Source organism: Rattus norvegicus, chromosome 8 (assembly GCF_036323735.1).
Source record: "Rattus norvegicus strain BN/NHsdMcwi chromosome 8, GRCr8, whole genome shotgun sequence".
Taxonomy (NCBI): Eukaryota; Metazoa; Chordata; class Mammalia; order Rodentia; family Muridae; genus Rattus; species Rattus norvegicus.
This window is the reverse complement of record NC_086026.1, coordinates 101800138-101925981: the sequence shown is the minus strand read 5'-3', so window position 1 is coordinate 101925981 and position 125844 is coordinate 101800138. Positions and strand designations below refer to the sequence as shown.

General features: G+C 38.8%; 1 protein-coding gene and 1 long non-coding RNA gene across 5 annotated transcripts; one reads left to right on the top strand and one right to left on the bottom strand.

The window, feature by feature from the left end:
• Window positions 1-20154: 20154 nt before the first annotated feature.
• Plscr4 (phospholipid scramblase 4) lies at window positions 20155-58925 on the bottom strand. Of its 4 annotated transcripts, none has more exons than XM_039081169.1 (9): window positions 58599-58720; window positions 44210-44237; window positions 42997-43107; window positions 33399-33647; window positions 30453-30495; window positions 29215-29441; window positions 23863-24024; window positions 22498-22656; window positions 20155-21858 (listed from the first exon to the last, which is right to left on the bottom strand). In XM_039081169.1, exons 3-9 carry the CDS (start codon window positions 43030-43032, stop codon window positions 21811-21813), a joined length of 924 nt encoding a protein of 307 aa, XP_038937097.1. In that variant the 5' UTR covers window positions 43033-43107; window positions 44210-44237; window positions 58599-58720; the 3' UTR covers window positions 20155-21810.
• Window positions 58878-59961, top strand: LOC134480085 (uncharacterized). The gene is made up of 2 exons (XR_010054238.1): window positions 58878-59014; window positions 59416-59961. It is a non-coding gene; the product is annotated as an uncharacterized LOC134480085 (long non-coding RNA).
• The last annotated feature ends 65883 nt before the right edge of the window (window positions 59962-125844 follow it).

Genomic DNA, 125844 nt, shown 5'->3' with positions numbered 1-125844 from the left:
TTAGCCCTGTATCAGATGTGGGGCTAGTGAAGTTTTTTTCCTAACCTGTAAGATGCCGATTTGTCTTATTGACTATGTCCTTTGCCTTACAGAAGCTTTCCAGTTTCATGAGGTCCCATTTATCAATTCTTGATCTTAAATCATGAGCCACTGGAGTTCTGTTTAGGAAATTTCTGCCTGTGCCAATGAGTTCAAGGCTCTTTCCCACTTTCCCTTCTATCAGATTCAGTGTATCTGGTTTTATGTTGAGGTCCTTGATCCACTTGGACTTGAGCTTTGTGCATGGTGACAAAAATGGGTCTATTTTCATTTTTCTACATACAGATATCCAGTTAGACCAGCACCATTTATGGAAGATGCTTTCTTTTTTTTTCCATTGTATATTTTTGGCTTCTTTATCAAAGGTCAAGGGTACGTAAGTGTGTGGTTTTATTTCTGGGTCATCAATTCTATTCCATTGATCAACCTATCTGTCTCTGTAACAATACCATGCAGTTTTTTTTCTTTTTTCTTTTTTTCGGAGCTGGGGACCGAACCCAGGGCCTTGCGCTTGCTAGGCAAGCGCTCTACCACTGAGCTAAATCCCCAACCCCACCATGCAGTTCTTTAAATCACTGTTGCTCTGTAGTAGAGCTTGAGGTCAGGGATGATGATCTCCCAGCCATTCCTAGATTTTTAAGAATTTCTTTTTTTGCTATTCTGGGTTTTTTGCCTTTCCAGATGAATTTGAGTATTGCTCTTTCCATGTCTTTGAAGAATTGTAGATTGCCTTTGGTAGGATGGCCATTTTTGCTATGTTAATTCTGCCAATCCCTGAGCATGTGAGATCTCCCCATTTTCTGACATTTTCTATTTTTTTCTTGAGAGACTTGAAGTTCTTGTTATAAACATCTTTCACTTGTTTGGTTAGAGTTACCCCAATCCTGTAAATATATCTACTACTCTCAAAAAGTTTTGTGCCATAATTGTAAATTTAAGAATCTTTTTTTTTTTGTTCTGAATGGTTCATAATGGACACATCATTAAATTACGTTTTCTTTCTTTTAATTATTCAAATATATTGCTCACGTGTCATGTGTGGGTAATTTTTGTTATTCTTGCTGTATTTCCTTTCAGACCTTCACTTTTTAAATTTTCTAGTTCCTTTGTTCTAGATACTATATTTATATGAATACTTACTGCAAATTTCCCAAATATCCTTAGCAAACAATACTAAGATGCTCAAAAGATCAACGAGAGCTAAGTGAGTGCCAGTGCTGGATCCTGTGCAGATAGGAATTTTAATAGGATGAAAAGTCCAGACGTTTGTTAGAAACAGCTCCAACTATCAATGTCCTCATTTTCTGCTGATGATGTTATCCAGACAAAACCACCATTCAGAAAACAGGAGTGGCGTAGCTTTTAAGCCTAGTATTAGGCTTAGCTTTTAAGCTTGGCTGTTATATTGTAGTTCCTAACAAGGAGAAGAAGAGTGTTTTTAATCTGTATACTGTGGCTCATTGATATTTTCTCCTTTTGGGGGTTGATCTTACTGTTGTACTCCACAGTCTGTAGGAAGCATGTCCCCACTGTTTTGGGATAGATTCAAAGCTTGTCTACTGTCCTGGCCCACATATTCTGTATAGAGGAGAAAATAACTTTTCCACTGTGTCTCCATTGCATAACCTGGTACCTTAAATTCAGTAGCCAAAATTATGATCTTCTTTTTCTTGCATCAATTAATTTGTTCCACAGTGGAATTTTAATTCACATTTAACCACATTTTAGCTTTTGGAAACCTGTGAATTAACACCGAGGGACCAACGTATTAAGCATATATTCTTTTAAAACTTTATTGTTGATATTTTTAGCCGCCGAAGAATTAATTTGATATTATCAAAATTTCATGAGAAAAAAAGGAAAGCAGTAAGCAATTTTATCAATTAAAGCATTTCCCAGATCTCTAAGCAAGCTCCCATCTCTTCTCCCTGGTCTGGCATCTAATCCTTTTAAAATTCTTGTCTCTCTATAAGTGCAATTGCTTATATTGTCACATGTATGAGTATTGCCAGAGGCTCACAAGATCTAATTATCTGCATAGTGAGGAAATCAGCAAATGTTTAAATAATTTCCAAACTTTCTTTAGTTTTCTAATGTGAGGGAGGAATGGAAAGTTTCTGAGTGAATGTACTAAGGGCCTCATCAAGGCTTGCATTTTCCTCTGAAGCAGGGACATACCTGACTCATGTTTTCATTCCCCTAAAGCCCTGGCACAGTGCCTTGAATCTGCAGCCATGTAATAACCACCTGATGAATGAATGGGTACATTTACTTCTCTCTCTTTTGCCACAAACAGAGACCCAATTCATTGATTTCCTTTGCCCACCAGGCTTTCAATAATTAAGACATATTTGTTTTACTTCTTATGTGGTAGCTAATAAAACAAGATTCATCTCATACAACGGTGAACCCTAATCCATAATCTTGATGTGATTATCACAGTACTTCCCTATTTTCATATGTTATATTTCTATGTCTTATATGTGAGTCTTCATATCTCCCCATCTTTTTGCTTACAATGCTAGGAACCTAGAGTTAAGCAGATAATACAGTCTTTTTACAGAGAACTGCCTTCTATACATCGTGCATTTTTATATCATTGGAATTCAACTGGTCCCCACTTTTGTTTCCTGAAACATTGAAAGTCTTTAGTATAAGTAAAGGAATGATGTCGTTTTGCAGTTTTAGATCATGGTTGGTGATGTTTTTTATCCAAAATAGAAAATGAAACATAAAGTTTGAAATAAGAAGCTATAATTAGAACGAAAATGTTCTGGAATGAACATTTAAAAGGTATTGGAGCACCTTCAGAATCCAGTAACAGATCTAATAACAAAATCAGTGGGAAAGGAGAGGAATTGGTGCTCATAAAATTGCTCTCTAGCAACTATAAAATTATGGCATGTTTATAAAACTGTGTGCTTCTCTGCTTTATTAGAAGCCATAGCAGTATTGTGATAGGTGTGTTTATAAAACTGTGTGTTTCCTGGCTTTAGTAGAAGCCATAGCAGTGTTGTGGATGACAAGCAGTTCCGCCTAAGCACGATGAATGGCTGCATACCTTGAGAGTTTCCTCGTGTAACTGGCTTATTATACACTAGTGGGCATTTTCCCAGGCTGGTGAGTTATGAGAGTTTTTAAGGGACAAACTTGGGGGGTGGTTAGGGACTAATAAAATTGGATTTGGAGTATATGTAACACATTTAAATTCGGCTTGCTTCTGCCTCATACAGACAAGCAGACCTAATCACAAATGAAATTGTATTGGTAATTATTTTCATGAAACCAGAAACACATTAAGTGAATCTGGCATACTGAATGAAGTTCAGCAGAAAGGAATTTGAAGATCATTTTCTTGTATTTCTAACCCAGTGAGTGTAGTAAAAGGGCATGTCTGCAAGCCTGGAGAGCCAGATTTTCTGTGCTGCCAACAGTGGGGTGGACTAAGGTCAGCACCCGGCAGCTGAGATTCTACAGAAGAAAACATCTTAAAATGAGTCATAGACTAGAATCCTATTCATAGTTAAAATAATTTTCATTCATCATACCAGGGCATTTGCAGATAACAAGGCAAAACAGAACTTGGTTATGGAAAACCATCTTTGACTCAGAAGCAGAAGGTTCTGGGAGCACAGCAAAAATAAACTTCACACACACACACATACACACACACACATACACACACACATATGAAGGCAAAGTTTTTAGTTAAATAATAACCTTGTTAAGTGCTTTTAAATAAGATTTAAACGTGTGATTTATATAACAAAATTTAAATGCTTTTGTGTATTGGATTGTTTAAATCTTTGCAGAACTTCTCATTAAAAGGTAATGTGGAGCTTCTACATATTTAAAACATAATTTATTTATGTTTGTTTTTATGCGTATGAGGTTTGCTTTATGCATATATGTCTGCATCATGTGCATGCCTGGTGACAAGTAAGAAAGGACATTAAAATCTTTTGAACTGGAGTTAACAATGATTCTAAGCTACCATGGGCATGCTGGGAACTGAACCTAGGTTTCTCTGTGAGATCAGTTCGTGCTGTTGGCCACCAAGCCATGTCTCCAGCTCAGCCTCTAGGTTTTTAAAGTCCTCATAGTTTAATGGCTAAGGTTCTTCCAGTCTTTGTGACTACTATGAAAACATAAGATGGCACCACCAGTCTACAGCCTAAAGAACTCTGCGTAATGGCTGTACACGTGTTTATCCCGTGTAAACAGAGCAGCACCATTTGCTACGCGTATGAACTGCTATAATGACATCACCACGGCTCAAATCCAGTCATGTAAGAAAAGCACAGCTAATACATTTCCTAGACAGAGTATGATTTATCACTGTATCTATATGCTAGAAATCTTTGCACTTTGCATAACATGTTTTGTTACTTAATTTTTACTTAGGTGCTTAACAAGGTATTCCTACCTAAGTGACTCAAATTCAATCCTCCCCCCCCCCCACCAATTTTAACCAAACGCATTGCTATACTACATCATTCATTTTGATTATCCTCATATACAGAGGGGAAAAAATAAAGGGCTACAATGTACTTTAATTAAAACAACATTGCTACAGTCAACAAATTTCAGCGTTACTTCTGGGGTGATCTTAAGTGCTGAACCACTTACAGAAGAGTTTTCATCGAGAACCCCTGTTTAATCTGGCTCAGATTCGTTCTTTACAGTAGTGTGAGAAAAATACATCCTATGTATTATAAATTATAAATTTAACTAAAAAAAAATCAAGACATGAATTACAGTTGTAAAATAAACACGTGGGTAATTTGAATTGACGGAGCCACACAATAGAGGTGCAGGTACTGTCCTATTAAGGTCACCCAGAGAGGTCACCTGAGGCCCCATACTTCCTTCCAGGTCAGGTGATTGATGACACTTTCAAGGGTACAGCTTTATGAAACAAGTCTGAGAAGACTTCATTGTATCAGTTGAATAAAGTTGTATTTTGGTTTATGACAGTGCAAAGAATCTGCCATGAAAATTGAGGCCTGGTCCTCCTTGCCGGGCTCTGCCCACACCATGATTTGGCACCACTGATGCTTCCATTGATCGCTGAAAATTTTATTAACAACAGCATCTTGTTCAGTGATTTGGTGGACTGTGAAGGATGAGGTAGCTGTGAGGCCACATTTATGCTTCAAGATGTGCTGCCTCTGATATGAGACCTCATCACACTTCTGTTACCTCCTGTGCCCTGCACACATGACATGTCCAGAGCCACACCACTGCCTTTCTCTCTGCCTGACAAATATTGGACGTGGACCTGAGCCATGACTTTAGGTGATTTAAAACTATTCAGTATTTTCACAGAATAGCCTGAAAGGGACATGGTATTTTTGGAAGAGACAGAAGCAGAGTGGAACTCAGAGCATACCTTCCTGTTTCCATTAGTTGAGCCGTCATTGTCAGGGCTACTTTGAATGCTAGCTACAAGGGGAAATGTTACTTTATTTTTAACAGCTCCAGTTTATTCACATTTACAATTTTTTGCATATTTTCAGATTACATTTTAATAACAGCATTTCTCGTCTTTCCTCCCTCCAAACACTCTGATATGCCCTTTCACACTCTCCTTCAAACTCATGGCCTCTTAGTTCATCAATTGTAATAGTATGCAAATATGTATTTGTACATACATCCATTTCCCCAATTATAACCTGCCAAGTCCATGTAATGTTATTTGTATGCATGTTTTCAGAGCTGACTGTTTGGTACTGGACAAGCAATTGGTGTGCTCTTCCTTAGAGACAGCCACCTCCCTAACTCACAGCTTTTCTCAGTCACCTGTAGTTCTTTGAGGAAGGCTGAGGCTTCATGGATGTCTCCCCAAGGGGAGAATATTGATACAGTCTGAGATCCCAGCCTGTAAATGGTCTAATTCCTGCTCTATGCTTTTATATCACAGAGCAGTTAGAAATGGACAGACTGCTTCTCATGCTGCACTTATAAACAGTAAGGATGTGGACTCTTCAAGAATTTGAAAAAAAAAGTTCTCTAACTTAATTCATGTTTCAGGGTAAGATTTATTCATGACATCTAACTTCAAGATTTTTATTTGTTATTTATTGTTGCTTGGAATAAAAACGAGGGCACTGCTCATTATCTTTGATCCCTAATTTGTTACAATTTCTAAGACAAACTTTATTTTTCCCCTCACTACAAGAGGAAGATCGGAATGAATAAGTATTTACTAGCAACCACACAGAACAAGGATTCTGTCTATGAGACAGGTCAAAAATTCATTTATTCATATGACTATATACTTCCTAGGAATTCAACTGTTAGGAAGGAAAGAAGGAAGGAAGGGAGGAAGGAAGGAAGGAAGGAAAGAAGGAAGGAAGGGAGGAAGGAAGGAAGGAAAGAAGGAAGGAAGGGAGGAAGGAAGGAAGGAAGGAAGGGAAGAGAAAGCAAGCCTCTGTTCTCTGCATAATAAAAAGTTAGATGCTGTCTTTATGAAAGTTCTGAGCTGCTGTGCCTTTGTGTGCCACCCTTCCAGATGCAGTGGTTCCTGCATTTGTCTCAATGAACTTCCCTCGTTAGTCTCTGCCTGCAAATACAACCTCCTCCTCCAGCAGTGGCCTTTCTTCTGGTTTCTCAATGCACTCAGACTTGCTTGGACTTCTTGGAGACCCTGCCCGTGCTGCAGACACTGTAAGTTATTGCAGAAGTACATGTTCTCTTCCCTGATGCTACAGATCCATCTACCCAGGCCAGAGATTCTTCCAAGTTTCTGTTGTATAATACTTTATACATTTGAGAATTATTAAAAACTAAAAACAAACAAACAAACAAAAAACCCCAAACCGGATGCGTTTGTGTGAGCTATTTTCATCTATAGTTAGCATTTTAAAGTTAAAATAAGCATTATATGAGCCTAGGCCCGTACCTCAGAAATAGGACAGTTAATACAACCAGGCCTAAGACTCGAGTTTGCTTTTGTTGGCACCACAATAAAATACAATATATAATAAAATAAAATGCAGTACTTTAATAGTATGCACCAATTAAAACTAGCAATGTTAGCATTTTAGTACGAATAAAATTGTGTGATAAATAACTACGCCCTAAGAAGCATTAGTACAAAAATTAGCAGCCTTTAATATTTAGCTTAGACACTTAAAGTTTGCATTTATGCTGTTATGATGTTTTGAGTTCTGATTGAATTACAGAGAGAAAATCTTGCCTCATAAAAGTATGTAGCAGAGAAAAGAGCATGTCTAAAGCCCCGTGAGAAACTGTAGGTATTTTCCTATAGCCCCAGGGTGGAGTTTTTACCTAACAGTTTAGGGCTCTGACCATGTGTGCTCCAGAAAATAAACTACAGACAGCGGTGCTGTTCATGTCTCCAAGTCACAGGCCATATAGTGTTGCTCTTTTTTTCCTTAATTGACTGAAACAGACAAAGAAAGATTGCTCACATTCGAGGCAAGCAGACATAGAGCCTGCCTGTCCCTGAGGGAAGCAGAGCAGTATGGTTACGTCCCATGCACCAAACTGTTCCTTAGAAGTTGAAGGACAGACTAATCTTTTCAGCTGAGCTCCAGGGACAAAAAACAAACAAGAGAAGAAACCAAGGGCTTGAGAGCACAGAGTCAGAATTTTAAAGGAGCAGGGGTCTTCGGTGACAAAGATGGGCATGAAGACATTGAATGAGGAAGACTGACAAGGGAAATGAGGGAAAATAGTAGGAAAAAAGAGAGGAAAAGAGCACATAGAATCAAGTGTCACGTGTGATGTGTTTTTGTAATGTTGAATCCAGACGCAGGTGATTGATGTCTGTCAGAAATCTATACATGTGCTTAGGTCGACATACCACTTAACTAGCTTTCTGCTCCATCTACTGAGGACTTAATTTGTCATTGGCTTGCCACTCTGAAGAGATTTGGAGCCCAGCCATCTTCCTGTCTGCTAAGTCAACTAACTTATTCATGATACAGTTTCCTTGGGCCTCAGTTTTTGTTTTTGCTTTTGTTACTTTGTCCAGTGCGGGCAACCTGTCACTGGATTTTTGTTACTGATTTTCAGGTTATTTAACAATTTAAAAATGACTTCCCAGATCAGAAAGTTACAAAATAACTATTACATCTATCAATCAACCAAAAACTAAAGGCAATGCTTTCATCCTTTAAATCCCATCCATTATCTTCCAGTAACAACCCTTCCCAGTACAGCTGCAACAGTAAAGAAGGGAAAAAAGAAACAAAACCTTGCTTGATTAATGCCATTAATCCTTTCTAGAGACTACTATGACAGCTGCAGGTTGGCCTTCTAGCAACCTTAGATTTTTCCTTTGTTTTCTTCTGGAAAGAAATGTCTAAAGCACCATAACAGATTTCTACTTCCCCACCTAGCATGTTTCATCTTTCTCTACCAGCGACTGATTGTTGGGGAGAGTCGACCTGCATCTGACTCTGTTCCTGTGCCTACCTCAGAGACACTTATTGGATGCTTAACCACAGGCTCCCAAAGCAAGGCAGTTTGGGAGAAAAAAAAATAATACCAAAAAATTCCAGATTTGAGTTCTGGAACAAGCCAGGAACCATATCTAGATGAAGGGCTTTCAAAGGTTTAGAGCAGAGAATGAGAGTGGGGATAGAATGTTTTTCACATTCTATCCTCATATATACAGTATGAACTATGTTCAACATAGCCATTTTTCTTATGGTCAATGGATATTTCTGGGTAGTCAACTGTGATTTCAAGCATTGATCCTGTCTAGAAACACAATAACTCTAATGACATCATCACTGTTCGTGCTTTTAAGAAGTCTTTTAAAATTCTCTTCATAATGAACCCCATTCCGATTTGTCAATGTGGCCATTAATTCCACATAAATGACTTTTCTTTAAGTCTCTGATTATTACCAGTTACACCAGATGGTCAGTGAAGACACACTGTAAACATTGCAGGCAACCTTTTCAGACTTGGGCTGTTTCTTTAAAACAATAGATTTATTTACTTTATATATGTGTGTGTGTGCACTCATGTGTGTATGCCTGGTGTATCTACACGTACATACATGTTTGTGATGTGCCTGCAGAGGCCAGAAGAGGACATTTGAAACCCTGGAACAGGAATTAAAGGTAGTTATGATCTGCCTGATGTGGGTGCTCTTAACCACCAAGTCATATCTCTAGCCTCTTCAGAGCTTGTTACAAGCAAGTAAATAAATTATATTTCTGATGATTTTATGTTCTCAGAATAAGAAGATAATGGCTTTGGAGAACGAGAAGGTTTTTGATTAATTATTTTATTTTTGGAGTTATAAAGTGTTAAATTCATACTTGCATAGTGTACAAACCAGAGCTCCCAGGGACTAAACCACTACTGAAAGACCATACATGGACTGACCCAGGGCTCCAACTGCATGTGTAGCAGAGAATAGCCTTGTTTGGGCACCAGTGGAAGGGGAAGCCCTTGGTCCTGCCAAGGTTGGACCCCCAATGCAGGGGAATGTCGGAGGGGAGGCAGTAAGGTGGGTAGATGGGAAGGGGGAACACCTGTATGGGGGAGGGGGACAGGATGAGGGCTTATAGAAGGAAACCGGGAAAGGAAATAACATTTGAAATGTAAATAAAGAAATATATCTAATAAAAAATATTTCAAAAAAAATCTCAAAAAAAGAGTTTTGTGAAGATATACATATGAAAATTATATATTTTATGTTTTAAATGAAAAAAAAACAAAGGTCAGCTCAGGGTAGTGAGCATTTACACCTCCATAGACACTTTAAATTTTTGCTTAACAAATAATAATCATAATTATTTATGAAATATAACGACACACTGAAGCACACATATACAATGTGCATTGATGAAATCGGGGAAATAAGATTCTCTACCTTTTATCATTGCTCTGTGGTTGGAGACATTGAACTCCTCTTTCCTCCCTATTAAAAAGCCTAAGTTACTCTGGACAGGTCTGAGCTGTGCTGTCCAACGCTACAACTTCTCCTTGAGTTGTTTTCTGGTAGCGGTTAAGCAAACTCTCACTGCTTCTCCCTCTCCATCTGGGTCATCCCTTTTAGCATATCCTTCCTCTCATTTTCGCTCCGGGTGTTCACTGAAAGAAAATAGCACCCTCATTCAAAGAAACATTTGCACATCGGGGTTTACTGTTACATAATTCACCCGGAGTAAGATATGAAACTAGGTAACTGCATATCAACGGATGGACGGAGAAAGAAAATATGGTTTGTGTCACGTAGCAGAATATTACCTAGCCACAAACATGCTGACATTGTCAGCAAACTGATGTAACTGGGGACATTGTGTTTTGTGAAATTAGACTCAGAAAGACATACTTCAGTCCTTTATCTCATGGAGGGACTGAAGAAAAGAAGAAAGCTGCCTTGAGATGAGAAAAGCCAAGGGTAGGCTTGTTTTCTCTCACACACAAGTAAATGGGAAGCTAGAGGGACTTCAGAGGAATTAACTCAATTTGCTAAATCCCTGGAAGTGGGCATGTGATAAATGCCTGAATAGGGTAAAGCATTCGAGTCAGTCAGAGATTCTGGGCCAAGCTGAGTTTTGTAGTTTGGGAGTGGTGATTCACTTCTAAAAGACGGTTTCCCAAACAACACAGCCAAAGCAAAATATAGGCATTCCTCTAGTCAGTCTTGTTATAACTCCCTACCGGGAATAAATATTTAGTTTAAAATAAACACACACATTCCGATGGTCCCATTTGTAAGAACTCTAGGATTTAACAGCGGACAGTGTGTACACTGACACAGATGACATGGTGGCTATTCTTATTTGTTTTGCATCGCCGGGTGGGTTGTGGTTTCTTTAGTTTGTGAAGACTCCAAAAGGCAGTCTCGAGTTTGGAACCATCAGATTATCATTTAGAAGGACCCCGAAGTAACGCGATTTTCCTGAGCTCTGGAAACAGAAGTAGACTCTAACGCTGTATCAAAGCTGGCGGAGACGGAAGGGAACGCGGCTCCCAATGCAGTTTTTCTAATTCCCCTTGGCTCTCTGACTCGAAGGATGTTCCCGTAAGTTTTGTCTGTGACTCAGCAGCAGGTTCCGATGACTTCATGCTTCCACTTACCCAGGACGCGAACATGACTATTTACTCAGTCTGTGATCCCCAATTAGGATGGCAGCAGCCTCAGGGGAACTAAGCGTGTGGCTTGGCGTTCATCTTTTTCCCCCTCTCAGAAAATCAGCACTTACAGTGAGCCTGCTTAGCAGACATTTTTTTGTTTCTTAAATCTTTTCGGATATTTCTTGGTTACTGTAGCTAAAAGCCTAGCTACACAATCTTGCATACAGCAAAGCAAACCTGTTTCTACCCTTTTACATCACTGCTACACCAAGGTCTAAAAACCCAGTCTTGTCCGTCAAATTCTCACAATAATGATTTGTTATCAAAGCTGTTGTGGCATTATGGAATTAATTCTTTAGAAACAGCAAGGGAGTGTAAAGAACTTCTGCCTCAGAGGCACATGCATGACGATCACAACTGAGTATCATTCAGTTGTGGTGTAAGCATTTGTTGGTATTTTCAGTCGTGTGCGCGCGCGCGCGCGCGTGTGTGTGTGTGTATGTGTGTGTGTGTGTGTATTTGCTGTGTGTTAGAGTTTGTGCATTGACAGTGACAATAGTTTTTTTCTTCAAAAGGAGATTGTATAGTTTATATTGGAAAATGATCCTGAAATCAGCAGTCAGGAAATACATTTACATGAATTAACTGTACCCTGAAGTTCATTTCTATCTGAATAAGTAGCAAGAAGAAGGTACCTGAGTTCTACACACACACACACACACACACACACACACACACGATATCCTACCTGTACTGTCTTGGTTTAGAACCATTCATACAATTGAAAGAAAAAGATTAGCAAAAAGTCAAGCAAGTTCAGTTGGTTTAGAGGAGGAAGAACTGAAGTTGGAGTGGAAGGGATATGAATGGAGTTTGGGAGCCATTTTGCCTATTCATTGAATTGAATGAGGGACAGAGCAGAGGATCCAAGCTTGTTTTAATATCCAGGGCTTGTGGAAAAGTGTATACAGTGGACGTTTTCAGTGGACATTAGCTAAGAGACTGCTCTGATTTTGCCTCAAATCCTTCTTTGCAGACAGCATTGATCTTCAGTGATGTGTTTGTAGGGTTGCAAGAATTCACAGGTAAATTCCTAAGGAAATGTGACTGGATTCTCTCCCAATTAGCCTGGATTTTCACCAGGCTATTTTCACAAGATATTCAGAAAAGCAATGGCTATTTTATTGTGAGAGTAACTAAGTCGCACATATTTTCTGCAACATCTCTGCATGAAAAACTGGTACCTGGGTTCTGGAGAGATGGCTGAGTTAATAGCATTACCACTCTTTCAAACAACACGATTTTCTTTTCATCTCCCATGTGGGTGACTCTCACCTGTCTGTAAAGCCAGCTCTACGACCTGGTGCTTCCAAAGGACACCTATTTCCTGTGCAAAATCCGTCCCTTGCATATTTATAGTGGAAAATAATAAATACTTAAAAATATCGATGTCTAAAATCAGCATTTATGTATGTACTTGTTAAGAGACAGGGTCTCCTTATGTAGCTCAGGTTGGCTTTAAACTCTGGATTCCTCCTGCCTTGCCCACCACAGGACTGGGATTACAGGCATGGGAAACACACTGGGTTTGTAATTCATAATTAACTCTACATCGTGTAGTCCACATAGCAATTTCGCCCCAATTCACGAAAGCAAGAGAGTATACTCTATTGATTTATATGCAAATTGGGTATACCTTTCTTGGAGGCTTGACGACATGAGCAGATATTCTCACACTTCATGCGGAATAGATTCTGTGGGGGAGCTCTGCTGCCCTTGCTGCTGCTATGGGATTTGGTAGGATGTAGGATTTTCAACAACTTCCAGGTGACTTCTAGGTATAATTGCAAGGAACTGGACCCTGACACTCAATGGCTCTTAATCTGCTCAATATAAAACCCAGCATAAAATCATCCTCAGAGGACACTCATATTCTGAGGAAGCTTTTAGTGAACACTGAAGATACACCTGGGTTATGACTGTACTTCTGGCTCCAGGGAGTGGCACATGCTCTCCTGATATTTAGAGCAGAGTGGTTTTCAACCTACCTAATGCTGTGTCTCTTTAATACAGCTCCTCATGTTGTGGACACCCACAACCATAAAATAATCTTCATTGCTACTTTATAACTGCAACTTTGCTACTCTTATGAATCATATTCTACATACTTGACCTGCAGGATATCCCACATGTAACCCCTGTGAAAGGGTCTTTGAGACCATAGGTTGAGAACCACTGCTTTAGTGATAGCCCCATCCATGCACACAGCATACACATACATAAATTCCATTTTCAAAAGCATTTGTGTTGCTGGGTAAATCTTTTGTTGTGTGCATAAAGGGAGGAGTTCTCCAGTTCAAGCAACATTTCTGATAGCGACCAGGTAGCACTATTTCATCTAAGAAGCCTTGGGTACCCAGTCCATATTTCTGGTATCTTCTAGAATTCAGTTTCCTGAGATCTGCTCACTGGGTAAGAAACTGTGCCAACCATGACGTTGGCGATGGAATCCACGGGGAGAAGACAGAATAGATTATTGGCCAAAGACCTGATCGCATTTTTACTTGTCTGATACTCCCTTTTAAACAGCTAGAGAACACAGCTAGGGATGTAGAAATAATATTTATTTGCATGAAATAAAGTCATAGATTTCCCTGCTTTGAAATTGCCTTCACACACACACGCACGCACGCACGCACGCACGCACGCACGCACACACGCACATGAACACAAATGAACATAACCTTCTAAATTTTTTAAATAAATGTTATCATTTGTCCAATAGTTACCTAAAATGGATGCATCATCTTCATTGTTAAAGAGAGCTCAGCACCCACGTGGTACCGTACAGCCACTGTAATCCCAGTTCCAAGACATCTGGCGCCTCTTTTGACCTTTATACAGACATGCAGGCACTCATATAAACACAAAATAAGAAAAAAGAATCATTTTTTAAATCACCACAAGTTGGAAACATGTTCGCTTCCTTTTACAAAACCCTGTTTATTTTTCCTTCATACAGCTTGTCTGTCTGCATACCCTTGAATTGTCAGTGTTACCCCCAGAGTTCGCGGGGCTCGTTATAGCAGGGGTGGTATGAATCCAAAAGAAAGCCAAACCCAATGGCTTCTTTCTCAGAAGGAACGAGGTGTTCTTTCGAACTTCTTAGGATCCACAATGAAGGATCCATCGACTGAATCACTAGGGAAATTTCCTATGTGGTTTCCCACCATGTGACTGAGACAGATCACTCTGATGTCTGGCTTTTCTCACCACCCAGAAATAAACTGACCTCCAGAGCCACATGAAGGAAGAACACAGCTGTTGCTGAGGTCGGTGCTTTGTGCCCTGCCCAGGTTGGATCCCCACAGCAGTGAGTGTCTCTCTCCGGGTGCTAGAGTATTTATGCACACTGACCTCATGAATACCAAAAAACCAAGTTTGTAAACTAAGAATAAACTCAAAATACCAATGTTGTAAAAACACGTTGCATTAAATGTTTCAAAGCTCTGCGAAAGTCTTGATTTTATACTAAGGAAACAGGAAAAACAAAAACAAAAGCAACAAAACAAAACAGAGACTCGTAGTTTCTCTCCTGGTTTCTTCTGAGTTTCCAGGGTACTTTGGACATATGAGCGGTCTCTTTAAAACCCTTCATTGTAGATTAGAATGTAACGCAAGTGGTCCTAAATGCCCCTTCTAGGTTCAAATCTTTCTATCTCATAGATCAGAAGAGACGGAGTCTTGGCTGAGAAAATAATTGTGCTTCGCTAATGAAATCCACAGGCCTGTGCTGCCCCCTACCGCACCGTGTCATATTCCGTTCTTCTGACACCAGGGGTGGGAGGCTGAGAAAACAGGTAAGCTTTGCTCTTCCGTTGCTTCTCCCAAGTACCGTTCCTTTGTGTATTCCTACAAAAATCAACAGTATGAAAGACAGTACAATTCTAATTCTGTTGTGGCACGTTATGCAAGATTTGAAACTCTAGTCATCCTTCACTGTTAGTGAAGAGAATTTGAACAAACTTTTTAAGAAGTTGTTCACGGAAGATGTTCTATAATTTGACAAATGAACTTTACCTGAGCCTCAGTAATTGGGGAGCTGGAAAATTAAATGAATTTTAAATGAATGTGGGGGGGGGGAGACAAAAACCGTATCTTCAATTTGAATCTTCCACAAGGCCGATTAACTTACATCATCTTACAATGAGGTTGGAACAGTGCAGGTCTGGAGCTCAATTACAATTTTTCTTGGGCCAGCTCTGTCCACCTAAGCAACTATATCCCACCTCGGTGACCAATAAAAGCATTTGGACCATACTAACTTAGCAGAACACCAGCTTGCACCAACTCCAAAATCAAGAGTACATCAGAGCATCTGAAGGCATGCCTCTGGTCCTCTGCTTGGCTGTAGCCCGCCTCTCTGATGTCCCCTCAGTGTAGCTGGAAAGGGTTACGATTTATGATTTTCTTGCTGCCGTAAAGCCCCATGAAACTGTTTCAGCACTGAACACAGAGTTTGATGATTACTCAATCTGTGTTCATGGTCAGACATATTTAGCCCCAGAATCAACTCTTTCTTGTTCCCTTTGAGGTGAGAGCTGTGTTTCAGCATCAACAACCTTTTTCATAACAGCAGTAATAGAAATATTGAGCACTGAAAGACAATCTAGAATGTAGTAATGTGTTGGTTGCAAAGATGATGCTACCTCAAATGGAAACAGGACTCACATCCTGCAGTAATCCTCAGACCCAGTGACTGGATGGTTACATTAAAGAACTTTCTCTACCGATCTAGAACTTTACACTTTAAAAAAAAAAACCAGATCCCTTACATGTTGCTACAATTGCAAACTAACTAACCTTAAAATCCTCTTGCTGTAGGAAGCTAGAAAGTCTGATGCAGTACAAACCAAGCATACTGAGGGCAAAGTGCAGCTTGCTTCTGGAAGAGTAAGGGTTTAGTAGAGGCTAAAATGTAAGAAGCAGTCTCAGTGCCGGACTCTGATCCACAGTCCTCCTTAACAAATAGGATAAAATTAACACTATCTCTGATTCACTATCTGCCATGAGCCTGGTGGTCGGCTTTGAGCTTACCAAGGTGTGGTTTTAGAGCAGAGACTCTAACAAAACAAAAAGCCCTAGCGGTATTCACTGGTAAAAAGGGTGAAATTCGTCCACTGCTAAGCGGCCATGAAGACAATTATGTATGATGTATATATCGTATCATATCATATCATACTATATTATAAATATTATGTTTATATGCAATATTTAATATTATGCATAATTGATAACATAATTATTACTTGTACCTCAGGAAGGAAAAATTAAATTACTTTTGGAGGATTTAAAAACCACACATTGCCCTCGTTGTTTGGGATTTCGTATTTTAAAACATACACTATCACAGGAAGGGTGTTCATTTGGTACCCCTGGGGTACTAGCAGGGATGAAACTGAACTCTGAAGAAAGTACACCTCACACAAGGCCTCCTCTGTGTCCCCGGCCCTTCCCAGCTGAATTTCAGCATTTCAAAACACAGGACAACATGCTGTCACTCTGTTCTGTTTTTGTATATGCCATTAATGTGCCTTGACACAAGACAGAGTCATCTGGAAAGAAGGAGTTTTGGTTGAGAAATTGCCTGGGAGCAAGATTGTAGAACATTTTCTTAATTAATGATATGAGAAGGTTCATCTCACTGAGGGCAGTGCCATCCCGTGGATAGTGATCTTGGATCTTGGATAAGAAAGCAGGCTGAAGAAGCCATAAGAAGCAAGCCAGTAAGCAGCACTCCTCCATGGCCTCTGCTTCAGTCCATGACTCTAGGTTCCTGCCTTAGTTTACCTGGATTGTGAAGTGTAAGTCTAAAAGAAAGAAACCCTTTCCTCATCAAGTGGCTTTTGGTTGTGGTGCTTTGTCACAGAAATATAAACTCTAATTAAGGCATAGTTGGAATGTTTACAAACTGTAACAATGACCAGAATGTCAAAATAAACCCAAGGTTACCATAGTGACTCAAATCCCTAGAGTAACCAACAGCTGTCTAATTGGACTTAAGCCCTGCTTAAAAGGAAGAGATTTGTGCCCAGGAGTGTAAACCTTTCCAACCACCCATGGATGGCGATGTTGCAGACTCTAAAAGGGGACCTGTGGCTGCCATTTTCTTACATGAGTATAATTCCCACTTACAGCCTAAGGATTTATCTTAATATCATAGATAAGTGTAGCTCTCACCTCTCAAAGAAGACTCTCTAAAAATAACATTTTAATAACTTTCTTGAGAATTTTGATCATATGACTATTTTGATCATATTCACTTCCTTATCTTCCCCAAAGCCATCCCAGCCTTTGTCCCTAACACCTACATTTCATGCTTTCTTCTTAATCCTTTGTTCTTTCAGAAGAAAATACATCATTGCAAATGTCTTGTTTGTTTGGTTTGTGTGTGGGTAAAATGACAGGTTTATACCTGAGCTCTCAGAATGCTGTTTATCTGGTTTATATGCAAAGTACAAGATATCACACAGAAAATGTACATGTCTAGTTAAAATTAGAGGTGCATTTCAAAATATAAGGTAATTAGTTTTAGTCTAGAACTCATGGTTTTGTTTTTATAAAAAGTCACAGCAGCAAGTAAATAACTGAGAAGACAATCTTTCTCATAAAAATCTTTTTGCCTCCTTTTCTGTGACATTCCCTGAGTGTGTTGTAAATACAGAATGAGAGGGACAAGGAATTTAGAGAATGGAGAGAATATGGTAAAAATGATGTAAATATATTATTCACGTATGAAAATCTCAACAAAATAAATGTCGATTGTAATTGGGGCTGGACAAGAGACTCTCAGTTGTTCTCTGACTTTTGACCACTTGTGGATTTCTGTGACATTCTCTTGCAAACAAAGACGCTTCTTTGATGGGGGTGTGAAGGGACTTCTAAGCAAATAGAAACTAATATAAACACTTGCAAAAGAAACTTCTTTTTGTAACAAATAAAGTCTGTCCCTGAAGAAGACAACGATTCAGAGACCAGAGGACTGACCACGCGGAGTCCATCCGCAAGTGATACAAGCTACAACACAAGCCCTAACCAGAGGTTAGATAGGGGGAACATCTCTGAAGAGGGGCAGAAAGAATGTGCAAACCACAGGAGAGCAAGGTTTGAAGTGAGATGATAAATTCTATACATGACAGGCAGCGCTGCAGAGATCATAACATGGTCTTCTAAACAAACCCACACAATGGCAAATACTAATGGACGTTCCTGCATGGATGGGGGAAATCTCACAGGGCCTGTCCAATAGATGATGCGCACCTCAAAGAGGGATAAAGTGTCTTCCCAGAAGGAGCCCCTAACACACTGTCCAATTCTTAGTGGTCAATCCTAAAGTCATGCACATAAGAACAATACTAAATGGACTTAGCAAGCTGTGTGTGAATTTGTATGTTGACTAGAGAAGAGCTTATGTATTTGAGAGGGAGAGGGAGGAACAAGGAAATTGGACCGGGGAATGAGGTAGAAATGATAAAATATAGAATGCATACGAAATTCTCAACATGATAATACAAGTGTTAAAAACAGACAAGTACAAAATTAAAGAGGGTCTGAGGTAGGCGTGCCAGTGTGGAAGTGGGTCTGAGGTAGGGGTGTGGGGTATAGAAGTGGGTCTGAGGTAGGGGTGCAGGTGTGGAAGTGGGTCTGAGGTAGAGGTGCGGGGTGTGGAAGTGGGTCTGAGGTAGGAGTGCGGGGTGTGGAAGTGGGTCTGAGGTAGGAGTGCGGGGTGTGGAAGTGGGTCTGAGGTAGGGGTGCAGGGTGTGGAAGTGGGTCTGATGTAGGGGTGTGGGGTATAGAAGTGGGTCTGAGGTAGAGGTGGGGGGTGTGGAAGTGGGTCTGAGGTAGGGGTGCAGGGTGTAGAAGTGGGTCTGAGGTAGGGGTGTGGGGTATAGAAGTGGGTCTGAGGTAGGGGTGTGGGGTATAGAAGTGGGTCTGAGGTAGGGGTGCAGGTGTGGAAGTGGGTCTGAGGTAGGGGTGTGGGGTATAGAAGTGGGTCTGAGGTAGGGGTGTGGGGTATAGAAGTGGGTCTGAGGTAGGGGTGCAGGTGTGGAAGTGGGTCTGACATAGAGGTGCAGGGTGTAGAAGTAGGTCTGATGTAGGGGTGTGGGGTGTGGAAGTGGGTCTGATGTAGGGGTGTGGGGTGTGGAAGTGGGTCTGAGGTAGGGGTGCAGGGTGTAGAAGTGGGTCTGATGTAGGGGTGTGGGGTATAGAAGTGGGTCTGAGGTAGAGGTGGGGGGTGTGGAAGTAGGTCTGAGGTAGGGGTGCAGGGTGTAGAAGTGGGTCTGAGGTAGGGGTGTGGGGTATAGAAGTGGGTCTGAGGTAGGGGTGTGGGGTATAGAAGTGGGTCTGAGGTAGGGGTGCAGGTGTGGAAGTGGGTCTGAGGTAGGGGTGTGGGGTATAGAAGTGGGTCTGAGGTAGGGGTGTGGGGTATAGAAGTGGGTCTGAGGTAGGGGTGCAGGTGTGGAAGTGGGTCTGACATAGAGGTGCAGGGTGTAGAAGTAGGTCTGATGTAGGGGTGTGGGGTGTGGAAGTGGGTCTGATGTAGGGGTGCGGGGTGTGGAAGTGGGTCTGACGTAGGGGTGCAGGGTGTAGAAGTAGGTCTGATGTAGGGGTGTGGGGTGTGGAAGTGGGTCTGAGGTAGGGGTGCAGGTGTGGAAGTGGGTCTGAGATAGCGGTGTTGGACGTGGGAATAGACCTTGGAGCAGTTAGTGGGAAGGGTTAAGGTAGGTATGATAAAAATGCATTAATAAAACTATCAAATAATTGACAAAATGTTGAAAAGAAATGTTAGTTATTACTGTACAATATCTACAAAAAAAATGCAATGAGCTTACTTAGTAAATAAGAAATTCCCTAAAAAAATCTCTGTGGAAAGCATTCAGACTCAGTCACAACTCAGAAAATAAAACAAAATACCATCTTACTATTAGTTCTATTACATACTTAAAAGTCTAAGAGACCCAAAAGAACAAGAAAACACTCAACTTTAAAAAAAAACAATTTCTGTTTATTGTTTAGTTAAGGAGGTTGTCTTGATACAATGAAATTCTACTGAGATACAGAAACTGCATGAATCATGATAAAGAATTTTTGCTGTTAGAGACGGCTTAGCATCGTAAACATTAAAGTATGAAGCACAGAAATAGAAAGCATTCTGACCTTCTCTATCAACGTAGTACAAGTGTTAGAATGGGGTGCGCGTGGGTAAAATGACAGGTTTATACCTGAGCTCTCAGAATGCTGTTTATCTGGTTTTATGCAAAGTATGAGATATCACACAGAAAACGTACACGTCTAGTTAAAATTAGAGGTGCATTTTAAAATATAAGGTAATTAGTTTTAGTCTAGAACTCATGATTTTGTGTTTATAAAATGTCAACAGCAGCAAGTAAACACTGAGGAAGACAATCTTTCTCATAAAAAACATTAGTATAATTAAAGCTGAAGCACCTGTCTGTTATTTCAAAAAAGACATGTTGGCTCAATCTCTTCTCTCAGGATAACCCAACCCAAGAGCACTTAAACCTTTTTTATTTTTAATAAACTCTAAAAGGATATATCCAATTTAAAAAAATGCCACACACAATCTATGTGGAGGTCGAAAGCCAAGATGTGAGACTCATTAATCAAATCAGTGGATTCTTACATACACTGTCCTTGGTACAAATCTGCTGGTCTTCCATTGTTCTCACTGATAATCTGGAGAAAATATGGAAGCAATATATTTACTGTGTTTTCTTACTGTTTGTATATAATAGGTCTTTTAGCATGCAAAACAGTCAAGCAGTATTAGAACGATGACGGGATTTATACATTCAGTTTTTATAAACTGTTCGTCACAAGGACATCCTGATCTTTAGATGGATTTTGGAAAAAAAATCAAATGAGATAAAAAATACAATAGATAATTCCATACAGACATCAGGATAAACATCCAGATATAAGGCCTGTGTAAATAAGAGAATTCACACTAAATCTGCTGAGGAAGCAAACGCACAAGGTTTGTAAGATGCCAAGACCTTATCTGGCTGTGGCCCTGATCAACTTTCCCTGGTACCCTCATCCGATCTTCATACATAGGTAGTTCTGTGTTGCCCAGCTGGGGGGATGAAGAAATATGGATAGAAAATATTAACTGCCTATAAAGAGAATACGTTTTATTATGTAATAAAATAAAATTCCCCACTGAGAACTTTATGAACTTGTATGCACGTTGCAGAACGGTGTTCTGGTGCATGCACACAAGAAACATTTCCTTTGCACATTAAAGCACATTCTTTCTGTGCACCTCTTGTCTCCTAAAGATGACGGGTAAGAGTAGCAGTCCTCTCACCTAGAATAAAGTTTGTCCCAATGAAGAAGAGAGGGACAGATACAGAAGACGTGTTATGTCTGTATGTTAAGTTGGGAACTAAGGGCGTCGTTTTCCCATAGCTCACGTGCCTATTGCTTATCGCTCGTATCTGTATGCTGATTGGGCTAATGAAGCAGCCATTTCAGAATAACCTAGTGTCCCAAGCTGCTAAATACTCAACTGAGACACGTGTCAAGCCAGAGGAATACACTTGCTAATAAATGAAGGCTATAAGCTGGATGCAAATTTCTCTGATTCTGTTCTCAACTGACGATTCTTCTGATCTTCTATCTTGATGAACGTCGTGGAGGAGGGCGTTCAAAGTACATGAAATCCTGCAATTGGAGAAGGGATTATATTTAGGTTGAGAGATGGATGGCAAAGAGAAATAACTATATTAATGCGTGTCATAGCCTTCACAGTTTATCATGGGAACATGCTAGTCCAGTAAATAAGTCTACTGAAATATTTATGAGCACAGCTAACGTGCGAGCATGGAGACAGATAGTAAGCTTTTCCTATTCAGCACCAATTAAAATGTTATCGTTAACCAAAGGAAAACCTCAGGTAAGCCAAAGGGTGATGGAACGTTGGTGAGCATGACTGTAGTTGACACGAAAGAGAAAAGGGGGCAGCTGCTTCGCAGTTACTCTCTTATATGGATTTTCACAGGACAGCTGTTTCGAAGTAGCGAGAGTGATAACCAATAGGAAATGAAGCCGACTGCACCCACTGTCTATGGGACACCTTCCAGGTGTGCCCCAGCAGACTGTACTCAGCTGCTTCATTACCTTGGAAAGGTCAGCATTTTTGTGCCTGCTACAAATGAGTAAAGCCAGTCACCCAGTGCCAATCGCGGGCCTAGAAGTGGCCCAGACAGAAGCTGGCCAGGTTTCAGAAGGAATTTTCTGCTAGAGAATACTGCTTCCCGCCATAAGGAATAATTCTCTCAAACGCCCCAGTGAAAGGCTTACAATGAGGAAGCAACAGCCGAAGATCATTGCTTTCATTTTCACATCCAGGGCCAAAGGGAAGCGAATCTCAAAGTGGTCTGCATTTCCCATCGTTGATAAAAAGCCATTCCACTTCCTGATAATACTGCCAATGTTAGATGCTCCATCTAGAGAGTTGACCTGCAATGCCAAGAATAGGTCTTTATGAAAAGCACCAAGGGACGTGTCTCTGTCCTTTTCTTAGAAGCAGTTTGTGCTGTTGCAATTCATAATGTAGGAACAAACACTAATGACACGATTTCCAATGAGAATTTTTTTTTTTTGGCGTTGTCTCGAAACTGTTTAGTAACTGAGTTCAGTTATATCTTAAAATCCTCAACCTAGTGAATTTTCCTAATCCTTAAATACTCTCTTTGGGGTTTCTTTCAGAAGGTACAACTTGAATTGATAGTTCAGTTCTTTTCTGTAGCACAGGAAGAGAATTTGGGAATACAAAGTCACATCCAACCAAGGGAACCTATAAGCAAAGGTCCTGAATCATATACTATCCACCACTCACTCAAGCCTTTGTGGGACACACCCACCCTATCTTAGCAGACCATGGTTTAAGAATGGGCGGCAGCTTCTAAAAGACAGACACTGACACTGAACTCAGTAGAAATACCCCCTAACATAGCTGCTAATATCACTTATAACAGAATGCTCACACACAGCCCCACCAGGAATCTGGTTTGTTGTCATTTTCTACAATACTGTTAATTAGTAAGCAATGCTTTATTAAGTGGCAATATGAAATGAAAACTTTCTGTTATCATAGGAAGCAGGAGAAGGAATATATTTATTGTATGCCAAACCTCATCCTGTTAAAGGAATTTGAGAAAGCCCCCAAACGTCAGCCCTTCTTTTCTAATGAAATCTTTGGTAGTCCCTGGGATAAATGCAAAACAAAATGTCCTTTTTTATTGAGAAAATGTTATAATATAACCCTGTCACTCATTGTCATTCATCTATGTCCTTATGAATGTACTAAGGGCTATATTTCTTAGAATTTTGCATTTCAAAATACATACATGCATTCTAGAAATCATTAGAAAGAAAAGAGATGACACACACCAAGAATAAATTGATACAATTTACTCCCAAAAGTTTTCATCATTCTAAATGGGGAAAAGATGTTTATAAAAGATGTTTTTATTTTTATCATTTTGAAAAATGTCAAGTGACCATAAGGAACCATGTGGAAAGGGTTGATGTCAACTCCTAATTAATTCTTTCTTCATAATACCTGACTCATTCACAGGAAAATCTGCAGAAGAACATGGTGGGATCTGATACAGAAAGAAGGGAGTGAGGAGAGTAGAAGCACTATTTTTGACATATATTTACCTCAAAAACAGAATCAGAGCCACAGCCATAGGTCGCACATGGACCACGAACTCTCATCGCACTTTCTTTCTTCTCATTCTGGATGCTGTAAGAGGCTCTGCATAAGTTCCAGTGTTCTGCCACAAAGCCAATGGTGACTCCAGGAGGACACTGCACTTCTAACTGCATACGAAACAGTGACAGGGGTTAGGATGCTGTATGTACACAATGCACCCGGATGTTATTCATACACATGCACACACGTGTTTGTGTGCACACCCCCTACACACACATGCATACACACATACATGCATGTAGGCATGCACGCACACCTGGATTTGTTCTCAGTCATTCAAGGGCAAAGAGAATTGATGTTGGGAAGGAAAGACGCATTGTTTCCCTGGGGACAGTTTGCAGGGCTGTATTTCAGAAAGCACTCTAAAGAGGTGAGGTCATGTTTCATTGTGGGAAAAGAACAGGCTTAATTATGGCTTAATTGCTTGATATAAGATTCTAGTTATCTAAGCTCACTGTTACTAACAGGACATACAGCGCTGTCTGAACAGATACACCACCTCTCCCAGTCAACCCTGAAGGACTCGAAGCTAAGAAGACCCTCAATGAATGTACTGGTACTCATGTGACTGTGCCATAACTCTGGTTTTTGTTTCATCCAGGACTTTCATTTCTTCTAACTCCATAAAGTGTTACCAGTTAACTTAAAAAAATCTTAACCAGCAAACATAAGTCCCCTACAGACAACTAGAATAACAAAAGAAAATGAAGTGTTGTGAAACTGTAGGATACTCCCCATCTCCCGACTCAAGTACAGATTTCTGAACCCAATGTATACCATGCTTTATCATAAATACATGCTATAACAAAGTTCAATCTATCAATTAGTCACAGTATGCTACTAAGAAAAGAACAGTTCCAATACTCTGTCCTATAATAGAAATTGTGTGAATGTCCACTTTCAACTGCCATTGTGCACATGGTATGTCTATCTTCAATAGTCTGCACAAAAGAGTAATTCATATTCCAGAATTCACCATACTATTCAGCTGATGAATTGTTTGTTTCTGAAATGCGCCATTGACCTTTCAGACTACACTAATCTACAGAAGCTAAAAGCACAGAAAGTATGTGGATGGGGTGGGGTGCTGGGCTATCACAGTTAAAAACCTCCACGTAGAGGTGCATAGCTGCCTTTTATTAATGATTTTAAAATACTGTGCACTATCCTGTTCCATTTAATTGCCCATACATTAAAATTTTATAAAAGGTGAGACTTTCTCTTTTAATAATAGGAGTTATATAGATGAAATTCTTTCTTAGAAATCCAAAGTGAAAGTGTGATTGCTTTCTTGCTTTCTTCTGCACTTTCAGAAGGGTGTTGGGAGTAGATTTTATACAACAAGACGACAAAGCTTTGCATTGTCAAAGCCATTATTCATATATATATATATAATGTACATATATATGTGTGTGTATAATTGTGTACAATTCATATATATTATTCAAATATATATACAAATATATATATATATTTGTACCTATACAATACAATTGGATAGTTCCCTAGAACCAAATATTCATAAAAGTCTACCCCTATAAGATTTAAAAAAAAAACTCAAGGTTTGGGGATTTAGAGCGCTTGCCTAGCAAGCGCAAGGCCCTGGGTTCGGTCTCCAGCTCTGAAGAAAAAAAGAAAAAAGAAACAAAAAAACCTTAAAGTTGGCATGCTAGTGAAGTATTATGCTGTGAATAGGTGATTAATGCATGCTTCACTTTGCATGACCTCCTCAAGAAACAAACTGCAGAACTTCAGGATGAAATAGTGGTTGCCAAAAACTAGTGGTGAAAACAAGGGTGAGTGGGCAGTTTGTTAATGGAGACCATTTCTGTAGTTATGAAACTGTTGGGACTTCGCTCTGTAATGACAATAAAGGAGTCTCCACAGGTGAGAAGGCTGTGCAAGGAAAATAAAAAAAATGGATGAAAAAGAAAAATATCTTACTTATATTGTTGGACAAAAGTTTGATTAATTTGTAATTTTGCTGTACTGGTTGGCTTTAATCAATTTAATCGATTTCTGACCTCCTTTATAGAAATGCAAAGGGTGTGATCTGAAACCAAAATATATTTGACAATAAATGCCTGCTACATTGGAGAAAAACAAGGATTTGAGAGATTCACCTCAAATACAAAGCTCCTATTACAAATATAATAACTGCAAAAGAGTATTGAGAACAACAGAAAATACTGATGGGCAGGCCCAATGCTATCTATTGGGAATCGAGGTTAGAGACAGGTGTGTACTGGCAAATCTGAAATGCATTCTGTCAGGTAAGAACTCTTAATTATCATACCATTTACATATCATTATTAATAGACGATTTGCAAACCCTAGGTGTTCTAATTCAGGGTCCAGACAGGACAGTTAGCATAGTGAGGAAATGAGGGAGGGGAGGAAATCAACAAGGGATTAATACTACTAAAAACAATCAAAGAGAAATAATGGAAATGAGAAAGTAATCAATCAAGCAATAAAATGCACAATGAAGAGCATCGTGACTGACAAGACAAAGCAAGAATGTGAGATTGAAGGACTCAGAACAAGAAGAAGGCCACAGAACATTCATATATACATATACATATATATATGTATATATATGCACACACACATGCATATACACATATGTATATATATACACATATCATATGTATATATAAATTAATGCCTATGACCAAAACGTCCAAGATTTCTGGGATACATTCAAGAAACCAAGTCTAAGAATCCATGGAGTAGAAGAAAAGGAAGGGATAAAATCTAAATCCTAGAAATGATTTGGCATATCAAGAGAAAGTTATTCAAACCTAAGAGGCCTTTAGAACCACGAACAAAAATGAGCAGAAGAGAACCTCTCCATAACATATCACAGTGAAGATGTAAAAAACACGTAACAAAGGACAAAGGCTATGGTGGGAAAACACCAAGCTGGGAAAAGACACACAATAGTATCAGATTTCTTCTCATCGACTCCACGACCAATAAATTATGGAATGAAAATAAACAATGGCAAACAGGATTGCAGCACTGAGCCAGGCTACGTTTTAAAACTGATGGAGAAATAAGACATTTGAGACAAGCACTCACTAAGACCCTGCATGGCAACCAAGGCAGCCTGCCAAAAATACTTAGAAACCACTTAAAGGTTATGTGCTGCCCAACATGGGTGCTGGAAAACTGAACTTGGGTTCGCAGTAATAGTTTAAGTGTACTTTTCTCAACCGAGATTCCCTTTTCTGAAATGACTCTGGCTTGTGCGACATTCACACCAATCTAATCAGCACAAATATAATTGTAAACATTTTGGCATCAAGTACTGAATCTTCCAATTTCATAAAGCAAACATTTATAGGCAGAGGAAGATCCAATATGTCCTGATATGGTAATAGTGAGAGACCTCAACACCCCACCCCCTAACATCATCAAGATTTCTTTCAAACCATAAACTACAACTAAAAACTATGTAACTTTAGAGCTAAGCTATGTCATCTATTGTCTTGTAGTAATTTATGGAACCTTTTGTAAAAATTAGTGACATTGTAGGTCCCAAAGCCGACCTTAACAGCTAGAAGAGAATTGAAACACTTCCTTATATTCTGTCAGATCACAAGAGAATAAAACTAGAAACGGCATCAAGGAAAATTACTGAAATGACACAAACGCTTGCACACTTTATGAGTACTGGATCACTGAAGAAATCAAAGAGGAAACTGAAATAAAAATACATTCAAACTCAAGTAACAACCAAGTAACAAACTAAAATAACCAGGATGCAGGCAGGACATGGAAGGGAAATATTAGAGCTGGAAAGACTTCCACTAAAGGTCAGGTCTCAAATAATCTAATGAGTCACTTAAAAGTTCTAGAAAATTAACAGCAAGCCAAATCCAAATGAGGGAAATGCTAAGTAATTATAAAGATTAGGGCAGAAAAATTGATGACTTGAAAAGATACACAAAATCAACTAAAATGATTTATTTTTGAAAAGATAAACAAGATTGAAAAATTCCTAGCCACATGAGCCAAAATAAAAAGGGCAGAAATTCACAAAATTGCAGACAAGGGAAAACAAAGTCCAATGTAATCTAAAAGTACATTTCAGCAATGCTATGAAAACAGCTTAAGCATGTGATCTGACAAAATTAAATCAAGAAGATATAAATAACCTAATCAGACCAGTGATAACCAACAAGAGTAATTGAGCAAAAATAGTATTCCCTTGATATCAAAACCATATAATGACAGAACATAAAAGAAACCCGCAGAGCACCAGACAGAAACCTCTCAGGAAAATATTGGAAACTGAATTCAAGAACTAATTAAGAAGATCATACTTCATGACCAGTGATTATACTTAATGATCCATATCAGAAATACAAGTGGCCAAGAACCCAAGACCAGATAGGCCATGGGTATAGAAGAAAACTTACTATTATTGTGCTTTCAGAAAATAGCAACAAAATGACTCTTAATGATGTATTACCCATAGTTCAGAGAAAAGCTTATTTAAGCAGATGCAGACTCCCACAAGTGGCCAATGTGCAGAGATGAGAGGGTAGGAACACTCAGCCCTAACTGGAATGCTTCCAACCTCAAGCCTTAGGATCTATTCAGAAAAGGAGGTAGAAATATTCTAAGGACACAGCATCTTCCAGGCAGGACAGAATCAATGCATATGGCCTCACAGAGACAGCTACACATGCACAGGTATGTTACCGGGTTTTTGTTTTGTTTTGTTTTGGGTTTTTTTTGTTTTTTTTGTTTTTTGTTTTTGTTTTTTTCCTTTTTATTGTTTGCTTGTTTTCTGTAACTTTTTTTTTTCTGGACCTGCGTTATGGCACGGGAGAAGCACCAAAACACAACACAGAGAGAGCATGTACACTGTAGGTCTGACTCTATCATCTGCAGGGTACTTCTGTCTGGCATTTCATCTACTTTTAAGACTCATTTTTGCAGAAATGTGTAGGCTATGATTCATCTGAGGAATGTGATAATATCAGTATAAAGCATGTGATCACCGTCCATCCCTATCTAACTCATCAGAAAGTGGCTACTGTCAAAAGAGCCTCAAGTTGTACTTGACCTCTCCCACCCCCGCCACCTATCTAATCACAGAAAAAAGGAAAACCATTAAGGTCTGTCTTGTGATATAATTCAGCTTCCTCTTTCTCCACTACTGGGTTTCAGTTTCTTTCTGAGTGGTAGGCCTAGAATGCTTCCTCGCATGTTTAGAAAGAAGCCAAACACCCTGTAATATGCAGATCGGGAAGTGACTATGAATTCCACTCGTGTTCTCTGACCTCTTGCCTCGCACAGGGGCAGCAGAAGCAACAGCAGGTGCATCGGAAAGGCCTCTGCATGGTCATGATCTCTCGGCCCAGGCAGTCAGTGACCCGGAGCACAAAGGGTCTTAGGTTCCGATAGGCATTCCTGGTAAAGTCATCTGTGTCTTCTGTTACGATATAAACCATCTGGTCTACGTTGTTCTTGATATCATATCTATTATTAGTTTCAAAGCGTGTCATCACTAAACGTTAGGATGAGAAAAAGATTTTAAGTTAGAACGAGCTTGGGGGATGGGAGAGCTCAGACAGTCTTTGTTACTTAAGTGAAAGAAGAAGAAGGAAGGAGGAGAAGGAAGGAGAAAGAGGAGAAGAAGATTAGGAGAAGGAAGAGAACTAGCAGTTGTTACAATACTCATGGTAGTAATAATGATAGTAGTATGATTGGGGCTTAAGGCCAAATAGACTTTTTAAAAATTTCAGGTGAAAATGTGAAATGCAACCAGGTGACCCATTAAGCATTTTCAGAATGTTAAACGTTTACTAAGTTTAATATGAAATTATTTTTACAGTTTCCCCACATAAATGTAATAGTTGATACAACATTCCTAGAGTATCAGAACTCAGAAAAATGTTAATAATAAAACCAGTTTAACGGAATCACACACCAGACCATGATTTAGACAGCAGACATGGTACTTGCAAATAAGAAAATAAATCCAGAATGACCAAAGTCCCTGTGCTGTGCCCAGAGGGGCACAGCCAACTCCTACCCTGAACACGAGGGACCTGTAGGGAGCTGAGATCAGAGCTACCAGACAGCGATTGTCTTTCCAGACTTATAACAATAGCCAGGCCTTCTTAGATTCTGTTTTCTCTTTGCCATTGACTGTAGTGAATGGTGGGGCTCTGGCTAGCTCAGTCCACCTTTCCCCTCCTTCTTGCACCCATCTAAGTAAGGTGAATGCAGAAGAGGGAAAGGGGCAGTGCTACAAGGGAGCCAACCAGGTTAGATGTAAGTCCTTTTGGAGTCCAAGAGATCATCAGTGCATGGGGTATGGACGGATAAGACTATATATAATAATTCACTTTATTGCTTTTATGACTCTAATGTAACAGAGAACTGTCTTCTTTCCTTAAATAACTAAAAGCCCATCAGCATAAAATAAGGGAGTAGGTATGAAGTAATACAAATTTCTATCAGGTTAAAATACCTTAATCAAAACACAATGTGAAACAAAACGAATTATACATACATTCCAGAGGCTCCAAATGCTGAAGAACGTGTATATTGTCCAACTGTGGGGACAGAACAAAAGCATTTAGAAAACAGAAAGCCAGAGATAATATTTATCAGCAAGAGAAAAGAATGTGATGATGCAATATTAAAATGTATCAATCAGGATCTGGAGAGTTGGCTCAGCCTTAAGATCGCTGGCTGTCTTTCCAGAGGAAGTCACTTGGATCCCACAATGTACATGATTGCTCACAACCATCTGCATGTAATTCCAGCTCCGGTGGGATCCGACTCTCTTTTTCTTCTCTATGGGTATCAGGCATACAATTGGTGCACAGATACATATGCGGGCCAAATACCCATATGCATGAAATAAAATAAAAATAATTAAAATGTATCCATTGATGCCAAGAATCTCTTTGAAAACTGAATGGAATGGAATCTAAACATGGAATCAATTGAGATTATCTCATCTGCATCCAACTAGATAAATATTAGCAGAGGTATCTAAATAAGAAAAACAGTTTCACATTAAAGGACAGAGCTGACTGACATCAGGGAAACATCTGTGACAACATGTTGAAGAAGCCATATTCATGCACAGAGGAATAGGTTATTTTTCCATCAACTTCTCTGAGATGGTCATACAGTAGCAAGTCAGGACGACACAGTATAAGTTAGACACAGAACATGTGATTCTATTGTGGTTTGGGGATGGTAAACTAGCCAAGGTAAGCCTTGAATAGGAGTCTCCATTTCACATGGTTTCTTGAGTGCCTCTCCCGGTGGTTAAGCACCGTGGTCACTAACAACACCAGGTTCTCGCTGGAGTGCACATTTTAGTATTGAAGCCATGAGGGTAGCACCATGTGAGTAAGATTTGAAGGAGAGGAAGCATTCTAAGATAGCAGTCCATCAACAAAATGATTAGGAATGCCATTAAAGAAACTTCTACTTGAATGGGATTGGAATCACATTAAGGATGAACAGTTTGATGGTTCTAATATCAGTTACACTTCAAAACATCCCAGCAAAAGATAAAGAGTTCCCTCTAGGACAGAGGAATCATTATCAACATAATTCTAAGTCGTTTAGATCATTAGACCGTTCATAATCACTGAGCACGGATGCTGCCTAAAATGTTGCATTTGATCAAAATTCATCAAACAATGAAAGCTATATGAATGTAACAACAAGATTTAAAACAACATGGATGACACATGAGGCAATTAGTTCAAAGAGGATATAGGAGGACATGATTCATAAATATATATAAATCTGATATAAATTAATAAGGAGACATTGCAGGGTCATTTCATATAAGATATCAAAATGGCTGCTAAAGTTGTTTGTGGTTTCTTCTGTAAAATACTAAGAAATTAGAATATAGAAATATAAAAATATCTACTATGTGGTGAAAGTATCTACTGAAGGGCAAAATGTTCTTACCGTGGCTGTGCCAGCAAGGAATAGACAAACAGGCAGAGCCCCTGCAAAGACAAAGCTCTGGAAATATTCTAAAGCTGCGGTGGGTAAGGGCTCTTTGTAGTCTTAACAAAGTATCATGTGATCTGTGTGAGAGATCTCAAGACACCAAACAGGGGAATGACACAAGAGTAACTAGTAGTGCCCAGAGCCTACATTTGTAGAACATGCCTGCTGGCTAACCAAAGGACAGCCATTACCAGTTTATCCACTAAAACTTCTCACAGCAACATTACAGGCTGCCACTGACCAAACCATTTCATAGATAATAAGAGTTGAAGACTACAAGGTTAGAGTTAGTGAACGTAGAGAGGAATAAAAGCCAGGTTTGTCTACCTCCAAACCTCTTTCATTCTCATTTATTTTAAACTCAAATAATTGCTGAAAGGGAAAACAATTCATGAAATATGTTGATTTACTCTCAGAGAAAAAGCGGATAATGACACACCTTTTCCAAAAGGTTTTGGGTTTCAAAATCTTTGGATATCTCATTGGGTACAGAAATGGGGCTTTCTAAATGAGATTCATTGTAGTCACTTCTGAAAGCCTTTTGAACAACAAATGCATCTATTAAGTTTGTTTAAGCAACTTTAATAAGAAATATCATTCCCATAAGATTCAAATTCTTCTATTCTAACCACTGACCTTCAGATATCTGCAGTACAACAGTGTAACTGTGATTTTCAACACTTAACACAAACAGGTCCCTTCACAGGGAGAACTAGAAACTGATAGGTCAACTGCAAAAATGTTTAGTTAACTACACGGAACACATTAAATTGAGACGTTCTTCTAATTAATGTACTTAAAATACTCCCTTTTCCAAAATCAAAACGAGACTTATAAATTAAAAGGCACTTCCACAATTAGCTTTATCTTATTTTCACCAAGTTTTCTTTTGCAGGTTTTAAATATCATTTGTACAAAAACTGTATCTCACACCAGCTCTTATCCTATCATCATAATTCATATAGACACAGAAACTGGGGAGTCACGTGCCCTATAAAAGGGACACGGATTTTAGTTTGAAGCAACATTTTATACTTATTTAAATTGATGTGTTTGGAGGTCCAGGGGTGTTAAAGAGAGCCCGAGATGTTGAGAAGAAGCCAAGGCGTTGAACATTCTATGATTCCCCCTCCCTTTGTCTAGTGTTCTCTTCTTACTTTGGTTTTCTTAATGAGTATGTTTTGTTTTTAAGTAAATGGCATAGCATCAGGTTTTAGTGGCTCTCATTCCTAGTTTTCTAATTTCTTTCAGAAAGTCACACTGAACACTTTGAAAGTTATGTTTGTTGCATCAAGAACGAGTATGTCCTATGAACGCATCCTTGTATTCACTGGCTACCTGTAAAGCCACCACCGCCAGCCTCTACTGTCAGTGACTTATCTCCCTGTGTGCTCTAGCCAACATCTTGTTCCCTCTCCTTAAACCCTAGGGCCATACTTCATAGAAAAATGCTTTGGATTTAATAGAGTACCTGAGCCAAGTATTCCAAACCAGGAGGGCAGTTGGGCATTGGAGCTGGCCCCGGCATCCACATTATGGGAGCAGGCTGACTCGTCAAGGGATATTTGCCAGGCTGGTACTGGATTGGATGGGTACCACCGGTAGGATGGTACAAGGGGATGGCACCGGGCTGCTGGGGAACGTAGTATCCCATAGGCAAGCCTGCAGATGGAGGGGCAGCTGGTCCAGCAGGGCCTGTGTTCTCAAACAAATGAAAGTACTATGCATTATCAATGTGGTGTATTAGAAGTTATATATTTTTTACATGAGAAAATAACCACACAACATGTTCTTAAAGAAAGTAAGTCCTGCTGCTCTCTGAGTACCCAAATATCAACCATGCACTAAGGGGATTATTCACATATTAGTTCACCCGATCCTCTGAAAACTTGTGATGTCATAATGCCTATTTCACAGATATAGTAATGGAGTTCAACACACTGAGAAATAAGACAGCCTCTCACTGCATGAGGAGTCTCTTCTTTGGGGATCATACATGCATTTCATTGGTTTTAATGAAGTTAGCACGAGGTCTGACATGCAATTATCACTGTCATTTACAGCGTATTGCAAAGGGGTCCTTAACTATGTATCCTGGACTGTCTGTTCAATCGCTCCTTTTTGCCTTTCATCTGGTCCTCAGGCAGTTTCTCTCAGAGTCAACTTCTTAAGTTTTGTTTCTTACTCAGACCGCCACAAGTGGAGTGGTTTCAACAAGTGTTCCCTTCCCTGGCTCTAAGCTGCGGACTCCCAAGATCAACTGCAAATCTAGCCTTTGCTAATCTACTTCATGGCCGGGGGTGAATACCTTCAGGAAGACCCAGGCCATCAATCTCATGCCATCGTTCATAAGATCACTAACTCATAAGGGTTTCACTCTCATGACCTGAGCAAACCTCAAAACAGACACTCCCTCCCAGCCATTCTTATAGGTCCCAGCTGGTGAACTTGGTTAAGGTAGGGTTATGAGATGCTCAGTCCAAAGTACTTATCCATATTTATGGCCAATTCTTCACACCCAACCACTATCCAACATCTGATGAACACTGTCTCTGTCATTACAAATCGTTTAAAATCCCAGGAACAGCATTTTCCCATGTTTTTTTTTTTAGAAGGGCATGAAGATTATTAAAATGTTATAAAATAACTAACGCATCTGCTGGGGTCATGTTTGCTGGACAGGAGTACAGAAAAACAAAAACAAGGGATCTAAATTTCAAAACTTGGTTGTTTAAGTGCACTACTGTCAAATGTGTAAGAGGGTTATTTGGGGGTCGTTTCTTTAATTGTGCCACAATACAGTAAGTGCTTCAAAAATAGCCTGGAATTCTCAAAACAGAGATTCCTGGCTCAGTGTCCGGTTATCAAACACAATGTCCAAGTCAAAATAACGAAGAAAAACATCTTGACGATCCTTCTCTAAATATATAATTCAGCGGGCTTTGTTGCTGCTGTTGCTGCTGCTGCTGCTGCCGCTGCTGTTCTCCCTGCTAGAGAAGTTGAACAACCATCCCCACTGACTAAATTCAGATGCCTTCTCATCTGAACAGTCACTCTTATTTCTTCCTCTCTCATTTCTAGAAACCCTTCTCTGTGGTTTGCCCAGGGTGGGCATGCCGTGTAGATGGTAGTGGACAGTATGCAACCTGGGAGTCAGGTTTCTCTCCATCCGTATGTTTTCAAATTCTATTTACGTATAGCACACGCATTGCTCTTGCAATATTTCATTGGTTTTTATGGTTCATTAGCATTCTGCGATGTGGAATATATAACATTCTTTCAGTTCTTTAATTCAGGTTTACTGTGGTGATTATAACAACAGTGTTGTCGTCATCCATGTACACATTTCATGTACACATTTTGTATGAACATTATTTTTTTTAAGCAACTTAGGGAGGAAAGGGTTTATTTCATCATGGAGGGGCAGTCAGGGCAGAACTCAAGGCAGCGGCTGAAGCAGAGGCTACAGAGGAGGGCTGCTTACTGGCTTGATCCCCATTGCTTTATTTTATTTTATTTTATTTTATTTTATTTTATTTTATTTTATTTATGTCTGAGTATTCTGCTGCAATACATCTGCAGGCCAGAGGAGGGCATCAGATCCCCTTACAGATAATTATGAGCCGCCATGTGCTTGCTGGGACTTGAACTCAAGACCTCTGGAAAAAACAGCCAGTGCTCTTAACCACTGAGCCATTTCACCAGTCTGTGAACAAATATCCTGGCAGGACTGGAACTCTCTCCATAGACAAGGCTGGCTTCACACTTAGAAAGATCCACCTGTCTCTGCCTCCCAAGTGCTGTGATTAAAGACATCCATTAAAGGATTAAAGGCTAGGAGTTCTTCTTGGGCTGAGGATTGAGTAATTTGCGAAGGACACTACCAAGTATGTGACAAACGGAGAATTCAAACACTCTGACTACTAAGGTTTTCCTTTTAAAGCATTTTTTAGATTTTAAATTTTAAAGCATACAACTTGCTCTCAGTGAGACATTTTCACATAGGCATCATTGTCTCTTGTCCCCAGTCATCTGTCCTCCTCCTAAGCTCCCTCATCCTTATCATTCCCTTGATGGTCCTCCCCATCTCCAAAGCATCTGTCTCCGTGCCACATGTATTCTACTCCACTACACTGGTTCTCCTTCCCTCATATGCTGATGGTCATCCAGGCTGGATCTGTTGTTGATGGACATCTAGGAAAGTATCTTTATGGCATTCTGACTTGGCATACTTCGGGTCCATAACCGTGAACGATGTAGCCAAGTCACGTGGCGGCTCTGTTCACCTTTCTGAGCAAGATCCACAATGATTTCTACTGTGGCCGCATGAATCTACACATTCAGTCCACCCACCTTGAGTAAGGACCCTTCTTTTTCTGCACATTCTCTCCAGCATTTGCTAACTTCTTTTTTAAATAATGGCCATTCTGACTGGGATAAGACAACATATCAATAAAGTTTAATTTACACATTTCTGACCATAAAGATGTTGAACACCTTTTCAAATATTTTTTTTAGGGTCTAGCCAGATGCTTAAGTGGGTAAAACCATTTATAGTACAAGTCTAATACCCTGAGTTCCGTCCTCAGAACTCAGTAAGAAAAGAGAACCAACTTCCAGACTTGGCCTCTGACCTCCACACACTCACTGAGACCTTTGTGTTTGTGTACCTCCCGACCCTTGTAATGAAATCTTAAAAGTGTTTTTGGGAGTTTGTGTTTCCTCTTCCGAATTGCCCTCTCAGTTCATTTATAGATTAGGTTTTTGTTGATTTTTGCGGTTTATTATTCTGGATATTAATATTCTATCTGATGTGCAGTTGGCAATGTTTTCTCCGTTCTGTAGACTGGCTCATAATTCTCCTTTTGGCCTTGGCTGTACAGAAGCTTTTTCATTTCCTGCAACCCCATTTGTCCGTTCTTGGGAGTTTTTCTTGTAAAGTCCTTCTTTTAAATGTCTTAACCTGTGCCTTGATTGTGAAGTTTTTCTATAGCAGTTTCAGAATTTCAGGTCTTACATTGACCTATAATCCATTGTGTGTGTGTGTGTGTGTGTGTGTGTGTGTGTGTGTGTGTGTGTGTGTAGAATGAGAGATACAGATCTAATTTTATTCTTTTATGTATGAGTGTCCAGTTTCCCTAGCATCATTTTTTAAAAGAGGTTGTGCCCAGTTGCTCCCAGTGTATGACTGTGACAACTTTGTTGAAACTTTGGTGGCTATATCACTGTAGATTTATCTCTGAATCCTACATTCTAGTGGCTTATGTGATGGCCAGTCTTGGTTGTCAAATTGACACATTGGGGAACAGGAACTCTTCACTGAAGAATTGCCTCCATCAGATGGGCCCACGAGCATCTCTTTGGGCCATTTTCTTGGTTAGTAGATGATGTTGATGTTAGACGGCCCTGCCCACTGTGAGCAGTGACATCTTTGGGCCAGTGGACCTGGGACCTCACAGGCCCTGTACAAGGACAAAGCTTTGCAAGTCAGATGCAATATGCAGGGTTCCTCCAACGTCTCTGCTTCAGCTCCTGCCTTGAGCTCCTGCTCTGGCTTCCCTTGATGAGGGGATGGATTATGACCTAGAAACTGAAACAAACCCTTTCCATACCTAAGTTAGTTTTGTTCAGCATTTGATCAGTAATGGAGAACAATCTACATGTCTGCTTTTGTGCCAGTATCATAAAAATGACTATAGCTCTTTAATACAATTTGAGATTATGCATTTGGGCGTTTTCCTTGTTGTTGTTGCTTTTCCCTGCTTAGGATACATTAGGCTATACTGACTATTTTTTTTTTGGTTCTGTGTGCATTTTAGTATTATATGTTCTAGTTTTATGAAGAATGAAATTGAAATTTTGTTAGGGTTGTGTGCAATCTGAAGATCATTTTCAATAATTCAACCACCTTTACGACGACAGCTTCCATTTCATGGGCAGGAGAGGTCTCAGGTCTTCATTCATTTCTTTCCTAACTTTTTAAAACCTTTATGCTTAGGACATATGTTCTTGGGTGTTTTGTTAGGTTGACGCCTCTGTGAATGGAGTTTTTCTTGGCAAGCTGTAATCGGTCTATACTAAGGCAACTGGTTTTTTATGCTGTTTTTGCATCCTGACAATTTGCTGAAAGTGTTTATTAGGTCTAAGTGCTTCCTGATGGCGTTTTAAGGATCCTTTAAGTAGAGAATCATGTCATCTGCAAATAGGAGGACTTAGAGTTTTGTTCCTTTTTCTTTATAGTCTTCTTTCTCTTGTTTTACTGTTCTAGCTAAGAGTTCAAGCACTGAACTGAGTAAGGATGGAGAGAGTGGCGCCATTCCATGTTTCAAATGAGAAAACTCACTTTTTTTTCTTATTTGGTATAATATAAATTATAGATGGCACCTATACAGCCATTATTATATTGGGATATGTTTTTTCTGTTTTTAGTTTCTTTAAGGTTCTTATCATGAAAAGATGCCGAACTGACAGAAGCCTTTTCCGCATCTATATTTCTGCATTTTATAACATTTACTATATTATTAACTACATTACCTCAATATCCCAACTGCATTATAAGCAAGGATTAGGGACACTCATTAGGGGACTCTGTGGAGGGCTGTAGAGCTCGCAACTCAACTGCCAAAAACTACTTCAATCCTTAAATTTCTCTCTGCTCCCCTATCCTCCCTAGTCATAGAAGCAAAGTGGTCTTGTATTAACCAACACTGAGAAAAATAACCAGTTGTGCAGGGGACCAAAATTCCTGCAATTTAGGCATTAGTTTTTGAAGTTAAATGAATATGTGACATCCCAATCTATGATAAAAGCTTGTTAACAAAGTCTTGAACTATAAAATCAATTCTCTAATGCTATCTTAAAATGAAGCTATGAGGTAAACATTACTTTATCTAGGGAGCATTAATCAAATCAGCCTAGGAGCCAGTTACTTTGATTGAGGCCAGACAGAGACTTACACACTCATTACTGCCTTCTGTATTTTGGAGCATATTATTGTTTGTAAGAAAAGCAAATGGTTATTATAAAGCACTTAACTGCTGTAGTCATGGAGAAACACATAGTGTATTAAGGGATGACAGAAGTGGCTTCTAACCAATGAAGACAAGATGAACTACGACATAAATGCTGACTCATTCACCCTGGCTCTCTATGGCAAGGAAAGGACTTATGAGAACAAAGATCAGAACAAGAACTGAACAAAGCAGGCTCAACTCTGTAGAAGGAAGGGCTGTGTGGAGGTGTTCATAGACAAGGCTAGAGAGCAGGGCAGACCTTATGTTATGTATCTACATCTTGAACTCTATGCCATGAGGAAAAAGGATAGGTGTTTCACATTTGTAATCCTTAGTACACAACACTACATTAGCAAGAGGTGCTTGCTAGCATCCAGATGTAAGGCAATTGTGTTGAAGAAAAGATCAGTGAAACTGGCATTTTAAAAAATGTGTTGACTCATTAGTGGACTGGTTATTAAAGAACAATGATAATATTTCTGGTTTGTGTTCCTACCTGCTTCCAAAGTGTGGAAAACAAAGTACAAATATGGGAGTAATATGTCAAATTTGGTTCAGTGGTTGTGTTTGAGAACATGTATCTATGCAGAGAACGTGGTGGTATCCAGGCAGGTGCAACGGAAAATCTGAAGTGTAATGTGCTAAAATGGGTCAGAATGGGATTTATAAGTATCTTAAAGTACACAAAACTAGTTGGATTATCAAGTTCATTTCATAAGAGAGTAGAAAAAAGAAGAGGAAGAGTGGACAGAAGACAGGGGGAGCCATGCAGGACTCAAGAGAATGCCAAAGAACACTGAGAAAACCAGCTTGTAAGGATAGGGATAGAGTTCTTGATTGTAGAAGTTAGGTGCAGTTCTTCCTCCAAGCCCCATGCTCCCAGAAATAAGACTCAGATTAAAAAATATATTTACAAATACCTTGGTCCCATAGCTAGGCTCTACTCTGACTAGATCATGACTACAGATAACCCATATTTTTTAACCTACATTCTAGCACCTGGCTGGTTACCAGTGCTCAGGCACCCTGTGTCTCTCTCCTCACATCTTTCCAGGCAAAGCTCCCTCCTGGCTCTGTCCTAGAATTCTTTCTCCTCCCAGATGTCCCACCTCTCATTTCCTGCCTAAGCCATTGGCCAGAGGCTTTTTAATTGTCAGGTGATGCATCCCACAGAATACACAAGATATTCTCTCTACACTTGATAAAGACTGAAAGTACATATAATTAAATGATTGGTAATGGTAATTTAAAATGCTTTTAACTTAAAACTAAATGAGAACCAAGATGAGTATCTATAGAAGAAGAATGAGAGGCATTTTAAGTTTAAGCTTATCATGAAGAATGTACTGTAATTACTGAAAGAACTATTATGAGGGTGCTGAACTAGGAGTCAGGGATCCTTCCTCAGATTTTCAAAACCCTCATTTAAAGACTACTAATCATTATATTATGTAAATGAGTCAATTACCATATCTTGTACATTTCCTATAAAAGCACTTAAAGTAATAATAGTTGATGATCAGTAGCCAGACGAAAAGTAGAATTTATGTTAAGGACTTATTCAGTACAATGGTTAACTTCCTAAAATTATGTACAAATTTATATAAATGAGTGATTTTTATTATAAGTATGTACTAACCCCTGTTAAAAATGAAGAAGAAAAACTGTGGAAAAGTTGTGTATAAGAAAGTGGCACATTATGTTTCCTTCTGAATTGAAAATTGCCTGTAATGGTTTTGACTATTTCTGTAGGAGAACAAACTGAAAAAAAATACATGTTTAACTTTGTATAAACACCATACCTCACATTAATTTACAGAGAACTCTAGTATAAAGCTTTCTGCCAATGTCAGTGTGAGAAACTGCCTATGGGATTTTCATACCTAATAATCTTTGGTATTACCATTGATTTTTACTTCAAAAAGTCATACTATTTTGTCTTCTCTAATAGATTCCATGTAACCATGGTTTATTTATTAACTATGCTTTTAATAAACAATACAGGGCATTATTTCTGGTTGGAAAAATACATTTAGAACTAGATTGGAAAATAAATGCTATTTGAATTAAATAATTTCATTAAACCAAAATTTGCAAGTATACTATTTCTGGTTTCTGTGAATTAGAAGAACATGATTCATGCTGCTAGAATTGACACTTCCCTGAGTTGTTGGACTTGGAGGTGCCACAGGCTGCAAAAACAGGATAAGTTCTTGCCAATGCTCTTCATCCCCAAACTGAACTTGATGGCACAGTCTTATTGCTCAAAATACAAAGCATTCACTTTGAATATAGATATAGACCCATAAATGAGGCTGGAACTTAACTAGAAGCCTTTTCCTCAGTGGCTGGTTTTCATAGTACCAGAAGGTACTACATAGGCTGCTGAGATGGGGAAGCCATTAACCAATGTTCCCAGTGAGTTACGATATTGACTTTTTAGGCAAAATGTGCCCAGTAGTAAAGCAGAGGCATAGTTATGATGAACATGAAGAAGGCCTGGTGCAAAAAGACAATGCCTTGTAGACACAGCACAGCTGTTGGATTCCTGACCCACAAAAGCTGTGGCGATCTGCTCACGAGGCTTCGCAGCTGCTGGAGGACTGTTAGCAGTTAATGGTTGCGGGGAAAGAGGGTATCATTTTCCTGTAGCCTATGTTCCTGCAAGCAATGCTAATTAAACTCTATGACACACATACACACACACACATACACACACACACACACACACACACACACACACACACACACACACACACACAAACGGGGTGGAGGGTGCAGGGAGAACCAAGACACACAGAGACAGAGACACAGAGAGAATCGCAAAGGCAGACAGACACACAGGGAAAGACACAGATAGGGAATACACACACACACACACACACACACACACACACAGAGAGAGAGGGGGGAGGGAGACAGAAACAGAGAGAAAAAGAGACACAAAAGCAGAGGGACACACAGGACACACAGGGAGAGACAGGGAAGAGAGACAGAAACATACGAGAGAGAAAAGAGGGGGAAGGGAGAGAGAGAGAGAGAGAGAGAGAGAGAGAGAGAGACACGAAGGGCAGGAAGACTGAGACAGACACACAGAGAGAGCTAGAGAAAGACAGAGAAAGGAAGACAGAGAGAGGGACACAGAGAGATAGTGAGAGACAGAGATTGAAGTAGGAAGGGATTTCCTGGATGAAGGTTTCAGCAGAAGAGAGAGGAGTGACAGAGTAACCATAGGCATGTGTAAAACTGTCCTGTCAACTATTGTTAAAAGATGTGGTCTACCCACTAGGAGGCAAACACAATGACTTGTCACTGTTGGTGACAATTCATTAGCAGTACACTTGGCATTGAATCCATTTTTAACCGACCTGTTTAATGTGAAGAAAGTCTCCTGGGACTGAACCCATGGCCTTCATTTTCTAGACAAAGTCTCCTACGACTGAGGTAAATGCCTAACTCCACCTATTTTTGATATAGAGAAAACCCAAGAAATTCCCATACTGACCAGATCCTGATTTTAACAGTGGGTTTTCCTTGAACGTGGTGTGATTATTTCCTAAAATGACTATTTTCTCCCAAACTTACTCTAGAACTATGGGAGTCTCCACCAATAGTGTCAAGACATAACAATCCATCCCATAGTGTCAGAGTCACTACTTACAGCTATGCTCTGCCCCTTCGTCTCCCCTGACATTTACCCATAGTGCCTCATACCACATCTTCACAAACTCTATGTAAGACTCAGGTAATTTCCTTGTCTATCAAAGCCGGCTTTACCCAACACTGCTTTCTTCCAAAATCTGGTAGTGTCAGACAGCACCCTGTTCTGTATCCCCGTGGCGTTCTCTTTTACTGTCCACTAAGAACAGAGGGGATCATTCCTACTTTGACGACTCACAACCTCCGTGCCTTCCAATCCACAGCCTGGGCTCACAGGAATATGTTCAACTGGCCCGCTGTCAACTCTCCGTATTTATTGGTTAAATCAAATGTTTGTTTGAGAAATTGACCTTAACAACTGCTTATGGTATTCCAGAAGAGGTTGATTCACCTTACCTGGTACAAAATGAGAATTGTAGTCAGGAGGAGCATCGGGCACAGCAGTTGTTGCTTTTACCTGATTTTCCGCTTCTTCTGTAGGCTGCTCAGGGGCTGTGGGGACCACACCTTGAGGAAGAGAGGGACATGACCCACACAGTAAGCGATAACATGATTGCAAAATGCAGCCATTTTTGTCTCTTATAATAAGCACAGAAAAATACACTCATAATTCTTATGAAACGCGCCTGTTAATAAATTTCATGAATGTTGGGCTGAATGTAAGTTCTGAAAAGGAAACTAAACATCACACTGTGTTTGTGGCTGCAGCCTAAGCTTTCATTGCTCCTGCTGACCACCTGCTGACTCCCACCTACACAGTTAATCTCCTGCAGGCAAGAGAGGTTCTTTGTCTGAGGAACACTGGAAATATAAAGCTAATTTTTATAGCCTTTTGGAGACATGGTATCTAAATTGAAAACCTTAAATAAATTCTCAGTAGTTACAGCCATAAACACATCAGTCAGACTTGGTTCAGCCTATGTCTGCTGTGACTCAGACTCTTACTGAATTCTTCCTAAAAGCCACTTGGTCCCAGTGTCACAGAGGTGGCTGCAAGGATGGTACAGAAGCCATTGTATTATACTATCTCTTGTTCTCTCGCTGAGATTAAAGGAAATCCTTACTTGACTCACTGTAAGAAAGGGCCTCAGTTTCATAAATAAATGGCTGAATTTTATATCAGAGGAAACAAAAGACCCTAACTGTGAGGCAGAATCATCACCTCTTTTGCCTCTAGGCCAAAGATCACCACATCCTCTCACAGCGCTCCTCTCTGGATTTCTCTCCCAACTTTCTTTTGCTTCACCTGATTTCTGTTAAACACTCAGAAACCTTTCAGGCCTGCATGCAACCGTGAGCTGTTTTTACTCCTTTCCTTTCAGAGCATTAATATGTTCAAGTGAACGTGCATACCCATATATCTAAAGGGTCAAATGGTGTAAATGCTCAAACATGTCAGAATAAAATAGACCGTTTCAAAGAAAACAATCAGTTAAAATTGGGACTGGAGTGAGGGCCAAGCTCTTAGGAGTACTTATTGCTTTTGCAGAGGACCCAGCTGGAGATCTCAGCACCCACACTAGGCTGCTCACAACTGCCTGCAACTCCAGCTTCACACATGGACCTTAAAAATAACAAAATAAATTTTAGAAAATTGATAAAATCTTACCTGACATTTTTGTGGATTCTAATTATTCCTGTAAAAGAAAATATGTTAATATCTTTATGTATATATACAATGTATGTATACGACAACAGAAATAATAGAAAGTTTACGAACTCAAAGGAACTGAACATCTCACTACCAAATGAAAAATGGATCAAGACAAGAATCGAGTCTTGAAAATGAAAAACTCTTTAGAATTGAATGAAAGTGGAAGTGGAAACGCAACATCCCCAAACCTATGGAACAATGAAGGAAGGTCTAAGAAGCATGTTTATAGCACCTAAATTTAAAAAAACCTGGAGAGATTTCATATTAATAACAGTGATACATCTAAATGCTCCAGAAAAAAACCAAGAAGAAATAATACCCCAAAAGACACCTTTAACCCCAGTACTCAGGAGGCAGATACAGGCAGATCTTTGTGAATTTGAGGCCAGCCTGGTCTACACAGCTTGTTCTAGAAGGGCTAAGGCTACTGAGAGAAATCTTGTCTTGAAAAACAAAAAGCGTAGCAAGGAATAAACAATCAAATCCAGGGCTGAAATCAACGACACAGAAATAAAGAAAAATACAAAGAATCAATGAAATAAAGAATATTGGGGGAAATCAACAAGATTCACACATCCTAGACAAATTAAAAGATAGAGAGAGGAGAAACAAATTAACAAAATTAGAGATGAAAAGGGGATTACCACAAACACTGACAAAATTCATAGGATCGTAATAACACATTTTAAAACTCTGTATTCCATCACCAAAGTGGAAATGAAATTTCCTGATATACACGACCTACCAAAGCTAAGTCAAGATGAAACAAACAACTTAAACAGATCCACAACCCCTAGCGAAGTAGAAGAAATAAATAAAATTCTGACATCCAAGCCTCAAACCAACCAACCAACAAACCAACCAACCAACGAACCAACCAACGAACCAACAAACAAAAAACCCAAAGCCAGATTGATTCCATGCGGAATTCTACCAGACTCTAAACGAACACAGCGCTCCATAATACAGATACTGAAAGAACACTTCCTAATTGTTTTATGAAGCTTCTACTATCTTGATATTAAAACACAGAAAGTCCTGAAGTTCATATTCCTTATGAACACGGATGTAAAAGTTCTCAATAAGATACTTGCAAACAGAATCCAAGACATCAGAAAGATTATCCACCGAGACTAAGTTGGCTTCATCCCCAGATATGTAGTGTGGTTCAGCATAGGCAAATCAATAAATGCAATGCAACATATAAACAGACTAAAATATAAAAATACACATGATCATTAGATGCAAAAAAGACTGCTGACAAAATTCAATGTCCCTTCATGATAAAAGCTCTGAAGATACTATGGATACAGGGGACATTTTTCAGCATAATAAAAGTGATTTATAGCAACCCCATAGCAATATCATCCTAGACAGAGAAAAACAAAGGATTTGCACTAAAATCAGGACAAGACAATGATGCCCACTCTCTTCATACTTTCTCAGTATAGCACCTGACATCTTAGCTAGAGCAATAACAATATAATCCTTCACAAACATGAAAATGCTCTCTTCAACTTCATGTGGAAAACACAAAACAACCAGGATAGTTGAAAAAACAATCCTGGATATCAGAACTGTCAGAGTTCTCACTCTCCCATATTCCAGCTTCTGCTATAGAGTTAGAGTGACAGATCCAGCCTGGGGCTGGTGTGAAAACAGACATACTGATCAATGAATCTAATTCAAGACACAGACATAATTGCACACGCTGAGATTTGGCAGTCTTTTGTACATGCCTAATAGGTGTTGTGATGGCAGATGTAGTAAAATAATACATTCTTCAAGTACTTGAGGTTGGAACTAAATCCTATAACTATGACAGGAACACAGTAGGGCTTTTGATTTAGTATAACCCAAGCCTAGGTGCTACCTTCAGACTGAGCTTTTGCAGTTTTTTTGTTCCCTTCCTTCCCTTCCCTTCCCTTGCATTCCTTTCCCTTACCCTTCCTTTCTCTCTACTTTCTTTGTCTCTTTTTGTTTGTTTCTTTGTTTCATTCCTTTTTTCAGTCTTTGTCTCTTTGTTTCCTCTTTCTTCTTCCTTCCTTCCTTCCTTTCTTTCTTTCTTTCTTTCTTTCTTTCTTTCTTTCTTTCTTTCTTTCTTTCTTTCTTTCTTTCTTTCTGTGAGGAATAGAGAATGTTTCTCTATAGCCTTGGCTGGCCTATTGGCGATGTAGCCTAGCCATCCACCATGCAATATTACACCTTGACCTCACTTCCCTCACAGATCAGGGAATCTATATGTATGTGTTTCCAATTACTAAACATATCTATTCCTGCATTGTGAAAGTAGGGGAATTCCAGGGAGTATGTTTTCACACTCACAGATTGACTTGGAGAAGGGTTTCTGTTATAAACCATGATTGTTTACTTTCCATAAGCCCCTACTCTGATTGGTTGGTTTCTATATTAGACTCTACTCTGAATGGTTGGGTTCCTTAAGCCCATACTTTCTGATTGGTTGGTTTCTATATACTTCTACTGTGATTGGCTGGTCATAGTAATGTTGAGAGGTTTCTAGAATAGTAGCTATTTCAGAGCCAGTGTGTAGCAGTTTTTGAATAGTATGATTAATTTCTTTCCTTTACTTTATAGCTATCGTAAAATAAAACTCACTTTTAAAAGATCCTTTGAAGAAACGGGGAAGAAAAAGTCCAACTGTCAGTATTATTCTTATAGGGTCCTTTTTCAAGAAGAATTAATTGGGTTTCTCTTCTGTCAAGGAGTTCTGGGTCTATAAGCTGACTGTAAATGGCTGGTTTTAGATGAGACTGATACACCTTAGAGCCCTGAGGGAATACAGAACCTCAATTGGGAAAACAGCCTCCCCCAGATTGGTTTATGGTGAATCTAAATTGATGCAGGAAAATCCAGATCACTGTCAGTAGTGCTACCCCTCATCAAGAAGAGATGAAGCCAGTAAACAGCACTCCCTCATGGCCTCTACATGGACTGTGATAGGGAACTATGAGCTGAATCCCCTTTCCCTCACAGCAAAACCCATAAAAGCTCAGATATAAACAAATACTAATGAAATGAAGCAGAGCATGCATTCATATCGCCTCACAGGCTGTAAGTGACAACTCTCCCTACCTCCTTTCAGCCACTAGGGCCTTTTCTCATCAACTTAGATTCTCTTTCTTTTCCTTTAAAGTTTCACAATACAATTCTAGCCAAAATATCTTGGAAGCACAATAATTTCCAGTTGGTACAAGTAAGAATTCTGTCATCTTCATCCTTCCTTAATAGTTAGTACATTGTTTCAGATGTTCTGTCAATCAGCAATGGTGAGGCATCAACACTGGTTTCCGCCTTCATCATTTCTAGAAACTAGTTCTGGAAACTGAGGCACATCTCAGGTTAGTATGCCTGCTGAAGGCTTGGCATTTGGGGACAGATGATTCACATGGGGGTATGTACAGACGCCTGGACCGTAGGAGAGAGAGACACAGTCAGGACACAAAGCCAGGTGGGGCAAGGACCTGCTTCCTTGTAAGGCAGCTGCCGCTGCTACTTCGAATGACGTCTGGCAGCAACGGAAGCCATATTAAACATCGCACATTCTAACCTACCTATGTTGCTGTTCTTTTCTTATACATAATGCTTGCCAACATATTGTGTAAGAAGAATAATTTCCAGTTGGCAGAGACAAGAGTTCTTAGTCCTAGAATAGTCAGTGAACTGAGGGACATGTTCTTGTCACTCAGCGCAGCTAAGCAGGCTGAGACACGAATACAGAAGATTGCTGTTACGTTTCCCTTGTGCAAATCATGACATGATGTAGCATCCCATGAAACCAGAAGTTCTAACACACACACACACACACACACACACACACACACACACACACACACGGAGATTTGAAAGTTCAGTCACAAGACCCAAGCTGGTCAGAAATTCACGGTGAAGCACTGGACTTGTGCTGATCTCTGGGAGGGAGGGAGGGAGGGTCTTTTGTTTGGTTGGCTTTGGGTTTTTCTTTTGTTATTTTGTTTGTTTCTTTATTTATTTGATTGCCAGGTGAGAATCTCTTGGTAGACGCTTTGAAACTAGAATATGCATTCTAAAACCCTGGCATTTGCCTGTCTTTTAAGCCTATGTTTTTAAAAAGGACAAAAAAGATGGAGACTTCTTCCTGCTTCTCAGCTGAGGAAAGCCCTATACAAAGTACCCAAGTCTCCCGTCTGTTCAGTGAATCAAAAATGCAATTAATTTCTGGGCCACGATATCCTTTTTAAATCTTAATCCTCACTTAAAGACACCTGAGGCAAAAAAGAAGACCAGGCAGCCATCCAATAGTGCAAGCCAGCACTCGGCTGACAGCACACACCCAGCCAGGTCTATGGTGTGACTCTGAGGTGAGCATGAGAACCCGGCTCTTTTTCAGGTTGTCCTGTGTATCAGAGAAAGACTGACTGTGGGACCAACCTCCAAGGACTGCTGTATAAGGTTCTGTGGAGACAATGTGAAGCCCTCACACAATCCTCAGGTGATCGGCATTACTACGGATTCACCAGTAAATTGTGCATGCATAGCCATACTGTTTAATATGCTCTGGTACTTTGTCGGGTCAGCATGGACCAGCTAAACAACTGCCAGACCAACCAGGGCTCTGGGCAAGTACTTTCCTCTCCCTGAGGGAGGAGTTCTAACAGATAGAATTATAAGTATACAAAGGAGCGTGCTACTTAGTTGCAGCCAAAAAAATGTGACAAATGTTGGATTAACAGAATTTCTTTACCAAGCTGTATGTTTTTCAGAGAAAAAAAAGTTGGCTACATTAAAGATCTCTCTCTCTGTCTCTCTGTCTCTCTGTCTCTCTGTCTCTCTGTCTCTCTGTCTCTCTGTCTCTCTCTCTCTCTCTCTCTCTCTCTCTCTCTCCTTTTAAGAGCGACAAGATTACCCTACAGTATAGGACATTGTACATCATAATGACATTTGTGATAAGGGTCATGTATGATAAATCAAAGAATAGATTGCTGTTTTCATTCAGCTTTCTGCCTTATAAAAGTTAGTAAAAAATAAAATGACAAATAAGAAAATGAAAAGAAAAAAATAAATGACCATTTTTAAAAAGTATTAAGAAGTGGAAAAATATTATCTGGAGAATTTGAAAGTGGGAAAAATGTTAACATTAAAATCAAAATATATCTTGGTTTGGTTTTTGGTCATGAAGTTGAAATAACATGAGAAACATTCAGCATTCTCAGCCCATAAGCAGTCACTGTATTCATTTTTCACAGTGAAATTTGCAAAGAAATTACGAATGTATTTATGGCATGTCTATAATAAATTTAGAGGGAGAGGGAGAGAAAGGGAGAGGGTTAGGGAGAGGGAGAGGGAGAGGGAGAGGGAGAGGGAGAGGGAGAGGGAGAGGGAGAGGGAGAGGGAGAGGGAGAGGGAGAGGGAGAGGGAAAGATGGAAGATCTCACTCAGTAGCCTAGGCCAGCCTGGAACTCACAGTATAGCCTAGATTGTTCTTGAACTCACAGAGAATCTTCTGCTTAGGTTTTCCAAGTGCTGGGATTATAGTCCTAAGCCACCATATCAAGCTCATTGTATTTCAACATCAATGTTCTTGAATTAGAGACTCAACTAAGTGTCTTAGTATAGTCCTCGCAGTTGAAGACCTACTGTGGTCATATGAGCGATGCTGTACTTGTATGGGAGTCATATTACATTTGGTGAGCGTATAAAGGTTAAATAAAATGTTGTGATTCTTTTCAAATGTTCACATTTAGCCTCATATGTCACAAGACCCAGAAAAGGTGAGTGTGTTATTGTTTTAATAGTTCTAAGAAAATTTGTAGACCTTGTCTAATAAAGTAAATTCTTCCAGCCCTTAAAGAAAGGGTATCTACTAGGCCTTTAAAAAGAGATTCCTACTAGGTCTTAAAGCATTCATATCTGCTAGGTCTTGCTACTGTCTAAATCATTATTTTCTTTTACCTCCACTGAAAGTAATACTAATTAAACTTTCATTGTTATATGTGTAACTTAGTGCTAGATAACAACAAACCAGTGTGGCTGGTCTTGTCCTGGGCTCTAAACTCTTGGGATGTCTCAGTGACAGAGTTATTCTTGTTATATATGGTAGACCCTTAGGATGACACATGAGGTTACACAGAGGGGATGACTCAAGATGTGGATTGGTCATGTATAAAAGACACACCACATGTTCAGGGGGTTGAATGTTCTTATCTGCCTGACCTCTAGGGAGGTAGGGGACTAGAGACTTAATTCAACCACATAGTTCAGGGTTTGAGCAGTCAGGTCTATGTACAGAAACCCCAATACAAAGAGTTCTCAGTATCAAGTTAACTTCACAGCTTTCCTAGGTAAAGGGATGGATGCTTTGTGTTTAGGACAATAATCCAAGCTTTACACAAAAGCCACATGTGTAGGTGAGAGTCATGCAAGAGGCATGGTGATATGTGGAGGTCAAGACACAATGTTCAAATGTCAGTTTCTTCTTCTACAGTGTGTTTTCTGGGCATTGAACTCAACTCCATAGGTTCAGTAGAAAGCTGCCTAACTCACTAACCCCTCACACATGTGTTTTTATTTGGCTAATCTTGATTTGCATTTCTTATAATAAAGCTGTACTCACTTAGAGAGCCCTGAGTCCTGAGTCCTATGCGTTATTACAGAAAATAATCACACCCGAAGGGGTGGTTGGGCTCATTAGGTTGTCAGAGTGTTAGTCATCTGGAAACCTCACACCTGTGTCAAATGCCTGGCGTGAGGGAATTCTTGTTGCCAACTGTGAGACTGTGGAGTCTCTATTGACTTTGGATAGCTAATTTAATGTTGCGATGATGATTAAAATATGTACTCACATAACTGAAAAGGTTACTAACCACTTTGAGTATAGAAACAAGAACACAGGGCAAGAAGCTTTTAGTTTGTTTCTGGTACTCCTGGCCTCAGAATAGCCTGAAACATTCGGGGAGGCACTTGGTGGCTTCAGGACATGTATGCTTTTTTTAAATTCTGTAAGGAATTCCCAATAATGTTTCCCAGAACCTAACAAAGACCTGGAGATCCAAACAAGAGAGAACAGTGTCCAAGTGTGAGACTGAGTGCTAGGTTGTGTCCACTCAAGAGCTAGCTGAGTGGCAGAGAAAGGAAAGCTGCCACTGAAGTCACACACTCAGAAGCTGGCCAAGAACGGAGGCCTCAAACTAAGTACTGCACTGCCTGACCAAACAGTGAGACAGTCACTTTTCTCCATGGAGTTTACAAAGACTCAGGTTCTCCTAAATAATACTCAAAATGTGTAGGAAACAACACAAAATTATGGCACAAAAAAGACTAGAAAAAGGTCAACTCATAGGAAAAAATATCAGAAGATGTTAATGCTAGGAAGACTGTAATGTTGACTCACCTTACAAATAATTTAGGTATTGAAAAAAATGCTCCAGGGCCAAGGGAGAGCCATAGAGCAAAGCTCCTTCACTGGGCCAAGAACTTAGCACTCAAACATGACCTAAGTTTGATTTCCAGAACTCACACAACATGAAAGAAGGAACTAATTCCTCAAGGTTGTCCTCTGACCTCCACATGTATGCTCTGGACACAGGCACCCACATACATGTGTCATGTATACAAATACTATAAAAAATAAAAATTTAAAAATATCCTGAAGGTCCAAGCAAGGAAATGAAATATATAAAAAGTAGATGTGTTTTCTAACTGAGCAAATATAATAACAGATCTAAACATCACTGGATGATATCAATAGACAAATGGAGACTGTGAAAGAAACTACAAACTTAATAGCAAATCAATGAGAATTATCCAGTTATATATAGAAACTATAGAAAAATGAAAAGATGAATTATAGAAAAACAGAAGAACATAGTCAAGCATGCAACTCAATGATGAATGAATTCTCAACATGGGCGATGTCCTGGGTTTGAGCCCCACCAATATAATTAATTTTGCTTTTGTTCATTTTTAAAAGTCATATTATAATGTACTTACTATAGAAAACACACACACACACACACACACACACACACACACACACACACGTGCGCACACACACACAGAGAATTTAGATCAACTAAATAGCAGAGGGATTCCTAGAAGGATCTACCACTAAAGGTGACTTGGTAAGAAGCAGAAAACCTGAACAGAATTACAGTAAGACAATAACTCGGTACTGCATAATGTCCCACATGAAGAAACTAAGAACATAGGACTTCTCTGATAAACCACAAACTTTTTTTAAAGAAAAAAGAATGAATGCTCAGCTTTCATAAATGTCCCAGAAGTAAGTGATTGTATCCTAATTAACTTTGTTGGGTCAGAATGATCTTGATATAACCGGACTCAGACACTATGAAAACAGAGCTATAAACATTACTTAAGAACTTCACCCCATAAGCTAACAAAATACTACAGACCAAACTCAAGCCAAGTCACTGTACGCACACTGTGACCAATCAGGATTTATCTCAATAACAATATAGGATTTTACTTACTTGAATGTACTTCCTTTTCCCTTTATCTTAAAATTTTTACTAGCATATTTTTATAACCAATAATATAATTTCATATAGAAATCAACCAATATAGCAAAATTTCATTTAATCTCAATAGACCCCAGAAAAGCATCAAAGGGATCCAATTTCCTTTTTTTTTTTGTTCTTTTTTTTTTTTCTGGTTAAAAATATGAAGCCAAACACTCGATGACCTAGAAAGAGAGTGGGATTTCCTTAACCTGCCAACACTCCCATGAAGCATTCCATAGCTAGCAAAACAAGAAATAAGAAAGACTGCTTCCTCTAAGACCAAAGCACAAGGGTGTTCAGAGTGTCCTTCTGTTCAAAGTTATCCTGGAGTTTCCTGCTGGGAGAGTTTTGTTAGAAAAAGAAATGAGGCAAGCAGATTAAAAAAATAAAAATGTGGCATTTCTACCTTTCTAACCTGTATAACGGTTTCTCGGAAAGTCACTAAGAACTCTTGAAAACTGAAAAAGCTGTGCAACTTGATCATACAGAAGACCAATAAGCAAGACAAAAAGGGAGGGAGGGGAGGGGGCGGGGCAGGAGAGAACAAGAGGAGAGGGAAGAGAACAACTAAGGAGACCATCCTAATGTACCATTCTCTAAAGCCACTTTCTTGAACCTAAGTAAGTTTTCTCTGTTTTAAGTCCAGAGATTCAGTAATAGTTTTGCTTTAAGTGGCATTTTTATTTTCTGTAAATAAATGCAGACTAGAGGCAAGCAAGTAGCAACTGTAAATTACATGCTACAGTAGCATGCTGGCTGGGACAGCCCCTCACAGTGGAACGTCATAAACTACTAACCAGGGAAATATAGAAACCAATGGTCTTGGTGTTAACATATAATGTTTAGAGTACAATCAATACTATTACAATATAGCTTGTTAAAATATAAAAAGGAGAAAATTTGACAAAAACTACATTATTTCTTCCTTACATTTTCTATAATAGGCATATTATAATCTGAACATTAAAAAAATCAATTGGAAACAAAATGTTGGCAATGTATTTCATCCTAGAGAATCCATAAGGAAAGAGCCCTTGAGATCTGCCAGACATAAATGTTGAGTGCATGCATCTCTGTGCATAGATCTTAAGTCAGTTTCTTGGCATCTGTGATGTGAAGCACTGATTTGTTTTATGGGTTTCTTCTTGCCCAGGGAACTAGTAGTGGAGAGGTTGACTGTAAAGGGTCACTAAAGGACCCTGTTAGCCATATTCCACAGTTCTGCAACCGAAGAGGCGCTGGTGCACAGGCTGGCATTGAGAAAGTATCCAATGCAGACAGGGTAGATGGGGATTTTTTTCATTGTCAAGATAAAGGGGGCAGTAAAAAATGTCGTGCAGATAAGTCATCAGACCTATATGCAAAATGTATGCTTTTAAAACTTCTCTGCATAAACTCCACCCTCCAAGAAACCAGAGAAGCCTCTTTTCAGTGAATGAATGAACCCATTACAAAACCCAAATCAAAATTGGCTGTTGCATTTATAACCTAAAATATTCCTTATATTAGTCACGCCATGAATCCTTCCAAAGGAAGAAACTGTACAGCTATTTCCTTAAGATGGGTTGCATGTGGGACTACATTCCAAAATAAAGGATGGACTAAACCAGAAGCAGAGTGAACAGTAAACCCACAGACAATTAACATTATACCTGTCCAGACTGTTTAAAAAGATGATTTGCTCTTTTTATTTTAGCTATCAAACAGGAATGCTTTTATTACATAGTCTACAAAAATATTCTCGCAACATTCATACAGACCATCACCAAACCTAGTGCACTACCAGGAAAATTGCCAAGTCAGGACTGTGCCATCTTCTCACTAGATAAGCAAAAGGCCTCTGGCTTAAGTTAGATAAGCTTAAAAAGATACACTTACTAAAGAGAATTCCTAAAGAATCCATTGTCTGGAAGTGAATACTTACTCCGGCAGTTAAATAGCTACATAAAAAGAATTCTATCTCTCTCTTCTGTATATGGGACCATTGTATCACAGCTATATACACTTCTGTGTACTTTTTGTGTATGTAGTACTGTGTGTGTGTATGTGTGTGTGTGTGTGTGTGTGTGTATGTCTGTGTATGTTTTAGTACAGAGTGGTGCCTTCCATAGCTTAGTCTTATTAAAATGTCTATTACCATTTAGTAGAACTATTCTCATTTAGTAATTGACTATATTCAACGGACCGGCTTTGTTGTTTAACAGTGAAATTTTGAATTATTTCATAATTTACGATATTGCCAACAATTTGGAAACACTTATGTAGATAACTCTGCATATCAACATTTTAAATTCCAGCAGTGAAGCCAGGAGGTAAAATATTTGTGCATTTTAAACATTGTTAAGTAGCTATCTAAAGAATTTAAATCAGTTCACACACTGGACAAAAAGTGAACACTAAGTGGGTTCTCACAGTGTTGGTTATTGTCTTGCAGGAAAAGAAAATGTGGCTTGATTTCTCAAATGTCCTGTTATGAGAGGGTGAGTAGCTGTCATTTCATCTGGAAGTCATTTGCATCTCCACTGCTGGAAATGTCCCATTTGTCATCTGCTCATTTTCTGTTTATTAGGTTTCTTTTCTTTGTCATTTATGTGAAGGGCATTAAAATTTTATGTTAAGATTTTTTCCCAGTTTTTGCATTTCTTACTCAATGGTTTAATTTTTGCTTTTCTCAATATATGTTTTCCTTCTTGAAGAAGAACATATGTATGTATTTACTCGAGAAGAATATGTATTATTAAAGTGGACTTTAGCACAATAGTGGTGAAGTATAAGAATATGAACTCTATATTTTCTTCTTTTAGCAAAGTTAATGAATATGACAGTACAAACATTTTGTACTTTTGTTTCTATAATAAGCATCATAACCGTTGATATTCATGAAGGGCAAAATGGAGTTTTCCGGGAATATATCTCAAAATGATCTTTAAAAGGGGAAAATGAAAAGATGAAATTCTTCAGGAAAGATAATGTATTTTTTCCTATGGTAACTGATAGCTATTCTATCTGTAAAGGAACTATAGACATAAATACAAACCATGGATTCTCTGTATCTTTACTACACTTCTTACTGGAACATTTTCTGTAGAGAGCGGCGCGGCGAAACAAAGATGGCGCCGACATCCAGCCTTGTCTGGATATAAACGACTTACTGCGCATGTGCAGGCTTGTCCCCTTGCTAGGGCTCCCTCTCGTGGTGAACAGCGGTACTGCACATGTGCGGTTTATGCACCAGGTGTCAGTTGACCGTTAATATGCTAATGAGGTGATTCATTCTCCGCCAATCCCTGGAGGACAAGTAGTGGGGTGATCCAAGCCCCACCAATCCCTGAGAGATAATTAGCATACTGTTGTCTATATAAGCCGAGCGATTTTGCTGCTCGGGGTCCCTGTTCAAGAGAGCTGAAACACTAAGAGAGCTGTAACACTAAGAAGAGCTGTAACACAGTAAAGGCTTGCTCGCAGAAGAATCCTGTTGCCGCGCGTCGTTCTTGCTGGCGGGACATTAGGCGCGCGACAATTTTCTTCATAAACATGTACACAGAAATATGTAGGAATACATAAACACCAAACGTCACAATGATTCGCTCTGTATTCCAGCTGTCTCAAAGGCTGCAGCATACATGCATGCTGTGGTTGTGTGTAGATGCTGCTGTGTGCCTGTAGTTCTGGTGTGTATTTTAATTAGCACATTGCTATGCTTCCATGTTAGAACATTCAAGCCTTCCCAAAGCTTGGGAGAATGTACCTTCTATCTCCTGCTGCCTCCAATTAAACAACTAAATGCTAATACCATTTCCAAACAGTTTCAAAGCTCGCTTCATTACAGAGAACGCTGCCATGAACATCTTTAAGGCAGACTTTCGACGGAGGTTTTTTATTTCCTCCTGGATTGTTACAGGACAAATTACAAAAGACAAATAATGAATGCAACTATTCACAGCTATCTCTTGATGATACATTTTGCCAACTACATTTATACTGGACGCTTACACGCATACATTTCTCTCGCTGTGTCAGAACAGCAAAAATGATTGGATATTCAAAATCAGGTCTCGTAAAAGTTAGATTGTATTTTAATTGAATAACCTTTCTTTTTTGAGCATCCTTGTGTCCAGGAATCTTGCTTACCATTTTCTTGAGTGATACTGATAAACCACAGTACAAGCTGTGGTTAAATTACTTTTCTTTTTTCTAACAACAGTGTTCCTTGTTCATATCTGACTTTTATGCACTTATGCTCATGGACATGTTAATGGGCCCAAGTTTTGCATGATGCTTCCCATTTGTCATGTACACAATCCTTTGCATTTCATATAACTGGATTCAAATTAGCCATCCTGACTAGATTTTATATTAACTAGAATAACAATTTTATTATTAGTTTACCCAAATGAATGCCAAGTGGTCCAAGCATGATTAATTTAAATGTTATCCACCAGAGTCCTTCCACTGACTTAAAATGATTACTTACTAAATACCCACTTTTATTTTATCCTTAAACCTCTCTCTTCAGTTTTATTGTAATGTCTGGTAGCATTCTACTGTCTGTTCATTCTTTAGAATATCCCTTTTTATATAAAAAAACCTGCCATGTATTTTTTAAAATTGTAGTGTGGCTAGCCTTTCAAATAGCTAGCTAAACAGCCAGCTTAAAACTATGTATCAGTTAGGATTCTGTTTAATTATGTATTATTTTAGGGACATGATATTTTCATCTGAGAAAATATATTTTATTGGACTCTCCTGTGTAGCATAATTTTAATTCCTGGAGTTTCATATTCATATTTTTATTCACAATCCATAGTTTAAATGGATTTTCCATTTTTTGGTTATTTTATAATAAAGTTTTGTTATTTTATACTAAAGTGTGTTTTCACTGTACTTTCCAGTTTGCCTGTACTTGAGCTTCAAAAGACTTACAAAGTGTGATGGCACTGGAACACTTACTAACTTTGTTATTGTCCCTACAAGTGGATCAGCTGCTTCCTGTTGGCATTTACAGTATGTACTTAAATTATGCATAATGTGACATCTTTGTGTCCTCTGTTCTGGTGATGTCACTGGCACATGCAATGTGACAGTGTGGCTAATTTAATGGTAACATAATAATGCCTTGCTTCCTTATTTCCCATAACAAGGAGCTGGAAGGTGGAGGCTGTGTGTGTTTACTTCTGCAGTAGCATCTGTATCCAACACGTATCTTGGACATCAACCTTATTGCATAATGTCTTCATAATGTACTTCCACTACTCTTGCTGGCTCTACTTAAAATACTCTATGCAAAATAAAACCCCAAACATACTGCGGTTCCTAAGAGTATATACTTAAGACACAATAAGAGATATAAAATTCTAAGTCCTAAAAGGCTAATAGTGTACTTTGTAGAATAACGGAAAGAAAACTGGTTCTATCTTTTAGCCCCTGCTCACAAAAACTTGCAAATTTTTAAGACATCTAAACCTGCCCAAGGCCTGAGGAGAGACCCACAGAGCTATAAGGAGGGGACCAACTGCTACTGGTGCTAGAGGGAAACAAGTGGAGAGGATCGCCGGGAAGGGCCTGCACCCTCGAGAGTGGATGTTACCAGAGCCAAATGACTCCCTCATAGAACCTTCACCAGGCACCCCATTGCCCTATCAAGACCCGGGGGCAACCAAGCGGACCCCAACACACGAAATCCCGCCCCGCTCCACAAAGTGAAAGTTGTGCAGCAACCACCTGTGGCTGAGCCGCAGCCTGGGGTTCTGCCCCGCCTCTTCCGATGCCTCGGTTCCCGCGCCCTCCAGCCCACATCCCCCATATGTCCCGGGGTTCCCGCTCACCGCCGGCCCCGCTCTAAGCTCGCAGCTACAGGCGATTGCTGACTGCGCTCGGTTGTCCTGCCCAGGGGAAGGCGGGAGGCGCTGGGAAGCTGGGGCGATCCACTCCGGGCAGCGGGGCGAGCCTTCCCGGGAGGGCTTCCTGAAGGGTGGGGCGCTGGCGTCCTGAACCCCAGCCAAGCGCAGGGTAAACAAGTTGTGGGCGCCAGAGGAGCCCGCGGGGCTGAGCTCCGAACCGCTCCTCTGCTGGAGGCAGAAAGCAGCTACTCTCTGGGCTCCCAGCTTCACTACCCAGCTCTCATTCCCAGCCCTGGACAAGCCAGTTTGTTCTGGGGGGGAAGAGGGGACTGGTAATGGAGTGCGGATTGGGCCCACAGGAGGCCTGCTCACGATTGATTTTCTGACTCTAAAAAGAAGAGGTTGGTTACTTGGTTAATTGCTGCTCTTTGGAGCAAACTAAAGTGGTTCATTCCTGCACAGGAAGCTGAAGGAAGTGGACAAACCAAAATGTCCTTTGACCTCACTCAGAACCAGGACTGGACAGGGCCTGGCCTGATGAAGTTGATGAGAATTTGGCCTTGCAGGCTGCGCTCTGGGAGGAGTTTACATGGGGGCAGGCACTTGGGAGTGGAGTTCTGGAATTTTCCATTTTCCTTCTCACATGATTTTTCAGAATAGATTGAACAATTAATAATGTTCTGGTTGCTAATAACTGCCAAGAATTCTTCTTAAATGTAGCAATACAGTACTTTATTGAAAGCATGAAACAAAGAGGCTGACATCAAAGTCTTAACAAAATGTACTGTTTTGAATTTGTTAGAGGGACCAAGAAATTGAGCTTGTGAATATGAATATGAATATTGGCCACATCTGAGATACCCAAAACATTCAAGATCAAAACGTGTCTGTGAAGCATTACTTGGAAGACAAATCAAATATATGAGAGCAGCCACAGAGACTCCCAGAAGCTGTGAGCTACAGCAGAACCCAAGGACTTTTGCATTTCCACAGCAAATGACACTCCAGCCTGGACTCCCGGGGATTTGGGGGGGATGGGGTGATGCACTGCTTTCTCTGTGAATCTCTACTGCCTACTAGTCCATGCCTCTGTATCTCTGTCTCTTTGTAAGTAATTTTGGGGGGTGTGTGTGTGGGGGGGCTGTTTTGTGTTTACAACAGTCTTAATGTCTGTATTGGAACAGTTCAGTAAAAGTAAAGTTTCCTCAGGTTCCATTTCCTTAATCCTGTGTTTTTAACTGTAATGGTCACAAACTCACAAATGGTAAACTATACAAAATATGATGCTCGAGTCAGTAGTCACTTGTGTCTTGCCAAAACTTGGAGAAAAAAAAATAAGGTAGCATTTATAATGTCTCATGTGTATGATTTCTTGAACTTGACCGGTTTTATTTGTTTGGTTGGTTGGTTGCTTGCTTGCTTATATCTGTATTTTTCAGTTCTCTGAGTGTGTTTTTCTTTTCTGGCACAATCCTTAAGATGATTCCACAGCCTTTCTAAGATCTTAACACTTTATTCTGTATACTTTGTTGGCTTTTAAAATGTATACTTGCTCTACATAGTAATGGATTACGTTGTGACAACTTCTTACATATATGTCAATATACGTTGCTGCTCTTCATGCTACTTCCCACTCCCCTCTCCCATTCTTCTTCCCCATTCTCCATACCCTCTGCCTTCTCTCTTCTTGTGGTCCCCTTTCTCTTCAAGAGCCACCCCACTCTCACCCCTTTCTGGTTTCTGGTTATATTCCATTTATATTCTGTTAACCTCTCACCCCATTGGTTTCTTTTCCTGTTGCTATGATAGACTATTCTAGCAAATGTTACTTAAAAGAGAAAATATTTATTCTGGTTCATAGTTCAAGGCTATGGTCCACCCTGAATACAGTGAAGGCAGCAAGAGCTTGAAACTGTAGGTCAAACCACAGCCCCAATCAGAGAGCAGAGAATAAAGAGGGCATGGGGATGCTCAGATAGCTTTCCTGTTTTAATGCAACCCAACCTAGGGAATGGTTCCACCCACAGGGGAAGGCCTTTCCTTCAGTTAACCTGATTAAGATGATTTCCCACATGCTTGCCCAGAGGTTAACTTAAATCGCATGCACATAGGCACACATGCACACACAAACACATACATATACATACATGCACAAATAATTCACAGATATAACCAGAGCACTTTCTCCTATGTACCTCTAAATTCTAATAAAATAATGGCACTAACCGTCATATGGACCCCTTAAATCTCCCATGATCTACTCCTCCCGTGATCCACTGGAGTTGAGGGGGTTAAGAGGGAGGTAGAAAGGAGAGGGAAGGAGGGAAATATGGATGGAGGGAAGGATGCAGGGAGGGAGAGAGGGAGGGATATAGGGAGGAAGGGATGCAGCGAAGGAGGGTGGGAGAGAGAGAAGAGACAGAAGAGGAGGACAAGGAAGGAGGGAAGAGCTACACCGAAATCTAAGATTTCACACATGGTAGGACCTATACTTACTTATCTGTGAATAGAATAAATATTTAGATGTAAACAGGTATTCTTCTATTATAGTAAGATAGTAGCTATAGATTTACTGTCAAGATCCCTCACTTCACGAGCTATAAGTAGTTGGTACATTACCAGTACCAGGTGTGACTTCCCTGTTGTTGAGTAGACCTTACATCCAAGAGAGAGGTGATGGTTATCAGCCAAGTATGTGTACCACTGTTGTAACCTTAGTGTCGTCTCCCTATATCGGCCATTGTTGTGGTTCAGAGGAATCGTAGCTGGGTAGGACTATTGGTTGCCTCCCTTGGGAGAAAGTCCATGACACCTTCTGGTACTATGCAGTAGTCCTCAGGAAGGAGGCTTTTGGGTTAGAGTCAGCTCAGCTCCTCCTGGTTCCCAGTCCAACATATACAGTATCTTCAGCAATAGGGACTAGCTGTGATATTTGTCCTTTGTAATCTAGCTCACTTCATTAAAGGTAACGATATCCATTTTCATCCTTTTTCTTACAGATCTCCTAATTTAGTTTTCGTGGCTGAATAAAAGTTCATGATGCATGTGCATTACGTTTTCTTTATCCATTCATCTGTTGATGAACATCTAATCTCTAATTTTGCTATTTATTTCTATTTATTGTAGAAAGTGAATCAGTACCTCGGATGTGTTAACTACAGTTAACAGATATAATTCCATGGGTAGAATATAACTAGGAGTGTAGCTGGGTCATATAGTAGTTTAGCATTTTTAGGGAGCTACCATGATTTTCATAGTGGATACAAAACATTTACGAAATGACCAACCCTGCCGAGGGACCTCACTTCCTCACATCTTTACCACCATTGATTTACTGGTGTTAGGCATTCTGACTAAGACAAGTGGGGATTTTAAATCCACTTCAATTTGCATTTCCTTGATGGACAAAGATGAACATCTTCAAATATTTATTGGCCATTTACATTTCTTCCATTGGGTATCCCATTTTTTGATAAGATTGTTTTCAGTCATCAGTTATTTTATATATTCTAAATTCTAGCCCTCGGTCTGCTATATAGTTGGCAAGTACTTTTGGCAGCCTTAGGCTGGCTTACATCATTGTTTCCTTGGCTATTCCTGCATAAGAAGCCTCTAATATCACATAATCCTCTTTGTCACATCGGGGGCTTGTGTCCTGTGATGCTAACTTTCTCTTCGGAAAGTCTGTGCACGGACCTCATGTTAAGTCACAACTTACCTACAGTTATTCTATCCATTTGAAGGTAAAGCCTTATATTAAGGCCTTTCATTCATTTTAAATCAATTTTTTTTGTACAGGTGAAATGTATGGCTCTATCTATCCAAGCAACATTTACTAAGGATTCTCTCCCTCAATCTAAGTTTTTGGCAATTATTTTTAAAAACGTAGCAATAACTCTTTGGATTGCAGGTTCTTCCATCTACCCTGCATCTGTTTAGCAGCTGTGCGATGCTATTTTTATTACTGTGATTCTTACAGATTTTGAGATCAGATCCTGTGGTACTCCAGCCTAGATATTTCTGCTCAGGATTGCTCTGGTCATTGGAGTCTTTTGTGTTTCCAATATGAACTTGGAATTTTTGTTGGTTTTTGTTCCATGAAAAACCTCATTGAAATTTTGGTGGGGATTATGTTGTATCAGTAGTTTTATTTCTGTAACCCAGACGTTTTCACAGTATTAATTTTGCCAGTGGCATATTACTCTATTTTCTGGTGTTTTCTTCAACTTCTTTCTCTTATGCTCTAAAGTTTTATTAGCAAGGGTTTTTGGCTCCTTGTTTCTTGTATTTAAAAAATATTTTTAAACTAATGTGAGTGAGATTTTCCCCATTGTTTTTACATAGAGATCTAACTTACAGATATTGACTTTATCTACTACTCTGCTGAAGCAGTTTAATCAAGTTTAAAACTGTTCTCCTTTAATTTCTATAGCTTTGATGAAATCACCTGTGAAAAGCAACTTAAGGGAGAGTTTATTTGACTTACAATTCCAGTTATATTGACGTAGGGAGCATCACATCACAGTCAAGAGCAAGAAGAGATTAAAGGCATAGATGCTTGTGGTTTTCTCTGTTCGTCTTCTCCTTTCTTATTCAGGATTCTTGCCTAGGGACAGGTACTGCCCAAAATGAGCTAAGTCTTCTTGGTCAACTAAGAATCAACAGATGTAGGTATGCCCAAGACCTACTTATTCTGGAAAATTTCTAGAGGCTTTCTTTCCAAGTAATTCTAGGTGGCCTTGAATGTTAAATCTGCTCATCCGAAAGCATTTTCTAAAATGTTTGTGTCTTTTAAGCACAAGGACATTTCATCCACAAAAAGAATGCTTTGACTCCTTCCTTTTCTACTTTATCCCATTTACTTCTTCATCTTGTCCTTTGCTGAATAAGAGTTAGAGCACTATACTGACTAAGAGTAATGAGAGAGAATTTTTTTTAGCTTTATCCTATTTAGTATAATGTTGGCCCTTGATTTTTCTTATGCAGCTTTTTATTACATTGAGCCACACTCCTCCAACTTTTCCAAGGCTTTTTATCATGAAATGTTTTTGAAGTTTGTCAAAGAGCTTTTCTGCATCTATTGAGATGATCTTCATTTCTGTCCTTAGTTATTTTTATATGTAGAATACAGGAATTGATTTGGGATGCTGCACAATCCTACCATGAGAAGAAAACATCTTAGTCATGGCTCCTGGGGTTTTTAATATGTGCCTGAATTTGGTTTCCATGTATATGTTTGAAAATACTTGTCTCCATGTTCATAATGGCAGTTGATCATTTTTTGTTTGTTTTTTTTCCTTTCCTATATTCTATTTTGTTGCCAGGGTAATGGTGGCTTCTTAAAATAAATTCGGTGTGAACATATTTTTCTTTAATTCTTCAACATTTTTTTTACTTCTCTTTATATGTTGGGACTCATAGCCATGGTTCTAAGATTAACATTTCAATATTTACCTTTGTGCATCTAGTTATACTAAAGATGAGATTTCTTTGTATTCATACTGTTTGTGGTTTTTTGAGCTTCATAAATGTCTTGGTGTCATTCATCTAATTCTGAAAGCTATTGCTATTTTTCCTTTAACCCCCTTCGAACATTTTCTTTCTTTTCCTGCTGGCAATTCAATTAAATGTGTGTTAGACTCACTGACTGCCTAACAAGTCTTTGTTTACATTTTTCTCTGTCAAATTATATAAACTTTAATATACTGGGAAGCCTATGGCAAATATTTGATTCATATAGTATTAAGATCCCTTCTTGAAACTTTCATGTCTCTTGATGAAATTTCATAACCACTAATTAACTAGAACCATCATTTTTTTGAATTCTTGAACACCATTTTACCATTTTTTTCTACTATATTCCAATACTGTTTTCTCTGTTTCTGTGAACTGACACAGATCTTTGGCAATGAGTCATAAGTTCCTCTTTTTTTAGGATGCACTGCAAATTTTATTGTGTACAAGATATTGTGGACAATAAAGATTTTGACTTCTGTCTTATGCCTCTGAAGAGAGTTAGTCATTCAGGCGATCATAAGCACTAACTTCTGAAGCCCTTTGCATATACTTTGATAAGGCAGGTCTATTAATGTGCCTGAAGGTGAGACCAAACTTCTCTGTCTTTATAATTTCTCAAATCCCAAATTCTGTCTCCCTTGCAAAAGACATACGTGACTTCAAGTCTCAGTCTAGTCCTTTCACCTGCTGCTCTCTGTTTCCCGCATGTGTCATAGCAGTCTCTCTAAAATGTGCTGCTAATCTTTCTTTGTCCCTCCAAACCTCACCATGCAAAAGCCTGGGAATAAATGCTTGTTCCCTAGTCCTGGCACTATTGGGAGGTGGTGGAACTTGTGACAAGTGAGGCCTAGTGGAAAAAGAGTGGTTGCAGTTATGCCCTTGAGATATTAGAATGTGGCTCTTCCTCTTTTCTCTTTTGTCCATGGACCATTTCAGAAGAGCAGGCGAAGGAAGGTAAGAGCTGGTGGATGAAGATGAGACCTGTGAGATGTTGACTTCTAAAGAGGGCGTGGTTTCTGATATAACTCACAGCAGCTGTGGTTACCTGCACCAGACCTGAACAGTCGATCACAAGACAGTCTAACTCCAACATGAGTTATAAAAGGTCTCCAGAGTACCACCCTTGGCAGACTAACTTACAGTGGGTAATTGTTAAGGGAATAGGAGTCACTCTCTTTTGGGATATGACTGGTGGAAGGCTGTGCATTTCTTTGTGAATGGTCGCACACCTACAAACATATGAGAGCATTAATTGGACTTGGGGGATTAGTAACATATAGGGGACATGAAGTTGGGAGGATGATAGGGTAGGGTTTGCCAAGCTGAGTTTGGAGGGAGGTAACGTGGATGGATATGTTATGGCACCAAGGTCTTGGAATTTTTTGCCTCCAAATCTGGGAGTCATAAATTGTTGCTGTTAATAGTATATTCAGTCTAAGATTCCCTTTTAAAGTAGCAGTTGTGAGCAGTGTTTATGCAAAGCTGGTGAAATGTGTCAGTGGTTAAAAAATATTTCTGGTGCAAGTCTGATGATGAGTTTAATCTCCACAAACATTAAGTTTTGGTGGAAGAAGAGAATTGACGCTGGAGAGTTGTTTTTGACCTTCATATGTGTGTTGTGGTACATGCCACACATGCGTCTGTGCTTATTATACACGCACATGCTAATAAATAAAATATTAGAAAATGTGTGCAATGGCTTTATTTGTATGAACATAAAAAAATCAAGCATAAACCACTGCTATCAATACAGGGTATGTTGTAGAACACATTTCTCTGAGCAGAACAGCCACCATCTACAGTGGATCAGCTGTGCCTGGCTATGGAAGATCATAATTATGAGACTGTTTATTGCTGACACCCTCTCACTAGAAGGAGGAGTTGGAGAGGATCACTGGACTCTCCTGAGATTCCAATTACTCCCCAGACATTTGTATGTAACCCAGTTTTGTAAGCTGTTCACTGCTCTCAGGAGATATTAGAGAAAATACCTGAGGGAGGTTCACTTAAATGGGTTCCATCTATATTGTTATGAGGAGACCAGAGTGAGACTTTGCAGTGTGATCTCCCTCACCCATGCTCTCTAAATAAGTCTGATAAAGTCATTTATTCCCTAGGGTGGAATCATACTCTGATTGGTTCCTGGGATCTTATGAAAAGAGAATAGAAAAGAAGTTTTACAATAGACTATTTGGGGTGTGGCAGTGGTGAAACAGGGCAAAGAATAAGGACAGCGTAGCTTGAGAGAGTAAAGTAATGTGGCTAAATTGGCAATGGGACCAAGATCTGAAGCAGAATAACTCTTTAAATCTATGCTATTGCTGTAAGCTTTCCTTGAGTCATAACTATGATACACTAATTTAATGAGACTGACTTCTTGAGTTCATATACTATAGCATCATTTACATAAACACAAACCCATATACATAGTAACCACACACTCTTACTCCTATTCATTCTTCAAGACGCCCCTCTCCTCTTTTCCTCTCATTTCTCTCTTCCCTTGTCTTTGCTTTTCTTCTGTACTTCTCTACGCCTAAATATGGGAGGATTGGTGATGAAAGGCAGAGTTTATGTGTAATTTAATTCCTTACTAAGTGCTTATGCTTTTTTGGTTATTATAAAGGAGACTTTGAGCTCCTGACAATCAGTTTAGAGAGGGTGGACCGTATGTATTGGAGACACCAAAAGCTCTAGTGGGAAGACTATCCGCACTGCTTCCTCCACTAACCTCGAAGGTGTTTGTGGGAAGCCACACAGAGAGCTGCCATATAATGGCCCTGAGTGGTTAACAAAATGAAGGAATGAGGGAAAGTAAGGATGCGTACTTGAAATAGGGCATCTTACTTAGAAAAGAGGGTGCTAGCACATATGCCACCAAGACATCAAATTATGTATTGTTCAAGCTAAAAAAAATAGTAAAAGAATTTGTTCTTTTTCTATTTGTTCTATTTTTTCATTGTTCTTTGTAGTTAAAATTTGATTCACTGTCTTGATAATAAATAGGGTTTAAATTACAGTGAAATAATAGTCTTAGAGTTCAGAGAAAACAAAAATATGGGGATTTAAAAACCATTTTTGATCTTAAAAGAGTTTCTGAACAATTATGTGTTATTGGCCTAATAATGTCAGTCCTTCTAGTTCAAAGAAACTCCTCATCTAATAAAGGGGAAACGACTACAAAGGACAGCTTCTTCACTGCTGATCCACAAAGGATGAAGACAGTCCCGGAGCACTTGGCTGTTAGGAAGAAGTGGTGACCATGCCGAGGAAGGGCAATGAGCGTGCGGTATCTGCAGGGGATGCTGTTTAAGGGCTTCCACTGCTGGGACTCTGAAAGGCAAGGCCCATGGAAGCTTCTTCCCACTTGGTGTGGTTCTGTGTTGGTGGCCTCCGTGCCTATTACCTAGATCACATGTGCTATAAGCTCCTTTTGCTTTCCCTATGTTTTTAAAGAGAGCTTTAGTTTCATTTTGCCTGTCACCGGCAACACCAAGACCACTGCACGCTGAAAGTCCCGTGGATGGTTAAATGATTTTCTCCAAACTCTTCCATACGTAAAACCCTCCTCTCCTGAGTATTTTGGGACATGTGGTCATGTCCCTAGAGAATCAGCTCTAGTCACACACAGTAAAGCTGTAACAGTTATGGAGAGTAATGACCCCTGCTAACTGCTAACTGTTCTGAGGAAGCTGTGTCTGATCAACAGACTTAAAAATCGTTCTTGGGAAGATGCTATCAGGAATCGAAGGTCCATATTGAGGAAAGGTCGCTTGGTACAGTGAGTGCATCTCTGCCTGCAATTAAAAGAAATATTATGACAAAGAGGTGCTATTTGATGGCTGGGGGAAATACTGCCTTAAAATTGTAGTTTCAAAGAGAGAAAAGGGTGGACTTATACCCACTAGTGGTTACTCTGTCTCTCATCTTGCACAAGTGCATCACTGCATTTGCTGCCAGCTAGGTTTATGCTCATGTCCACAGGACATGCCTGGCTAGACATTTATTTTTAATTTGCTGAGATCATTCTTTGTAGTGAAAAATCAGATTGGGGGGTGATGATTGACACAGTGGGAGGGGGAAGGAGAATTGGAAACTATTGGAAAACATATTGGGCTTTTCTAATATATATATATATATATATATATATATATATAATTATATATATATAGGTGGGCAGACTTGTGATTGTATAAGTATAAACAGCTTGAGTTATTCAGGGCCACTTGCTTGGACTGCATGATTGAAGGGAGGTGGATTCGGAGAGGGATGCAAAGTCATGATCTAGACATATTGTAAGGAAAAAAACTATTTTTCAATTAAAAAAGATAAATAGAAATCTTAATTAAAAAATTCTTTCTTGGTCTGGAGAGATGGCTCAGTGGTTAAGAGCACTGTCTGCTCTTCCAGAGGTCCTGAGTTCAAATCCCAGCGACCACATGGTGGCTCACAACCATCTGTGACAAGATCAGATGCCCTCTTCTGGTGTGTCTGAAGACAGCTACAGTGTACTTATATATAATAAATAAATAAATGTTTTTAAAAAGGCTTGTGAATATATACAGTCATTCATTCCCTCTGCTAGCTTCTCTCAATCATACAATAGGAAAACAATTTACCCAGCATTATATTATACTCAGTATTATATGTAATGTAGAAATTACATGAGTGTGTATAGTCAGTTATATGAAAACATTTTTGCTCCTGTGTGTAACTCTCTTGAGTATTCCCAGACTTTTGTGATTAAACTTTACATTTAATATACAGTCATATTGTGATAAACAGATGTATTCTGTATTTTAGCAATTTGTACCCAAAAAGGTCTTTAGTCTTCTCTTTTGCTATTATTGTTTCTTTCCTTCCTCCATCTCCTTAAGAAGAAGAATACTTTGAGTTTGTTGTTCACTTTTCTTTTTGACCTTTTCCATTAAAATGTAGCATGGGATGGCTTGGAATGGTGTATGGTGCCAGGCTTTTCTAACTTGATTGCCATTGCTGCGGTTTGACTCTCTAGTTCTCAGGATGGGATCCTCTATATCAACCCAGATGGTGAGCTTGCCTGGCTTTAGCCCACCTGCACCACATCCAACGCCCCGACCTTTTTTCAGATCCTCATTCTTTGCCAAGGTACAGTCTGGTGAACTTTGACCTCTGTTTTGCCTGCACTCGCCCCTATTTCCAGACCTACCCTGGTACTATACCCTGTGTACTGGCTCAGCCTGATTCATCCCTCCTGCTCATTTTCTAACATCCAGGAATGGATGTTCAACCTATACCCAGGCCCAGTGTGATCTGCTTCACCTGTATGGTTCCTAAACTCCATGCTTGGCCCCTGTTGCTTCTCTGAGTGCTGAATCACATCGGTGAGTAGGCTAAGCATTAACCGGCCTGTGTCATATTGAATCTGCAAGTTTAGCTTGGGACTCAGAAATGAAAATGGATCCAGCATGATGAGTTCCTGGACCCTTGCCTGCCTATACAATCTTCAACCCCTGCTGCATATCCTGTTCAGTATCCTAGGGCTCTGACATAGCCATACCATGACAGATAGCACAACCTGCACACTAGCTCAAAAGCATCCACCCATTTGTCTCATTTGTATATTCTCTGGCTTATTACTAAGTGACACCTGGGTCCTCCAATCCCAAATCTGCATTGAGCATCTGAATGTTTGACCAACCAACTCCTCTTATCTGATCTGAAATCAGCCAAGCTCAGAAAACAACAAAAACAAAAAAAAATTCCCACAGGACAGAGTCATCTGAGAATCAGACACACAACCATGAAATAAGTCCACATGGATAAGGTCCATCCAAGAACTACCAACAACATGAAAAACAAAGATAGTAGGTCTCCTCCCACACATACCAACTCTATAGAAATGTTCTCCAATGTCTAATTACATTGACAGAATTCAAGAGCAGTCATTAACTTCATCTAAGAATTCACGGTACTAAAGAAACTAACAAAACTGCTCCATTTATGTTTTTAATCAGTAAGAGTTACTGATTTAACAGATATAAGCTTATATTGACATATTAACAGTTTATTAAGTCAAATGGAGGTAAACTTAAGTTTTATCAAAGAAAAAATAATAAACTTAATTGTGACAACTGTCATAAAGTTGAGTTTGGTAACTTTTGTAACAGTGAGCTCAAAACCTGATTTACAGTGAGCTATTTTTTCTACTGCATCATGTAATGTCTACTGAAACATAAAAAAACATAATTTAAAGATGAAAAGTTAGCACTGATGAGAATAAACAATATATAATAAAAGAAAGTCATGGGTATCTCCTACTATTCTCAACATGGTACAGTCATTGAATGTAGCTGCTGAAGATGTTGGCCCAAAGTTAATCTACATTAGTTGAGATTCACTGTCTCTGCACAGAATGCCCCTTTGGTTATATACTGTACAATGATGAGAGTAGTTTTGGAATATCATTTAGTTCTGGGCCCTCGCTGCAGACAGAACTGTGGAATACAAAACTGCTGTAAAGAAGGAAACTAAGAAAAGAAGCTGTGTACAAACGTTTTGATTCAAACAAGGATGCACCGAAAGTAATTATCCCAGAAAAATAACAATTTAGGAAGGAGGGAGACAAGTCACTTGCATGAGATATAGAAGAATTATTTAGAAAACTCTGCATCTCAACATGTTATAGCTAGAAATAAGTAATAGAATTTCCAGAGAGAAAGCCAACCATTTCCTCTCAGTATATAACTTTCTAATATTCTGAAGCTTCAATGGGCTTCCACACAGCTCCATGGACTTGCTACAAAGGGGACAGTACATATGCATTGCTCCTATTCACCTTACAACAGTTTAATGTGATCATGGAAGCCAAGACATTCAGTAAATGATATCTGATTCTTTCATCATGAGAAAAGCTTGTCTACAAATGAAAATGACAATTAAGCTAGGACAAAACTATAATAGTAAAATAGAACAACAATGTTTTCCCACAGTTGAGAAATTACAGAGTACCCTTGCTTTCCTGCCTTTTCTCTCATTTTTAATGAGTAATGCAAATTAATATAATACTTCTCTTTGTTTCAAAGTACCCTTTGGTGATCAGAAGATGAAATGAAAGTCAAAGACTCTGTTAATACCCTCAATATAAAAGCATTAACAGGTATTTTCACATACTTGACTTCAACATGCTTAGAATGAAATGGAACAGGCAACTAAGTGGGGACTAAAAATGTTGGTCTTTGTCATAAATCTTCACAATAAAGAATAAATCGATGTTTTTTTAAAGCTGCCTCTTTAAGGGAAAGAGAGCCCTCAAGCTAATGCTTACAATTCCTGTCTTGTGTCATCCTGTCAAGATGAGAGTAGAAAGCTGTTTCTGTCTAACTCTATTGCAAGCTGAATGGTGATCACTAGAGCAAGTCTTGAATTGCCCAATAGGACAGCCAGAAGGATTTTGTAACACAGATTTACATTTTTAAAAATGCTTCATATTCTTCAGTTTTTGATGTTTTTAGCATCTGGAGACATGGTGCAGATGCTGTGGTGTTCAGTTGGACAAGATCAGATGTTACTAATGTGCACATGAACCTATGTATATGGCCCTGTGATAGCAGATTGTCATCAGTAGTGTTCATTGATGGTTTTGACTGTTAAGAATACTGGATGTGTAAAGAACTTAATATAGTTCAAAATACCAAAAATAGTTTGCTATTGTACCAGTGATTCTTGTTCCAAGCAATAGTAATTCTAGTTAAGGATAGATTTATGAAGAGCTCAGGTATAGGCTTATTATATCATCAGGACTTAGGCTTTTTTGTTAGACAATTATCTAAATAAAACTGTGGTTTGTTAAACAACATCATGATTTTTAAAAATCTTTGTTAAAAATCGAAGTAAGATTCCTCTGTCTCATCTCCTGCTCTGTAGGAGAAAACCTACTGAACTTTTCCTTTCCTCTATGACTCTGTTCTCAACAGATCAAAAACATCTTTTTCCTCCAACTTTTCTTTCCCAAACTCATCCCATTACCCTAGCCACCAACACCAGCAGGTACTCACAGGGAACACACCAGTTAAGCAGGCCAGGGAAACATGTAAACTAACTGAAGATCGGAAACATCCCCTCTTCTCCTCAACATCCAATCCCCTAGTCTTACTCCTAGCACTGTAACAGCACACAAGTAGTGGCCTTCCTCCACCTCCCCCCAGTTACCTATCCCCCTATATCTCCTATGGATCCCACAGGCTATCCCCTCCAAACCTTCCTCTATACACTAGACACTTTATCCCAGTCCCTAACTCTAGCAAATACCCCCTATTAACCCACTGGCTATACCTGACAAATAGGCTGCCCGCAGATCTTCTGTTCTTTCTCACTCTGTCTCCCAAATTCCAATATCCCAGAGTCATCCCCAGCTCTGCAGCAGAATACCTGTGACAGGCTACCCTGGGCTCCCTTTCCCCATCTTCTGCAGATCTCATAGATCTTCCCCTTCTAGTCTTCATCTCCCGACTTGTTGCTTTTTTCCCAGCTCCCAACTACTGAGGAATTTTAATCCAGCAACATGGCTGCTCTGGCAAGGAATCTCATCCAAAGACCTCGTAGGTCTGTGTGATCCAGCTGGAATGATACATCTTTAATCCCTCTGGCTAGAATGTAGACATACCCTTAGTACATACCTTTAATCACAAAATAGATTATAGAAGGAAGCGGCCATGTTTAAAAGTGATATCCAATTGAGGAACAGGCAAGTGCTGATTCAGAGTTGACAGAATAAATCACACATAGGATACGCCCAACTATCATGAGAACAGACAGGAAAGAGAGGCTACTTAAGAGCAGTACAGAGTGAGTTGGGAGGGCAAGGCAGTTCAGTAATTTCAGTTCAGTTGAGTACAGTTGGGAGAAATGAATAAATCCCTTAAAGAAATCCAGGAAAATACAAACAGTGGAAGAAAACAAATAAAACTGTTTAAGACATAAAAATGGAAATAGAATCAGTAAAGAAAATCCAAATTGATGGAGTTCTGGGGATGAAAAATTTAGGAATTCAAACAGGATCTAAAGAGGCATTCTTCACTAACAGAATACAGTAGATGAATCTCAGGTTTTGAGTAGAAGAAATGGACACAGCTTTCAAAGAAAATGTTAAATCTAAAAGACACCTGAAGCAAACATCCAGAAAACCAGGGACACACTGAAAAGACCAAACCTAAAAATAATAAGAATAGATAAATGAGAATAAATGAAACTCAACAGACCAGGAAGTATTTTCAAAAAAAGTTACAAGAAAAATTATCTAATCTAAAGAAGAAGATGCCTATAAAGATACAAAAAGCATACAGAACACCAGATAGATTTGGCCAAAAAGAAAAAAAAATCAAAACCTTAAACGTAGAGAAAAAGAAAGAACATTAAAAGCTGCAAGGGCAAAAGGCCAACTAACATATAAAGGTAGAACTATAAGGCCTTAAAGGAGATGCTAAAAAACAAGAAGGGCCTAGACAGATATATTACAGACTCTAAGAGATCACAGATGTTAACCCAGTCTACTATACCCAGTAAAACTTTCAATCACCATAGAGAAAATCATATATTCCATGATAAATAAAAATTTAAACAATACCTATCTATAAACTCAGCCTTACAGAAGGTGATAGAAGGAAAACTCTAGACTAAAGAGGTTAACTGCACCCATGAAAACTCAGTAAACAAATTCTCTTAGACCAGCAAAATCAAAGGAAGGGAATCATACACATGCGCACCACCACCACCACTATCACCAGCACCATGACAGTACCACCATTACCATTACCATTGCCACCACGAACACTAACAACAACAACAACAACAACAACAACAACAACAACAAAATAATAGGAATCAATAATCATTGGTTATTGATATCTCTCAATATCAATGAACTTAACTCCCCCAATAAAAAGCCACAAATTAGCAGAATGGATGCAAAACTAGAATTCAACCTTCTTCTGCATGCATGAAACACAGCTCACCATTAGGGATAGACATTTGGACAGACATTCATCAGGGTAAAGGTTTGGAAAAAGATATCCAAAGCAAATGAAGAAGAAAGCTGGTGGAGCCATTTTAATATCTAGTGACATAGACTTCAAACTGAAACTAATCAAAGGAGATGGGAAAGGACACTACATATCCATCAAAAAAATCCACAAGATTATATTTCAGTTCTTAATATCAAGCCCCAAACACAAGAGCACCCAAGTTTGTAAAAGAAACACTTCCACAGTATAAATTACCTTTTGACCATCGCACACTAATATAGGGAGACACTTACTAATGGTCAGGTCATCCATACAAATCTAAACAGAGAAATACTGGAGCTAACAGACATTAAAAGCCAAATGAGCCTAACATATTTATGGAATATTTCACCCAAACCTAAAATTTGATGTTGATACTGGCTTGCTGTGTCTTTATTGTGTTTAGGTATGCCCATTGTATGTATATATATATATATATATATATATATATATATATATATATATATATTCTCTCCAGGACTTTTATCAAGAAATGTTAGATTTTGCCAAGGACATTTTCTGCATCTAAGGAGATGATCATGTCAGTTTTTGCATTCAGTTGGTTTAATAGTGGATTACTGTCTTAGTTAGAGTTTACTACTTTTAACAGACACAATGACCAAGGCAACTCTTATAAAGACAACATTTAATTGGGGCTGGTTTACAGGTTCAGAGGTTTAGTCCATTGTCATTAAGGCAGAAGCATGGCAGCATTTAGGCAATCATGGTGCAGGAGGATGTCAGAGTTCTACTTTTTGTTCCTAAAACAGCTAGAAGACTGTCTTCCAGTTAGCTAGGGCAAGGGTCTTAAATTCCACTCCCATGGTGACACACTTTCTCCAACGAGGCCACACCTACCCCAAAAGGCCACACCTACTCCAACAAGGCCATACCAAATAGTGTCACTCCCTGAGCTAAGCATATTGAAACCACCACATTTACATGGACTGATTTCCATATGCACCTTGTGGAACTTTCTCCAAAATTGACTGCATACTCAGACACAGAGCCAGTCTTATCAGATACAGCAAAATGGATTTAACTTCATATTAGCAATGTATCAACATACCTAAAAGCTCTAGAACAAAAGAAGCAAGCACAGCCAAGAGGAGTGCATGGCACAAATATCAAACTGAAGACTGAAATCATTAAAATACAAATAAAGGAACAATACACAGAATTAATAAAGCAAACAGGTGGTTCTTTAAGAAAATTAACAGGGCAGAAAAACCCTTATTTAAACTAACTAAAGGCAAGGGAAGAATATCTAAATTAATAAAATGAGAAAAGAAAAGGGAGACATAACAACAGATATCAAGGAAAATCAAAGAATTATTAAGTCATACTTTAAATATATGTACTCCATCAAATTGGAAAATCTAAAAGAAATGGATATAATAGGTACAACTTACAAAAGAGAAATCAAAATTGGATAAGCAGTATAAATAGACTTATAGCCTGTAGTGAAACAGAAGCAGTAATTAAAATTCTCCCAAAACAAAACTCAGAGCCAGGTGGTTTTAATAAACATTTCTATGACTTTTCAAAGAGAGTTAATACCAATACTACTTGAATTATTCCACAAAATAGGAACAGAAAGAACATTGCTCAATTCTTATAAGGGCACAGTTACCCTGATACCTGAATCACATAAAGACTCAAAGAAAGAATTACAGACTGATTTTTTTGATAAGTATAGATGCAAAGATACTCAATAGAATACTTGGAAACCAAATAAAGAACATATAGAAAAGATCATTCACCATGATCAAGTTGGCTTCATTCCAGAGATGCAAGGAAAAATCACTGCATGCAAATCGCTTAATACAATGCAATTAAGTTACGAGAACTCAAAGCAATTCCACTAAAATGGAAATAAGACAAGGTTATCTATTCTCTCCTTATCTATTCAATATAGTACTTGAAGTCTTTGATAGCCAAAACAATAAAACTGAAGAAGATCAAGAGTATATAATTGGCAAAGGAAGAAGTCAAAGTATCCTTACTTGCTTATCATATAATAGTGTGCACAAGAGGTGCTAAAAATTCTAATGGGGAACTCCTAAAGCTGATAAACACTTCTTCAAAGTAGATAGATACAAAACTAACTCACAAAAATCAGTAGCCCTCGTTTATACAAATGACAAAGGGAGTGAGGAAGAAATTAGGGAAAAAATTATCCTTATTTGCTTATCATATAATAGTGTGCACAAGAGGTTCAAATAATATAAATTATCCTGAAAGCAACTCTAACCAAGTTAGTGAAAGACTTGTAATATAAAACCTTCAAGTCTTTGATATCAAAGATGTCAAAAGATCTCCCATGCTCACGAATTGGTAGGATTAACATAATAAAAATGGCCATTCTAGCAAATGTAATTTACATATTCAACACAATCCTCATCAAAATTCCAACACAATATTTCACAGACCTTGAAAAAACAATTATCAACATCATGTGGAAAATACAAAGCCAAACAAAACAAAACAGGATAGGTAAAACAATTCTGGAAAATAAAAGAACTGCTGGAGGTCTAACATGCCCTATTCTAGCTGTGCTACAGAGTTATAGTAATAAAAAGCACATGTTACTGGCATAAAAACAGACCTGTTGATCAATGGAATCAAATTGAAGATCCAGGCACCAATCCACACATATATGGACACCTGGTATTTTTATAAAGCTATAAGGATACACTGGAAAAAAAAGAAAGTGACTTCAATAAATGGTGGTTGTCAATTTTTACCCTGTAAAAAAAACTTGTCTAAATGGATCAAAGACCTCAATATGAGGCAAGGTAGACTGAATATGATAGAAAGGAAAGTAGGCAATAATTTTAAACTTATTGGCACAGGAATAAATTTCTGAACAGAACACCAATAGTGCAGACACTGAGATCAAAAATAAATAAACGGGACCTTATTAAACTGAAAAATTTATGCAAAGCAAAGAATACATTCAGATAAAGCAGCAGACTACAGAATGGGAAAAGGTTTTTGGTAACGCCACATCTGACAGAGAACTAATGTCCAAACTATATAACAAACTAAAGAAACGAATATTTTAAAAAAATCAAATAATCCAATTAAAATAGGGTATAGATCTAAACAGAATTCTCAGCAGAGGAATCTCAAATGATTGAAAAACTCTTAAAGAAATGTTCAACATTCTTAGCTTCAGAGAAATGCAAATCCAATCTACTTTGAGATTGCATCCTATATCTGTCAGTGACTATGATCAATAAGATAAGTGACAGTGCATGCTGGAGAGGATGTGGAATACGGAGAATACTCATCGATTGCTGGTGGGAATGCATACTTGTGCAGCCACTGTAGAAATGAATATTTTGGGGATTGGAGAGATGGCTCAGAGTTTAAGAGCACTGACTGCTCTTCCAGAGGTCCTGAGTTCCAGCAACCACATGGCGGCTCACAACCATCTGGATTGAGATTCAATACCCTCTTCTGGAGTGTCTGAAAACAGATACAAGTATACTCATATAAAAATAAATAAATGAATAAATATTTTAAAAAAGAAATGAATATTGTGTTTCTTTAGAAAGCTGCAAATCATTATACCTCATGAACTAGCAATAGTTCTCTCAAGCATATATCCAAAGGACACCTCATCCTACTACATGGTACCGTCTCCAAAATTGACCATATAATCAGTAACAAAACAGGCCTCAACAGCTACAGGAAGATAGAAATAATCCCGTGCATCCTGTCATATCACCAGGGACTAAGGCTGGTCTTCAACAATAAGAATAAAGACAGAAGTTGAACAATGCTCTACTCAATGACAACTTGGTCAAGAAAGAAATACAGAAAGAAATTAAAGACTTCTTAGAATTTAATGAAAATGAAGATACAAAATACCTAAACTTATGGGACACAACGAAAGCTTTGTTAAGAGGAAAACTCATAGCTCTGATTGCCTGTAGAAAGAAACAGGAGAGAGCATACGTCAGCAGCTTGACAGCACATCTAAAACTCTAGAACAAAAAGAAACAAATACACCCTAGAGTAGTAGAAACCAGAAAATAATCAAACTCAGGGCTGAAATCAACCAAGTAGAAATAAAAAGAACTATACAAAGAATCAACAAAACCAGGAGCTGGTTCTTTGAGAAAATTAACAAGATAGATAAACTCTTAGCCAGACTAACCAGAGGTCACAGAGACTATATCCAAATTAACAAAATCAGAAATGAAAAGAGAGACATAAGAACAGAATCTAAGGAAATTCAAAAAACCATCAAATCCTACTACAAAAGCCTATAATTAACAAAATTGGAAAATCTGGAGGAAATTGACAATTTTCTGGACAGGTACCAGGTACCAAAATTAAATCAGGAGCAGATAAACCATCTAACCAACCCCATAACTCCTAAAAAAATAGAAGCAGTTATTAAAAGTTTCCCAACCAAAAATAGCCCAGAATCAGAAGGGTTTACTGCAGAATTCTATCAGATCTTCATAGAAGAGCTCATACCAATACTATCCAAACTATTCCACAAAATTGAAACAGACAGTGCACTACCAAATTCCTTCTATGAAGCCACAATTACTCTTATACCTAAACCACACAAAAACCCAACAAAGAAAGAGAACTTCAGACCAATTTCCCTTAGGAATATCGACGCAAAAATACTCAATAAAATTCTTACAAACTGAATCTAAGAACACATCAAAATTATCATCCATCATGCAGGCTTCATCCCAGGGATGCAGGGATGGTTCACTATATGGAAATCTACCAATGTAATCCACTATATAAACAAACTGCAAGATAAAAACCACATGATCATTTCATTAGACGCTGAGAAAGTATTTGACAAAATTTGACACCCCTTCATGATAAAAGTCCTGGAAAGATCAAGAATTCAAGGCCCATACCTAAACATAGCAAAAGCAATGTACAGAAAACCAGTAGCTAACATCATACTAAATGGAGAGAAGCTTGAAGCAATTCCACTAAAATCAGGGACTAGACAAGGTTGCCCACTCTCTCCCTACTTATTCAGTATAGTACTCGAAGTCCTAGCCAGAGCAATTAGACACCAAAAGGAGGTCAAAGGGATACAAATTGAAAGGGAAGAAGTCAAAATATCACTATTTGCAGATGATATCATAGTATACTTAAGTGACCCCAAAAGTTCCACCAAAGAACTACTAAACCTGAAAAACAACTTCAGGAAAGTGTCGGTGTATAAAATTAACTCAAAAAAAAAAAATCAGTAGCCTTCCTCTACTCAAAGGATAAACAGGCTGAGGAAGAAATTACGGAAATGACACCCTTCACAATAGTTCCCAATAATGTAAAATATCTTGGTGTGACTTTAAGATCTTTATGACAAGAACTTCAAGTCTTTAAAGAAAGAAATTGAAGATCTCAGAAGACGGAAAGATCTCCCATGCTCATGGAATGTCAGAATCAATATAGTAGAAATAGCCATTTTTCCAAAAGTCTACAGACTCAATGTAATCCCCATTAAAATTCCAACTCAGTTCTTTATAGAGATAGAAAGAGCAATTTGCAAATTCATTTGGAATAAAAAAAACCCAGGATAGCGAAAACTATACTCAACAATAAAAGAATTTCTGTGGGAATCACTATCTCTGACTTCAAGCAGTATTACAGAACAATAGTCATAAAAACTGTATGGTATTGGTACAGAGACAGGCAGATAAATCAGTGCAATAGAACTGAAGACCCAGAAATGAACCCACACACCTATGGTCACTTGATTTTTGACAAAGGAGCTAAAACCATCCAATGGAAAAAAGATAGCATTTTCAACAAATGGTGCTGGTTCAACTGGAGGTCAACATATAGAAGAATGCAAATCAATCCATTCTTGTTGCCCTGTACAAAACTTAAGTCCAAGTCGATCAAGGACCTCCAAATCAAACCAGATACCTTCAAACTAATAGAAAAAACTGTGGAAGACTCTCGAACACATGGGCACTGGGGATAATTTCCTGAGCAAAACACCAATGGCTTATGCTATAAGATCAAGAATCGACAAATGGGAAAGAAAACCTCAAACACATGCCATACAGTAAGTTTTGGAACTTCATGGAAAATTTAACAAGAAATGGATCTGGATCTCACTAAAAAACTTAAATTTTATATTTTTGGTTGTGAGCCTAGCCTTTAACGGCTGAGCCATCTCTCCAGCCCAAAAACTTAAATTTTAAATAGCATTTTAGTATATAGTAAATGTAGACAATGCTTTTAGATAGTGAGAAGCAAGATAAAACCTAATGACATTAATTTAATGTGTCAAAGTTCACAGTAACATAGTTACTGAATATTATTCTACAATGCCTATTAAAATGTATTTACCAGGCTGGTAACTTGAACTTGTGATCCTCCTGCCTCTGCCTCCTTCAGCAAAATCTACTGGCATATGCCACCACAACTGGTGATTCTATTGTTGATGCCAAGAACTGCTTGCAGACAGGATATTGGTATGGCTGTCATCTGAGAGGCTCTGCCAGCACCTCAGACAGATGCAGATACTCACAGCTAACTATTGGACTGAGCCTGGGGATCCCAATGGAAGAGTTAGGAGAAGGGCTGAAGGAGCTGAAGAGGATGGCAATCCCATAGGAAGAACAGCAGTATCAATTAACTGCACACCTCATAGCTTCCAGGGATTAAACCACCAACCAAAGAGTATGGCTCCTACTTCATATGTAGCAAAGGACTTCCTTATCTGGCATAAATTTGGGGGTAGGTGCTTGGTCCTGTGGAGACTTGATGCCCAAGAGAAGGGAGATGCTAGAGGGGTGAGGTGAGAGTAGGTGGGTAGGTGGGGGAGCAACCTCTTAGAGGCAAAGGGGATTTGGGTGGGGTCAGGGTTTGTGGAGGGGAGACCAGGTAGGGGCACAACATTTGAAATGTAAATAAGTAAAATAATTATAAATAATAAAGTACTTATCAGCTGTGTCCACAAATGTATAGCAATTATCAAGTATTTTGCTTATCTATTTTCCATTCTTCTTGATCAACCTGTCTAATATAGATTTTTTTCTATCATAGTTATATTGTAATGAAGTTTAATTTTTCTTGCTTTTTGAGACATTGAATTTTTATGTATCATGAACCTGCTTTGGATTCATTACAAAGTCTAGTCCGAGTTTGAACTTGCAGCAATCCTCCTGCCTCAGCCTTTCCAGTGCAGGGATAATAGGTGTGAGCCATCATGTTCAGTTGATTACTCAGTCTTAAATTTTTTTTTCATTTCTCTTTTGTGTGTTTGTTGGTTTGTTTTCGAGACAGGGTTTCTCTGTGTAACCCAGGGTATCCTAGAAGTTGCTCTCTAGATCAGGCTGGCAATGAACTCACAGAGATCTTGCCTCTGCCTCCCAAGTACTGGAATTAAGGGTATGTGTCCACCACTTCTGGGCTCAGTTTTAAGTTCTTTCAAGAAATAGAATTACTTGAAATGGAAGTGTATATTAGTGTTAAAGTTAAAAATATAAATTTAATAGGATATTTAAAATAACTGTGATTATGCCTAATTAATTTGCTTTCCATGTGTATATGTATTGTCCGGTTTTAGTATGTGTTGCTCTCTGGGCTGTGTAAGTGCCTGAAGAGTTGGTGTCATAACCTACTCATTCCCACCAATTAGTCAAGCTTTTCTCAACTCACCATGGCCACTGATCTTGCTATGGTCATAATGAAAACTTATTGTTTTCCAGATTGTGAAAATAATCAATAAAAATTCAAGTTCTGACTATTCAAACAATACTAAAAGGATGGAACTTATTTACCAGGGGAAGACAAAAGACGCAAGTGTCTCCAAGAATGTGGAACACTGTAGAGGTTAATTTATTCTTCAGGCCAAAGTCATACTTGTCAATTACAAAACAAACTAGTTATCCTGTTTGGTGGTACTTATTATAGCTTCAGCACTTTGTAGGCTGAGGCAGGAGGATTATATATTAAAAGCCAACCTGAACTACAGAGAAAACAATCTGGCCTGGTTTATTCCTTCTCATCTAACCAAGCCTCACCACAATACCGTGCCCTCGGGCTGTTGAGGTTTGGGCTGTAGCTATGTGTTGTAATGCTAATTTCTGCGCCTGAAGGTCTAGGCCTTCAAGGGAGTTCTCAAGTTTATAAGCTTTTGTTGTGCAAACCTTGTTCCTTAATTTAAAAGTATTGGTTAAATTAAATTGGCTACAGCCAATTGCTGGAGAGATTAGAGGTAGGTGAGTGTTGAGTGACCTGGTTGGGGGTTGGGGGGTGGAGAAGAGTGAGGAGAGAGGAGAAATCAGGAGGAGAAGGAGGAAGAGGGAGAAAGTAGAGGAGAAAGACACCATGAGGGAAGAGGAGAAACAGCAAGTATCTGGGGTACACAACTGGGGAGGTAGCCAGGTCAGCAATTGGAAAAGTAGATTTAGGAGTGACTCCCAGTAGTTGTCAAAGCCAAATAAAATAAACATGGTTTGAGAATTGTTCATTTGTAAGCTAGCTGGAGATAAGTTTAAATTGTGGACTGAGTATACCCTGGCTCCCCTTTTTCATCTTCTCGTCTGCCCAGACATTTCTTTCCCTGCCCTCCTCTGGGAACGTTCATTTCTGGTATTTTAAACTCCTTTTTCTTGCTGTTTAGCCAAAATTCAGGGTTACCTTTTTGACCCAATTCTATTTTCGTTATTGTAATAAATGCCTTGACCAGAAGTAACTCAGGGACACAGGAATTAGTTGGTTTACACTTGCAAATCACAATCCAATTGTTGAGAAAAGTCAGAGAAGGAACCAGGAGGCCTGAACTGTGGAGGAACAATGCTTATTGGATTACTTATTGGCTTATGATAAGCTACCTTTTCTTCTACAGGTCAGGTCTACCCACTAAGGATAGTGTCACTCATAAAGGGTTAGGCCGTTCAACAGCAATCATTAGTCAAGAAACTCTTTCACAGACAAGGCCACAGGAAAATCTGAGGGAGGCAATTCTTTAATTTAGGTTGCTTTTCTCCTTGACTCTAGGTTATATAAAGTTGACAATAAAGGTTAACCAGGACACCTTTCCCACCTAAAATAATCTGTTGTCTTTATTTTTTCCTTTATTTTCCATGTAGTCTCTTTTTTTCTTGTTCTCAACCAAAAATCACTCATTCTATCACCCATTCATTTTTCAACAATATACAATCTGTCTTCTCTAATTTTCTATGGATATAGTTTAATCAATGACCTATGAATTTCTAACTTTGGTAGGATTTAATTTTGATCATTTTGACTTCATGGCATACTTTTCCTGAGAAGATGTACAAGGTTAGTTTAGAAAACTAATGGATTTAACTGGATTGCTGAGTAGAGCACAGAAAACTTACAGATTGCTAAGCCTCAGAAGAAAATGTCTTCCCACCTCATCCAGCCATCATTCACCTCTTTTGTATCCTCAAGGAGAAGAGGGGTTTTGTGTCCCCTGTTCCCTCAGGAAGGGGGACCCCATGTTAGTGGGTCCCTTTTAGTTGATCACAGCTTCTGATTTCAAAACCACAACATGCCCCAGAGAACCATGTTCACAGAAATGAGGCTTTTCTTTCCTTTACCTAACATGCTTTTGGTTCTCATACTTTTCAGTTTTCGATTTTGACTCTTTCATGAGTTAGCCTTTCCACACACTCCATAGCATCCATTTCTTCTTAGATTGTACTATTTTGGCTCACTTTCGTTAAACAATATATTCAAATTCCCAAATTAGTTTCTTCACAGGTCCTTGTCCTCAGATATAGACATCAGCTCCATCAAGCTCAGGACATTACTATCTGAGTGCTACACAGAACCTCAAATTCAAGAGGTTCAAAATAAATTGATTTTTACCTCACACATATGCTTGTATTGTTATGCCCAGATCAGAGGGTCCCCAAAGACCACCAGGAGTCGAACTGGTATGTAATGCAAAGACTATTTACACTTAAGCTTGGACCCTCAGGCTCCTCTGACCTAGCAGGGTAGCCTAAAAGGATCTGAGCCCCTAAGATTTAGCCTCTTCATTGCAGTTATACCAGGGTAAGGGGCTTTGTAATTTGGTTGCTACATGGCTGGATGCCATTTAAAGCTGTAAGTATTTTATAATATCATTGGCTAGCAATGGGCTTAGTAAGCTTAGGCAGACTATTTATGACATCTGGTACTTTTTATAAAAATGAGCTGATTGGTTCCGTATAGGGGTGGAGAGATTTTTTGGAAGAGTCTGTTTTTTTTGGTTTTTTTTTTTTTGTTTTTTTGTTTTTTTGTTTTTTTTGTAACTGAGTTTAGGCTAGGGTCAGAGCTAAGTCTAAAACAGAGCTTGTTCTAAGATGGAGTTTGTCCCAACAGGCAGGATTTTTAGTATACTCTGTCTTGATGGGCAATACCACAATCTACTTAGCTAGATAGCATGTTCAAAATGTTTTTATAATTCACCAATCTATTTGTCACCAATGGCTTTCTGCAAATACATTTTGTCTTCTAACTAGTTCCCAAATAGTCTTCTCCTTTAACTCTTCACCATCACCTAATGTAACCACACTAGCTTAGTCCTATACACAGCCAACACAATGTAACCAGATGCAATTGTGGCTATATCAGGCTCCTGTTGAAATCCTTCAGGGTCTCACCGACACACACAGGGTGGTGTAAATGCCCTCTGTCACATTTTTTCCCATCACTTTTTAACACTGTGCTCCTTAGAACCCAACCAAAGACAAACTGTCATACACTGTGACGTTTGCCACATGTCTCCTTTCGCTCATGCTTCCTCCTCCTTCTGGAAACATCCATTTTCAGCACCCATTTCTTCTCTTCCCCTGGATGACTCCTACTTAAGACTTGGCTTATTTCATTTGTGAAGCCTTTCCAGCTGTTTCTCACTGTTGCCTCCCTTCTCCACAGAGAGTTAAAACCATGCTATGTTTTCATAAGAATCTGTCAATGTTCTCATTCAGCACATTAGCATTAGCTCTGCAGGTTTAGGCCCTAGTTTTTCCAGTTGACTGTGGGCTCAATTGGAGGAAAAAATATAAATACGCCTATATGACCTCAATGGATAGCACAGTGTTTGACAATGGTTGTTTTCACTACAGAGGTCATAAATGCACATATGCATCTTGTCTTTTAATTAGAATTATTAGTCACCATGTTCTAAGTACAAAATATCAGATGCACAGTGGCTCAGGACATTTTGTTTGCTCCATATTTCTGATTTTTGAACTTGTTTTAATTATATTGAAATCAAAGAGCATTTAAAAACACATCCTGAAAACTAACAGCACACTAAACACGTATTTGTTAAATCAAGACTTTCAATGTCAAATTCTGTTCCAAGTATTTTCTCCATGATAATATTATAGGGGTTTATTTTTAAGAATTTAATTTTGTTTGTATATTCTTGTTCACTTACCCTGAAGAGGGTTTGATGACATTACAATGTTCTTGCACACAGGAAAAAATATAACAAATATTATCACATCTGTTGGGAAATTAGTGATGAGCTAGACATGGTTTAATTATAGCAGTTACATTCTTATTTTTCATTTAGTATTTGCTTGTGTTCTCCTATGCCTGAACCAAGCTTTTAAGCTTTAAAATATTAGCTTAAATAATTGACATCAGCAAATAAAGATGGGCTACGGTCTGTACTGGTAATAAATAAAGAGAAAAAGGTAATTGTGACTTCATTACCATATGTAATGTTGAAAATGTTTATAAAAGAAGAATATCTGTAAATGTGTACTTTAAGAAACTTTGTTTTATCTGAATCTTCCCATTAAATGAATGAAGTGTAATTAAGGGATATGGTGTTGATATTCATGATAGTTCTGAATGTCTTGAAATAGGAAGTGAACTTCTTTTCTCATGCTAAGCCAGGCAGTACCTAACCTTATACTATACTGATTAAAAAAGGACCTCTCCCCTACTCTCCAAGTGTGTGTGTGTGTGTGTGTGTGTGTGTGTGTGTGTGTGTGTGTGTGTGTGTGTTTTACTCAGTCTCTATAATGTTACCCATAAGCATGTCTTTAGGGTTGACCAATGGTATTAAGTAACCACCTGTTGTGTCCTTCCCTGGAGAAGACAGTTTCTCCTCCTCTCAATGTCATTGGTCTTTGACTAAGATACTAGGTGTGACTGGTAAAGGGTCTTTCACTTTCAGCTCTATATATCCACAAAGATTTTGTGTGCACATCTGAGAACATTGGAAGGTGTTTGGTAGACAGTTTCTTTCCACATTTACTCTTTCGGATCTTTTATCATATATCCTAACTATGTTTTTTAAAATGTAACAACTTTGTTGATGTGAAATTCATATACTACAAAATCACATTCTCAAAGTAGTGGCTTTGTGTGTGTGTTCAGGACACTGTATAATTGTTATCGTTGAGCACAAAGCAAACCATGGACTTGGAATAGCCTGGCTGTCTTCCCAGACAGTCCCTTCTCTTGTGTTTCTGGACTGCCTCCTCCCAGACTCCATTGCCATCTGTTTCCTGACTTTTTGTGCCTTTTCTCATTAAGCACTTGCTTTTGTGCTGGAAACTTGGCTCGGATTTCTTCTATCTGCCTGTGATGGTCTCCTCCGCATCTTGCCTTAGAGTTTCTCATCAGCTCACTAGCTTCCTTCTTTAGGGGGATCTCTGACCTTGTTTTGTCTTTAACAATTTATCCATGAGCCTAGCATACCTCTGCCATCTCAGCAGATGAGTGTTTCAGACATTTAAGTACACATTTTATTTCTTCTGACCCAGTCTTAATAAAGCTGTAGGAACCTGGATGAGTTCAGAATCTTCTTTTGAAAGTGAGGGAGAATTTAGGGTCTACCCTTAAGAAAATAAAAATTTCTGTATTTCTATCATTCATTCATTTATCACTCACTCATTCATTCAACACCCCACCCCCAGCCCCTGCTCTCTCTTTCTCAAAGCCTGGCCTATGAAAACATGAAGCCCCTCCAGTGAGGAGGTAGATCCCAGTAAGGTATACCATCACCTGCAGCTACTGACTAACTCACCCTCCAAAACCACAAGCAGACCTTACTCACGAAATATCCACCAGCAACCCCCAACACAACAGCCTGATGCAGTCATTCCCCAAAGAGGCATGTGAAGAATGGAGAATTCAGATTAGAAGAGGTACACTTGTCATTCTGGTGGGTGGAACCTAATGAATATCATAAGGACTGCTACAAAGATGCTGGTTCAACTGCAGCATAGGGGGAAGACCTGTCCAAGATGTTCAGGTATTCTTCATGACCCGTTCATGGAACTTTAAGTGCTCGAGGTAAACATGTAGAAAATAGAAAATATGACAGGGTCATTGCTTATCCCATCACTTTTCTGTGTTGCTGCTATGTTTGACTCTTCTTCTCTAACCAGAGCTTTGGGCCATCACCACTGCACTGGTCCATGGGTCATGTATTTTACACACACATACGCGCGCGCACACACACACACACACACACACACACACACACACACACACACACTCCTCAGCGGGGGAGCTACATAGATGGTCTCAGGATGGTCACGTTTCATTAGCTACTCCAACTCAGGACAAGCCTTCCTGAGCTTGAGTTTCAAAACAAGTGAGGGAAAATACTCTAAATCTGGCTTCCAGGTTTTACTTCTAGCTTTGCAGCCTGCTGGCAGAAAGGCGGATTAAGAGTTACACAATGTCATGGGCCTCCATTTATGGGTTATGTGTCTGTGCACTGGCATCGAAAATTTAAAAGTCAACATAAAGAGCCCACAATTTTACTTCTCTCTCTGGGTCCAACAAGTTATATAGCCACATCTGTCTCCAGAAGAGATCGAAAAGTTGGTGGTGACAAGTATGAAAAAAAAAAAAAAACCAAAACCAAAAAACACCCAAATCTTTGGAAAATCTTGGTGCAGACCATTTCTTTAAACAACTCCACATCTCTTCTCTTTAGCCCAGCAGGAATGGTTCTAGAGTGCCCACTTCATCCTGCAACACTGTGCCCATGGTGCTGCCCCTGAGAGCTTTCAGGAGGACCTGGCTCCTTTGGTAGCTGTCTAGAAGGCTGTGAATTTGGCCAGGGTAAACTTCAGGAAGCAAGGGATGTCCTTTGATTTGCTACAGGTAAATGTTTGACCTTCTTGGAATTCATCTCTGAAATGAAAGGGTCAAGAGGATAGAGAAACGGGGTGGGTGGAGGTGACAAAGAGAGCAGGAGGAACTGAGAGAGAAGGAGGAAGGATAATGACGGAAAGGGAGCAGAAGGCAGACTCAGCATTACTAATGAGTGTTGTGCCCTGCCAGAAAGAGGCCATGTCTCCTCTCCTTTCCTTAATGGACCTCATTTAAGCCCCTTCCACTCCGCACCTGGTAGAGATATGAATCTGCTGGTTCTTTGCTGGGTTAAGTAGAAGATTATTGACTCATCAATGTCAGTACTTGGTTCACAGCATTTTGGGAAAATTTGATGAGGTATTGGTGAAGTTAAAGGCAGTGAAATAACGTTTTCCCCACAATCCATGATTTTAACGTTTATACACATCTCCAGGTGAGTATGTGGGAGTGTTCTCCAGCTACAATGGAAGGAAACTCTGAGATGGGTGTGTAAATGCTTCCTGACTTAAAAACACTGTTTACTATCAGCTTCCTCCTTTGAGTTTTATTTTCCTAATATAGTTTAGCTGCTTCAGGTATTATGATCCTGTTCTATGTGGTGTGCTGGGGCCAGCTTCCTCCGACCAGCCAGTCATCAACCTCCCATTATCCATATTCAGCTCTGCATTACTGATAATATGGCACAATAAAATGAAATACCATTTTGGAAAAGTGCTGTGTACATATTCTGATGAAATAACATTACAGTTAGGAAAATGTTTGGAAAAATAAGCAAAGGAAGGAAGGAAGGGAGGAGGGAAGAGAAGACATGAAAAATGAACTGTAATCATTTGTACTCTTTGTAACTTATTTTGAAGATTTCTCCACTTGCTTAATGTGAAGCAGATGTTCAAAGATAACTAATGAGACAAATAGAATCCTGCGCACTGTTTTATTAAAACCACCCCCAAATGTAGAAGTGGAACGTGTTCCAGTGAACAACCATGAATTCTCGCCGAGCGCTAAGTACTACACTGAAAAAAATCCTCCATTGGGGTTCCCATCAGTTGCTATGTCTTCTATCATAGCATTATTCTCCCTCTTTTTACATGTTCATAAAAACATTTTCCTGAGCCTTTGCTAAACAGTTTCTGATTCAGTAGGTTTAGGGCAAGGTCCTTGAATTTGCTTATTAGAAACCATATATGCTAATGGTGCTGCCTCAGAGAATATGAAAGCCAGGGTAGGGGGCTGTTGGGAAACTGTCTTGCCAGGTGCTTTGGAGGGCTGGGCTAGCCAATGCATGTGTCCTTGTTTGTTTGCCGTTCTCTGGGGGGACAAGTCTGTCCTTCTTCTTTGAGACAAGGAGAAAAGGCATAGCTTGGTTCATGATAGATGAGGTTACTGGCAGAGGAACAGAACCTTCACGGAAGTCTGTGGTGGTGGTTTCAAAGATTTTAGGCTAATTCTGCAATCAGAATGACCACATGATTCATTGCCTGAATAATCACAAAGCAAATTTGAATTGTAGATGACGTGGCTACAACATGGATGTATGGGAAATTGATACATCAGCTCAAGGAATAAGTGTAGTTGTGACCACACTGACTTCAGCATTTATTTTCTCACACAAGAACAAGAAAGCAGGATGTGTTACTAGCGTTCCCCACATCCACACAAAAGAAAAAAGTCTACTTAGAAGAGGGAGTTATCTTTCAGAGACATGCTATCCAAACTAAACTATCCTGATCTAATTGAAAATAAACACTCTCGTAGTCATCCAGATATTTGAAAACATTCTGTTTCTCAAAGCTTTTCTTCGGGTTTCCACGGGATGTGGATGCTGACAGCCTTACTTGCTGCTCATTGCGCTGTGACTGTTGGTCAGGAAGAAAGGACTTTAAAGGCAAGTTTTCTTAGCACTTCTGTGACTTACTCCACTGTCTGGATACAAAACACTTCTTGCGTTGTCCTGCTGATGAAATACTACTTCCAGACTTTAGACGTCATAAGTAAAGTGCTAAAATTCTTCTTGTGTAAGTATGTTTCTAGATCAGTGGTTTCTAACACTGCAGTTCTTTAACACGGTTCCTCCTGTTGTAGTGACCACAACCATAAAATTATTTCATAACTGTAATTTTTCAACTGTTGTGAATTGTAATGAATATTTGATATTCAGGATATCTGATGTGTGACCCCAGAAGGGCTCTCGGCTCATAGATGGGGAACCTGAGAACGATTGCTACAGGTAGAATTATTTATTTTTCTCGGGGAAACCTTTAAAACTGAATTAATGTGTCAAAAGAAAATAAAGTTATATGCTTACAGTTTATAGAAATTACTAGAGTCTTTTCCCAATGGGTTCCTAGTGTTTTATACAACCTTAGGAAACATGTGGAAGTGAAAACTGTTTCTACATTCTCCTCATGATTGACTGAGGTCAGTGTTAGTCACCTTAGCATTCTGGAGATATGCAGGGATATTTCCTTCTGATTTGATGAGGTGTTTTTCTGATGCAAAATGCCATTGAGCTGTCTTTCATGTACTAATTGGTTATTTGGATCTTTTACTTGCTAAATACCCATTGGGATATTTTACTCACATTTATCTATCTATCTATCTATCTATCTATCTATCTATCTATCTATCTATCTATCTATCTATCATCTATCTATCTATTATCTATCTATTATCTATCTATCATCTATCTATCTATCTATCAACTATCTATCTATCTATCTATCTATCTATCTATCTATCTATCTATTTTTCAGATGTTTAGTTGTAAAAGGTTTTGGAATATGATATATATTCCTTTTTAGTACTTGTGTCCCAGTGGCTTTTTTTTTTTGTCCTTTAATTATATAAATGTTTAGTTATGTTGTCCGACTGGTCTGATCACCAACCTGTTCACACATCTCATTGTTTAGAATATTTTTAACTCACTGTGTGTCTTTCTCTTTTTCATTTTTTGTCCTAGATCCATGTTTCTGTGATAAAATAGTCTGACAAAACAGCCTAAGGGAGAAAAGGTTTATTTTAGCCCAGAGTTTAAAGTACAATGTGTTATGAAGGGGACAGACGGTGAAGAAAGACTGTGCAGAAAGACTGTGAAGCAGGTAGTGGTGACAGCGATATCCTGGAGAGAGAGACGGGTTGATTCATATGTGCCTGTTCTCATCCAACTTACCTTCTCCACTATGTGCAGTTCCAGTCAGGTGTCCACTGACTGTGATTAAGCTGAGTCTCCCCATATCAGGGACCATTACTAAGAATATTACCCACAGGCATGTTTAGATTCACAGACCACACACAATCCTGTACCCTCTCAAGTTAATAATTAACACTATCTGTCACATCATTAGATCTCTGGGGTCTCTCCTTCCCATTCACAAGCTGTACATGACACTGTCCTACTACCCCTTGCCATATCCTGATGCTGATGTTTCTTTCTGTGCTGATCATGCCTCTCCTACCCTCCTGTTTCCCTAAAGTTGTTCTAAGATATTGGACAATTTTTCTAACTTTCTTTATGACTTGCCCTTACAAGTTCTGTGCAGTTGAACACAGTCCCAGGCCCCTAAATGAGCCCATTATACACTAAATATCATTCTTACTCTAGAATCTTTTGATTTTAGAGTTCATCTTGATAACAAAATGAGCACAGTATAGACAATGAGGAAAACTGTGAGCTAAGACTGCCCCTATTTACAGATTCGTTTACTCAGATCTATGGCGAGTCAGGGCGGGACAGGCAATAGACACGATTGTTTACAAAGTAAGTGATATTTTGTCTTTCTAATTGATTATCTGTCTGCTCTTGCAATACTGCCTCATTGGTTTATTCTTTAAATCTTGTTTGCTTAGACCTGGATCTTAACAAGTGCAGAAGAAATGAAGATCAATGGCTTTAATGAAGATACCTGTACAAATACACTTTTGAAACTTTAGCGAAAATAATGGTTTATGTAATTACCTCAAGAGAAGTTCTCTGTGCCTAGGTATAAAATAGCGACTATTGTATGCAAGGTTTATTGCATAGGAAAACAGCCATGAAAGCAACCTTTTCAGAGACACTACAATTCCACGGTACAATGGCAGAAGCATTATTTATGTAAGGTAGAAAACAAAGGGAAGCATTTTAAATTATTGTCAGCAATAATAATTCCAACATGGGGGCTGAAGAGGTGGCTCAGAGGTTAAGAGCACTGGCTGCTCTTTCAGAGGTCCTGAGTTCAATTCCCAGCAACCACACAGTGGCTCATCTGGTGCCCTCTTCTGGCCTGCAGGCTCAGATGCAGGCAGAATGCTGTATACATAATAAGTACATCTCTAAAAATTACAAAGCAAAAAATTTTTTCAAATAATTATATTATTCTTGACTATGTTCTTTACACACAAAGAAAATCTGTAAGCTGTTATAAAAATCGCTCATACCAAGTTAGTTTTTGGCAGTGTTACAAAGAAGTTGTAACAAAAGAAAACTATAAGAGCTAAGTGTAATTAAAATCTTTCTACAAACAAAAGAAGTTCTAGATTAATCTTCGGGGGTAAAAGTGTAAGTAGTGACTTGTAAAATCTGAGTTATGTAAGGACTGACTTTTTTTCCTGCTTCTTCAGAGGCAAGAGTCACTAATGTTCCTAAGTTAAGAGATCAAATTTCCCTAGTCATGAACTTATACAATGGAATAAAAGGCCTAGGGAATATTGTAATAGAGATTTCCGTAAATGAAGAACCCTTAAGCAAACACATCTAATATAAAAGATGAAGTTGAAATACTCATTACAAAAGAAAACAAAACAACAAGCTGACTGCTTGGGGCCTGAACTGGAAGGACTGAAAAGGTTGCCAAGAATTCGCAAGCTAAGACTTTGGGTGGCTTATTTAAAATATCCACATAGCATGGGAAAGAGCAAGCTTTGGAATAGCTTAGCAAAGTGAGCTTAAGTTGGTAACACACTGGCGCACCATCAGACACAAGAGCAAACCACATCTTGGAAACCACATCTGATTCTGAACTTGAGACTCCAGGGGCAAGATGACACCACTCACTCCTGTTTCTGTCCATGAGTTTCTCTGTTAACATGCCACAATGTGATGAAACATGCCACAGAGATTAAGGATAGCAGCACACGATGGTATGGATGTTGCCTGGGAAGCTGTTGACAAATGATGCCATTGGATTTACAACAAGCTGAGTGGCTTGGGCAAAATACCTAACTTCATTTTCTCATGTCTAAAATAAAAATGGTATATCTACCTTCTATTAGTGAAGAATTAAATGTGCTATTGTATGAAAAATTCTAACAGTCGCAAGAATGCTTTGAACACAGGAGACACTAGGACAAACAGATGGAAGACTGACACCTTCATCATCATTAGCATTACAAGTGTCTCTGGTGGTATCTTGCCTATTTTACAGTGAGGTTACCAGCACTACAAATGTGCCTGGAGTCTCATCTGTGACTTGTAAAATCTGAGTTATGTAAGGAAGGAAAGGGTTTCTTCTTCTTCTTCTTCTTCTTCTTCTTCTTCTTCTTCTTCTTCTTCTTCTTCTTCTTCTTCTTCTTCTTCTTCTTCTTCTTCTCCTCCTCCTCCTCCTCCTCCTCCTCCTCCTCCTCCTCCTCCTCCTCCTCCTCCTCCCTTCTTCTCTCCCACCTCCTCGTTCATCTTATAAAATCCCAAGGCAAACTTGGAAACGATGTACTTCAAGACTATGTAACATCACATGACCGGACTATTTGTTGAGAAGCAGAAGAACTAAGAACTCCAGGAAAATTGATCCAACTAATTAAAATATGTCACTCTGGATATATATATATATATATATATATATATATATGTGTATGTATGTATATATATGTGTGTGTGTGTTTGTGTGTGTATGTATACATATAAATTGATACTACAGATTCCAGAAAAAATATTATATATATGTATATATGTATATATATAATGTATGCATGTATATATATTCTAGAGTATTTTTATGTACCCTAAGATACATATATGCTTGATTAAAGTGATTATATTTTTATATAAGACAGGTTTTAAGAAGGTCCTGATAGCTGTGCTAGCTAGTTTTTTTCATTTGGCTAGAGGGTCTCTTCATTGAGAAAATGCCTCCATAAAATGGTACTGTAGGCAAATCTGTATTGAATTCTCCTGATGATTGGTTGTTGTGGTGACCAATGTGGTGAACCTCAGCTCACTTGGAGTGGTGCCATGCCTGGTCTGATGATCCTAGGTAATATAAGGAATCAGGGGGAGCAAGCCATGAGGAGCAAGACTTTAAGCAACAGCCTTCCGTGATCTTTGTACCAGTTTCTCTTTCCAGGCTCTAGTCTTAATTTCCTTCGCTGACTTCTCTAGATAATTCACCACAGCTCCTGTAAGATGAAGGTGGGGAGGGGATGGGGAAGAAGAAGAAGAAGAAGAAGAAGAAGAAGAAGAAGAAGAAGAAGAAGAAGAAGGAGGAGGAGGAGGAGGAGGAGGAGGAGGAGGAGGAGGAGGAGGAGGAGGAAGAGGAAGAGGAAGAAGAAGAAGGAGGAGGAGGAGGAGGAGGAAGGAGGAGGAGGAGGAGGAGGAAGAAGAGGAAGAAGAAGAAGAAGAAGAAGAAGAAGAAGAAGAAGAAGAAGAAGAAGAAGAAGAAGAAGAAGAAGAAGAAGAGGAGGAGGAGGAGGAGGAGGAGGAGGAGGAGGAAGGAGGAGGAGGAGGAGGAAGAAGAGGAAGAAGAAGAAGAAGAAGAAGAAGAAGAAGAGGAGGAGGAGGAGGAGGAGGAGGAGGAGGAGGAGGAAGAAGAAGAAACCCTCTCCTTCCCTCATTGCTTTTGGTTATGTGTTTATCACAGGAGTAGAAACCCTAACTTAGACACTAGGTCTATTGCTTCCTACCTCTCCTTTTGCATTATGTACAAGTAATCTGAACTACAAATCCAAGCCTGGCCATTGGGAAAGCAAGGTCAGGATGACAAGCTGCCTTATGAGGTTTCATTCAGAACCCCAGGACTCACCAGGCTCTATAAACCATCACACTCTGTAACTTGCATCTGTTCTGCATCGTTTCTTCCAGAAGTTTCTTCTGGCTTTCTTGCCAACTCCTTCCTATAAGTCAGAAGGGAAGGAACAGAGGAAAGAAGAAATGAAGGTAGTATTCACTTCATCTCCTGATAAACTCTCAATGAATTGTTCTTGAACAGTGAAACTGGTACCAATCCCCTGATGTGTTTGTGACAATCATGTAACATATATAGGCAAAAGTATTAGCTTGCATTTGTTTTATAGCAGTAATTCTTGCTATAACTGTATCTACTGGCTTTACAGTTCTTTAAGGACAGAGTGTTAGCCAAGTACAGTATCTTGCAAATATTGGGAACTTGGCTCGTTCAGTTACTCAATCACTTAGCAAACATTTATTGATCATCCTAGTTATGCACTCCTTTTGGCTTAGGCATATATTAATAAATGACCAAGATGTTTTGCTTCACCTTTTCAGTTGAACTCTGTCACAGGCATGTAAGAGACACTTGGTTTATTTCTTCTCTAGCATGCTATATCGCTCTTAGGAAGAAAATCACATTCCCAGTGAGACTCACAAGTGACAGGCTCATAATGAAGAAGCCAACTCCAAAGGTCATGGCTTTCACCTTCCCTTCAAGTCTATTGGGCAGTGAATGCCAAGGTGGTCAGCACCTGCCAATGCTGATAACAGACCCCCCGTTTCCTTATCTCTCTGACAGTATAGGGCACACTACTAAGGAATCTGACCTAGAAAGGCAAGAATGTGACTTTGCAATCATCAAAAGTGCTAGGGTAGGTGTATTGTTTCTCTAACCCCAAGTTCCTCATATTGCGATAGCACAACTATGTTTCAGATAGAGACTAATTATGTAAGCAAGGAAATTACTGCCAAGAAGTGTTAAGTGCCTTGGAGTTCATAGATCTCTAAGCTTGGATGCATGATCCTCGGGGTAGTAGACTTTTCTAAACTTTATGTCAGGCGTTTCAAGGAGCCTATTGCAAAAGCTAATTCCTAATTCTTGTCTGCTTTGAGAGTTACATGGGAAAGCAGATAGGAAAGGAACTTTGCACAGCACAAGCACTGACTGGGGCTGATGAGAACTAAATTGACCATGGTCTCTCAAGGACACCAGAGGGTTTCTGTTTCTAAATTAGAGTGTTCTGTACTTGTCATGAGGGGAAGCATTCTCATGTTACTTTGTCATGGGAGTAATAAACCCCCTTCATGAGCTGGCCAATCTACATTCCATACATCTAACCTGCAGTGGACTCTTTTCTAATCAACATTTGTGCACTAGTATAGTAAGATGAGAAATAAATTTAATGGGCCTCTTTGTGTGGTTGCCAATTTGCAAAGCCTTTGACAAAAATTTTAATAAATCTAAGAAATACTTATGAAAACTTACTTTATTCATGATATAACCATAAAATGACTTTTCCTCTGGGGAAAAACTTATGATCATTAAGTTTTTTCTACTCTTTGACTCTGTCTCTGTCTCTCTGTCTCTCTGTCTCTCTGTCTTTCTCTCTCTCTCTTTGTGTGTATGTGTTTCTTGTGGTAATGGACACTGGGTTATATCCTACAAATAAGAAATTTTAAAGGACTCAGAAGTATTGTTCATCTGTAATAAAGTATTGTTTTAATTACTTGGGTCATTATATTCTCTTCTACGATTCATGTCCTCACTAACCCTGATTTTTTTATGTGAGCTTTTATGTCCATGAATATGAGACAGAGTGGAAGGCTTTATGATTGGAGGATTACAGAGATAATGGAGCCAAGGAGGGCCTGAATTCTTACTAGGGTGACATGAGCAACTAGAGAGTCCCAAGGTGAAAAAGATGTCTAGGCAATTTGAGGCAAGTGTCAAGAGAGAGGGGATGTGTCTAAACGGAGGAAGCCGGGGCTTTCATCCATGCCTGTAATAGATTTTCCATTGGTGTAAAGCCGGAAAGAAAAAAAGAAAGGTTCTAATATTACCTGGTACCTACGGCTACACAGAGTGGGTACTTCGACTGTTTCTGAACTGTCCATTTCTTATATCCAATCTACCATTGTTCATAGTAGTCTATTGAAAGTATCATTTTTTTCTGACAAAAGTTTTGCTAGTGTTTAGAACAAAACTGGTAATTCCATACCACCAAGAAGCCACAGCAAGATCATTGAAATTAATTATTATCAAATACATATTTGTATGCCTGCATATTTAGCTGTAGAATATATCTGGCATTCTGAATAATTTAGATTAAAAAACATACCTGTGAAAGTCAAAAAGTTGAGATTATTTTCAAAAGTTTAAGCTAAAGGTATAAAATTCTGTAAAATGTACATACAATTAAATAAGATTTTCAGAGATAAGCCATGGAAATTTCATTTTAAACAAAGAATTCAGCCAATTCTTATGGTTCTAGAAAACTACACTATAAAAAATTGCAGTTCACATTAGTTCATAGTTCTCAATTGTGTCAGAAACTACAATTAAAATACTATTCAAATCTGTCTATATGAAATACTTCACAACTTTGAAAAATAGTTAATTTATAAAATTAATTAAAAGATCAACTTATATCAGGGAACACAGTCATGACATTAAAGTTACAGTAATTCAATGTTTAGCCCTATCACCCCTGCCACATTTCTTATTTTCCTCTCTACAATGGTTAATCTCAATTGTGAACTTGACTATATTTGGAATCAATTAAAACCCAAACACCACATGTGAGGAATATTCTTGATGGGATCATTTGAGTGGGAAGGTCAACAATAAATCTGGATTAATTTGAGGTCAGAAGACAATTGCTTCTGCCTCTCAGCAAGAATTGGAGATATAAGAAGTTTCACAAAAGTTCTGTACCAGATGTCACAGTCTCCGTTCTTTTTCCATGTGCTCAGTAAACAATTGTTAATGCATGCTATCTTTTGTATTTAAGATGAGAGTGCTGGAAAGTTTTGTTTTGTTTTACCACTCTGGTACTAACTACAGTTACTTGGTAAGAGAGAACCTTAAATGAGAAAACAGATCTATCAGATTTGTTTTTAAGGCATTTTCTTTATTGATGGCTGATGTGGGAGGCTCCAGCCTAATTATGAGCTTACCATTCCTGCCTGGGTAAGAGAGCTGGATATAAGGAAATTAGTTGAACATGAGTCTAGGGAATAAGCAAGTAAACAACATTGCTCCATGGTCTCTGCTTCAGTTTTCTGTCTCTAAATTCTGACTTGAGTTCCTGCCTTGGTTTTCCTCAGTTATGGACTGTCAGCTGTAAGAAAGGTTAAATAACTTCTTTCCTTCTCAAGTTGCTTTTAGTCATGGTATTAATCAGAGTAATAGGAAGCAACCTAAAACACAAATTGTTACCCGGATTCTGGAGCATTTTTGTGACAGAGTTGACCATGTTACTTTTTGAAAGATTGTGAAAGTGTTTGAAACTTTGAGCCATAAAAGCCATTGAATGTACAAAGCATAATGAGCTGTTTTGTGGCATCTTGGAAGATAGTGTTGAGAGAAATGAAAGTGGTGGAGGCCTGACTTGTGAAGTTTGAGAGAGAAGCAAAGACTCTATTAGGGAAGTTTATGTAATATTTTGAACTAAGAATATGTAGTTCCTAGTCCTACAGGGTTGAAGAATCAGCTGTGATTAACTAGTGATAAAATTAATGAAGTAAATGGACTGAAAAAAATAATGTTAATAATGAGAGACCAGCATTATTGAGGTGAAACCTTCTGGGAAATTTTTACACAGGATCCTGACCTAGAAGCTGTGGTTCAGAGGGCACTAAGACTACACATCTGGCAGCAGAACTTGTCAAATAGCGTGTTAACATCTCTCAAATGGAAATGGTTTTGAAGGCATGGAGGGGCCATGCAGAGTAGTTGAGAGTTGGCATTGTATGGCAAGGTTGGAGACTTCCAGAAGAGATGCTAAAAGAGGTTATGGGTGAAGGTGCAGCCTTAATTATGGAGGAAACCCCAGGATGGATGATTGGGACCATGGAGACAAGGTGAAGTTTGGCACCAGATGGCAGGGTAATGGAGGCTCTGAGGAAGCTACTGGTGAAAGTGCAGCCTCAGTTGTAGTGGCGATGCCAGAATATTGAAGAGGCCGAGACTGTGGAACGATCACCATGGACAGTGGCGTGGTGAAGCGGAGCTGGGTTGACTCTCCAAAACCACCCGTGTGTGCTGTAGATGACAGAGATGGAGGGTACGGTTCGACCTTTTGAGGTCTAGGGGACAATGAGTGAGTTCCAAACGTTGGACACTATTTATAATATCACACTTTGGTGTTGCTTTAAGTTTATTGTAAATGCCCTTGTTCTTCCTTAGAATAAGAAGTATGTAGTTTGTTTTTAATTTTACACACTTGAGAGAGCTTTTGGCTTTTTGAGACACATTGGATTTTTTTTAAAAGACGAGCTTGTGAAATGTTTAAGATTTTATAAGTGAGACTTAAAGTTATACTGTCTTATATTATTATATTAACATGAGATCTTGGGGACAAATCAAACAGAGGATGTTATAGTTTAATAGGTACTTATTTGTGTGTCAAATTGACAGTGTCGATGGTTCTGGCTAATTGTTTGTCTGTTACAAACTAGGATCATTGAGAAAGGGGGAGCCTTAAGTAAGAAATGACTCCATCAGATGTGTTGGTAGACAATCTGTGAGGGTATTTTCTTGATTAGTATTTAATGTGGGAGGGATCAGCCTACTGTGGCAGTACCATCCCTGAAGAGATAGCCCTGGAAGGTATAAAAAAGATAGTTGAAAATGAGACTAGCATGACAGCTAATAAGTAGCATTCCTCTACGGTCTCTTTATCCAGATTCCTGTTTTTCTTCAGTTTCTAGCTTAGGTTCCTTCAGTGATGGAATACAAGCTATAAAATAAAATAAAATAAAATTTTTCCTCCCAAGTTGCTTTTGGTCATTATATTAATTACGGAACTGGAAAGCAACTACGACAGTGAACTATCTGGAAGAGCAGAGAAGGTTTGGTAGCTTGTAAGTAGTGTATGCACAACAATTTCATATAATAAATATACTTGCCCATAGTGTGGGTATAAATCTCAGAGCTGTCCTTAAAATGGGAGTGACGGTGGTCACTCCACTGTTTTTCATTGGGTCAAATAATATATGAGCTGATGAAGAAAACAGTAAATATTGATATTTAAATGTAGTACCTGGAAAAGTTGTCAGCTATTCATGATAAAAACATTTATTATTCAACTTCCACATGTAAAACTGTATTTCTTTCTTCACCACAGCCTATGGTACTGTTGGATAAGATTTCATGTACACTGTTTATACTAAGCTTTAGAACTAGAAGAAAGAAAATGGAAACATTGCTGAGAGCATACTTGTTTTTTTCTAACTAAATGAAAGATAAATAAGTTGTGGTTCCGCATCTGCTTTTACTCACAATGATGTCATCACGTAATGCTGTTCAGATGAATGAGTTTCCCTAGCAACAGATTTTCTTTGAAGGAAAACAACTTAACAAAAGGTGTATTAAAACCACCCTTGGGAAACAAGGAAAATGATATTTGTTAAGTCTTTAATGTATAAAATATTGAGTTTTTCTTTTATGTAGTAAAGGTTGTGTAGAACTTATTGGAAAAAAATACTCCATCTTGTTGATGGCATTTTAAGAGGTGAATTGACTCTGTGGTTCCAAGAAGTAGGTCATCACAAGATAATCTACTAATACCTGGAAATAACCACTGTGCAGTCTTCTACCTGCAGTCCCTATCCATCAACCTCAATTCAGAGCAAGTAACTCAAGATGTGACCACCTCTGCCTTTGATTCACTCAAATGCCCCATCTCTGTCCTCTGTGCAAATAAACTTTGAGCTGGCTTTTGGTTGTGTGATGGAATCATAACTCTCATTGAAGAACAAATGGTTCCTTTGAGTAGATGATAGCCTGGCTATTCTGTGGTTGGCACCTGAAATATAAAAAGTTGATTAGTGCTATTTTGTATTGTTCTAATATCTATCTAATAAACAGAAACATGTTTATCTATGAGAAACTTTAACTAAATTTTAGTAAATATAAATATCAATCTGAAAGTGCTCAAATTTCATAACCCTCATTTTACAGCAAAAATCCATGTTGTTTCATTTCAAATTTGTATGCCATCCAGGAAGAAAACAGAAATTGAGATTTGTTCAGTGCATTTAAAAGAAAGTTTCTGTCCACCCCCGAGAGGATCTGCTTATAGACTAGATGCCAACACACTGACCTTCAACTAACCTTTAATGACCTTTAATGAAAGCGCCATAGATCCTTTCAACAACAAGGCTTTAGTTTATGCTACATTTTTGACAGCATCAATCACAATCCTGAGTAACAAACATTGTAATTACTAGCCTTCCTTTTAGTTTAAGTCCTAAACACAGTTTCTATTTTCTCTGAGCATGGGAACAAAATATAAGGCTACTTGAATGTGTTTCCAGGGCTGCAGATCTAATTAGCTTTAAAGCAATGTAATTTTTCCTTGTTCTGAACCAGGCTGATCTTACTCTTTGTTGACAATGCCATTAGTCCTAGTTAAGACAACATGCTGCCCCTAAAAATGAAACTTCTGCCCTTGTAATAAAGACTAATACGTTATTCTTTCCATATCTACAAGCAATGAAGTCTTTTCTGTAGATACTTATAAATAAAAAGGTTGGCAAAGTTAGATTTTACTCCATCATACACATAGTAGGCCTAACTTACCAAAACAATAAATTCTAACAAAAAATGGAAAAACTCAAAGAAGTATAAATAAGAACTGAACTACACTCATGATTCTATTTTTCAAAGCAACCATGCTTACTATAATGTATATAACATTTTGTGTATATACAAATATGCATAACAAAACCTACTATCATGTCATATAGTCATTTCTGTTGTGATTCGAATGGCGAGTCCAAGGTGTGGGAGTAAAGTAACTCTCTCTCTCTCTCTCTCTCTCTCTCTCTCTGTGTATGTGTGTGTGCAAGTGTGCATATTTGTGTGTGTGCATGTATATATAGCATGTGTACGAGAGTGTGACAGGTGTATACCATACATGTTTGTGGAGATCAGAGGAAAACCTTGTATGGTAGAAGTTCTTGATTTCTTCCTTATCCAAGACAAAGTTTCTTGCTTTTTTCTGAAATACACCGAAACTACCTTGCTCTGGGACATTGGGAATTGTCTTGTCTGTCTCTCATCTACCTACAGGGGATACCACATATGGCTTTTACATGGGTCTTGTGGATCTGAACTCAGGTCTGTTAAACCCTTTCCCCACTGTGTCATCTTCCCAGCGACTTATAAAAGTTTTAGTAAGAAACACACACAGTAGACAAAGAAAAGCACAATTGGTAGAATGCCATTCCTACAAGAAATTGGATATACTATGGTCAGTTAAGAGAAATTGTTGCCTGGCTTGCCTCCAGGGCCATTTATGTGAGGTTTTATTTTACAGCTAAGTGAGCAGCTCGCAATTTTGTTATGTTTATAACATCATTTGTTCTTCATGAGACAGGCTAATTGGATACTCTCAGCCCTTAAGGCTTTGGAATTCTTCCATCTACCAGTTATGCAGCTTCTTCTTCTTCTTTTTTTTTGGTTCTTTTTTTCGGAGCTGGGGACTGAACCCAGGACCTTGTGCTTCCTAGGCAAGCGCCCTACCACTGAGCTAAATCCCCAACCCAGTTCTGCAGCTTCTTATCCCTAGCTCTTCACAGTCCTTGTCATCTGTTACCACACCACTCCTGCCCTGCTGCTCCCTAAAGCACTCATGCTGCCCATGCGTCACCATCATGTTGCTGCCACCATTATGATTGCCACAGTTGGACCACTACTGCTGAAGTTCTGTCTTATGTTACCATCTCAGTACGCTCTACTGATGATGGAGCTCAAATGTAATTGTGAAATACCCAGTCAACAGAAACCTTTTATTGCACAAAATGTTACAGCACCATAACATAGGATGACATTCAAATGAGTGCGTAGCCCTGCTTACAAGACCAGAAAGAGGATGTGGGGCTATATGTTTACTCCCATCACAGTAGACTTTCACGTCAATGAAGGACTGTTTGTATCCATCATGGTACAGGTCTTCATGCAAATGAGGAACTCTTCTTGCATTGATTTCAGATGGCCTTCCCTCAAATGAGGGACCATATTTGCGCTAACTACAAGCTGTCTCTTGGGTAAACAAGGAATATGTCTCCCTTTGAGTGTTGGTAGAAATAACTTCAGTATCCTGTATAGTTCATATTTAAAGGGACCTCATATTACCTTTTATAGAACACACTTTTTCTTAAGTTTGAAATATATGATTTTTGTTTACTCATTTCATCAAATGAGGCAAAGTTCACCAAGCTTTGTGGTGACCAAGTGTCTGGCATAAGACATTTTTCACAGTAGTGGCTGAGACACTTCAGAAGTCAGTATCATGATAGGACAACGAGCAGCTATGATTATCATATAGCTTCCCCTAAGCATTCATGGAACCTTCAACATGGCCTGTACAGGCATGACTATATTCCAGCAAGCTGTTTGCTTTGTGATTCTTAGCTCAAGGTCTTCCCTCAAGGAAAGGTCTGACAGCTGTTATATAGTCTTAGTCTCCACCCAACACAACATCTTTGTTTACTTAAAGAAAAGGGGGTGCTTAATAAAGACTTATGCTTAATATTAACTATTATTTAACACTGTTTAATAGTACTTTCTTTTCTTTCCTTTTTTTTTTGCCAGTCATGTTGGTTCTCTCCTGTGTCTCTGGGATGTCCAGCCTCTGGTTCCTGTGCCAAGCTTTGGCTCCCTCTAGTAGTATGGGCCTCAAGTAAGAGCAGTCATTTACCACAAACCCACAACAAGTTCTGTTCTATCATTACTCCAGCATATCTTGCAGGTGCAAGGTTTTGTGGCTGGGTTGATGTACCAATCCCATTGCTGAGAACATTGACATAAGAGACTATTTCCTGAACAGAACATTTATAGAGCAGACACTAAGAACAACAACCAATAAATGGGACCTCATGAAATTGAAAAGTTTCTGCAAGGCAAAGGATAGTCAAAAGGACAAAACAACAGCCTGCAGAATGGGAAAAGATCTTCATAAACCCTACATTTGACAGATGGTTGATATCCAAAATATATTAAAAAATTAATAAATTAGACAGCAACAAACAAATAATCCAGTTTAAAAATGGTATACAGGCCTAAATAGAGAATTCTCTGCAGAGTATTTTTAAATGTTGAGAAACATTTAAAGAAATGTTCAACATCCTTAGCCATCAGGGAAATACAAGTCAAAATGACTTTGAGATTCTGTGTCATACCTGTCAGAATGGCTAAGATCAAAATCACAAGTGACAGCACATGCTGACAAGGACGTGGAACAAGGGGTACACCCCTCCATTGCTGCTGGTTGTACCTCGAGACCCAGTTATAAATTCTTGTGCATATACCCCCAAAATTCCTGTCCAACCACAAGAACACTTGCCCAACCATGTTCATAATAGGTCTGGCTATTATAATAGCCAGAGAATGGAAACAAAGAAAAGGTATACATTTGTACAAAGCAGTAGCTACTGAGCTATTAAAAACAATGACATCGTGAAATTTGAAGCTAAATGAATGGAGCTAGAAAAAATCCTGAGTAAGTAAGCCAGGCCTAGGCAGACAAACAAGATCTGTACTCACTTATCAGAACATTTTTATTTTTCTTAATAGCGGAATAATTTTCATGTAAATATACCACATTCATTACTCATTCATCGCCCAATGAACACATCTGTGATGCTTGTGTTTCCTCACTACTGTGATGAAAGAAGCAATGAACAATGATCTCCAGGACCCTCTATAGCGAGACACAGAGTTCTTTGAGTATATGCCCAAGAATGGTATAGCTCGACCATGTGGTAGATCCATTTCCAGGTTTTTGAGGAACTGTCTTATAGATTTTCATAGTGACGGCACTAATTTGGACTTTCACTAGCAGTGAATAAATGTTTCCATCTCCTCACACCATATCCACACGAGCATTATTTGATATTAGCCATTTGTACTTGAGTAAGATGGAAATCCAAAGGTATTCTGATGTGTGTGTGTGTGTGTGTGTGTGTGTGTGTGTGTGTCCATGTGCATGAATGTAATGCACTTGTGCTGACATAGGTGGTAACTGATGCCTGATCTCATAGTCTTTTGAGGATGGTTAGTTTTAAAAGAATCGGTATAGAGGATATGAATCGGGAAGAGGAAAGAAGTGACTGGTGTATGTGAGGAGATGAAAAATGAATGCCATCTTTAATGACAGTCTATGATTTACATGGCCACGCCCATGGCCATGTCAAGGACACAATGCCTCAGGCTCATGGGAAATGGTTAAAGTCTTCCCCATAGGTGCCAGCATCAGAGTTGGCCCAGCCTTCTTCTGATCCAGGTAAAAGTGTTTGTGGCTGAAAGGCCAATGCATGCAAATACTAGAACTACAGTTTCCACTTCCTGGAGTTTATAGCCTGACTGCTCACCTCCATAGACGTCCTAGTGAGATTAGTTAATTGCTGCCTTTGCTACACATAATTAATTAAAAAGCTTAGGTTCTGGGTTGCTGTTGTAGTTCGTGCCTCTCCATCAGTATCATATCCCATCTGACCCCAGCTTTTCTGTCCTTGTATCTGTGTAGCCACATAATCCTTTCCTCATTTCCTCCTCAAAACCCCAGCCAACTTTCACAGTCAAGCTTTGCATGTCAGAGCACAAGACTACAAAGAGAAAAAGGTCACTCTTCCCAGTCATCAAATTCCTGGAAAATAGCAGAGGGCTTTTAGGTAAGCAAAGGTTTTTACTTTGGATACCTTTGAGTTGTTTCCTGGAACTCAAGAATAAAAAAAAAATTAACTTCCAGTGTATTTAGTCCAAAAGCAAACTAATGAGAGCAGTGAGTGATAGAGTCAAACTGTCTAACTCTGCAGATCCATACAGAGGTGCTGACATCTGCCCGGAGATGACTGATGACTGACGAGAAAAAAAAATGAAGACACCTACGTCAGATGAACCTTGAAGAAGAGTTTTAAAATCCCAGTCGGCTAAGACTTTTCCAGGCAGAGGAGAATGAAGCCCACATTCTCATTATCTATGCATGAGATGCCTGGCCAGCCTGTGGGTTGATCCAGTCCAATAAGCATGTCTCTGCATTAATAACAGGGTCATAAAGAGCCACAGCATGTCTCTGACAGATCTAGTACTGGAGGAAGACGTTGTCAGGTACTTGTGGAAGCAACAAAGATGCATAGGAAGCTATCGTGCGGTCACCACATTTAGAGTCCCCTGGTAGAATTCTAGTTATTTTCTTTGTTGAAGTCTTGAGGTTTGTTATAGTTTGTCTCTGAAACTTACTTCAAAACTTGTGTTGAGGGCACAGACTCTAATATAGCCTTTTACAGTGTTGGGGCCTTGAATGGTGATTGGATTATGAGGGTCTTAATTGGGTTACTTAATGAATCAATTCATAGCCTAGGGGCTATTAGGAGGTAGAGACAGTTTGGAGAAAGTAGAGCTTAAGTTGATTTTCTTCAATATTTTTCTCAGTGATAAAAAACTGCCTCCTATAGGGTCAGAAACAGTTTCTTCCATCCTCCAGCTAATACTAATTATTTTGATACCCCACAAACCACAACATCAAACTAAATGGAGAGAAACTTGAAGCAATCCTACTAAAATCAGGGACTAGACAAGGCTGCCCACTCTCTCCCTACTTATTCAATATAGTTCAATATATAGTTCAGAGCAATCAGACAACAAAAGGAGGTCAAATGGATACAAATTGGAAAGGAAGAAGTCAAAATATCACTATTTGCAGATGATATGATAGTATATTTAAGTGACCCAAAAAAATTCCACCACAGAACTGCTAAGGCTGATAAACAACTTCAGCAAAGATGCTCGGTATACAATTAACTCAAACAAGTCAGTAGTTTTCCTTTACTTAAAGGATAAACAGGCTGAGAAAGAAATTAGGGAAATCACACCCTTCACAAAGTCCCAAATAATATAAAATACCTTGGTGTGTCTTTAATGAAGCAAGTGAAAGATCTGTATGAAAAGAACTTTAAGACTCTGAATAAAGAAATTGAAAATCTCAGAAGATGGATCTCCCATACTCATGAATTGGCAGGATTAATATAGTAAAAATGGCCATTTTACCATTCAATGCAATCCCCATCAAAGTTCCAACTCAATACTTCATAGAGTTAGAGCAATTTGCAAATTTTTTTGGAATAACAAAAAGCCCAGGACAGTTAAAAATATCTTCAACAATAAAAGAAATTCTGGGCAAATCACCATCCCTGACCTCAAGCAGTATTACAGGGCAATAGTGATAAGAACTGTATGGTATTGGTACAGAGACAGGCAGATAGACCAGTGGAACAGAATTGAAGACCCAGAAATGAACCCACACACTTATGGTCACTTGATCTTTGACAAAGGAACTAAAACCATCCAATGGATAAAAGATAGCATTTTCAACAAATGGTGCTGGTTCATCTGGAGGTCAGCATGTAGAAGAATGCAAATCTATCCATTCTTATCACCCTGTAAAAAGCTTAAGTCCAAGTGGATCAAGGACCTCCACATCAAACAAGATACACTCAAACTAATAGAAGACAAAATGAGGAAGAGTCTCGATCACATGGGCACTGGGGAAATTTTTCTGAACATAACACCAATGGCTTATGCTCTAAGATCAAGAATTGACAAATGGGACCTCATAAAACTGCAAAGCTTCTGTAAGGCAAAGGACACTGTCATTAGGACAAAATGACAACCAACAGATTGAGAAAGGATCTTTACCAATCCTACATCCAGTAGAGGGCTAATATCCAAAATATATAAAGATCTTAGGAAGTTAGACTCCAGAGAACCAAATAACCCTATTAAAAATGGGGTAGAGAGCTAAACAAAGAACTCACAGCTGAAGAATGCAGAATGGCTGAGAAGCACCTAAAGAAATGCTTAACATCGTAAGTCATCAGGGAAATGCAAATAAAAACAACCCTGAGATTCCACCTCACACTAGTCAGAGTGGCTAAGATAAAAAACTCAGGTAACAGCAAATGCTGGTGAGGATGTGGAGAAAGGGGAACACTCCTTCACTGTTGGTGGGATTGCAAACTGGTACAACCATTCTGGAAATCAGTCTGGAGGTTCCTCAGAAAATTGGACATTCCACTACTTGAGGACCCAGCTATACCTCTCCTGGGCACATACCCAAAACATGCTCCAACATATAACAAAGACACATGCTCCACTATGTTCATAACAGCCTTATTTATAATAGCCAGAAGCTGGAAAGAACCCAGATGCCCTTCAACAGAGGAATGGATTAAAGAAAAATGTGGTACTACTACTCAGCTACCAAAAACAATGACTTCATGAAATTCATAGGTAAATGGAATGAACTAGAAAATATCATCCTGAGTGAGGTATCCCAATCACAGAAAAACACATGGTATGCACTCATTGATAAGTGGATATTAGCCCAAAAGCTTGGATTACCCAAGATACAATCCACAGACCACATGGAACTCAAGAAGGATGATCAAAATGTAGATACTTCACTCCTTCATAAAAGGGAGAACAAAAAATATCCATAGGAGGGGATATGGAGCAGAGACTGAAGGAATGGCCATTCAGAGCCTGCCCCACATGTGGCCCATATATATACAGCCACCTATATTAGATTAAGATTGATGAAGCTAAGAAGTGCATGCTGACAGGAACTGGATATAGGTATCTCCTGAGAGACATGGCCAGAGCATGTCAAATACAGAGGCAAGTCCTAGCAGCAAACCACTGAACTGAGAACAGGACCCCCATTGAGGAATTAGAGAAAGGATTGAAAGAGCTGAAGGAGCTTGCAACCCCATAAGAACAACAATGGCAACGAACCAGTTTCCAGGGACTAAATCACTACCCAAGGCTATACCCATAGCTCCAATTGCATATGTAGCAGAGGATGGCCTTGTTGGGCACCAATAGAAGGAGAAGCCCTTGGTCCTGCCAAGGTTGGACTCCCAGTGTAGGGGAATGTCGGTGGGGGGGAGTGGTGCGGTAAGGGAGGGTGAATGAGGAGAGGAGTACCCTTATAGAAGAAGTGGAGGGGGATGGGATGGGGGCTTATATCTGGGAAACCGGGAAAAGGAATAACATTTGAAATGTAAATAAAAAATATTGAATAAAAATGAAGAAAAAAAGGGGAATTAAAGGACAAAACAAAAATCTGAAAGTGGGGGGGTAGGTGGGGGGTAGTGAAGGAAAAAGACAAGACAGAAGTGCTGAGTGATCTCTGTGTTACTCTCCTTAGATAAAGTTCCAGGTTTGCCCCAATGCCCTTAGATACCTGTCACAGTTCATATTCCATTTCTATGAGTTCACACAAGCGGGTATAGGTACACAGTCCATCTTTGTGCCATCAACAGTTTGGGCAAAGTAGTAATTCGTCTTTTTTTGCTCTACATTTCCTTCTCTGGCCACTTGAGTTCCTGTCTTCTAATGAGGACCAGACCTTCATGGTATTCACTTTCTGTGTTGAGTTTTGTGAGTTTGCCCCACAATGAGAGCATGTGGTTTGGGGGCTGGATGGCTTGTTTTTTCACCCCACGTGTCTTTCAGTGCTTAGGTACTGGACAGAGCTCTCTCCTTGTCCATTCCTGTCTTAAAATGCCCTTCCTTTATTTTTGTGCCATCCTAGAAGTCAATGTGTCTATAAGACATTCTTATATGTTCTGTAAATGACATATATTTTAAAAATCAAATGAAGAAAAAGTACAGAAAAAACCTCATGCAGCTACTGCCCACAACTACATTTGTAGTCCGTTAGGTTATTGTAAGTGGCTATTGTCAAATACTATTGGAGAGATGTATGCTAATACCTATTCACCTTATCTTACAGTGAGACATTAATTTAACAAGTTACTCACTCTCTTTTTAGCTAGAGCATTAACTAAATCACATCGGGAAAATAAAACCTAGAAGGAGAATCTAATAGGAAACATTGCTTAAGGTAAGAAAGTACTCCTGCCTCTATCTATGGTCTCGTGATACTTTAACTCATGGAAGTTTCATGAAACCCACCTGAAATCCTCACAGTTGTGACTAAAATTCATAGTCACCAAAGACTCCAAGGGGAAGGACAACCCTAGAATTTTACTCCTTTCATTTCAATAAATAACATATAGATATGTACACAAACTTTTAGGGATCCAAAAATATAAAAGCCAGGCAAGCTTGTATTCAAAAACTTAAGGACCTGGCAGGAGATGAGAAACCCAATTAAAGCAACAGTAATGCTTCTGGGAAATAATGACTATTAAAGAAATTTGCATAAGAGGCTATGGAAACAGGGTGAGGGAGCGACTCATTCTTCCTAGATGGGGACAGAGTCTTCAGTGTCAACTTGGCTCCCCAGACAGGGTATTTAAAAGATGTTTTATACTTGAGTCAAATCACCTATTAAGTAAATTACATGAAGTCATATCAATTTCTGAGATTTGCTCAGGCTCAAGGAGCAGCAGTCTAGAGAGCTACGAAGAGTCCTAGAACTTCAGGAGGCAGCCCATTAGAAGGAAGCATCCCAGCATCAAATGAGGATGCTAGAACTTTTCCACCTGGGGGCAAAAATAGTGAAATTGAAGAGGGAAAGCTGCTCCCCCAATAATTAAAACAAATGAATCAGTACAAAAAGCGCCTAAGAACAGTCCTTCTTATTGATTAGGATAGATTGTACCAATGGAAGACTTTTTAGAGAAATGTTGAGATGTTTTTTAGCAACAGGGATATCTAAGTAATCGTCCTGGCTCAGTACAAAATAAAAATGGAGTACCTTCAAATATCATTAAAATTTTAAGGTGGGAACACTTTTAAACTGAAAGTCCATGAAGTCAATATTAACCACTTTGGTGATCTTAACTTGTGCACTGTAGTAGCTAAAAAAAATCTTTCTCATTTAGTCTCGAATGGGAAACTACAAACTTTGAGACATAGCAAATGCAGGTTTAAATCCCTCATCCATCAATTACTTATTGCCGGGCAGGAGACAAATTCTAAAAATTTTCCCTTTCTCTCTGTAATGTGGCCAAGCAGGCTAAAGCTTCCATGTAAGTTCCATTTTATATAGGATTCACATGTAGGTTTTCTTCTGATGAAGATGAGAATTAGTAGAAATTACTTTTTAAAAGTATATGGAGTATAGAAGCTCTAAAATGTTGAGTGAGTTAAAGGTACACACACACACACAGGCACACAAGACACATGCACGCAGGCACATAGCTGCACGCACGCACACACACACACACACACACACTCGCTCACACACAAACACATGCACACACATATATAATTTCTTGGCTGATTGATTCTTGTGATTCTATCACAGTTCTGAGTGACCAGTAACACAGAGGAACTACCATTAGATGAATTATTTTAATACTAATTGTCTTAAATATTACAATAAAGTTTTCTGGACTGGGATTGATTTTCTACCTAGTACTGAGAATACACCACAAATCTATAACCTTGGACATTTCACCATTAGTTTTTAATATTCATAAATAACCATTTGTACAGTACTTTTGTATCTTAAAGAATGTGATTTATTATTTCCCTTTCTTTTTAAAATTAACTTATTTTTATTTAAAAACTTTAGACAATATACTTTGATCATAATCTTCCCCTCCCTCATTCCACCCAAATTCTGATGGAAAATCTGTTTTCTTCACTGGATATATCAACCGTACTTCAGGACATGCCACGTGCTCAGGTGCGATTGGTCAACACAACACAGAGTCCATGTATTTTTCTTACGTCTTTCCCCCTTTCTTTCTTTGGAGGACAGTGGAAGTGCTGGTCTTGACTTGCTGCTTCTTGTGTCTGCGTGGCCTGCAAACTTCATTCTCTGTCTCCAAGTACTAATAACTGGCTCTTATCACATTATTAGAAAAATACTATTCAGTTTTACAGTGTTTTCTTCTGACCAGACCAATGTTCTCCTTTACAAAATTAAGATACTTGTATACTTAAGAGAAAAATAATGTCAAACTCATTCCAAAAAGGCAGTGTCATCCTGATACTAATGTTGAATAAGGATGCAATGTAAAAAGTATTCATAGGTCGATCTCCCTCTGAACATAGAGCAAAAATTCTTAACAATCCAGTACAAGGGAACGTTCATCATCACCAATTTGGTTCTGTCCCAAGGATGCAAAGTTACTGTAGCATATATAAATCAAGAAATGTAATATATAATATAAATAGATTCAAGGTCAGAAAAAATAGACTCAAGTCACAAACACAAAATCATCTCAAAAGATGCAGAAAAGATATTTGACAAAGTCCTGATGAAAGCCCCAAACCACTTAGGATAGAAGTAGACACCTCGACCCAATAAGGCTACACAAAGTAACCCATAGCCAACAGGATACTGAATGTGAAAAGAATTCAAAGACAAGGATATCCACTTTCTCCATTCTTATTCAGTAGTGTTCGAATCTTATTTGCTAGAGCAACAAAATGAAAGAAATAAAAGAGAGACAAGCAGGAGAGTAAGAAATGATTCAATCTCTATTTGAAGGCAATATTGCCTTATATATGAGGCCCTAAAAACTCAAATGTTTCAGCAAGTAGGAGAAGATCATCATCACCGTCACCATCATGGACAACGCATCAGTACCACATAGCAAACGTGTCAAGAAGTAAATCAGGAAGACTATCTCATTCACAAGAGCTTACAAACACCTAGGAGTAAACCATCAAGGAAGGGCAGGATCTCTACAAAGAAAAACGTAGAACGCTGAAGAAAAATATGCAGAAAGTAGAATATGGATATCTTGCTTACAGACTACTAGAATTAATTGAGTGAAGATGTCTGTATTAACCAAAGTGGCCAACAGATGCCACATAATCTCTATATAAATTTCATTAACATTCTTTCCTGAACTAGTCAAATCCTAAAATCATATCGAAATGCAAAAGATCCCAAACAAACACAGATGTCTTCAGCAGAAAGAACAGGGCAGCATCATAATATTCAATCTAGAATTATACTGTAGAATGTGACTAACAAAAACTGCATTTTTTTTGGCAGAAATGCCAACCAATGTATCAAAATACAGGGCCTAGAAGTAAAGCCATGGCCACAGCCATCTGATTTTTGACAAAGACATAGAAATGTATACATTGGGAAAAAGACGGCTTCACACATGGAAGAATGAAGATGGAGCTTCATTTCTCGCCTTCCACAGATGTCAAATAAAAATAGATCAAAGACCTTGATGCTAACCGTGAGTCTCTGAAGCTGTTAGAAGAAAAAGAAGGGGAGACTTTTCAAGTTATAAACTCAGGTACGGCCATTCTGAAAATGACCCCCAGAGCTCAGGAAGGGAAACCAAGACTTGACAAATAGGGTTTTATAAGGTTATAAAGTTTCTGCCCAGCAGAGGAAAAGACAGCTTAGGTAGGAGAAACTATTTGGTAGCTGTATATCTGGTACATAGCATTAACAGCTGGAACATATAAAGAACTCAAAATTCTAAATACCAGAATAGCCAATTCCATAAATGTGAAGCATAATGAAACAGAAAACAAAGGAAGAAAAGCTGAACGACCTTAACCATAGGGGGATGCAAGTTAGAACCACACTTGAGATTCCATTGCACTTGTGATATTGGTCATCATTCAGAAGACAAAAGGCAACAGATAGCAGTAAAGGTGTGGCAAACGGGACTCCTTATCTTCCATTGGTGGGAATGTAAACAAAATTAGTCCCAATGTAAATCAGGACGGAGGTTCCTTAAAACTTAAAATAGATCTTACTATGCCATTGCAACCTATGACCCAATGACGCCAGTTCTGAATATGTACCTGAAGGGTTTCAGGTCAATGTATCAGAGATGCCTTCACATCCATGATCACTGCAACACTCTTCAAAAGAGCCTAGTTAGGGAATCTGCCTCACTATCAACAGATGAACTGATAAAATGTGGAACATGTATGCTCTGGGTTTTTAATCAGCTATAAAGAAGATGAAAGTGGGTTGTTTGTTCAGAAAAAAAGGATTCAGCTATAGCCCAAATATATGAAAAAAATGAATGCTCAGATTGACAAATAACAGATACTTTCTCTCGGCTGTGTATTTTATACAGATTCATAATCCCCACTCTGTCTCTCTCTCTGTCTCTGTCTCTCTGTCTCTGTCTCTGTCTCTGTCTCTCTCTGTCTCTCTCTCTCTCTCTCTCTCACACACACACACACACACACACACACACACACACACACACCCTCACAGACGCACACACACCGTCACATATTTACAGGGGGAGCAGAAGTCAGACTTTGAAGAAGGGAGACTGTGGGAAAAGGAAAGGGAGAAGGTTTAGCAGGCGAATAGGGACAAGCACATGATGTATTTCAATGACAGTGCCTTCATGCACAGCATCACTGTGCAATGAACGAATACAGTTAACTCCCAGAGAGGAGCAAGAGCATCTCTTGGTGCAGCTCCAAAGTGGCTAAGCTCCAGTGACTGCTGTGGATTGCATTTCTTTGCAGGGTTTTGGTTTTGGTTTTAGCTCAAGCCCCTGAATCCATGTACCCTCATTTGTATTTGCAAAAGTTGCTCACAGTGTAACGACAGTCCTGGCTGATCCTGATGCCAAAATTCAAACGGAGTTTTGAGGATACTAGGAGAGTGGGCAATTTGCATAGGGGTAAAGTGAAAGCAATTGAGATCACAGGGCAGCCAGAGAAAGACATGGGGCAAGGGTGGGAAGCACACTATTTTGCTGGAACTAAACCCATGAGATTGAGTCCAGTGTCCAACTAGACATGTAGAGTTGTTGACTTAACTAGCTTCCTTGACCCTTTGCTGTCACAGTCATCATGTGGAAGGAGCTTTGGCTAGCCTTTTAGGTGATGAAAGATCTATGGCCTGTTACAATTTTTGTCCCAGTTAAGCAGCTGTGTGAACAAAGCCTTCTGGGTGATCTAGTCCTAGCCTGCCAGTTGCCTGCCGACTCACAGAGGAGCCAGAACTGGGCAGCAGAATCTTGAGTTGATTATAATAATTACTTATTAAATCTAATGTGCTTTAGGGAAACACCATACTAACAATTTTAATGAAATAAAACATTGTTCAAATATATCTAGAGAAAGCAGTTTAATTTCTTAATAAAGATAGATAAAGCTTCATGCCAATAATCTCCATCTGGTTGATTATCAGGACTAGATAGAGTTCAGGATACACATACACCTAGAGTGAAAATTTAAAAATATAAATGAATGTAGTTCGGTTGTCTGATTTGTACAAACAGGCACAGGTGTCAGAGAGAAGAGCTTTCAGGGTTGCGCTGTAATTACTGTAATAAAAAAATAAAACCTTAAAAACAGAATTATGAGGACCAGACCTTCAAAAGTCCAATTTCCAAGTAAATGTTGTTTTACTACTTGCAAAAATCATTGAAGTAACAGTATAGAGAACAACATTTTATGTATACAGGTTCTTTCATTGAATATACTTATTTTAGTAAATTGGAGAAAAGAGAAAAGTTATATTGTTCCTGTCCTAAAAAAAAATCTAACATGAATATTGTGTTTCAAAGTCTTCCTATCCACAATCACTCTATATTATCACATGTTTATATTTTTCTGTTGTCACAGCAGGATAAAATAGTCCAAAGTTTCAATCATGCTATGTTGCCCTGGCTGGTCATGTAGCCTAGGCTGACCTCATTCTCACAGCAACCTTCATTCTTATGTTTTTGAGCATGGGCATTACAAGTGCTTTGGTATTCCTGGCTGCCAATCATTTTCTTTATGGTCCTTTTTTTTTTTTTAAAAGCATGTGTCTTGGAAAACTGTTTTTATACTCATCACTTAGTTGAGTTTTAGGTAACCTTTACATTTGTGTCCAAAATTTGTGTTTTAGTCTTCTCCTTTGCTTCTTGGTCAGATGTGAAGCCTGTCTTGTATCTCTACTATTTGCTTTTTAATATTTAGTGTTGTTTACTTGTTTGGAAGGATGAACCTAGATGACTGGAATGGAGCAGTCTGAAGTATATACTTCAAATGATCTTTGGAAGCTATACACTGTCTCCACGTGCTCGGTGATCCAGTGTGTCGTTTTCTAGGTTTGTTCTGTGTTTACCCTTTCATTTACTTTTTTGTGGTAGCTAATCGATATTAGCTCATTCATTTTCTAGTTTCCTTCTATAGCACTTACAACTATACCCTCTTTTTCTTTAGTGTGCATCACCAATTTTGAAAGGTAATAATTGGATTATTATATATTTTGATTTTTTAAATTAAGTCCTTTTAATCCCTGAAATATTTACATGCTTCCATATGTAAAAATACTTAAAACATTAATCTTTAACTTCTAATACAGTCTGTGACAACTAATATTTGAGTGGTGCCAGTTCCCTAAAGTTTATGGTGTCATAACAGGATGCATGTTGAAAAAGAATTAGTTATCTTCTGTTATCTAGCTATTTGGTATAAAGTTCTACCTACATATGCTCCCTAAGTCAGTATTGTTGACTTTCCCATTCAAATTTAAATAATTTGATATCGTCGCTCTTTTATCTGCTGAAACTGAAAGATGTCATCAAGTTTCTTACTCTGTTGATGACCTTGTCATTCTCCAACATCTGTCTTCAGAGTGTGAGGTGACGTTAGGGGCTTGCTCATCTATTGCTCTCAATTCTCGTTTCAGTGGAATGCTTACCATAAGATATCTAAGGTCATTGTCTCTACACTTAAGTGTTCCTCATTAGTCCAATATCTATTCTTGGTTTCAACAACTTCTTTAGTTTTATTTTTGTCTTATATTTTACAACATTTCCTTTCCTTAAATATTATATCATATTTTAGGCACCCCTTATAAAGTAACTATGTATTTTAAAAAAATCTGCTAAGGGCAGTGAGCAGAGATAGCACAGAACCCAAGAATATGTTGCCTCTTTAGGGAATCAAGGCTGGAATCCCAGAATCAACATGGGAACTCACAACTGCCTGTAACTCAGCTCCGGGGCATATGACACTCTCTTCTGACTTCCAAAGGCACCAGTCACACATATTGTGCACATACATAGGCAGGCAAAATGCTCCTAGGTGTAAAATAGATCTGAATAAAAAGACAATTCGAAAGCCTGGTGTAAGGATGAAAATCGCAGCATGAGTGCAAGAGGAGGTCATGAAGTCCTGCTCTGGCAGAGGAGTTATTTGCAATGGACAGTTTCTGGGTGAGGGAAAGTCTGTTTTCCTCAAGGTTGTGGTTTTGTAGAAGTTACCAATGATCCAGTAGATGGCTCCACAACCATGTACATCCTGGCAGCATTAAGTGGTTTTGAAGAAGAACACAAGAAATTGGGAAAGAATAGCAGTGGGGGGAGACTGGGTGGAGGAGGGAAAGACGGTTCTTGATTAGAACACATTCTAAGCATGAAATGTTCAAGAAACAAAAACTCCTCTCTAACAACTGCAATTAACAGACAATAGTAATTCTATAGCTAATACTATTAGAGACGTGGCCTTTAGAAGGCATTAGGATATGAGTCTCAACCTCCCATCACCCCCACCTCCCAAATGGGACAAGACTCTAAAAATCATCTCTAGTAGACTGACTAACTTGTCCTTCTCATCCATTCTGCCTTGTGAGGACCTCCTGTTTGCTCTCTCCTTGGGACATCATTTTTATGATGCTGCTGGAGAAGTAAATGTTGCGCTCCCACTGGACACTGCCCTCTCACCGTGATCTTGTTCTTTAAAAGACTATCTTCATCTCTAACAGTTATGCAAGTGTCTGTTCAGTCAAGATACAAAAAGTTCAGTGTACGCTAAAATAGGACACGTATTGTGATGACGTAAGAGCATGTGATTGCGATAGGAAATTATTATGAAACTGTAGGAAAAAAAATACCAAAGGGCATAGTACACTGTGAGAACAGGAAGAGAGAGGGAGGGTGAAAGGATGAAGGAGTAGGGGAAGGGAGAGAAGACAGAGATTGGATAAATAAGTACAAAGGCTGACATTCAGACTCTCTGGAGAGAGTACGGTAGCAGCTGCCAGTTGTAGAGAAGCCAACCAAACCACATTAATCTGCATATGGCAAGCAAGAAAACACATCTTTGCACCACAGGCAAGCCTTTCTTGAGAGTGGCAAACACTCAGACTTTAGTTTTCACTGTGGATATGAGGCCTAGAGGACATCCCACCTGTACGAAAAGGACTAGAAAAAGAACACCCTTTAATGTATGTTATAGAATATGAGAGCACAGTAAAGATATCAGTAAACATGAGGAATTTTTCCCTAGTTCCTCCTGCCCCTGCAGCATAGCTGATAAAGTGTTTGGGTCACCAGATTTTCACTAACGTTCTCTCCTAGCACTACATTGGGCCTGTAGAGCCTGTAAAAGCCTTATAGCCGTGGCCCTCAACAATCCCATGAGGTACTCTTGGTGTGGTCAATGGCTATTCTAGCTGTACTTGGTCTGTGCTCATGAGGTTTACCTGAACATGTGAGGTTTAGCTTCTGTTACTCTCCTGACCTGGACACATGGTTGAAGATACCCCTGAGCACACAATCTGTGTAATACTTAGGTTAAAGGATGGCCTCTTCTCTTTCCCCTTTTTCCCCTCCCTTTTCTTCCCCTCATTACCCCTTCTTTCCCCACCTCCTTCCTCTCCTCTCTTCTGTTCTCTTCCTGTTCTCCCTTTGCTGGTGTGCTCTGCCCTTTCTTATCTTTTTCTTTATGGCTTCATAATAATTTCCTTTAACAATCTTATGGTTCTTCACAATATCTTTTCTGTTTTTGGATCACACTCAGATTTATTATCTCGACTGTACAAAGGCTGGCTTAACAGTTCATAAATGAAGTAACATTTCCACCCATGCAGTATCATAGCTGCAGAGCTCTTCCAGCAGAAAGAAACTTCAAGGACACCATGAATTTCAGGTGCTCCTAAGGAACATTGCTGGAATACAAACAGGCCTCTGACACCCAGACGCAATCAACCTAGTGAGAGTTTTTTCTGCAGATGTTAGATGATACAAGAGTTTAAGAACAAAGGCCACCCAGATCACCACTCCTGACAGCACAGGGAATTCCACCTTGCAAAGCATTTGGACAACATTTGTTATCATTTCCTTAAATTGAGTATCTTTTTAAATGAAAAAAATCAATTGAAGAAAAATTAGTAAGTATTTAAAAGGAATGAAACAAAGCTCTTTAAATATATAGGTAATAATTAAAAATATACACCTATGCCTTTAAATTCTAATTGTGAGAAGTGAAAATGATTAAAATCCAATGATAAAGTTTCAATATAATAGCCCAAAAAGAGTTGTAGAGAAAAGAAATAATCGCGTAGAAAAAAAATCAGTAAAATTCTTGCTGAATAACAAGTAGGAAACAAATGAAATAAGAATCACTTACCTGAAAACAAAAACAAAAATATAAAATCCATTAATATAATCATGAAAAAAATCCCAAATTCTAGGAATGATAAAGGAGTTACTATTACATAACTTGAAAACTCATGAACAATACTTCAACAATGTTATACCAAGAAAACAGAAATATACACTGAAACTATTTGTAAATGCAAATTGTAAAAATAAAACATGCTTACCAGCAAAACCTGTAGCGAGAATTTTGGTATCTTAAAGAACCCAATTATGTTATGTGAATGTTCTTTAGTCCCAGGTATGGGATATGGGCTGCTTCAGTTTGTCCACAACCATTAACTACAGTGATTTCATGATCTAAGGGAGCTTGATTTTTGCCAGCTGCAGATAGTTTAATTCAGGCCTGGGGGCGGTAGCTGAAGAGGGTTTAAATGGGCGAGCCTGCGGCTCCCTGTGATCCTGGTTGCTGTTGTTGTGGATTGAAGAAAAGAAGTTGGAGATATCCTAAAGAGGAAGATTGGACTTGCCAGGAACCTAATGTCCCTAATTAGCAGGAAGTAGTCTAAAAATATCTATGTCCCCTTCCCCCTCTTTCTCTTTTCCCTAGTGTTGGGGGACTTGGAAGGGATTAGGGTGGAATCAGTGTGAAGGGTAAGAGATATAATAACCCAGAAAAGCAGCTAAAACAAATATGCCAACAGAACCTTGTTATTCAAATATTTTAAAGGGTAGAGTTTAACGCTAAAATCTAGCACATACACACTTTCATACACATACATACAAACATACAAAGACATGCACATTCGTATACACCTGCACTCTCATTCACACACTCGATGCACACACATACATGCATACACACACACACACATTCACTCACCTCCCTAACATATACATAGACGCACATACTCACAAACATGTAGAGGTATATTAAGCATATGTAAGTGTGTATACATCATAAATACATACATGTATGGTAGGGTATGATTTACTTGGCAATTAATTTTTATATTCAACAGTATACTTCGTAGATGCCTGTGACTATACTATAGAGCTGTAGCATTCCTTTAAGTCACCCTTTGTATGGCAAAGTCGTTACTTAATCCACTACTTAGAGTGCTTAATTTAAGCTTGCAGCAGAATAGCTTGTGAGCTTGATCTAGGGCAGATTGCCAAAACTCATTCCTGGATCTTCTGGCTCAGTTGGTGTTCTGTGGGACCTCATGTTTAGGCTCTAGTTCCATGCTTGGGATTCCTTAGCGTATTAGTTATTATTGTTATTTCCCTCATGTGGATTTCTGTGGTTATCGCTTACATTTCTTCCAACTTTTGTGAATCCCGATTATATACTTTATTTAAGATTTTCTATCCTCTACAATCTAGACTAAAACAGACATGGAAATCGAGGTCAGGCTCTTCGATTCTCTCAAAATGGTGAACATATGAAATGTTCATGCACTCCTTATTGTAGGTATACAGTGATCTTTTTCTGTAATAAATAGTCAAAGTATTTTAGTTGACAAAGATAGGCACAGTCTTTTATAGCATACTTAAATTGGAAAAAAAGCTTGTATACTAATTGCTCCATAAGTGTCTACTATAATCTTAAAGCCTCCAATGCATGTGAAAGATCCTCAGTGGTTTTTTTTTTATTTTCATTTACTAAAGTTTCATCTTTTTGAAAAAATAATTCACATGTAACAGGAAGATTAAGGGTTGAATTATGAATGACAATTTCTCAGAGTGGGCAATGAAATTGAGCTATCTGGACAGTTACCTATATTCTTTTTCTATGATCAGATTTTTAGAATAATCCAGAATCATTGCCTCTCTGAAATAAATTTGAGGAACTTATGTGGAACCTTATTTCATGATCCAGACCTGTGTAGCATATCTGAATGAAGAATGATATCTTTAGCATTGATCCTACCTGTATCTTTCTCCTTTGCTATTTACTTTCATTTTGTAATCACCTTTGACCGTATAAGGCATTTCTAGATTTTTTTCATTAAATTTTTAAAGTTTAGTTTCTCTCAAACACATACACTCAGCAATATTGACCTAACTAAAGAAAACCATTTTGCACATTGAAGAATGAATGTTTCAGTGCATGCCTTCCATATCATAATTTTGGTATACAATTAACTGATTTTACTGGTTAAGAGAGATGGATCCTATGAGTAGTCAAACTAAATTTAAAGAGAATACCAGAACAAAGAAATAACTACCTATATTTAAGATAGCTAAAGTAAATGAACTATAAGCAATTTATATGTTGCCATATATCCCTTATAGCATAACAGTCTAAAATAAATCTTTAACAATTAATTGTAGAAATAGACATGAAAAGTTGTTAGTTTATCAAAGATTTTACATTTTATCTCTTTCTAATATACTCAATATTATGAACAACAAATATTTATTTAACAGTATTTAGTTAAATACTATTAGAAATTATTTTCAAATTTAAATAGAAATATTTATTGCAGAATTTGAAGTTATCACCTTGATATAGCTTTTATCCAAATTATGAAAAAATTTTTATATGCAAACGTATTTTTATATAATACATATATTAGGACATTAGGGACGTTATACATTAGGATATAAAAAAAACCTTTTCCAAGTACATATATTTGGCACACATTTTAGAAGTTTCCAACTGTCTTGGTTAGGCTTTTATTGCTGTAAAGAAACACCATGACCCCCATGGCATCTCTGATAAAGGAAACATTTCAATGGAGCTGACTTACAGTTTCAGAGATTTAATCCATTATTCTCATGGCAGGAAATAACTGTGCATGCAGACATGACACAGGAGAAGGAGTTGAGAGTTCCATGTGTTGATCTGCAGCTAGCAGGAGACTATGTATCACACTGGGCATAGCGTGAGCATAGGAGACCCCAAAGCCCTCCCCACTAATGATATATTCCATCCAACAAGGCCACACCCCTAACAGTGATACTCCCTGTGGGCCAAGCATGCAAACACATGAGTCTATGGGGGCCATTCCTATTCAAACCACCATACCAGTCATGGTTTGTGTTCTTGAATCAAGCACAACCTGGAAGAGAGTTCTTGGTAAAATAAATCCACTCACCTCAGGGCCCAAAATAAATGGGAAACCAAAGCAAGAGACTAGAGTCTCACAGTTCCATTGAAGACATGTCCCTAATGTTCTTAGGCATTCACAAGACTCCATTTTCTAAAGGCTCAATCCCCCTCCCAAAAGTATGACCAGGCTAGGGACCGAGGCTTTTCTGGAATATTTCAGATCCAACTTATAGGAGCATTATGAATAAAGCTGTTTGCAACATTCTTGAGCATGCTTTTATGTGGCCATGTTTTTGGCTAATTTGATGTATATTTAATAGTTGTTAGTAGTAATTTATGTTCATCCATGACAAATATATCATAATCTATTAAGAATATAAAAAAACTCTTCCAGAAGGAAGATTTCATTTTTAAAAGTATTGTAAATAAGATCTGGCCAGTGACTACAGACACCAGAATTATCAAGGTTAATTATTCACAGTATGTCAGGAAATTGATATTAATGGCATAAACAAACAGCAAGTCAATCTCATGCAACCCAATGCAGACTAAGACATTTTCCTAATGTTAATGTTCATTGTTCACATTTGCATAATGGGCTCCTAATACCCAAGTATGAGTTCAACATAAAATGGAAGTAATATTTCTAGAGTTCGTCACATTCTCAAAATCCATTCTAAATAACAATACGACACTCAAAATAAACTTTACTACAGCCACAAAAATTAAAGTTTAAAGTCAAATAAAATGTAAAATAGTTTGTTACAGTCATAATGATTTAGTATCCTAAAAAGAACTTATTTATATTATAACAGACCAAATGTCCCAATATGCATTATTAGACCACAACCAAATGTCCCAATTCGGATGGAGGGTTGGGGGCTGTCCCAGGTGTCCACATCCACAGCATTGTGAGTTGTAGATTATAAAAGCAAAATGAAAGAAAACCAGAATATGTATTATGGGAATACTCTAGAGTGAGGGATTGAATTGATTCAAACATCAAGCTTAAATTTTAACACTATTGAAATAACGCGACTAGAGTCAAGAATTAGAGTATTTATATTCTCTTTTTTGCTATATCATCTATGCTCTATTTTAGAATTGTTTTTAGTGGACATACTTATGTTTTATGTTTGTATTCAGTACTTGAAGTAAAGCCAGAAAGAGTCCTAGGAATGCAACGTGTCCAAATTAATCCCATTAATCTTATCCCTATTGCCACGTGACTACTTCAACCTCTTTTAATAAAATTATCTTTCTCTTTCAGAGTTATTGGACTCCTTTTCCTCTTTAATTTAATAGTAAGGGGCAGACAGGCTGACATTTTGTCTAAGCAAGGGGCAGATGAACATTTAAAATACCGCTTTGGTACATATCGATCTCCAGTGTCCTTGTTTTTATGAATTTATAGCAAATCTCCATGGCAGCACAATGCACTATTGACCCCGAATAAAAGTTAATCATTCTGTGTTTTTCTTTGCCTTGCTCAGAATTAGACTTAAATATAATAAATATACAAACTCAACTTCCAGTTCAACATTTCAGAGGATGGTTCTAGCAGTGTTTATGAGGATGCTGAAGTCATTCCAAAATCTACTCTCATCATTTTGGGAACAAACGTGTGGATTGTTGTCTATATGCACGTGAGGGCAGGCACAATCTAAGGCAAGGCCTGTGACTGGGCAGTGAAAAAGTAAGTCGGGCAGGGAGTTTTAGAGAGAAGAGAAGGAGAGGAGAAAAAAGAAGAGTCAAGATGGAGGCAGAGAAGGATGACCTAGAACTGTGTGGCCTTAATGGGCCACAGGTAATTATAAATATTTCATAAGGGATGGAATTTTACAGGACAATTTGTCTTATCTAGGTGAGCAGTTTATATGAATATTTATTGGCTCTGATTTTGTTGTGTGGATGTTTTGTGGAGTGAGAATTTAAGATATAAATCTGATTGGTAAATTACAAGCTTATCGAGTTTTGATTTTAACAGGTTTCTGAGAGTTGTGAATATAACCACAGTGGGTGGATGCTGGCAATGTGAGCAGAGTTCATAACAAGAGAGCCCGAGATAGGCGGTCTTGATATGGAACTGGTATGATAACGACCCACCTTGGGAGCTAGATAGATGGCAAGATCGCCCCAGAACCCAGGGAGTAGCTTGCAACAATGTGGAATGGAGGTTGGGAACTTAACGAGTAGGGTGGAGAGTTAGAGAAAGGATTGAAAAAGTTCAAGGGGTTTGCAAACTCTTAAGTACAACAATACCAACCAACCAGAGCTCCCAGAGACTTAAACCACATTCAAAGAGTACACATGACCCATGGCTCCAGCTACATATATAGCAGAGATTGACCTTGTTGGGCACCAATGGGAGGAGAAGCCCTTGGTCGGGCCAAGGCTCCACCCCCAGTGTAGGGGAATGTCAGGGAGGGAAGGGGTGAGTGGATCGGTGGGGGAATACCCTCATAGAAGAAGGGGGGTTGGGATAGGAGGTTTATGGACAGGAAACCAGGAAAGGGGATAACATTTGAAATCCAATAAAGAAAGAAAGAAAGAGAGAGAGAGAGAGAGAGAGAGAGAGAGAGAGAGGGAGGGAGGGAGGGAGGGAGGGAGGGAGGAAGGAAGGAAGGAAGGAAGGAAGGAAGGAAGGAAGGAAGAAAGGAAGGAAGGAAGAAAATACCCCGCAGATGCCATGTGGCCTGCCAGAGCCAGAAGTAGCTTGGGTTGGTGCATTGTTTGTATTATTTACTACCACACAAAGACTGTTTCATCAACTCTTACACATACATATTCAAAATTGCAGTCACATAGCTAAAAGACAATTATAGTTTTAAAAAGTCCCAACAAAACAGATAAACTCGTAAACTTTAGAGTTATTTAGATGTGCTATATTACACCTCTATTTAAACTTTGAGGAAAAGAAAAAATGTTTTCCAAGGTGGGTCATTCTGTTTTACATTCTCACAAGCAATATAAGAGGGTTCTACATTCTCTACATTACCACAAGCACTTAGGATTGCATATCTTTTGAATTTTAACCACCACTGTGGGTGTGAAGCCATAGCGCATAATTTTGAC

Coding starts and splice junctions, on each gene's coding strand:
- Plscr4 (XM_063265207.1), bottom strand. Junction 33,623..42,996: donor CAATTCTCATTTTGTACCAG/GTAAGGTGAATC, acceptor TTGAGAACACAG/GCCCTGCTGGACCAGCTGCC. Junction 21,859..22,497: donor TCGGCTGTTGCTTCCTCATT/GTAAGCCTTTCA, acceptor CTCCAATTGCAG/GATTTCATGTACTTTGAACG.